Source organism: Cervus canadensis, chromosome 6, assembly GCF_019320065.1.
Source record: "Cervus canadensis isolate Bull #8, Minnesota chromosome 6, ASM1932006v1, whole genome shotgun sequence".
NCBI lineage: Eukaryota > Metazoa > Chordata > Mammalia > Artiodactyla > Cervidae > Cervus > Cervus canadensis.
The window spans coordinates 75,632,408-75,771,279 of NC_057391.1; the positions used below are offsets into that span (position 1 = coordinate 75,632,408).

General features: G+C 41.7%; 1 protein-coding gene and 1 non-coding gene across 4 annotated transcripts; both read right to left on the reverse strand.

The window, feature by feature from the left end:
* Positions 1-29,409: 29,409 nt before the first annotated feature.
* Positions 29,410-120,890, reverse strand: DCAF5 (DDB1 and CUL4 associated factor 5). Of its 3 annotated transcripts, none has more exons than XM_043472379.1 (9): positions 120,470-120,890; positions 96,431-96,574; positions 94,661-94,697; positions 93,558-93,694; positions 91,636-91,765; positions 71,252-71,465; positions 55,561-55,627; positions 39,762-39,889; positions 29,410-34,072 (listed from the first exon to the last, which is right to left on the reverse strand). In XM_043472379.1, the coding sequence occupies exons 1-9, from the start codon at positions 120,681-120,683 to the stop codon at positions 32,303-32,305; spliced, it is 2,841 nt and encodes a 946-aa protein (XP_043328314.1). In that variant the 5' UTR covers positions 120,684-120,890; the 3' UTR covers positions 29,410-32,302. The 3 variants fall into 3 exon arrangements, with proteins under 3 accessions (XP_043328314.1, XP_043328316.1, XP_043328313.1); XM_043472381.1 differs by having other exon boundaries at positions 93,558-93,697; positions 120,649-120,888; XM_043472378.1 differs by having other exon boundaries at positions 93,558-93,697; positions 120,470-120,888.
* LOC122444387 lies at positions 42,811-42,917 on the reverse strand. The gene has a single exon (XR_006270230.1). It is a non-coding gene; the product is annotated as a U6 spliceosomal RNA (small nuclear RNA).
* Positions 120,891-138,872: the final 17,982 nt, after the last annotated feature.

The window sequence follows — 138,872 nt, forward strand, 5'->3', positions numbered from 1 at the left end:
TTTTAAGGAAAACAGTACTTCATACTGTGGGTGGGCCTCATCTAATTAGTTGAAGCCTTTACAAGCACAGGCTGTGGTTTCAGAAGGAATTCTGCCTCAAGGCTGCAACATAGACACCTTCCTTGTCTGAGCTTCCAACTTGCCTCCCTGTGGATTTCGGACTCAAGACTGCCACATGAACTCTTGCAAGAATTTCTAGTTGGCCGACCTGCCCTACAAATTTTAGACTTGTCAGCCCCCACAATGTGAGCAAATTCCTTAAATCTCTCTACATGTCTGTAGAGATAGAGATGGGGATGACAGAGACCCTCTGTTTCTTTGAAGAACCCTGACTCATACAGAGGGCTTCCTCGGGCAGCTGGGGGTTTGAGTGGGTCTGAAGGCTGGAGACATATTAATTATTCAAGAGATGAGGGACAGAGGGAGAGGACGAACTTTGCAGGAAGAAGTGATGGCTCAGGCCCAGGCCATGCATCCAGGGATGGATGAGAGACCTGAAACATGATCACACCAAACCTCGAACATATCTGGGGCTTTTTCCTAGGAGCAGCCAAGGTCTGGGTGCAATTATAAGTGGTGGGTGCCCACAGTTACAGAGTAGACGTGCCAAGGCTGGGGTCTTAACCAGATGTCTCTGCCCCAGAGTCCATGTTGAAATTTCTACAGCACCACCCTCCTCTCACAGAAACCAGTTGAGGACTTTTGCTGTTATCCATCTGTCCAGCATATACTCTGCCCTGCTTTCGAAAGCAGCACCCAGATTTTCTTTATAGGAGGAATTTCTCTCCTCATGGGCATCTTGGTGGGGCTGTCACTCCAGCTCCCTCCCCCAGGACTTTGAGCTCGGAGTGGAGCAACTGAAAGATGGACACGGGGCCAGAGCGCTCTGCCTGCAGTGGTGGGGCGCAGCACTGTCCCGAAGGACCTGCCATGGACAGCGTTGTACCATCCCTAGTTTAACAGGCTTGTCATTTTCCTCCATTTCCTATGAAATTACATGCCTAACTATTAATTCCCTGGAGTGATTCATTTCAGTTTGAGAATCGCTGAATGAGAGGAACGCAGGTCCTTAGGCGGAAGTCCGGGGCCTTCCAGATACCACCCACCCTGAGCTGACCACCATCTCACTTGCCACAGGGTTGACTCTACATTCTTTGAAGGGAAGCTTCTTTAGCCTGAAGAGTCTATGAAACATTTGCCATTTGCCGAGTCCAGGAGCCGACCTGAGGGCCCTACGTGCACAGTGCCTCTGCCCGGGACCCCAGGCAGTGACAGTGGTCTGGGTCCCAGACACTCAGGCACAGTGCCCTGGACCAGAACCAAACGACTCTTCCACAGCCTAGGACTGGGGCTGGATTCTGGAGAGAATGTCTCTTAGGAAAGGAGGACTGGGGACTTCCTGGTGGTCCAGTGGTTAAGACTCTGAGCTTCCACTGCAGGGGGCACAAGTTCAACCCCTGGTCAGGAAAGGAGGACAGGAGCTCCTGGGGTGCAGGCAAGGATCTGGAATCTAATGTCTTCAGCCTCTAGCATTGTCCCTGACACTAAGGCTCAGCCCACGATGCAAGGGCACAGGGTATAGAGGAAGGACAAAGAGAGGAGCTTCCTTACCTTCTCCTTCTGAGAAGATTGAAAATACCGGGATCCTTTGTACAAGGCTGACGTGCAGCCAGAATGTGCCAGAATTATTTAAATACTGAGATGCTACCATGCTGGTTGGTAGGTAGCCACAGCCCTGAGCTCCCCAAACACCCTCAATGATCTGGTTGCCCCTGTCCCTCCCCAGAGGCCCTCCCCCACCTCCAAGACCCTGCAGTTCTGTTTGATCACTGCCCTTGTGTGCCAGTTCCTGTATGGCGTGTCAGCCTGCTCATGGGCTTTCCGTACACAAGACACCAGCTGTTTCCTGGCTGAGGGGTTTGGCATGGGAACTGGCAAAAAAAAATCCCAAACAACCCACTTAGCTAAGACCCATATGATAGCAGCCATGGTGAAACCTTGGCACTTTTATATAGGTTCTCATGTGCCGGGAATGGCCGGGGTGGGGTATGGGGGATACTGTACTGCCTGAGCTTTAATGGAAAAACCCTGGCCCTGGGTCCTGCTCTGGTTCTGAATATCCTAGCGGTGTGACCTTGAGCAATTTATTTAACCTCTCTGAGCTCCTACAAAATATCCATTGCACAAGGTTGCCAAGGAGATGAGCATATTGAAAACTTAGGAGCTCGGCCCCCCGCCTCAAGGTCCTGTGCTAAATCCAGACCTGTAAATATAGCAGCAGAGGACTGCCCCCGCCTGCTGGCTCCTGCGGTTCCCAGAAGTACTACCAGTCGCTGGTGATGGTTACCAGGACGCAGGCTGTATCCAGGTGCTCCCTTGGCTGAGAAGAGACTCCCTACCCCACCCCACCCTACCCTGCCTCCTCTGAGAGCCTGTGGATAATAAGCAGGAAGCAGTTGGAGGGGCTGGTGGCCCACATGCCTTTTCTCTGCCCTGCCTGTTTCCTGGTGATCGGGGCTCGTTGTTGAGGGGTAGGGAAAGGTGGTCACCTCCCACTATGACTCATCACTGCGTAGTAGGTCTAGTCTTCCTCCAGCCCCCTCCCACCCAACACGCACACACACTCTACAGTCAGGAACACGTACACTTACATTCAGATAAACGCTCACATATTCATATACACTCACACATATACACAGGCACAAACTTACACTCAACTGCCATGCACCCACACTTAAACACACACTCATACATATTCATGTTTATACTCACCCACCCACAGATACCTTCAGATGCACACACATCTGCATCTGTTATGGCTCGCTCACGTATTCACAAGAACACGAAAAAAGTGCAGTACATGAAATAGGTTGTTTGCACATTTAAAAAAAAAGTATGTTAGGGATTTGTTTTAATATGTAATAGAAAAATGACAAACCTATCAAGCTAGGGATTTCACAGCACAGATTGTTTAGGACAAAGCTAAAGAAGATAGGAAAAGATTTAAGTAAAAGGGAGTGAGTTGCTTTAAAGGGAAATGCTGAGTAAATCATGGCAAAATTTGCATGAATGATTCCCCAAAGCCTTAGAAACATGGTGGAGATGGGGGTAAAGGGTGAGGGCTCTGCATAAAGTATGTGGGGAGAGGGGGCATGCCAGCCATGGAGGGAGACTCAGGGACCTCTAGAAGGAGAGAGGAGAGAAATTTATCAGTGTTTTTTTGTTTTTTTTTTTTTATGGCTATTGCCTTCTGTACCCTATCTAAAAAAATCTGCCTGCTCCAAGCTTGTGAAGATAGTCTCTTATGTTTTCCTCCAGAAACTGTAAGTTTTAGCTTCTTATGTTTAGATTTGTGATACATTTTGAACTAATTTTTGTGTGTGGTACGAGATAGGGAGATTCAATAGCCATGAATTTGAACAAACTCCAGGAGATAGTGGAGGACACAGGAGCCTGGCGTGCTGCAGTCCATGGGGTCACAAACAGTCCACAAGTTGGCGACTGAACAACAACAAAACTGTTATTCTAGCACAATCTGCTGATATACCCACTGAATTGCCTTGATGTCTTTTCCAGAATCAGTTGACTGTATTTTGTCTGGATCTGTTTCTGGACTCTCCTATTCCACTCATGTATTTGTTTATCCTTTGCCAATACCACAGTCTTGATTATAGTTTTATCAAAAGTCATCAAATCAGCAATGTAAGTGCTACAATTTTTTTTCTTCTTTTGCAAGATTATTTTGTTTCTTATAGGTCCTTTATATCTTTATTCGGACTTTAGAATTAGATTGTCCTGATGGGATTTTGATTAGAATTGCATTGAATGTATTGCATGGGATTTGAGAACACTGACCTCTTTACAGTATTGATTCTTTGAATCCATGAGCATAGCATATCACTCTATTTAGTTCTTTAATTTCTCTCAGCAGTGTGCTGTTGTTTCTAGTGTATAGGTTTTACACGTCTTTCATTTTTATGTCTGTCTCCCTCCCTTTCTCTCTTATTATTATTTTTAAGATTGTATGCATTTTTTACATGACCTAAATGTCATGGTGTTAAGGATCTCATTCAGTTTCTTAGTTTTTACTCTCCAGTCTCTATTTTAAGATCTATCTATGTTGCTGTGTGTACATTTAGTTCACTATTTGCAACTATGGCATTATGTGTCTGATTGATATTCTGTGTCTGCCCCTTCACCCTCCTCCTTCCTGCTCTGTGCTCTCTTACTCTCCAAATTCCCATTGGATTGGCCAACAGGGGGCACTATCAAGAGGTCAGAGGGCAGGAAGAGGTCGGGTATTTGCTGCCTGACTCCTTTCTTGCTAGTCCAGTTCGTCACTAGCTGCAATCTTCCATGGAAGCCAGAGCCTTTTGTCAGGGCTCCAGTTCTGGTTGATTCAGGTTGTGCTGTCCACTGGTCCCTCTTGCTAGAGACTGGGGCTTTCCCATTCATTCCTTACTGGGTTCCCTGAACCATGCCCATACCTTGACTGAAGACTGTCTTGAGTCACCCCTTTTGAAGGCTGCATCTGCTTCCTGCAGGGACCCAATTGATACAATCATCTATGGTGTAAACCACACATTACCTACTTATTCCATTGAAACAGACCTTCAGTGCTCCCAGTTCTCCATTATCGTTAAACATTACTATGTTGAACTGCTTCATACAGTGTTGTACAAACTTATGCAGCAGTTTGAGAATTTATATAGGCTACTTGCCCAGGAGCAGGTCCTAGGTAGGTCTGTACCTCATTTAACTAGACACCGTGTGGTTATGCTTCAGAATAGTAGCATCGGCTGATACACTAACCCGAAATTCATGGGAGTTCCTGGCTACTCATATTGGATACTGATGCTGGGCATCACTCAGCTTTCTAATTTTGCCTGTTTCTTAGGTATAAAGGGAAATCTCATTACTGTTTTAGCTTGCATTTTTCTGATTACTCATGAGAGTAAACATCTTTTCAAGTGCTTTCTAGTTTGGGGATTTTCTCTTTCTCTATTTGTACACTTATCATTTTCCTCAGGGTTTTAAAATTTAAAGCACCACGCAGGCAGCAGTGGGTAGGCTGGACCTTGGGGAAGTCTGTTTGTGATCTTTACACTTGGCAAAGGTTTCCTCTGCCTTTCCTTTACCCCTTTAACCCTTACTCTCCAGTCGTTCCCCCCTTTGCTGTGCAACCCTCTCCTCTGACCCTCAGCATCGACCTTACCGGGACAGGTTCAGTCATTAGCGAAAAGTCACTCCATCTCAGACACTCAGCAGTTTTCATCTATAAAATGGAAACTGGCATAATTACTGTGAGTAGCTCATTTATTCATTTAAGTGAACTGAACACTAGACAGGGTTAGAGATACACACCCTTGAAAAGCTCATGGATAAGTAGATCAGTCAGTAAAGAATCTGCCTGCAGTGCAGGAGACCTGGATTCGATCCCTGGGTCAGGAAGATCTGCTGGAGAAGCAAATGGCAACCCACTCCAGTATTCTTGCCTGGAGAATCCCACGGACAGAGGAGCCTGGCAGGCTACAATCCATGGGGTTGCAAGAGTAGGCCACGACTTAGTGACTAAAGAGAGAGAGAAGTATAATCCAGTGAGGCTCATACTACGAAGGCAGCCTTGGCTAGAGGTGGTGGGTACAGAGAAGTCATTGTAAGATAAAATACGTGAAGTCATTTTGAATAATAAATAGAATTGCTAGCATTTAAGCACTTAGAGTGTGTCAGGTACCATAACAACTGCTTTACATACATTGTTTTATCTAATCCTGACAACAATTCTTTAGCAGTGATTCTAAAAGTGTATTTTGCTGGCCTCTGGTGGGGGGGGGGGGTCCCAAGACTCTCAAGGGATCCTGTAAGGTTTAGAGTATTTTCATTATAATACTAGGATATTATTTGCTTTTTTTTTTTTAACTGTGCATTTATGGCACAAAAGCTATGGTGGGCAAGACTGCTGATGCCTTAGCATAAATCAAGGCAGTGGCACCAAACTGTACTAATGGTCACTGTTTTCTTCACCACCACACAGCTGTGAAGAGAAGATTTCAGTTTCACTGAAGAATGTCCTTGATGAAACAGTAAACAGTATTAATCTTATTAAATCTCCCCGAGTACACGTCTTTTTACTCTTCTGTGTGACAAAATGGGAAACACACAGCTAGCACCTCTACCGCCTTCCAAGTACAACCATTATCTCAGGGAAGAGTACTCATATGACTGGGCTGTGAGCTGTATTACCCACCTTTTACATGGAACATCATTTTTATTCAAAAGAATGCCTCAGAGACAAACCATGGTTATTCATATTTGAATGTTTGGCACATGTTTTGTTGAAAATAGACAAAAATGAGCCTGCTACTTCAAGGAAAACAACAGTATAGTAGAATTTTGTAAAACTTGTATTTATCACTATGATCTTGACAGCTTGTCATGCTTAAAGACTTTTCTGATGAAATCACGGATATTGTTAGCCATGTGGTTTTTCTAGGTCGATTAAAAAAATGTGTCAGCTTTTGGAAGATCTGGATATTCAATAAAAAGTACTCTCTAAATGATTAACGCACAAAATTGTAAAACCATGCATAGGAAAAAAAAGATCCACTTAAAGTATAAGATAAGTAAAGTCAAAGTCAAGTCACTCAGTTGTGTCCGACTCTTTGCGACCTCATGGACTATAGCCTACCAGGCTCCTCTGTCCATGGGATTTTCCAGGCAAGAGTACTGGAGTGGATTACCATTTCCTTCTCCAGGGGATCTTCCCGACCCAGGGATCGAACCTGGGTCTCCAGCATTGCATATAGACGCTTTACCGTCTGAGCCACTAGGAAGTCCAAAGTATAAGATAGACCCATGGATTTTAATATGACAGGCTATGAAAAGATTATTGAATAGTTTTTCTCAGTAAATTTTTTTGTTTTGGAAGGTACAAGTAACTTTGAAGAATTAAAAGTAATGTTAACATATAATGGATTGGATTGTTTGTTTTTTTTCCATTTATTTTTATTAGTTGGAGGCTAATTACTTTACAATATTGTAGTGGTTTTTGCCATACATTGACATGAATCAGCCATGGATTTACATGTATTCCCCATCCCGATCCCCCCTCCCACCTCCATCTCCACCTGATCCCTCTGGGTCTTCCCAGTGCACCAGCCCCGAGCACTTGTCTCATGCATCCAACCTGGGCTGGTGATCTGTTTCACCCTTGATGGATTGTTTTTTAAATTTTATTTATTTCTTTTTTGGCTGCACTGCATGTTTGTTTCTGTGAGCAGGCCTTCTCTAGTTGTGGCGAGTGGGCTCCTCACTGTGGTGGCTTCTCTTGTTGCAGAGCACGGGCCCTAGGGCACATGGGCTCAGTAGTTCTGGCACATGGGTTTAGTTGTCTCTTGGAATGTGGACCCTTCCTGGACCAGGGATTGAACTCATGTCCCCTGCATTGGCAGGTGGATTCTTTATCACTGGACCACCAGGGAAGTCCTGGATTGGACTTTAAAATTTTTATTTTATTTTATTGTTTTTTACTGACGTATGGTTGATTTACAATATTATATCAATTTCAGGTGTACAACATGGCTATTGCTATTTTCAAATGAATAAAGATGTTTTCATTTCTCAGTTTTAATGTTTAATATTGTAAATCTATGAGTAAATAAATATATATTATTTATAAATTATAAATAATTAGTAAATATATGGATATCTAAATACATAGCTATAAACTAAACAAATACAAGCTCTTTGTGGTCTTTCACACTCTGTGTTCATAGTGTTGTTTTCCTGGAAGTCACAGGTCCTAAGGCCAAACTGCTGCCTTTGAGGTAAAATTATTAACCAAATCTATGACTGAGGAAACTGAGATTTAGAGATTAAATCACTTGCCCGGGTCACATAATCCCTGGTTCAGTTCAGTTCAGTCGCTCAGTTGTGTCTGACTCTCTACGACCCCATGAATCGCAGCGTGCCAGGCCTCCCCGTCCATCACCAACTCCCAGAGTTTACTCAAACTCATGTCCATCGAGTCGGTGATGCCATCCAGCCATCTCATCCTCTGTCGTTCCCTTCTCCTCCTGCCCCCAATCCCTCCCAGCATCAGGGTCTTTTCCAATGAGTCAACTCTTTGCATGAGGTGGCCAAAGTATTGCAGTTTCAGCTTCAGCATCAGTCCTTCCAATGAACACCCAGGACTGATCTCCTTTAGAATGGACTGGTTGGATCTGCTTGCAGTCCAAGAGACTCTCAAGAGTCTTCTCCAACACCACAGTTCAAAAGCATCAATTCTTTGGCGCTCAGCTTTCTTCACAGTCCAGTTCTCACATCCATACATGACCACTGGAAAAACCATAGCCTTGACTAGACGGACCTGATGCTGTGAAAGTGCTGCACTCAATATGCCAGCAAATTTGGAAAACTCAGCAGTGGCCACAGGACTGGAAAAGGTCCGTTTTCATTCCAATTCCAAAGAAAGGCAATCCCAAAGAATGCTCAAACTACCCGCACAATTGCACTCATCTCACACACTAGTAAAGTAATGCTCAAAATTCTCCAAGCCAGGCTTCAGCAATATGTGAACCGTGAACTTCCAGATGTTCAAGCTGGTTTTAGAAAACCAGAGGAACCAGAGATCATATTGCCAACATCCACTGGATCATCGAAAAAGCAAGAGAGTTCCAGAAAAACATCTATTTCTGCTTTATTGACTATGCCAAAGCCTTTGACTGTGTGGATCACAATAAACTGTGGAAAATTCTGAAAGAGATGGGAATACCAGACCACCTGACCCACCTCTTGAGAAACCTGTATGCAGGTCAGGAAGCAACAGTTAGAACTGAACATGGACCAACAGACTGGTTCCAAATAGGAAAAGGAGTACGTCAAGGCTGTATATTGTCACCCTGCTTATTTAACTTATATGCAGAGTACATCATGAGAAATGCTGGGCTGGAAGGAGCACAAGCTGGAATCAAGATTGCGGGGAGAAATATCAATAACCTCAGATATGCAGATGACACCACCCTTATGGCAGAAAGTGAAGAGGAACTAAAAAGCCTCTTGATGAAAGTGAAAGTGGAGAGTGAAAAAGTTGGCTTAAAGCTCAACATTCAGAAAACTAAGATCATGGCATCCGGTCCCATCACTTCATGGGAAACAGATGGGGAAACAGTGGAAGCAGTGTCAGACTTTATTTTTTTGGGTTCCAAAATCACTGCAGATGGTGATTGCAGCCATGAAATTAAAAGACGCCTACTCCTTGGAAGGAAAGTTATGACCAACCTAGATAGCATATTAAAGAGCAGAGACTTTACTTTGCCAGCTAAGGTCCATCTAATCCCTGGTAGTGACATCAAAATCCAAGCTCTGTTCACTGCATTATGATTGTTTAAAGGCATGGTGTACTCTAGCCATTCTGAAGGTCTGAGCTATGCCCCTGTCTTATATAACCTGTCTCCTATTTGTATAGGCTGACAGCTTGCTAATGAAGCATTTCTGCACAGGTTATTTAATTTGATCTCTGTGAAAACTGTGAGTGGGAGGCTGGGCAAGTGTCACTGTTCCATTGTACAGAAGAGGAAATTGAGGCTCCCAAGATTAAGTAAGAAATTGACCATTGTGGGCACTGATAACTTATGAGAGAAGGGTAGGAGGATAATTATTTTTACTTTATATTCTTTTATGCCTTTTGAATATTATACATATGCATGAATTAACTATTCAAACAATCCAATTAAATGGCTTTTGCAAATGCGGTCAAGAAACTTTATGAAGGTCCCAGAACTAGTAAGTGACGGCACACTGGGATTCCAGCTCTAGTCACTGGGCTCCAGAATCACATCTTAACCATAATGCTTTCTGGCCTCCTAGAATATGCTGTCTTCTGGCTTTAAACACTGTGAAGCATGGACATGAATGCAAAATATTTGTATCATCATTAATAATAGCACTAGACAGAGGGCCTTTTGAGAGGCTGAGACTTGGAACTGTCAGGAGCTGCTTTTGTCTAATGAAGTGAGTTAGGCCAGTTAAAGGGGGCAGGGGTACCATCCTTGGACACTGGGGAAGGACAGCTCCTCTCCAACCCAGTGGTGATCAAGCAGAGAAAGCTGGTCCACTGAGAGAGCAGGTGAAAGACCATGGACCACTGAGATCCATGAAGGCGGGTCATCCAGTGATTTGCTGGTTCCCGAATCCAGACTCCCTTCCATCCTATTAACTACCACCTACAACCAATTAGGGCTTCCCTGGTGGCTCAGATGGTAAAGAACCGGCTGCAAAGTGGGAGACCTGGGTTTGATCCCTGGGTTGGGAAGATCTCATGGAGAAGGGAGTGGCTACCCACTCCAGTATTCTTGCCTGGGAAATTCCACGGACAGAGGAGCCTGGCAGGGTACAGTCCATGGGGTCCCCAAAACAGCTGAGCAACTAACACACATAGACAGAGACACAGATACACACACACAGAAACATACACACACATAATCAACTAGGTGATGGGTTTCTGCTCCTGGAAACTAACCCAGTCCTGACAGAGTCCATGCATTAGGCATCTATTGGCCACGTACTTTGCTTTCACACTTGATCTGCTTCTCTGGCCACGATTATTATTACAGCCTCCCAGCTGGTCTTCCTATTTAAGGCCTTGCCCTCTGCTTATTGTCTACATAGTAGCACACACAGGATGATTCTGCTGAAATGTTGGTCAGATCATTTCATTCCTTTGAACAAAATGCCCTAGTGGCTCTATCTCACTCAGAGGAAAAGCCAAAGTCCTTTCTACAGCCTGTAAGACCCTAAACATTCCAGGTCTTGACTCCTCTGACCTCATCTACCATTACTCTTCCCTCACTTAACCACAGTTATATGGGCCAGAAAGAGTCCAGAAATAAAGTCATATATCTATGGTCCATTGATTTTCTATAAGATTATCAAGCCATTCAGTAAAAGAACTGTCTTTATAACAAATGGTGCTGGGACAACTGGACATCCACATGTAAAAGAATGAAGTTGGACCCCTACCTCACACTTTATTTAAAAATTAACTCAAAAAGGGTCAAAGATCTAAATATAAAACTATAAAATTCTTGGATGTAAATGCTTATGACCTTGAATTATATAGTAGTTTCTTAATTATGACACCAAAAGGCCACAAGCAACCAAAAAGGGAAAAAAAAATATTAGACTATTATGCATTAAAAAAAACCATCAAAAAGTGAAATGAAAAAAGAAAGTGAAATGAAAAGCCACAGAATAGGATAAAGTACTTATAAATCATGTATCTAATAACAGTCTAGTATTCAGAATACAGAAAGAACTCTTAAACTCAACAATAAAAAGACAAACCACCCAATTTAAATATAGGCAAAGGATTTGAATAGATATTTCTCCAAAAAGGATATAAAAATGGCCAATGTCAGTAATCATCAGGGAAATGCAATTCAAAACCAAAATGAGATACCACTTCACACCTACTATAATGACTATAATACTTTTGTTTTAAAGAAAGAAAGTGGAAGATAATGAGTGTTGGCAAGGATATGAAAAATTCAGAAGCCTCATACATTGCTGGCAGAAATGTAAAATGGTGTGTATGGCCACTTTGGAAAACAGTCTTTGAGGTTCCTCAAGAAGTTAAAACAGAGAGTTACTATATGACCTAGCAATTCCGCAAGAGAATTGAAACATATGTTCACACAAAAACTTATACATGAATGTTCATAGTGGCATTATTTGTAATAGCCAAAAAATGGAAATAACCCAAGTTATTATTTATCCAGTCATTAAGTGATGACTGGATAAGCAAACTGTGGTATGTCCATACAATGGAGTATTACTCAGTAATAAAAGGGAATGAAGTCCTGATACATGATACATGTGGATGGACCTTGAAAATATTATGCTAAGTGAAAGAAACCAGACATAAAGGCCACACAGTGTACTATTTAATTTATATGAAATGTTCAGAATAGGTTAATCCATGCAAACAGAAAGTAGATTACTGGTTAACAGGGGATGGGAGAAAGAGGGAATTGAGAGGTATGGGGTTTCTTCTTGATGTGATGGAAACACTCTGGAGTTCAGTAGTGGAAATGGTTGCAAAATGCTGTCAGTATAGTAAATACCCAATGAATTATATACTTTTAAATGGTTTCAATGTTGAATTTTATGTTATGTGGAATTTATCTCAATATAAGAAAACTTAAGTAAATTGATTAAAAAAAGAATGTTTCCATAAAGAAAATTCCAGGTCCAGATGGCTTCAGTAGTAAATCCTACCTAATATTTAAGGAAGAAAATGTATCAATTCTACACAGAAAATGAAAATGAAAAAAAAAAGGAACACTTCCCAACTCATATTTTGAGTGAAGTACTACTCTGATACCAAATCAGAAAAAAATTTGATTATAAGATTGCAAGAAAAGAAATAAATCTCTAATGAACATAGACCCTTAACAAAATTCTAGCAAATCAAATCTAGCAACAGATAGAAAGGGAAATGAGGCATGACCAAATCGGGTTTATCCCAGGAATGGAAGGTTTGTTTACCATTTGAAGATTAATCAGTGTAATTCAGCATACTAGCACAATTAAAAAAAACAAAAAACACCAAACAACTATATGATCATCTCAATACAGTTGCAAAGTTTTTTGACAAAATTCAAAAGCTATTCAGTAAACAAGAAGTAGAAAGAACTTTCATAACTTAATAAAGGACATCTATGAATAATCTCCAGCTAACATAATACTTAATGGTGAAAGACTGAATGCTTTCCCCCAAAGATTGGGTAAAGGGCAAAAATGACCACCTTAGCCCTTGTTTTCAACATTGTACTGAAGGCCCTAGACAGTGCAATAAGGAAACTAAAACAAATAAAAGACATATAGATTGAAAAGGAAATTATCTTTATTCAAAGACAACATGATTGTCTACTTTGGAAGTCCTAAGGTAGCTACAAAAAGCTATCAAAACTAACAAATAAGTTTGGCAGGGTCACATGATACAAAGTCAATGAACAAAAATCAAATGTATTTTTGTATATTAGCAATAAATATTTAGAAATAAAAATATAAAATACCATTCACAATAACACAAAAACTTAGTATCTCAGGGATAAATTTAACAAAATATATGAGGAACCCTATATAGGAAACTATAAAATATTCCTATGAAAATTTTAAGACCCAATTAAATGAATGTTAAATGGACAGATACACCATGTTTATGGACTGAAAGCCTCAATATTGTTAAGATATCAATTCTCCTCAAATGAAGCTATATTTGAAAAGCAAATTGTTCTAAGAAATCCCAATAAGATGCCAGTTGGCTTTTTTCTTTTTTTTCAAAGAAATTGAAAAAAAGCTGACTACATCTATATATAAAATAGGTAAACAATAAGGTCCTATTGTATAGCGCGGGGACCTATATTCAATATCCTGTAATAAATCATAATGAAAAAGAAAAAAAAGAAATGAAAATTGAAAACGAAAAAAGAAAATAAAAAAAAGAAAAAAAAATGATTTATTTTGCTGTATACCAGAAACATGCACAACATTGTAAATCAACTTTACGTCAATTAAAAATTTAAGAATTGGGAGGGGACATGGGTAAACCTATGGCTGGTTCATGTTGATATTTGGTAGAAACCAATGCATTACTGTAAAGCAATTATCCTTCAATTAAAAGTTTATAAAAATGAAATAAAAAGAAAATGTATGTGGGAATAAAAAATACTTAGAATAACCAAAACAATTTTATAAAAATTGAAGAACACAGAGGGACTTCCCTGGCAGTCCAGTGGTTAAGACTCTGTGCTTCTACTGCCAAGGGGCACAAGTTCAATCCCCGGTCTGGGAAATAAGATCTCATATGTTGCACTAGTGCAGCCAAAAATTTAAAAAAAAAAGAAGAAGAAGAACAGGGAATTCCCTGGTGGTCCAGGGGTTAGTACTCTGTGATTTTACTATTGAGAGAGTGGGTTTATTTCCTGGTCAGGAAACTAAGATCCTACAAGCTGCGAAGTGCGGCCAACAAGTAATTTACGAACAAAGTGCAGCTAAAGAAAAGAACAAAGTTAAAAGACTTACTTTATCTGATCTCAAGACTTATTACAAAGCTACATAATCAAGACAATGCGGTATTGCTATAAAGATAGATTATAGATCAATGGAACATTATAGAGCCAGAAATAGGCCAATACATATATAATCAGTCAGATGTTTTACAGAAGTGCCAAGGTTATTTTATGTAGCAACAGCGTTTTCAACAAATGGTGCTGGAACAACCTGATATCCAACTAACTTCAACCCTTCCCTCACACCTTCTTATACAAAAGTTAATTAAAAAATTAATCCTAGAAATACAATTGATTTTTGTACATTGACTTTATATAGTGTGACCTTGCTGAACTCACTTGTTAGTTTTGGCTAAGGAGATGGGCAGTCAGGATGGGGGAAAGTGGGGTGGGGGGCTCATGTGTGAGGCTGGCTAATTTAGAACAGGTGGTCAGGGAAGACCTCCTAGGAGAGGTGACATCTGAACAGGTTTGAAAGAGGCAGGGAAACCAGACATGGAGTTCTTTGAGAGGGGGAGTTGGGGGTCTCCCAGGGCTGCCAGAATTTATACCCACAACAGAGCTGGCAGCAGAATCAGGGGCTGAGCCCAGGTCTGCCCGTTGGAAAAAGTCTGAGAGAAGAGGCTTCTTTGGGGTGGGGGCAATGCAGCCAGTAACTCGAGACACAAAGACTGACTCAGGTAGCAGGCTGACTGCCTGGGGAAGGGAGTGCCTATCGTCTGGGTGGAGCGGTATATGGAAAGCCGTTTGTCACCTCCCTCGGGTGGCAGGGACACCAGCACTCTAGCTGGGGGGCAAGCAGCTTCCCCAGTGTCTACTTGGACAGAGCATGTGCCACAATGTGATACTCTACATATTCATTCACAGAAGTTCCTTGGTGGCCCAGTGGTTAGGACTCTGCGTTTCCACTGCAGGGGCCCCGGGCTCAATGCCTGGTCGGGGAACTAAGATCCCACAAGACAAATGGCACAGCCAAAAAAAAAAAGAAAATATATATTCATTTACTTATCTGTCATCAGTGTCATGAAAACATGAGCTCCATGGGGACAGAGACCGGCACAGAACAAGCAGGTGATTCACACAATTTCTTTGTGATGAGGGACTTCCCCGGTGGTTCAGTGGTTAAGACTCTGCACTTTCAATGCATGGGACATGTGTTTGATCCCTGGTCAGGGACGTAAAATCCCACATGTTGTGTGATGTGGCCAAAGGCAAAATAAAACAGATTCATGTGATGAGCAATCTGGCGAGCCCTCCATCCCCCTCTTAAGAGAGGAAGTCAAAGTGGAAGGCCAGATGGCCTGGCCCAGGGGTGGTTCAGGCTCTGGGAAAATACTTGAGCTGAGGGTGATTCATCATTCCCATCCCACACAGTGAAACCGGAGACTAGGTTGCTTATCCTTTACTTCGTTCAGGACTCACAAATTCCCTCTAAGGTAGATTATACCCTCACCATTCCCAGATGAAGAATCCCCGGCTCGGAGTTGAGATACGTTTACAAGTTTACATGGCTGACAGATGGCAAAGCTGATTCTCTCCAGGACCCAGAGTCTGTCTTTCCACGCTGAGCTTTAGAATGGGGTTTGAAGCCACAGGTGGTTGTTACGGTGATGGAGTGGGATGGCAAAGGTGAGCTCCAATAGGTGTTCTGAGTGACTGCTGGCATCTGTTAGACACCAGGAGCCCTTGGGCAGGAGAGGAGACTTGGGTCAGATCCTGCTCCACTCGGACGGCTGTCTTGCCCTAGAAACACTGAGCATCACACGACCTTCTGATCTGGCCAAGGGTCCCAGGTCCGAGGGTAAATACATTCAAATGGAGGGAGAATCCTGTGACAAAGGGGACATTACACAGGGGCCTAGCTTGTAGCACCTGTGAATTCACAAGGGGACCAGCACACCTAGTGAGTCATCAGGTCTAAAGTGCCTGGTAGTGCATCTGACACGCAGTAGGTGCTCAATCTTGGGTTGCTATTATTATGATAAAGACAATATTCTTACGCAGAAATTAGTAATAAATTGGAAGCTGAATTTCCTTCTGGGCTGAGTTGGAGAGCTCCCCAGGGCCAGGGTTGTGGGAACCAGATGAAATTTGTTCCTAATGAGGGTTCTGTGGAAGCTCAGCAAGTAGTTCTATCAAATTAACAGGCCCAGCGGACACAAGGGAGCAGATTTCTTCCTGAGCCTGGGCCCTGCCATCCCTCAGCCCTTGGAAATCAGATTATCGGGTGGGCAGGGCCAGGGAGGAAACTGAACTAAATACAATTACCAGCCCCAGCTTGTCCATCTCAGCCTGGAACAGGGCAGGCAGGAGGGGAAGGCAGAGGGGAGTCAGAGCCTTGCTCAGGAAGTTACAAATCCAAGGAAGTGGACAGGACAGGCCCATCCCTGCTGGAGGGCCTTGTCTCCATGAGCCCATCCTGGGATTAATTGTCTCATCCCCATGCTGTTCCCACAAAACACCAGTAACCCAGGCCTCCTCCCTTGGAGATAAGTGCAGTAATTCCTTTTATAGCTATGATCCCATCCAGCCTCGGCTTGAATCTCCCTAGTGATGGGGTGTTTGTTACCCAACAAGGTCTTCCGTCCCATTACTGATTCAAAAGCAGCCAACTGTAGGCAAAAGCCACTGATATCTGGCCTTAGATCTGACCACAAAGTCGATGTAGAACCGTGGGCGGGCTTGGCCACCTTTCCTCACCTGTGAGGTTTGTGGCCTTGTGGGAGGCGCTGCGCGCATGTGCTCCGTGGCCTTCCATGCTCTCCCATTGTGAATTGTGATTTCCCAGGTGGACTCTGACTCATCGAAGGACATCAGCCCATCACGGTCTCAGGAGTCGACCTGGGCATTTCCTTGGCTGTGGTGGTCCAGGCAGAGCCACCCCTTCAGACTTTCCTGCCATGACTGCCCGAAACTGCTCTTGCCATAACTCCAGATGAGAACAAGGCAGCGTTTTCTCTGAGTGCTGAGCACTACCCCGCCGCCATGGCGGAAGCCGGCCTGACACAAAGCAGACATACATGCAGGCAGAGCTGAGAGAGCTGCAGGGGAAACGATAGGGCCTGAGAAATGTCCAGTGTATCCCAGAACCTTTCGGTTATGGGGGAGCCAGTAAATTACCATCATTGTTCCATGCGGTTGGTTTAAGCTGCCTTTTCTGCCACTACCCATCTCTTAATGGGCGGAGACTCCTTTCAGGCTTAAACGTGTGGAGGTTTTTCCTATAAACCAGCTATACCTCAACAAGGAAAATAATAAATTTTATTTAAAAAGTGAAAAAAAAAAAGTGTTGAGACTTTTCCTAATAGGAAACTGGCTTCTCTGAGTTTCCATTCAATGGCTGTGGTTACAGCACTGGCCATGTGCACTATGTTTCCACAGGAAGCGAGACCAGGGATCTGCTGAGAGAGTCTCTCATCTCCCACCTAGGTCAGTAGTAAGCTAGGAGAGAGAGTTTTTCTCAGCTCATCCAGAGAAAATGCATCAGAGGAAGAGGAGGAGGAACAGGAGAGGAGTCCCAATAGCTCAGCTCATTACTGAGCCACCGCATTCCCTTTTCAGCTCCTACCGAAGTTAGGTTTCTGTCGCTTGTATAGACATCTGACTCCTAAAACCATTCTTTCCATCTCTGCTCCCCAGCACCCAACACTGTCTGGCACATAAGAGACTCTCAGTTAAGATTATGACTTTATTTCCCATGATTTGGAGCCTTCTACTGATTTTGCCAAATTCAAGAATGTGTTAGTGTATGTGGTTGTCTCTTTGGAGGAGCAGGTTCAATTTTTGGAAGGCAGATTCAGCAAACGTCTCTCAAGTACTGTGCCAGGGGTTTTCACATATATTACTTTATCTACTATCCAAACTGCTCTAGGTAATTCTATGCCCATTTCCCAGAGATAGAGAAACTGAGGCTCAGAGCAAGTTAAGTAGCATTTTAAAGTCACCCAGCTAAAACTGACAAGACCAGGAAGAGAAGGTATGTCTACTTAGAGTGACACTGTTGACTGATGATAAACTTAAATCTACTTAAGAGAACACCAAAGGCCTTGCAGGTCCTTTTCAACTTCCACTGTGAGAAAGCCCTCCCCCACAGGCTGCCTGTGACCCTCTTTGGGCAGTGGTAGACATGGTCTGCATGTGGCTAGTCAGTCCTGCCCTGGAGTCAGCTTCGAGTCAGTCCCAGGGAGGCTTTGTCAGTGCTGGATTTGTGAATCAGAAGTTGTTCATTGTGTTCTTAGCAACTTCAATTTAGAAGCTGCTAAGTTGTGTCTGACTTTGTGCGACCCCATGGGCTGCAGCATGCCAGGTTTCCCTGTCCTTCACTGTCAATGTCCGTCGAGCCAGAAGGGCCAGAGGCAAATGTGCACGTTTGAGGGAAATGGCCAGCGGGCAGGGTTAAGGTAGGTGAACTCACCCAGTTCCCTGTGAAACCAGAAGCACAAAGAGGAAGAAGTTACTGGCAACCATGTGAGCATGCCCTCCCCCTCTGATTTTTCTTTCTAAATGTCTCTATTGAGATATAATTCACATATCATAAAACTGGCCCATTTAAAGTGTACAATTGTTTTTTAAATATATATATATATGTATGTATGTGTGTGTGTATATATATATATATATATATATATACTGAGTTGTACAACCATCACTACAATCTAAGTTTAAAACATTTTCATCACTCAGAAAGAAACCTTATACCCATTAGCATTCACTCCCCATTTGCCCTCAATCTCCCTTCCCCCAGTGCTAGGTTACTCAATCCACTTTCTCTTTCTTTAGATTTGCTAATTCTGGACATTTCATAAAAATGGAATCACACATTATGTGGTCTTTTGAGCAGGTTTCTTTCACTTAACATAATGTTTTCAAAGGTCATCCATGTTGTAGCATGAATCAGTACTTTATGGCCAAATATTACCACATTGTATGGATATACCAACTGATATAGTCATCAGTTCATGGACATCTGGGTTGTTTCTACTTTTTGGTTATTAGGAATCCTTCTGCTATGAACATTCATGTACAAGTTTTCGTGAGGTTCTGGTTTATTTATATATTCATCTCTGTTCCCCATTCTCAGGTTCCTTCCCACATAGGTAACCATTTCAGTTTACGGAATGTTTTTTAGTTAATGTGTTTCTGATAAATGTGTATTCCTCTTGGGTGTGTGCATTTTTAATTTGCTCACATGGTGGTATTACATTGCAGTTTGTTTTCTGTACTTTTCTTTACTCAGCTCTGTGGTTTGGGGATCCATCTATGTTGCCGTGAGCAGCATCTGGTTCATTGTGCTGTCTGCTGTGGGTCCTCAGGGGTGGGCTACAACCACATTTTGGACCCCGACTTCCACTTTATTGTCCACTTTGCTGGCACCACGCCCAAACCCACAGTGGACATCTGGTATGTGTCCCCTTCAGAACCTGGCGAGAATGGCTAGAACATATGTCTGAGACAGGATTGCTGGGACACAGAATACGTGCATACTTTCTTTGAGTGGTGCCTGACTATGAACAGTCTCCACTGCTGGCAGACAAGACTGGGGCTGCAAGGAGTCGGAATTGTTCTTTTCATCCATTTTCCCTACACGGAAATAATAGCCTAAACAGATACTCGCCATCCCGACTTGCAAAGCCTCAGTCATCAGTACTGAGATGCACCATGCCTACTGAATGACAGAGATAGACACACCTTTTTATTTCCTGTCTCACATCTCTTTACTAAGTTCCTAGGACACTCACTACATTTATACCTCCTGAGATCATACAGTGAGATGGTTCTTTAACCCTTGTGGATAAAATTTCTGAAGAAAACCTGTTATAAAATTTTTGTTTTGCTCTTGGGGTGCAAAGAACTTTGACCCTATAACGACCTTCTTCTTTTTTTGCATCCAGGAGGTGAGTGGGAGGGGACTGGCTCCTTAAACTCTCCCAGCACTAGGAGCACCAAGGAACTGGGGAAGAGAAGGGAGGATTCAAGGGATCGGCTGGGAATTTTCCCTTCGGTTTCTGCTGACTTCCTAGAGAGGCACTAAAATCCTTATGGATAGTGGAAACTGTGAAATTTCTTCCCTGGGAAAATTTCCTACATTTTGGGAGGATCAACCATCTGGGCAAAGCTCGAAGTTAACACATCCCTTGGATGACTGGTTTCTTTTTGTTTGTTTGTTTTGGCTGCACTGTGGGGCATGCAGGATCTTAACTCCCTGACCAGGGATCGAACCCATGTCCCCTGCATTGGAAATGCAGCAGGAAGTCCAAGTGATTTCTTTTTAAGGGACTGGCTCAGAGCTTACTCTACATCCCTACCCACAGGGGTGCATCTTTTCACAAAGCACGTGGGCGTCATCAGAAGTCTTTTGCAAAGAATCCATTTGTATGTCATGTGAATCCCTTTGTCCTCATTCTGGTTCCCTAAGTTTGGATTTCTCATAACTGGCTTTTCCTAAGTGAAGGCCATCCTCCTACTGGACAGACCAAATCCCTGTTGGACAGTCCCAGTGAGTCACTGGAAGGGCCTGGTGGACAGCTGGGAGTGGTTGCTGCGCCTGTGAGGGTCTAGTGCTCTCTCTGCCTGTCGTCACTTCTTCCCCCTCACTGGCTTCTGGTTTTCAAATTCTAGCTCTGTGGAGTGGCTTCTGTGGCTGGCTTTATTTGAAAGTATTTAGGACAAAGAGAGAACCCAGCATTTCAAAACACCGAGCTTCACTTCCACGTCGCTTTCTCATAAATGCTGAGAGGGAACAGATTAGGAAGAGGAGATGACGCCTTTGGAGAAGTCACCCTGCTTTCCCACTGCCACTTGTCCTCAACATTTTGCTCAATACTGGCATCATAGACACGAGGTCAAAGATCAGCAGGTCACTGGACCTGGAAGAAGACAAGATTATTATTATTCCTTAAAGCAACCCATTTTTAAAAGTTGTATTTATTTTTTTAATGTATTTTTGACTGCACTGGGTCTTTGTTGTTGCGAACAGGCTTTTCTCTGGTTGCGGGGAGCAGGGGCTATTCTCTAGTTGAGGTGCATAGGCTTCTCACTGCGGCCACTTCTCTAGTTGTGGAACACAGGCATGCGAGTGGCTCGCTGGCTCTAGAGAGGAGCCTCAGTAGTTGTGGTTCCTGGGCTTAGCTGCCCCACAGCATGTGGGATCGTCCCCAACCAGGGACTGAATCGTGTCCCCTGCATTGGCAGGCAGATTCTTAAACGCTGGACCACCAGGAAGCCCGGAGACAAGATCATGACGAGAAAAACAGTGGCACTCTTTATCCAGTGCCTACTCATGATGGATGCTGTGCTAATACTTGGGCCACTGGATGTGAAGAGCTGACTCATTGGGAAAGACCCTGATGCTGGGAAAGATTGAAGGCGGGAGGATAAGGGGACGACAGAGGATGAGATGGCTGGATGGGATCACTGACTCAATGGAGATGAGTTTGAGCAAACTCCGGGAGATGGTGAAGGAGAGGGAAGCCTGGTGTGCTGCAGTCCGTGGGAGTCACACGACTGAGTGACTGGAAAACAACAAATATATATATATATATATATATATATATATATATATATATGTATCCCTTTCCCACTAACCGTGACCATATTATTGCAGGGTAAGCCTTATCTCAGCTTTATGTACCCTACAAACCCAGGCTACCCTGGACACCACTGTCTACCCCACCAAGACCCTCATCTCTCCCTGACTCACTCTTCTGCTATTCGAAGGTGACTGGGCTCTGACTCAGAGCATGGGAGGAAGGAGATTCCTTGGCACCAGGAAGGGGAAAGGGACGCAGGGCTGTTAGTTCCCTCTCTGTGGGACTGGAGGGAAGAGGCAGCAGGAGAGAAAGGCCCAGGAGTGGACAGAAAGGGGCAGAGCGGGTCTGGTCACCAGAAGGCAGCGATGGTACAGAAGCTGTTTCTCAATCTCGCTCTCTGACCCCTCAGCCCTTCACAGAGCAGGGCCCAGAGAGTGTCCCAGGGGGAGGGCTGAATAGCAGAAGCACCTGGGAAACCATGCAGCTGACCCTCTCCTAGGCCTTGAAGTCACCCTGAGGACTGAGCAGAGGATTCCCATGACTGTCAGCCTGGCACAGGTCATGGATGTGCGGTGGGCTCGGGTTCTCCCTCTTGCTTGCTTGTGCAATGACCTGGTCCTTGTGCTAAGGGCTGGTCAGGAGAGGGGAAGGAAGGGAGACCAGGGAAGGGAATGCTCTAGGGAGGGAGTCCACTGTGCACTTAGCATAGGGGCGAGGAGAGAATGAAGGAGGCTGGGACTCACGTGCCTCCTTTTCTGGACTGGGAGCTCCACTGGAAGGGGCCGACAGGACCACAGTGTGCAGCTGAGCAAATGGTGCCTCCCACTGCACTGGGAGGTGCCAGTCATGTAGACCACAGTGCAGATGGCAACCCTTAGGGTCAGGCGCTCCACGGGCTGCATGGCATAGGGGTAGTCCTGCCCTCTGCTAGTCGCTGTTGCTCAGTCACTAAGCCATGTCTGACTCTTTCAGACCCCATGGATTGCAGCAGGACACACTCCTCTGTCCTCCACTATCTCCCAGAGTTTGCTCAAATGCATGTCCATTGAGTCAGTGACGCTATCTAACCATCTCTTCCTCTGCCGTCCCATTCTCCTTTTGCCTTTAATCTGTCCTAGCAAGCAAGAGGGTCTTTTCCAATTAGTTGGTTCTTCGACTCAGGTGGCCAAAGTATTGGAGCTTCAGCTTCAGCATCAGTCCTTCCCATGAACATTCAGGGTTGATTTCCTTTAGGATGGACTGGTTTGATCTCCTTGCTGTCCAAGGGACTCTCAAGAGTTTTCTCCAGCACCACAGTTCAAAAGCATCAGTTCTTCAGTGCTCAGCCTTCTTCATGGTCTAACTCTCATATCCGTACATGACTACTGGAAAGACCATAGTTTTGACAGTATGGACCTTTGTCTGAAAAGTGATGCCTCTGCTTTTTAATACACTGTCTAGGTTTGTCTCTGTGCCTAGAGAACATTTTAGAGGCTACCGGCTATTCTAGACTTTGAAGGTGGGAGCGCTCAGACTTGAGCATTGTCCAGGAGTTGAAGAAGCCTCCTGAAGAGGCCATCATCAGTCATAAGGTCAAGTGGTCCTGGCAGGGGCCTGGCCAGAGAGATCTTCCTGACTGCCATTGTCTTGTCCCTGGCCCCATAGGCACCCAGGACTGAAATGGCAGTCCTTGATCTTTCCCTGCATCAGCAATCACAAGAGTCAATCCCAGCTAAAAAGAGAAAGTCTAAATAATCTCGGGCACACATGAGCCAGTCCTCTAGAATGAAGACACAGTGTTGCCTCTTAGGCCTGCTGCTCCAACCGTTCCATCTATCTTCTAAGTTTGACTTCTTTCCAGTGGAGACCCCAGAGGCATGCTTGCCATTGGTTCTTTGCCTTTTCGGGTCCCCATCCCTCCTCCTGGATTCTCATCAGTAAAACTAGTATAGATGTTTAGTGGGCAGGGGGTCCAAACCCCACCCCTCAGGGATATCTCAAGTATACTCGCCCATCTTAGGGGGAAGCGAGGTTGCCCACTGGATCCCAGATGAGGGGACCAGAGATAGGAAGTCAGTAGTCAGATGGAGCTTCTCACTGGACTCAGTTGACCTAACAAGGAAGACACACAGCACCCCGATTCAGCAGGAGCCAAGCCTAGGGCGTCCTCTCCAGTCTCCCGGCAGAAGGAAAAGCTGGGAGAGTTGTAGGGTTTGGACACTGGTCTGAGCAGGACAAACTTGCCTTGGTGTCAGCTCTTGCCCCCACGGTCAGACAGATGTGAACAAGGCAGGGTCTCTGCCAGCTCTTCCACCTGTTGGGGCTGCCCTGCTGTCCCCAGACAGGCTAAACTAGGTGGCACCTGCTCATGGAATGCCAACCCAGGCAGGCGCTTGCGGAGCAAAGTGCTGGAGTTTCCTTTGAGCAGGGAAGTTTAAAACTGAGATAAAGATGAAGAGATCTGAACTGTAAGCTGCTTCTCACAGCTAGTTTAGGAAGAAGATCTTACCAGGACCCCATAGCCAAGAAGAGTACAGAGATTTGGACCAGTCTTCTTTGGTCTCCAACTGGGTAGATTCCATTTGAAATGTGTTCCTTTCTCTTCTGGTACTTGGGTGCTTATAACTGGAAAGATCTTCTCCCATTCTTGAGCGCCAACATACCTAAAACCTAATGAGCTTACATCAAAAAATCTACAAACAATAAATGCTGGAGAGCGTGTGGAGAAAAGGGAGACTTCTTGCACTGTTGGTGGGAATGTAAATTGATACAGCCACTGTGGAAGACAGTATGGAGATTCCTTTAAAAACTAGGAATAAAACTACCATATGACCCAACAATCCCACGTAGGCATATACCCTGAGAAAATCATAACTGAAAAAAGTTACATGTACCCCAATGTTTACTGCAGCACTATTTACAATAGCTAAGGGCATGGAAGCAACCTGGATGTCCATCAACAGATGAATGGATAAAGAAGCTGTGGTATATATACACAATGGAATATTAATCATAAAAAGGAACACATTTGAGTCAGTACTCATGAGATGGATGAACCTAGAGCCTATTATACAGAGTGAAGTAAGTCAGAAAAACAAATATTGTATATTAATGCATGTATATGGAATCTAGCAGATGGTACTGATGAACCTACTTGCAGGGCGGCAGTGGAGATGCAGACGTAGAGAACAGACTTACAGACATGGGCACGGGGATGGTGGAGAGGGTGGGATGAATGGAGAGAGTAGAACGGAGACATATTCACTAATACGTGAAATAGATAGCCAGTGGGAATTTGCTATATGACTCAGGGAAGTGAAAGTGGGGCTCTGCGACAACTTACAGGGGTGGGATGGGGTGGGAGGTGGAGGGAGGTTTAAGAGGGAGGGGACATATATACCTAAGGCTGATTCATGTTGATGTATGGCAGAAACCAACACAATACTGTAAAGAATTATCCTTCAATTAAAAATAAATAAAAAACCTAATGACCATACTCTGATCCCTTTGATCTTTTCTTCCAGTCTCCCAAGATGTTTATTGCTCCCCTCTGAAATTCACCCAAGAGACTTGTTGACCTTTCTGGGCACTGAAACGTCGGGCTGGCACTCAGTAACCTACGAGCTGTCAGAGTTGCTGAGAGGTGCAGCAAGTCACGTCAGTCTGAGTGTAAGGGCCCTGGTGTTGATTTTCTGAGGGTGAGGGTGGCCCAAGCTCAGCCGACTCTGGTTTTCCTTTGCATAAGGCTCTTCCCTCCTCGCCCTGCCTCCTTACAGGCCATCTTCAATCCCTCACTAGGGCTGTATACTATAGTCAGAGCCCTGCTGGAGTCACACTGGGGGTGGGGAGACCAAGGTAAGTGCCCCACTTCCTCCTCCTCCAAAGAACTACATCTCGGGACAGCAAGATGTAAGGCAGGTGCCAGACTCAGAAGCCAGGCCAAGCCACTAACTGGCCTTGGGCTCTCCATTTCAGAAACGAGGGGGTGGACAGGACAATGCAGCTGCCCACCCCACTCCTTCAGGACCAGCCCTTCCTACCCTTCCTTCTGCTTCCCTTCTGGCAGATGTGTTTTGAGAAGTCCCCCGCCTCACCCAACCGCAGTATAATTCCACTGTCTTTTTCCACCAGCAGTTCAGATCCCTCCTTTCTCCTATTCCTCTGCCTACCCTCTCCAAGGGCCTGTGCTCTGAGCTCTATTCCAGATGTGGCCTGAGGCTTTAGTGGGCTCTGACCCTTTCCCCTCTCGGCCTAGTCGGACTTCTTTTGTTTTTTTTTATGGTTGAGCTTCCTCTTGAATTAGATGTTACAAAATATTTAACACACATACACATGTGAAACAATCCTGCATGGAAAACTCTGGTCAAAACTTTTCTTTGGCACAAACACAGAACATTTCCATGGCTTCCCACTTTCTTGATTCTCCAGGGCTGGCCCATGTCCAGGTGGAGGAATTTTGGCTCTCAAGGCCAGAGAGAAGTTTGCTGTCCCAGCTCCTGAAGTCTGGGTCATCTCTAGTACCACCATATTAAGACTGTAGTTTAATAAAATCTGCCAGTATCCCCCACCCCCTAGCCCCAAAGGCTTGCTAATAGTTAAGCAAGGATCTATGGGCCCTGTCAGCCAAGTCTGGTTCTTTTTTAGAAGCTCTTAGACAAAGCCTTTAGACAGCTGTCTCCCAAGTTGGAGGTAGTGTCCAAGGCCTCAAACTCAGCTTTAGTCTGGTCTACTATACTGGGGAAAATTTACTCTTTTCTATGATTTCAGAGTAAGGTTTGCTTTTGTTGAATCTGTGTGCATGCTCAGTGTACGAATTTTTGCGACCCCATGGACAGTAGCCCACCAGGATCTTCGGCCCATGGAATTTTCCAGGCAAGAATACTAGAGTGGGTTGCCATTTCCTCCTCCAGGGGTTCCTAACCCAAGGAATAGAACCCATGTCTCTTGTGTCTCCTGCATTGGCAGGTGCATTCTTTACCACTAGCACCACCTGGGAAGACCCAAGGATTGTTAATAGACAGTAAATTCTTTCTCTGAAGGAGAACTTTCTATATTCCTTGGCAGACCCCATTCAAAAAAGTCTTCTTCGTGGTTGCTATCAACAAGCAATGGGGGCAGAATAGAGAGGATATGCTAATGACTGCAAACACTTTAGTGCTTTCTATACATCAGGCTCTAAGGCACACAAATACGCATGCACCCATGCATGCCCATGTGCGCACGTTTTATCCTTTAACAACGTATTGGCATTTCCCCCCACTTTACAAATGAGGAGCTTGAGGTTCCGAGCAGCTGTATACTTACCAAAGATTTTGGCTCACCGGTAGGTTCTGGTGGGCACCATAGTGATGTCTCAGGACTGAGAACTCATAGGAATGGGATGTAGACAGTACACGGAATTGTTAGGGGAAACACCCTGACTGAAACCACCCACCCTGGCCAGGCACCAGAGTAATCACTTGCATGTTATTTTATGATAGGAGGTCCTTGTAAGGAACACAGAGCTAACCAGCTACTACCAACCAGAATTCAGGAACAGTCAAAAGCAGATGTCACGTGTCCTGCCACCTCCTGGAATCCTTCTCGCTGGCATCCATCTTGGCTGAGCAATGTGCGGGGTACCAGGAAGGACCCTGAGTTGAGTGATTGGCCAGAGAAAACCCAGAAGTTAATCCCAACACAATAAAAATGGAAGCGCCAAGCCACGTGACTGAGCAGTCCTCCTGGGTACCCTTACCTTCCTGCTCTCCACCCAGGTGCCCATTTTCCCAATAAAGTTTCTAGCTTTGTCAGCACATGTCTCCTCAGACAATCTCCAAGAGCCCACTCTTGGGCCCTGGAAGGGCCCCCCCAACTTCCTGCAACAGGATGGAAAGAATGACATTTTAGAGTTGGGAGGGACCTCGATTGTACAGTTCCCAAGATCTGAGTGATCTGCCCAAGGCTCATGAAGCTACTCCACTGAAGAATCAATACAGAATCCTCTTCTTTTGTTATTTCAATACTATTTCCATCCTGCTCATCCCTTATGAGGAAGGGAAAACAGACATTAGCTTTAGCAATTTAAGGTGGGGTCTTGGATAGAATAGAAATGTTAAAAAAACACTGACTCTGAAAGAAAAAATAAGTTTAAGAAGTGGTAAGGGGAAGCCCCAAATAGTGTCACTGACCATAGCATCTACGAATAGTCCAACAGGGAGATGTTACCCTCTGAAAGCCTATACCAACCACCACCAACTGCATACTCATCTGTTTTGGGTACTTGTTTCAGTGTGCTGGTTCTCAGGATTATTTTTTCTTGGCATGTATGCATTCCAGCCAAGCGAATTTCTCCCAAACCAATCCTTCACTTTTACTGACTTCCATTATAAATTTGGCAGTTTTCAAGAATCTTGATGACCCAGTGTTTGAGGCCAAACTGTGGCATGTTCAACGCTAGTTCTGTGGATCTGGAAAGCAGTGTGAAGGTACCTAGCATTTCACTCCTTCTACTGCAGCCTTCCTATTCTTCCCTTCAAACATCTTCCATGCCAGCTTCCCGACCACAAGAACATCTCTCATGGCTAAAGATCTGGGTTAGCACCCAGCTATCTTTCTGTTTTACTGCCTTTCTCCAGCCTTAGTGGAGGTACTGACAAAGTCAGATACAGGAAGACTTGAAAGCTAGCCTTCTACATTTCAGCTGGAATATTCCATTAGCTCATGGCTTTGGGCTCCAGAAAGGAGTCATTTCCCAGCAATTTGAAATACTAGATACCCGACTTCCTTACAATGTGACTGTCTTGTAGATAAGCACTGTGGGCCCCTGCTCACAGCTCAAGTAAACTCTGTTGAGTGAACAGGACTGACCCACTCTTCCTGCAGTCCCTGGCCATGTCAGCGCTGGCCCGGTGAAGTTTATCTTTGCCTTTCAGCCTCCTTGCTGAGGAGCATCTTACCACCTTTGTGCTAAGAGTGAAATGCAATTAGGGTGCAGATGGCTTAGATTTTCTTTTCATATACATTTTTCTTCTGCTGCATGTGGGAAGCACTGTACTTTGAAGAAATTCAAAATTACTCCCAAGACACTTAAATGTTATTTTTACTCCAGCATGAGTGCACAAGGACAAATGAGCGCTTAGACTGAAATATCCCGCCTGAGAGAACCACACAGCTTGTCCAAAGCCCTTATCCTGATGCTGTGGGCAAGTCTGGACTCATCAAGCCTTACTTCACCCTGGTATTTCAATTGCTGGCACGTTGCCTTGCTTAGGTCATAAGGGACGGATAGTCTTCCTTTGGCAGTATAGATTTTCCTCACAAGAATTTTGGTTGGCAAGAACTTTTCAATTAACTGAAGGAGGCAGCTTTATAGGCAGGAGATATATGATGGGTTGGGTTTTTTTTTTTTAAATTTCTGTTAGAAAAAGTTTACCATGCATGTCTGGGACAGGGCAGGAAAAGCAACTTGATATTTGGAAACATCAGAAAACATAATTCTTTGGAGGCTATTTGCAATGTCACTTTGCTGCATCTTTCCCTCAGTTCTGACTAATAAAAGGGTCAATTCCAGGATTTCAGTATCCTGAGTCCATCTAAGCCTGGGAAAGGATATCAAGTAGATACTTCCTCCAACTCTAAATTTTGTGGTCCTAATGTGACCTTTGTCCCAATACCTAGAAATGACCTTGACCACTGGCATCGAGGCAGTGTACCACAGCTTTTCTTCTAGTATTCAGGGTGGCTTTGAATCAAGTTTCCAATTAGGCAGGAATTGAAACAGGAAAGGAATAAAGGAGGAGGGGTGTCTAAGCAACCAAGTCTTCCCTGGAAGAGAAGAGGAAGCCATGAGAAGTGAATAATAGGTTTATTTGCATATACATAAGAGAAGAGCTAGCGTTGCTGGGAGAGAGGCAGGGCTTGTGAGGAGGTAAGGCTTCAGCAGAGGAAGGCACCTTGACAAACAAGGACTCCGGGCTCAGTAAACCAAGCACAGTTGCAACCTTCTTTTGCCCCAAGCCCACTACTCATTTAACTCATTTACCTGTTGTCAGAGAGACATGGGAATCACTTACAAAACCAGGTGGAAAATAAAGTGGAGGGAACCAATTTTATAAATTTGGACCAGCCACTTAAAACTTTATGTACAGGATGCAGAAAAAAACCCATAAGAGGCACCTTTGAATAGTTCAAACCTAATCAAGTGCCATCTGCCCTGTTAGTAAAAATAGCTATCACAGAAGAATCTGGGGATTAAATGTGCCTCCAAAGTTGGGGCCTCAATCCTACAAGTTTAGGCAAAGGGACCCTAGAAGTGGAAGTTCCTGCCAGGTTTGCAGGACCATGATCACAGACAGGAGATCTCTGGGGATCAGAGTGGAATGGCTACAGAGACACGCATTTCTCAGCTTGCTTCTGTGGGTACACTGTGGGGCCGAGCTCCTGGGAAGCAGAATCTGGGGTGTCTCCCAAGGATGGAAGGCATCCTTGCTAAAAACATCTTTTCTTGGACTCTAAAGTTGAACCAGAATGAACTTTGACTTCTCTTCTGAGTATCCAAATGAGATAAAGGCTCTTAACATGAAAAGATCAAGTTCTGCATTTGGGAACAGTAACTACCAACTGGCTAGTTCTCAAGAGAACTTTACCTACTTCTTCTTCTCCAGGAAGATATGTGGATTGTCCTTAGAGAAGTCAGAAGTGGCCAGCTACTGACTAGATGCAGTAATATAAAACAAAAAGATTGGGCATGCTGACTAGGAAGGGGAAGAGAAACACACACTGAGTGATTATATCTTTTTTTTTTTGTATATAAAGGATTAAAAAATTCCAATTTAATAATAAATTTTGGAAAAGCAAATGTAAAATGACTTGGGCTTATAAAACCAGAATTTACAATTATCTGTGTATAGTCAAAAACAAATCATAGAACCGTTCTGATTACAGATTAAAGTAATTCTACTGGTTACAGAATCACTGACCCACTCCCCGGTGAGATTACAGTTGTTTAGTTGTAAGCATCTCCACTGCTACTCACACTCCTTTGTCTCCTCCTCCTCAGTGTTTTCACACCCAAGTCATGGCACACACACCAGGCACGTCTTTCTTTTCACAAAGCTTAGCAAGATGATCCCTCCTTCCGGCTTAGATCAACAACCTTCCTTTATAAATAACCCCCCTTCCCCTGGTCACTAAATTCGTCCACGTCTTCATCCTCCACAGGCTCCCTCCCCTTGGTCCCAGTTCCAGTAGGACATGTCCATTCCTAAAAAGAATGCTGGATTCGTGAGGCCACACCAGTCACAAGCTAGGACCTCTCCAGGCCAATGGCACTGGGCTCCTAGCTGTCCAGCACCTTTGTGCTCAAGAAAGCTGTAGTGTTCTCTCTCCCTCATTTCTTCCCAGCATTCTCCTGCCCTTTCATGACATCCATGCCAACAAGCTATCTGTCATTCTAGGTTTCCCTGTCTCGTACAAGCCTTCATTAATAACCAAGTGACTGTAACTACCACGCAATGCTGAAAAGATCCTTGTCTTTTCCTCTCAATCTTTATCTACCTTCATGAACAGAGTCTCCTCTAGAAGCCACTGACCCCTCTTTCCACACTCTCTGCCTCCTGAGAGACCTACTCAATAAGAATCTGTTACTCTGAGATGCCTACTCTGCAAGATCCAGTCACAACACCACAGCCTCTGTGGACTGCAGGCCGGAGGGAAGATGCCAGGCCCACCAATTCTGATTGATCATTTCAGGTTAAATTAAATGAATGCAGTACCACACTCTGCTCTTCCCTACACTTCTTCATTAACACACCTGTAACATCCACTTTAGTAGTCTGAGCACAAAGCTCTTGAGAGCTGTCTCTCCCCTTCTTTCCATAGGCCGAGATGCCACCATGTGGGGCCAAGAAAGTGCCTGCTGGCCTTCTGAGTGCCTCTTAGGAACTAGCACCTAACTTGTTAAAGTGTTACCCACAACTAGTTATATTTTACGGCCCCCTACAGTATGGTGTTGCACCATTGCTCAATTTGCAACCAGTGAACTTTATCAGGGATCTATGTTCTCTCAAATCTGATCTTAAGTGCTAACCTCTCATTAGCATGAAAAACGCTCCACTTTTAGTACACCTACTTTAATGCTCAGTGAAGAAGTGCTACTGAGAAAACATGGAAGATTTCTTTAAGAAAGGAACCATGCTTTCCTTTCCAGCAGCCAGTGGGCTGAAGGCCTGTTTCCACTTGTCTCCATTCTTTTAGCGTAAATCCACTACTCACTGGCAACACAATCTGATTTAGCAGGCACTCAACGTTAAAACCAGAACACCTATGGCATGTAAACGAGGTGAGATGGCAAAAAACACAGATCCATAGAGCCTTTCTGACGGAGAATGGAAAGAAAAGTCTGAGACAGTGAGCTCACGCGTGCCAGTGCACACACATGAGAACAAGTCAAACATCTCAACAAGGATTTACTGTAACAGAATCTGCACAGGTACACTATGCTCAAGTCTTACTAGAAAGGACTCACTTGCATTTTTTCCCTTTCTTAACGCAGCACGACCAATGGCCAGCTAAACATCAGACCCATTGTTGAAGAGAAGGGAGCAGCATCAGACACAAAATTTCAGGCCCTGGTTTTACGTGCCTTTAATACTATTTTTCCTTTCCTCTGTGTTCACTAAACAGGATTTAAAATTTTTGTAAAGCTACTTTTCATAGCTTTTGGTTTTCCCTTTGTATTTATCATGTTTTTAATTTCTTCTCTGAGGAGGAATTCTCTGAATCTGTGTCTTCCAATTCGATTCGGTGCCTCTTGAGGCCACTATGGCCATGAACAGCCCTGCTGCTGTCTGTGTCTGGGGGATCAGTGGGGTCCTCTCTCGTTCCAGCACTGGGGGACTCACAGGCCATTTCAGACCCACAACAATCTTTGTGTAGGAGTATCCCTGTCAGGGACAAGTTATCGTGGTCAGTGTCCACACATCCTGGGGACGAGCAGGCCAGTGCCTCCAGCTCCGCGAAGTTCTGCCCATTGTTGTGGGGGTGCGGGGGGCGGGGGTGCAAGCGTCCATTGTTGTGGTTGGCACAGATGGTTTCGAGGCTCCTCTCCTCACTGTCATCAGACTGGGTCCTGAGGCAGTTGCCAGACCCGCTGCTCAGAGTGGAGCCAGATGCCTTGGGGACAGGAGGGGAGGGTGGCTCCTCCGCCCGGCTGCTCAGGGCCTTGCTTAGGGCCTTTCCATTGAGCTTCTTGGTTTCAAAAGTGTGTTCTACAGTGCCACCATTGTTGGAGTCCTGAGAGGCATCCTCGGGTGCCTCTGCCCAAGGGTGGCCACTGGGCTCAGGGCCTGGGCCATGGCTGGGGCTTATGGCAGAAGTCCCTTCTTTAAAAGCGTCCTTGCTGCGGCCTTCCGGAGGCAGGTCCTGGGTCCTCTGGGCCGTGGCCGCGTTTAGACAGGCTTCCTTGCTGGAAGAAGGGGCTGGGTTGTCCTTGTGGCTGGTTCCCGCCCTCCCTTCATCGGCCTCCCCAGACACGAGCGAGCTCTCTCCATCTTTGTTGTTTGAGTAGGAGATGTAGGAGTAGCGGAGCCACTTGTAAGCTTTATAAATCTTCCGCTCAACTGACTCTATGTCGGAAGTTGGCGATGCTCGGCTTGGCTGAATCTCCAGAGTGGACGCGCTCCGCTCAGGGGAGGAAGTGGGGGAGGAAGAGAGGTCATCTACTTTGATCTGGGGGTAATCATAGTTGTCTTCGCCGATGTAGGTGTCCGTGGGCTTGGGTGGGGCGCTGGGCCTCTCTTCTCGAGGCGTCTTCTGCCGGCGCCGCATGGCGTTCCGTTGCCGGGTGGATGCGCGCCGTTCGTTCAGCTCCTCCTCGTCCTCGGAGCTGCTGGAGCTGCTGGAGCTGCTGGACTCGTCTTCGGGGCTGGGAGACCGTGGCCGGGGGAAGAGGTCTGTGTCCAGTTCCACCTCACAGGCATTCTCTTCAGAGTCAGACTCGTTGGAAAGGGCCAGGAGGCGTTTGTCCTGGTAGCGCCGCAGGGCAGACAGGCGCTGCTGGCGAGACGTGGCATCCTCGCATGAGGGCAGCGGCGGGGTGGACGCCACCACGTTTGTGGCGGTGACCCGCAGGGGCCCCAGGTGGAAGGCGCTGTCGGCAGACTCATCCACTGTGGGCGGGGGCGAGCGGGGCAGCGAGGCCGAGGACTCGGAGTCGGTGTAGCCCGAGCGCTCACTGACCCCTGCGTGCAGCTGGAGGATGGTGCTCTCGCTGAGGTCACTGTCCGAGTCAGAGCTCCAGCCCTCGATCTCGCGACGCACCAGGGAGTCAAAGAAGGCCATCATCCGGGGGTCTTCCTGCACAGACTGGTTGGCGTAGTCGTGAGACAGGCCACTCCCACTGTTCAGCACAAGGCTGATGTACTCTTCGTGGGTATAGAGACAACGAGAATCATCCTCAATCCGACCATCCAGATCTCCGGTACATCCTGGCTGCTTGTACGGGCTCCAGATCTGCACAGAAGGTGAAAACAAAACCAAGGAAGCCTGGTTGGAATGTATTCTAAAGCTGTTGGTCATAAAGAGCTTCCCCAGACTCTCCCTGTCATTTAGCCGGGACTTGCTAACCAATGTTAGGCCCAGGATAAACACATACCATGACTCCCACTGCCCGCCTGCCTCCCCTTTAGCTTCCTCTACCAGTAGCCTGGAAATCACAATAACCCCCTTCATAATCTCAGAGGACAGAGGATGACTTGAAGACTAGCCAATGTGTTCAAAACTCTCAGAAGATTGGAGAGGTACCACTTTTCCAAAGTGAAAACAGACCTAGCAGTCAGTCCTCTGCAACAGTTAATATTTCAGCCTATAACTACTTCTCCCCAAATGCAACATTTCTATTTTTAACTAATGGGAATTGCTTACTGGAGCTTGGTAAGAATAGCCAACTGCCTACACTGCAGTTCCCTCTTGGACATGCAGGCATCAGTTACCCAGGAAACTGGGTTCTCTTAACCAGGGATCTGCTGGCTTGCTCCCCAACTATTCTGTTAGCTATTGGAATAGGCAGGACTCACCCTCCAAGCCCACAGACCCATCTCTTAATACCCCTCCACTCCACAGTCAGACATATGTGCTCATAGCCAAAAAGTAGCAGAACTAGGATTCAAACTAACGTCTGTCTGAATGCAGAAGCCCAGCTTTACGAGCTGAATTAAGTTATGCAAAAGTGGAGTTCAAGGTAATTAAGCTATCACTGCAGATGAGAACGATTAGCTTCACCTGACTCTGCCAGACTGGTCCTGAGCAGCACAGAGAAGCTCGGTTCTATCAGCTGGTAGTTATGGCAACTCAGATGAAATTCCAGGTGATTTTCTTGCTTTAACAGGCTGGTGTCTATCTTTAGATGGCACCCAACCCAGAAAGTAGTGGCTTCTCGTTCCCCGTCCTCTATCAAGCCAATGGCTTCGCTTCCCCAAAGTTATCCAAGGACAAATTTGCCTTCCTGTGAGCATGCTCCTGAGGCCCACTCCCTCCATGCTTTACTTTGATCTCCCAGGAGGCAGCATCTCTCAGGAGGATCCCAAGTTCAAGACAGGCTGAAGAACCCTTCTAGGCTAGGTCTCTTCACCAATTCCCAATTCAGATTCATTCCTCCTTGAACTTTGTCCCCTGCCTACAACTCCTCAGATGTCCTCCCACCCCCAGCTTCACAATCTCACCCAGGGGAGTGTTAAGGCAGTGATTCTCAAACTTTGATGTGAACGTGAATTACCTGAAGAATAATTAAAATGCTGACTCCTGAGCCCCACCCTCAGAGATTCTGATTCAGTAAGTCATGGGGAGGTTACCAGGGCTCTGTACTTTTAATAAGCACTCGAGGAGTTGAGAAAGTGGAGGGACCAACTTTTAAGAAACACTGGAATATATTAATAGTTAGCATAAAATAAGTTGCAAAAAATAAAGGCTTTGTCTGAAACAATTCTCAAATTCTTTGTGAGACTCAATGTTTGGGAAACATTTAGATATGGTCTTTAGCAACAGGCTCAAGCTATAAATGACTGTCTTTGCAAACAGATGTCTCTGGGAATAAAAGTTTGGTGGCTTAGGAAAAAACTGAAAGGTTCAACAAGCAAAGCCCTTATGATGTTTCAGAGTCGTAGTCTATACGCTGGGCTAAATCTCACTCCCCCAGTTAAAAATGGAAAATGTTACTAGCCATGTTATATAATATGAAGATAAATCCTTATGTACTTCCCAGAAACTCAGAATTTAACAGAAGAACAAAACATTCATGGTGAGATGCTTGCTGGCTCAACTATCCAACAAGCCTGGGTTTTAGTCTATTACCCAGCCCCCTACATCTTCACTTCAGGAATGAAAATCATAATACTGAAAGTTGGCATTTATATGCGCTCTGGAATGTATTAAGCTGAGGTAGACTTTCATTCCTGAAGCCTGGAGTAATGGAACAAAATGCTGGATCAGAAGGCAAGAGGCTTGAGTGCGGGTTCCCACACAACTCTAGTTTGCTCAGCTAGCCATCTAAACAGTGAAATTAGACGGGTCTCATGCAACCCAAAGATTCAGAGCAAAACAAAAGATCCATCCCAGACGGTCAGTCTCCAGTCCTCAAGGGACCTAAAGCACAGAGCTGTGGGAGAGGCAGAACAGGTAGGAACCTGGGCCACTCACATGGCCCAGAGCAAATGACTTTACCCTTGAAGCCTCTTTCCTCAGTTGTGGACATGAGAAGGATGAAATGATGTAACATATATCAAAGTACCAATAACTATAGTGCTTCCTCCTTCATTTGGCAAACAAATACCTCAACTAGAGGTTTTAGACTCATCCTCAAACAGACTTCTGAACACCAGAGGCACTGACCATCCCAATTATGTTAATCCTTATCCTTAAAACATCAATTTCAAACATTTGTGAAATTATCTTTTTAATACTGAAAGTCAACAACTCAGAAGTGAAGCAATGAAAACACAGCTTCCTGTTGCATGTGAACTGTGGCTAGATATCCCTCTTCGTGGGACAAGGTTCATGAGAAAAGGAGGAGGGGTGTACAGCTTTCTCTTGAAGCCCAGTGACAGTGACAAGTTTAGCTCAAGAGGCTGTTGAGCAAACAGATGCAGTTCAATTCTTATTAAATCATCATCGAAATGGAACGCAATTTCAGTAATAAGTGTTCTGACCCACACAGGTGACCGTGACATGCTTGATGTAGCAACTCTAAACCCTTTTCTCTCTCTGCACTACTATACTAAATTCAGACATTTGGCCACCTACCAAGAAAAACGACACAGACAGAGACTTAAGTTGTTATTCAGGGGTGCTTCACACTCTCTAATCTGGATTCCAAGACTCCCTGGGCCCACCTGTGGCCTACACCTTCCCAGCCTTACATCCAAGCCCTCCCCTTTCTGTGTTCTTCATTTTGGCCAAATGATCATTTCCTAAACAGGTCCTACACTTTGCTGCTTGTGAGCATTTACTCATGAGCATACTACCTGGAGTGTAGTAGGTGATCAATAAATATTTATTGATTCAATAAAATAACTAAACATCCAATCTCTCTCTTTAAAATGGCCTTCCCATCTTATTCCTTTCTTTTCTTTTGCAGACTTTTTCCTTCAAAATCTAGTTCAAGTATTACTTGAGATAGTTCAAGGGTACTGAGATTACCCCAGATGGGGGAAAAAAATCTCTGCCTCCCCACACTGCAATGTTTCCCTTATGTACTTTGCATTTTTTGTTAATTTCTTTTCTCTCTTACTGGGTTATCAACTCCTATGGGGACCTGCATTACCTATCTTTGCATTCCTCACAGGGCCTAACGCAAACTACACACAGTATGTACGGTTCACAAATACTGGGTGAATAGACAAATATTGGTCTTTGAGGGAAAAAGAAAGCCAGTAATTGTTCCATCTTTCTCTCTCTTATGTTTAACTACAAAATAACCTCGTTTTTTTGCTAAGTGTGGGCATTCAAAGGGATATAAGATCCGTTGCGGGTGAGAAGAGGCTGGCCCTGACTCCTTTCCTCCAGGCTAGTAAGGCACCAGTAAAGGACAAGTCAGGGAGAAGGTGGAGCAAACAGAGACAGGTGGAGAGAGAGGCTGGCTGGATTCAAGTATGGTGGAATGATGCTCTTTGAGCCACTGACCCTCTCAGAAAAAATACAAGAAAGATAGATTTTTTTAAAAGATTTCTTTTTTTTTTTAAAGGTGGACCATTTTTAAAGTCTTTATTGAATTTGTTACAGTACTGCTTGTTTCATATTTTAGTGTTTTGGCCATGAGGCAAGTGGGGTCTTAGTTCCCCGACCAGGCACCAGACCGGCCCTCTCTGCTGGTAAAATCTGGAAGGTAAAATCTTAACCACTGGACTGCCAGATAAATACCTGAAAGTGACTTTTATTAAAATAGAAACTGTCAGGCACAGGTAACCTGTAAGGCACTCCTAGGTGTCATTAACTTGAAAGAAGGGAGACAGACTCGAAGAGCTGCCCGAGGGTACTAACTGCACTGACTTAAGGTTTCCAGTGGCTAAACATGCCTCCTGGTGGGGCAGGGTTCAGACCCCACTGGAACCTGGAAGCAATGAGTTCTACAGTTTAGTTGGAATATTTTCACAGAGAAAATATTTTCTCATTTAAGAACTTGGCTAGTCTCCAACCTCTGACCTCTCGGGTAAGGACTCCAACTGACTAAACAATGACTGGGAGACTTAGCACAGAAGCATCCTGGGGTGTCAGCCAAGCAGGAATCTCTCTTCTAAAGGAGATGCTCAAGCAGAGCTCCCTGAGAAAGAGTATGATGTCAACAGGACTACGGAGGACACGCTGCTGTGCCAACCTGTGAGTCACAGGCTAAAGGAAAAGGGAACGCAATGCAAGGGACAGGGCGGTTCAATGATCACCCAAGTGAAGGACTGCTGAGATGAACAAATACGGCAGGAGCACCAGGCCACCTGCTGCCTTCCCACTAGCATGGGAAGGGTGCCTAGACATTGAGAAGAACAAAGAACAGGGCCCTGTGCTAGCCTTACCACTACTAGCTATATAATTAACCCCAAACAGTAAATTTATAATTTACATCTCATCCTCTGCAAAAAGAAAAAGTCAATAAAAACAATCTATGTCTAGGTCTAGCCCTGTTTATTTATGGGTAAATAAACGTATGCAATCATGAAAGTCAGCCCTGACCAATAAGACCAACAAAACCTAAATAAAGGGAGTTGGAATAACGACAAATAAAAATACTGACAGATATTCCAACATTACATTTCTGATAGTTTCCTCTGCCTCAGACATAAGTTGGATAGTTTTTTCAAAAAGAACAAAAGAAAATGAAAACTATCCATTTGTTACAAATCAATCTTCACATTTCCCCTGAAATCTCCCTCAAGTTTTCAACTATTATTTTGGGGGAAAGTGAGGAGTTTTATGTTTTGCTGGGGGGAAGAGGGAGGAGAGATCACTTATCCTTATTTAAAAGTCAAGTTATCACAGGGTCCTCAGGAATTCATCATTTGCCTTGAGCCCTCATTTTCTCAGCTGTGGATAAGGGTTACTAGCAGTCCACTGGAATGTGAGTGATGGGCAGTGGGCCATCCTTCCGTGGACACAGGCCAGGCTGGGTCTCTCATTTACAAGCTCTAAAAATATCCCTTGGCAGGGTTATGTTCATTCAGTCAATGTGCAGTTGATCCAAGTGTTCATCCTCAATCACAACCACATGAAGGGGCTTTTGATATGTCCTGAGACAAGTTAGCTGTGGTTCTGGCAGTCACTCGTTACATCTGTGCCATATGAGGACAGCAATTAATGCAAAGTGCACACCCAGTAACTAAGGGGATGGTAGCTTTCTCCAGATGGGGTTTGGAAAGCAGAATTCAGCAGACTCCAGATCAAACGCCACCGGAAATACAGCAGCATACAGGTAGTATCTGGTTTCAAAGCCTCATGACTAATTTTTAAGAAAAGAGTCCCTCCTGAAAGGAGGGTTTAAAAACCACTCTATTTATTATAATATCAATTTTTCCATATTTTGTAATATGTCAAAATAATTGAGAATTCTGATAGACCTTTAGTATGTTTAGCTATGACGTGCTACATACATTGTTTTGTTTTCTCCATTTATGAACTTTCAGTAATTTCTCTCAAAGGACAAAAGGGGAAGGTGCCTCACCTTGATAATCTTTTCTACACCAGAAGAGCAGATCATGTAGGTGTGGGGGTTAAATCGGACCTGGTTAACAATAGACCGATGCCCTTTCAGGACCATGAAGGCTCCGTTGACCACCCTACCAATGCCACCTGGTAAGACAGAAGGAAACAAAAATCAAATGATGAAACAGATGGAAGTAAACAGGCTACAGTAATGGCAAACAAACAGTTCTGAACCAGAGTTGAAATTTTTTACTAACTGTATCACCAGCAGAATGCTTAATCTTACAGATAAAGTTGCTATGGAAAGAAGGAAGATGAAATATCTCTCAGCATATGTGCTCTTACCCAGAGCCTTTATTTAGCCTTTAAGCATTGCCCACACCCACCCACTGCAATTCCATTGTCAATGAAGCTACAGCCACTTAAAACATTTCTCAAGTTTTTGATCCCTAGGATAGAATCCCAGTGTTACCTTAGAAAAGACCAGTCATAAGCAAAATGAGACTGATCTGCTTGGGAACAGTTAGGCAGCTAAGTCAGGGACATGCAGAACCAGAAGCATATAATTACTTAAGTGTACCCAAAACATCACTGATCCAGTTGCCCTGATCCAGTTGCCCTCAGTTTCTATGATGAGAGTAGCAAACAAAACATAAAAAAACCTCTGGGAAAATAATGGAGAAAATTCTTTCTTCACTCTGATAGGGAGAACTAAGGATAAAGCAAGGAGATACGGGTCACCTTCATAATAAGCAGAGTCCACGTATGGAAAATTACAGAAGGTGGGCCTTGAAGACATCATGTATGGAGGCCACCGATAGAAAGCGGTATCTTATGGACCACCCTGTAGGCTTTCTTTTTCAATGATGAGAAAAATACCAGACGCCTAGAACTTGTAACACAGATGAAAATGTCATCATTTATGAATGTGGGATAATCTTAAAGGTTCAACTTCACTGGTAAGGGCATCATACTCCCACAGGACACATGCACCCATGTCTTGAAAAAGGTCCCTAAAGCAGCCATCAACAGCTCAGTACACACAGACTGACATGTGCTCCTGGTCAACTGGCAACATGTGATGCATACAGACACAGACAAATGAGTGCTCATTTATTTCAGCGGGGAGAGCCTTTGCAGACCTTGTCAGGAGCATGGCATCGCTGGGGCACAAAGTACCATGAGTACCACCTCAGCTCCTTGTGCTCCATCCCAGGGCCAACTTCACTCAGTTCAAACATTCCAGCCAAACATTTCTCATCTCACTATCTGCAGGGAAAATGGCTAGAACAATATCCCTTTTCCAGGGATAATCTGGTTCTGCAGAAGGTGTCTTCTGCTTTTGGCCTCCTGACACAATTCCTTTTACCTCTCCTGCCTCATGAGATATTCCTCTCTACTGACATGTATATACATATCTTTTTTTTTTTTTTTTTTACAACAGCAAGAGGTTGGAGACTGCACTGATTTGCTTCTGAGTGGTGTCAACTTGGCTAACACCAGGTGCTTACTCTACTTGCCGAGTGACAAAAATGTCCTTTCCCTAAATTTTGCCCCATGTCTGACATTATTAATATCTGAATAACTCAGGATGGACAATACACTTACAGCTATTCATATTTCAGCCCAACATCATCACATTTGCTAATAAACCATAAAAGAGAAGAAAGTAACTAGGACATAGGTGTGTTTTTATGGAGACAAAAGAGTCAGGAAAGGTTTAAGCATCAAGGTAGGCTGCCGTGATGGCAACACCTAGGCATCCTGGGTGCACTAGGTTCCTAAGGTGGAGAGGGAAGAGGGGAAGGTAATCTGAGCCTAGTCAAAACAAAAAGAAACTTGAGAGAACTAAGAGGGATACATGGGAATCTAAAACAGTTGTCTCAATACACCCTTAAAGAGTTCCTTTGGGTCTGTTTCTTTTCTATAAATGGTTGATTCAACAAGCAGCTGTCCGGCTCACGGATCTCTTCTCAATCCTGCATTTCAACAGCCCACTCCTATCCATACCTCCACTGGGGTGGTCACCAGCAAAGAAACTTATGCTTGAACCTAGTACCAATCTCGTTTAATCCTTCTGCTTCTAAGAAAAGGAATTTAAGTGACTCAGAGAATTTCAGTGACTTCTTCCACCTAGCTTGGCAGAGCCAGAATTTGAACCAGAGTCTGTTTGGTTTTAATGCCCAATATCCTTTCCTTAAAGTGGCCTTTAAGAGATGAAAAGGTTTGAATAGGGATAGAGTCAGAAGGTCATAACCAATTTCTAAATCCTTCTGGCAGTCATCATATAAGTTGGTTTTCATTTTAAGTCCTAAATTTAATAGGGGGTGGGGTGCTTCCCAGGTGGCGCTAGAGGTAAACAATCCACCTGCCTATGCAGGAGACCAACAGAGGCGGGTTCGATCCCTGGGTTGGGAAGATCCCCTGGAGGAGAAAACGGTAACCCATTCATGTATTCTTGCCTGGAAAGTCCCATGGACCAGAGGAGCCTGATGGGCTACAGTCCACGGGGTTGCAAAGAGTTGAACATGACTGAACAACTGAGCACACGCAAAAGTGGGTAAGGAGAAGATTCTATCCAATGGTATCCTAAGTGCAAGGTCTATAGTATCAGCACAGGACATTTCATCCCACTGCTAACACCAAATAGTCTATGAAGTAGAATTGGATCTCGTGTACACCTAGAACCTGGAGTGCAATGCCTGAACTAAAGCAGGTACTTGCTATAACTAAAGCAGGTAACCACTGTTGAATGGACAGTGTTTCAGGAGAGGGCAATTCTAGAATAAGTACCACCAAAGGAGGACAGACAGAAGGTCTCATGTCTTAAAGAAACAGCTACCATAGAACCAAGGTTTATTAACTAAACCAATCTTTCTGTCAAAGATGACTTAGAATACAATTACACCAACTTTCAGATCTAAAGAATAATTGAAGGGTATCAGTGCTTGAAAAATTCAGACCACGGAAAATCTTTCTACTGCTCTTTCACATGCTGTGACCTCATTTGGTTTCTCTTCTTTGGCAGTAATTTTATTTTTATTTATTTTTTATTTTTTTTCTCTTTTAAAAATATGGAACGCTTCACGAATTTGCGTGTCATCCTTGCGCAGGGGCCATGCTAATCTTCTCTGTATCGTTCCAACCCCAGTACATGTGCTGCCGAAGCGAGCACTGGCAGTAATTTTAATACAAGAGTTTCTCCTTCCTACCCAAACGTGTACCCAAGAAACCTGAAAAAGAGGAGGAAGTCAATAAAGCCAAGAGACTGAAGGTGAAAATAGGTTCAGAAAGAATTACTGCTGCCACCTGCATAAAGTAATCCAGGCTATACACAGAATCACAGCAATGAATAGGCTTCAGAGAGGTTCTCTATAGTCCCTCTCCAGTTTTTAGGTTTCAAGTGATTGAAAACAGCTGCTACTGTACAATTTACATAGAATGAGTTTAGAGAAGAAATTTTTATCAGTTCTGGAGATGTGTATAAATCAGATAGATTCCTTGTGTCTCAAATGACTAATGTCAAGACGCCAATACCAGTAAGAACTTGGGTTCTCCTCTCCTCCATTATCTAACCAGAGCCTGCCTATCAACAGCAAAATCAAGCTGAAAAAACTTAGGCAGGGAGTATTTTTGACAAGAACTACATAACCTACATAATCTCCCTTTAGGGTCATCACTCATCTGTGGGTAAGAGGCCTGGTAAGGATCAACTCCACCCCATGGTTACTAAGCCGGGTCACAACACTATTACTAATAATGGTACCAATAAATAAAACAGCACATACTCAAGAATAAGATCCTTGGTCATTCTTGAGCTGTAATTTGTTTATAAAGTTCTGTACAAACCAACGGTCATTTCTCTAAACCATCTGCTCTGGCTGGCTCAGCGAAACATGCTGGTACCATTTTGTAGGTTTCTTTTTAAGTTGAGGTCAAAGTTTCCACATACCCATCTTTCCTTTGTTTCAGAAGGGATACTAGGGAGGTGGGGAATGTTATATCTTATCTGTTCTACGTCTCTATTCTACTGCAAGACCTCAGAAAAGAAAATGAGTGAGAGGGTCATCTCATAAGATTCCAGCATTAGTGATTCACTCACTATCTTGGGATTCTAGGAAACACAAGGGACTCAGAAAAAATACCTTGTTCAGAACCCTGATAAAGACCTTTCTAAAATGCCATGGCCAAATGTTCCCACAGAGAAGACAAAGGACTAAGCCTAGATGTGCTCACTGCCTTCTTTTCTTAACTATGCTCTTTTCATAAGATTCAGCCAGAGATTTGTCCCCTCAAGCCTCTCAAGAGGGTCAGGACACCACTCCCACTTCTTGCCATCTTTAGTTACTTCTGTTTCTTGTCAATTTCATTCATTTTCAACAAAGTCCTCCAAGAATGAGGATGTTTTCAACTCAAAAGCTAAAAGCACCCTGGGCAGGATTTCTAGATGCTTTGGTTTAAACAGAAACTCATCTATTGTGCCAGGGCGTGATCCTCAACAGCACTTGGGACTGACTACAGAACAGGACACGGAAATATTCTGTTCTGAAATAAACTCCGAATCAAACTGGGTAAAATGGCAGTATTAATTTTCTTGTTACAGTCTTGGGATTTTCCACTCCTTCCTAATAGTCCATTAATTAATGGTAGGACAAACACCTCTGTGAGAATGGGAAGGAGAAACAATGGACAACACAGAGATTAAGAAGGCGGGGTCTGAAAGCAAGAGTGAGGAACCAGGACCAGGGACTAGATGACTGGAAGGGTCTGTTGGAAGATAAGACATTTAGGACAGCAGGAGATAGATTTGTGTTTCAAAAAAAAAAATAAGAGCACTGGGTCCTCATGAAGAGGGTAAACATCTTTGATCGTCCAAGGTTTATATGTTGACACGTCCAAGGATAATAAGAGCTGGGCATATAAGGACTTAACAAATGACTGAGATTAGTGGAGAACATGGTTAAGAGTGGTGCTTCTCAGGTGGCTCAGTAGTTAATAGAATCTGCCTGCCAATGCAGGAGGCACAGGAGATGCAGGTTCATTCCCTGGGTCGGGAAGATTCCCTGGAGTAGGAAATAGCAAGCTATTCCAGTATTTTTACCTGGAAAATTCCATGGACAGAGAAGCCTGGCAAGCTGCAGTCCACGGGGATCACAAAGAGGTGGACACAACTGAGCACTCACGTGTGTACTGTTAAGAGTGGTATTTAAAAAACTTAATACTCAGGTTAAAAAAACACAGATTATGGTCCAGGAAATGCTTTCAGCATTTCATGGGAGAACTTCATTGGTAGCTCTAGAACACACTGATGGGGCAAGGTGGTAAGCAAGGACATAAAAGAGTGGTACTATTTTATAGAGAAAGAAGTTGAAAAATCAGGTAACAATGGTTATTTCAATGATGCAACTGACTTCAAAACTCTGTAATTACCTAGGTCCTCCCCTAAGCAATAAGACTTGGACTTGGTGTTTTTCACCAAAGAATCCAATGGTTAATTCAGTTTTCATCCTACTCATCTCATTTGACTTACTGGCAAGATTCAACAGAGCTGCCTCCTCATGTGATGTTTTTTTCCACTGTCTTCCTAGGATCACCCTCTTTTGGTTTTCCTGCTACTTCACTGGTCACTCCTTTTTTTTTCTTTTAAATTTTCTATTGAAGGATAATTGCTTTACAGAATTTTGTTGTTTTCTGTCAAACCTCAACATGATGGTCACTCCTTCTTGATTTCCTTTTTGGCTCTTCTCCCTGGCTTCTTGACATTGGACTGCCTTAGGTCTGTCTTTGGTCCCTTTCTCTAACTAGTTATACTCACTTCACCCACTGCTGACCTCATACAGTCTGTGGCTTCAGATACTACTAATGTCGTACCAAAACTTCAGACACTACCTATGATACCAAAACTCAAAATGTTATCTCTAGTCCAGGTCTTCCTTCAGCTCCATACCTCTATATCCAAACTGTTTATTCAACATCTCTAGAGACATCTCAAACTCTACCTGCTCACCTTTTCTCCCAATCTAATGAATCAGAAATTCTGATGGCTTTACTTTCAAAACCTATCTAGACTCCAACCCCTATTACCTTGGTTCAAACCACCATCACTTACTCACCTGTATTATGAGAGAATCCTATTGGTTCTCCTCATTTCTATCGTTGGCAGTCCCACTCCCAACATTTACCCTCAAAACTCAGTAGCCAGAGTGATGCTGTTAAAACAAGTCAGATGAAGTCACTCTTCTGCTCAAAATTCTCTAATGGCTCCCACTTCATTTATAGGAAGAGCCTACATGACTGGACACCCCTATATCCCACTTACCTCTATGACTAAGCCCTGTTCTTCTCCCCTCTCTCATTCCGCTTCAGCACATTGATTTCCATGCCATTTCTCAAACACAACAGGCACACTCTCACTTCAACACCTTCATGCTGGTTCTACCTGAAATGCTCTTACCCTGGATTTCCTCAATGCTCCCACACCATCATGAGGTTTTATTCAGATGTGACCTTTTCAATAAGGACTATATTGAATATCCTATTTAAAATGACATTTCCCTGATTCCCTTCCCCATACTACTTCCTATCTCCCTCACTCTGTTCTAATTTTTCCTTTTCCAAAGCACTTCTAACCTTTTACACATACTATATAATTTATTGTATCTATTGTTCATTGTCTGTTTCCCCCACCAGAATGTAAGCTCCATTCTAGCAGGGCTCTTTTGTTCTTCTGCTGTATCCTAGGTTTTTAAAACAGTGTCTATCTAGCACATGATGAGTTTTCAACAAGTATTTGACGAATGAATGTAAAGGCATGTGTATTAGACTTTGGAATATAAGACCGCAGGAAAAGAACCCAACCTCCACTAGTGGGCTTCAACACCCAACATGCGGGTTATCCAAGTGTCTCTCTCCATCTTCCTGCTGTCAATTTTGAATGTTTCTTTTATAGCATTTTTGACTACAGTAGGAGTAGAGAAATAAAGAAGCTAAGATTCTATTTACCCTTCATGGTCCTTTGAAACACTAATTCCATAAAAACTTGACTGATTACCCAAATCTGTTCAAGCTCTCCTTGATTATCTTTTTTATAGGCCTTGGAACCCATTTTAAAATTTAGCATGCACACACACACACACACACACACACACACATACCCTTTTCTCATCTCTCTTGGACTAGAAGTTCTTGGAGGGCAAGAAAGTGTTTATCTTTCAATCACCCATAGGATTTGCATAACATTTTATCTAAGGGTACTCAGTAAGTGAACAAATTAAAGTAAATCTCATTATTTTCTCTGGAACAAGGCTTGAAGGAGAAGGCTAAAGCTATTATCTACTAAAATGAGGTCTGGTAAGTACCTGTTCAAGCAATTAATCTATTTCATTCCTGACTCTACCAGCAGAAATTAAGAAGGGCTGTGAGGGGCAAGAGACTACTACTTTTCCTCACTATATCTAAAAGAGTTGTCCAAACAATCTCTTAGTAATTCCAAAAAGTCTGCGTGAACATTCCCAGGGCTCCAAGTTTCCAACCGTAAAGAGAAATACAATCAGGGTACTGACAATACGGAGAGAGCAGTGGCTGCTTCCTGGGGATCATGTAACCACTTAAGAGCTAAGAAAAGCCAGATGGGGAAAGTCAGTGCTGTCAGTAAAGCTCAAAGAGCCCCACAGACAGCAACGCTTAATTGTACAAAAAAGTCAATTACACTAAATTCTTCTTTCATCATCTGTGTTTCACATCTGTTTGCAACCAACTACTTGTGAACAATTAAAAACAGTTGTTCCACCAATTACTTGGGAGGAAAAAGCAGATGCCCAGGTCTGACTCCCTGAGAGTAAATGCATCTATGAGAGTAATGAGAGGAGAGACAGAGTATGCACACATATGCAGGCTCATGGAGATGCATCGACAGCTTTTCCAGCCTATTTCCTCAGCCTGCTGGAAGTGGGAGTGGCTGCAGTGAAGAGGGGTATGTTTCCCCCTCCATTCAAGGAAAAATCTGTCATAGAAATCTCCCCTCTTAAACTACCAATGAGTCAAGAGCAACCTTCATGCAAGAAAAACGGAACTGACCATTCAGGAGGGTACCAGATAAGGCCCATGTCTTGGTCTCTAAGGAGTTTTTTAGAGGAAAGTTAAAAAGGAGAAAGCTTCTGAAATGAAAAACAGCAACACTTATTTATTATAAATTGCAACTCAGTAGCTACTGAGTACACTTAAAATATCCCTAAGAAACTAGGTATCATTATTACTGTTGTTATCATTTGCATTGTTAATATTCTTATCTTACAGATGAAGAAAGTTTTGGCAAGATTAAACAATTTTTCCAAAGCCTCCAAATAGAAGATGAATGTATCAGAAATTTTAAGCCCGGGCCTACCAACTCTATTACACTGTGCTTCTTTCCATAAATAGTACGGTCTTAGTGTAGAGGCATATCTGAGCGGAAGCAACTCTATCAGTGAAAACCCTAAAGCCCTTTCCAACAAGAATTAGGAAAAAGGGAAGGAGAAGGCCATATAAATATTTTCCAGAGACACCCACCTCTACCACATGTTATCAAATCCTCCATTACTTCTATTACCTAAGTTACTACGAAGCAAATACTTTGGAAACTATGGACCTATGAGCACTGATCTTATCCATAGCGGTAACAATGTCTTCCATTTGAACACACCTAGTTTTTAGAAAGCCTCCAAGACTGTTAAATCATTCCATGATATGAGATGGTAAGGTGAGGGGTGGGGGTAGCAATTTTACAGAAGAAACTCAGACCCACAATTGCTGTTACATAACCTGCCTAGAATCAATCAGTTATTGGAAGTACTGGACTTGAATCCAGGCATGATTTTAAGCCTAATGCTCCTTCCTATATACCATGCTGACTCTATACATAACTGTCAATCTGTTTATCTTCAGAACTGTCACATAAAAATAGATGCTCTTCCTACGTACTTCAGAGGTGTAAAACATATTCTCATCGGTTTTTTTTCTTTGCGACAGTGAAATTTCCAGTTCTATTCCTTCCTCTGATTTTTAAATGGGTTTTTAGAAATGAGTTGTTATTTGAAATCAATTGAAAAAATTGAGCCTAATCTTCCAGGTAAGAAGTTTTACCCTGAGTATTAGGTCTTACATCTTGAAATTATTTCCTCAACCTACTAGGAAGCCCTATGTGAATTACTTAGCCAATTGGCTAATTCTTTTTATATAATAATACTAAATTCTGTTTATATAAATTTATAAATAAATTTCATCTCTTTGGCGTTTGTGTAGCAAAAACATCTCCCCAGTGTTTGTCAGTCTTTCTGAACAGGAGAGTGGAGAAGAAAAAGATGCCCTTGTTCTTGGCTCACACTTAGCACTGCTCTCCGTCTAGTTCTCTCAGCATTTGGCATGCATTGAGAAGCACACGGCAGGCATTCAATAAAAAATGTCGACTGCGTGTCATCTGATTATGCCATTAAGGCATACAATAGCAAGCCAACTTCCCCACATAGCCTGCCTCAGTATCTTACTTTGAAATGGCATGAACAGAGACAGCAACTCAGCCCCATTCCAGATCTGTTAAGTCAAAGAGGCAGTAGATTAGATTAGGAATTTCCTGACAGACTTTCCATCATCTAAGCATTCAAAGCTAAAACTCAAGGCCACTTCAAGCCCTTATATGTTATGTCTGGCTCACTGAACCTTGCTAAATGTTTCTTAAAACTACAAATGGCCAACAGTTAAAAATAGAGAAATTACATAGAAGAAACTTCTGATCACTGGAGCTGCCCTGGGGCAACAAGCATGCCGTCACAGTGGGGAACCTAGCAGAGGGTTCCGGTTAAAACTCCTCAGTAAAAGTGCACTTGAATATATGGTAAGTCATAACTCAAAAAAATCATTGTGGGGATGGGTATGTGAGCAGAAAATCCTATAGACCACTGATCTGTGCTAAATAAACTCCAGCACGTAAATGCCTCTGCTGGGATATCATGTTTTCATTTTTATTCATTTAATGAAATTTTATTTCTATTGTGATTTTTCTTTGACAAATGTTTATTTACTAATTTTTTATTTCTTTTCATCAAGGAATAAAAAAAGGATACTGAAAATAGCATAAAAAGTATAAATTAGGGCTTCCCTGGTGGCTCAGTGGTAAAGAACCCACCTGCCAGTGCAGGAGACACAGGTTTGACCCCTGGTCTGGTCTGGGAAGATCCCACATGCAACTGGGCAACCGAGCTCACGCGTCACAACTATTGAGCCCGTGCTCTAGAGCCCAGGAGTTGCAACTACTGAAGCCCCTGTGCCTAGGGTCCCATGCTCTGCAACAAGAGAAGTCACATAATGAGAAGCCTTTGCACCACAACTAGAGAGTAGCCCCTCCCGCTCGCTGCAAATAGAGAAAAGCCCACACAGTAACGAAGACCCAGCACAGCCAAAAGTAAATAAAGGAAAACCATAAATTAAATAAAATTTTAAAAAGTATAGCTTCATGAAATTTTGTAAGATGAACACCTATATAACCAACACCCGGGTCAAGAAATGGAATTTTTCTTGGCCATTCAGAGGCCTCTATGTGCCTCATTCCTATTACAACCTCTTCCCTTCCCTAAAGAAATCATTATCCTGGGACTTCCTGGGTGGTCTAGTAGTTAAGAATCCACCTGCCAATGCAGGGGACATGGGTTTGATCCCATATGCCGCAGAGCAACTAAGTCAGGGCACGGCAACTACTGAAGCCTACACGCCCTAGAGCTCAGGCTCCATAGCAAGAGAAGCCACCAGAATGAAAAGCTTGCACACTTCAATGAAGAGTAGCCCCCACTTGCCATAACTAGAAAAAGCCCACACTCAGCAAAGACCCAGTGCAGACCAAAAAAACACCCCACAAATACATCATTACCTTGACTTCTATTCTTTTTCTTTTTTTATTTTTATTCTTTTTTAAAATTTTTATTCTTTTTTTTTGCTTTTTAAAATAATTTTTTATTTATTTTAGTATACATTCCTAAACACTTTTCATTTGGGGTGGGGGGAGGGGGGCGGTGGGCACACCACACAGCTTGTGGGATCTTAGTTCCTCAACCAAGAATCAAACCCGGGCCTTCGGCAGTGAAAACGTGGAGTCCCTAACCACTGAACTGCCACTCAATTTCTCCAGGGAATTCCCTCCTAAATAGTTTTGCTTGTTTTTTGTTTTAGTTAATATATCTTTTGGATTTTTTATACAATAGGTTACCCCGTCCATGCTTTCTTTCATCATCAGAATGTATCTGTTGAAGAACACAAGACCATTTCACCTACAGTCTCTAACAGTCTGGGTTTTGTGGATTGTACCCTCACAGTGTAGTAGTACTACAATACAGCCCTCTGTCCTCCGTGCTACCTGCAGATTAAAGCTGGACCCTGAGGTCTGATCAGATTCAGGGTTTCTCATCAGCACACTCATAATGTCTAGCTGCCTTTCTTTTTGTAATGCAAATAACCGGTCAATGCTCAATGTGTAGACGTATCAATTCATGAGGGCTGCTAAGTAATTATATAAAAACTGTAATTTCTTTTTTAAAAATGCCTTTTATTTTACCTATATTTTTGAAAGATATTTTCCTTGTGTATAGAATTCAAGGTTGGCAGGTTTTAATTCTTTAAGCACTTCAGAGATATCGTTCTATTACAGTCTGGCTCCCATCGTTTGATCATCAATCTTATTGCTGTTTATTTACAGGTAATTTGTCCATTTTCTCCGGCTGCTTTTAGGCCTTTTCTCATTATCTTTTGCTTTCAACAGTTTGACTTATGATGTGCTTAGGTGTGTTGTATTTACTCTGCTTGTTTGAATCTACATTGTTGTGTTTACTCTGAGTTTTTGAATCTGAAAATTGGCATATTTCATTTGTTCTGGAAACTTTCAGCTATTATTTCTTCATGTATTACTTCTGCTTCACTTTCTCTTATCCTTCTGGGATTTCAATTTCATATGGATATGTTAGATCATCTATGTCCCTCTTGTCTCTTACACTCTGGTTTAGCTCTTTCCATTCTCCATTCTCATTGTCCTTCAGTTCAAATGTCTTCTATTGACCTGTCTTCGATTCACCAAACCTGTCCTTTCACAATTAAACCCAGCCAAAAAATTATTAGTTTTAGACATGTTTTTCAGTTTTAGAATTCTACATGATTTTTTTTTCTAAGTAGATTCCAATTCTCTGTTGAAATTTTCCATCTTTTAATCAATTTTATCCATCTTTTATATTTTATCACACTTACAATATTTAAAGTTCCTGATTATTTGACTTCAATATCTAGATAACATTGTGGATTGGCTTCTTTTGATCCCTGACCACATTTTCCTGTTTCATAACTTTTTTATTGCATGCTGGACATTGAGGATAAAGAACCACAGTGACTGTTATGGACTGAACTGTGTCTCTTGCAAATTCATATGTCGACGTCCCAACCTCCCAAAGTGACTATTTGGAGACAGAGGCTTTAAAGAGATAATTAAGGTTAAGCAAATTATAAGGGTAGGACTCTAATCCAATAAGACTGATGTTCTCATAAGAAGAGGAAGGGACATCAGCAATGAGACATTAGCAAGAAAAGGCCATGTGAGACCACAGACAGAGGACAGTCATCAGCAAGCCCAGGAGAGAGGTCTCCGGAGAAATCAAACTTGCCAGAACCTTGATCTTGGACATCCAGAACTGTGAGGAAATACAGTTCTGCTGCTTAAATAACCCAGTCTGTGGGATTTTGTAATGGCAGCCGTAGCAGACCGATACAGAGATGAAAGTCACTTCCTCCATCTAGCATTCACCCATTCTACTGCTTTTCTCAAGAAGGTAAGGGGCTGGCCACCCTCATCCAAGCAGGAGGGCCAGGCAGGGCTGGGCTGCTTCTTTAGTCAGACTAAGTCTGCTTCTCGTTTCAAATCTCTCAAAGGCAAGACCTGTAGCCCGCATGTTGCAGGTATCTTCCACCAGTGGGAGTTTGTATTCTACATACCAGGAGATTGCAAGAGACTACACTTTGCCTTTCTGGTCCAGCTCCATCCTCGAGTGTAGCCTCTTGGGCTTTTGATGGAGAGCCTGTGAAACCTCTGTTCTCTGCTTCTGTCCTTTGGAGGTTTTAAGCTTATCTCTTTATTATCCTTTTCCAAGCAGGTTCAAAATACCCTGTGGAGCAGACCCCTCCCACTAGGGGAACTCCGTCTCCTAAGCCCTGTATACCATAGGCACTTCATTCTGCTTTCCAGTCTAGTCCCCTAGCTCCCAGTACAACCCCAGCACCCAGCAAATGTCCTACAGAGAAGACTGGTCATGTGTTTGGGGTTCCTCTGAATCTAATCTATCCCATCAACCCAAGTGGCTGTTGAAAACTGATTTCTTTTGACCCTGGTAGAGGCTGTCCATGGCAGCTCCACTGACAACCTGGGCACAGATGCCATCAGGACAGAGCACAGCCAGACCTTCTGCTCAGTTGGGAAGGCTCTTCCTTCTTCAGAACTTTAGTTCTCACACACTATTACCACAGCTTTCTGACATCTTTAAAAAGGTGGCTTTTGTAATTTGACTTTTGTACTTATTGCAGTGGGAACTACCTACTGCATCCTATGTGGAATCTGAAGTCTAACTATTTTTTAATAGAAATTTTACATCATTCCTTTTCCCTCTTTGAAATAACATTTCTACTTTACTTACTTTCCCCCAAACTTCAACATAATATATTTTAATAAAAATTCTATCAGAATCACCAACAAAACTATAAATACAAATTCAGATTTTTTTTATTTGCTGTGACTGTAAGGCTCTAAGTGTTAACATTTTGGTACTGTATCGGATTAGAGTTACCATTACAATTCTGTTCAGTCGCTCAGTTGTGTCTGACTCTTTTGTGACCCCATGGACTGTAGCCCGCCAGGGTCCTCTGACCATGGGACTTTCCAGGCAAGAATACTGGAGTGGGTTGCCATTTCTTTCTCCAGGGAATTATAATTCTTACTGGAACACAACTGATCAAAACAGATATACATTTAATGTTTTATAAAAACCAATTACTATAAAAATAAGCAATTTATTGCATAAGAAGATAGGGGAGAAGGGAGGGGGTGGGTTGGGCTATAGCCCTATGATTAAAGAATCCTTCAGTTGTTTTTTTGGCCACCTTAAGAGATTTTTATACCTTAAGGGCAATGCACCATGCCAAGGTTCAAGTGGTCAGATATTTCTGGAATATTTCTGATTTTCTGGTATTTTTTGTTTATCTGTTTGCTTGCTTCTTTTTCTGTAAAGTGGGAGAAGGACAAAGGGGAAAGGGGAAGTGGGAAAGGACAATACACATGGAATTTAAGAATCTAGAAATGGATTCCTTTAAACTAACTGTGCCTATACAACCCTTGGAAGGTCCAGGCACCCATTTCCCAGTTTCAGTATTGGAGTCCTAAATCAGTTCTGAGGGTCCCTGCCAACCCAGAGAGCGCATAATCATCTACGTATAAAGGCAGCCTAACAGTGGCCCATACCCTAAGCCAGTACAGAAATCAGCAGGTGAAAAAAATCTACAATACTACTGATAATTCTTTCCCCTTCTCTCAATACAAACATGAAAAAGATTCCAGAGAGCAGTCCTAGGAGAGGGAAATTATCTACCTTCCATTTTGAAAGTCACATAGACTTAATAATGAAGTCTTCAAGATCATGTAAAAGATACAATTAAGCCCAAAGATTATTTCTCAGCTAATCAATCCAGGATTCATGGGGGTGGGAGACTTAATACAGGATTAATTCTAGAGATAGAACATCATTTTTTGTTCAGATAGACTGTTGCTGTCCCATCTGGTTGTACGTCAAAAGTAAGATGCTTCATTCACACTTTCCAAATTCCATAAGGGGAAAAAGGCCTTTTGTAACTTGTTTAGTAACCAGAGCATAGCAATAGGATAGTTTTTCCAAAAGTAAGCCTCATCAAGTTCTGAAAGGCAGATGTTTGGTAACAATATTGTTAATTCAGCAATAGGCAAGCCAACAACTTTCCTCAACTCTAAGACCTAGACACATTTTGTGTAACATTATCAGCACAGTCCTCTATTCCTTTCCTGCCATTTTCCAGTTTGATGCCATGTGTCACCTGGAGCAGATGGCTGTATTGAAGTGTCCCGAGAATAAAAAACAGGTATTTTTCTACCAGTAGGAAGCCACCAGTGAAACACTCATCTGAGCACATGAGGACACTAGTATCAAGAATGATCCATGCTGTCTGAAAGCTCAGATGGCCTAGATCCAAACTTATGGAAAGCTTTTTCAGAATACATCTCGAGCAAAGGCAGAAACATTTCTTCCTAATTTCTCTCATGTCTGGGATCCGCCAAACTCCAGGGAGTACATCTGTCCATTAATAAAGAAAGTTTCCCTTTAGTTAACATCACCAGGGAGGCCAAAGGGAGGGCAGAGGCCCTAACAACTGTTTGCAGAGGAACACGCGGAGCAGGAATGCACACCGATAAAGGAAAAGCAAAGTAAAAAACACTCCAAGTGTGAAACAGGAGAGAGGACAATGAAGAGGAGGCGACCCAAGAAGTCTAAAGAAAAGTTCTTAGGAGAAAAAATCTGAGCATGATTATGTCAGATAAGGGTATGCATGAAGGTTATAGCTAAATCTGGCTTCTAATTTTTATTTTAAAGTTTACTTTGGTCACTCTCCAATAAATTTATTATATTAAAGGAGAAATACCTTCTGTTTCTACAGATCTGCCCTTTCAGGGCACAGCATGCAGAAGGTCAATAGCGCCAATATTAGCAGCAGGTTCATATTAAGGATATGCTCACCTGCTTCTGGATCTGCAGGAATTCTCCACATGTACAGGTTGAAGTCATCAGAGCCTGAAAGGATATACTGTTGAAACAAAAAAAATATGTATTTATTACTTATGTGCTGATTGATAATATATGTATCCACCTATCTATACAGGAAAAGGTTTTTTAAAAATAAACAAGATAAATGAACATATAGTCATAAGGCACAGCACAGCACTCTCTTAAAAGTATCTACAAATCAAAAGACTAGTTGGCTAAAACTCAGCAACAAACAACCAAACTGATTTAAAAATGGGCAAAGGACTTGAATAGATATTTTTCCAGAAAAGTATAAAAATAGCCAATAACATGAAAAAATGCTTAACATCACTAATCATTAGGGAAATGACAATGAAAACCACAATGTAGTACCACTTCACACCAATTAGGATGGCTGTTACGGAAAGCAAATGGACAGAAAACAAGAGCTTGTGAGTATGTGGAGAAACTGGACCCAATGTGCACTGCTGGTGGGGCTATATAATGCTGCAGTCACTGTGGAACAGAAAATGGAGGCTCCTCAAAAAGTTAAACACAGAACTACCATACAACCCAGAAATCCCACTCCTAGGTATATACCAAACAACTGAAAGCAGGAACTCAAGCTATCAGTACACTAATGTTCACAGTATAATGCTCACAACAGCCAAAATGTGGAGACGACCTAAATGTACATCAGTGGATGAGCAGACAAATAAAAGGTGGTATATATACATATCCATACAATGGAATATTATTTAGCCTTAAAAAGAATTCTGACACGTGCTACAACATGGGTGAAAACTGAAGACATTTTGCTAAATAAAATAAGCCAGATACAAAAAGACAACTGTTGTATGAGGAACAGAGAGTAGTCAAATTCACAGAGACAAAAAGCACAATGGTAGTTGCCAAGGACGGGGAGGGAAGAGAAATGGGGCACTACTGTTTAATGAGTATAGAGTTTCAGTCTAGAAAGATGAAAAGGTTCTGGAGATGGACAGTTGTGATGGTTACACAACAATGTGAATATACTTAATGCCACAAAACTGCACAGTTTAGATGGCTACAGTGTTAAGTTTTATATTACATATACTTTATACCACATTTAAAAAAAAATTAAAATTTAGGAGCTTCCCAGAGACCTTTTATGCAAGCCCAAGCATCCTGAACTTGCCTGTTGTCATCTGACATCATTGAGTAGGAAGCCACTGTCAATCCAGCTATGAGTTAGCGCCCCTTTCATGGGGTGGCTTCAAACTGCCTGATCTCAAAAAGGCAGGTCACTAAGCCAGATCTATTCTAATTAGAACTCATAAGAGCATTGTCTAACACTGTCTAATGGCAACCAGTGAGCAATTCTGTGAGTTCACTTATTTCCAAAGATTAACAAAAGTGCTCTACCTTACATTTAGCTCAGCATTACTTTCTGCCTTTTGGTCCCATCTGCTTATTTACCTAGAAAAATAAAGGCCTACAGTTTTCTAATGAAAATTTCTGACTTAAAAATGACACTATGAACATTCAAAAAAAGTAAAAGTCCAATACAGGCACAACCTCGTGCCTAATAAAAATGTTATTAAATACATTATAATCATTAAAAATCAATTTACCAGTCTTCAAAACACCAGTAGTGACATGATAAAGGAGATACAGAAACTTGTATTCAAAGATGAAGAAAATGTTATCCACGGGGACTAGGTGATTTGGCCCAGGGTACAGTGGAAAAAGAAGTGGGTTCAGTTTCCTCATCTGGTTGCTCGTTGCTCTGGTCTAAATGTTTGTGTCTCCCCAAATTCACATGTTCAAATCCTAATGCCTAATGTGGTAATATCAGAAGATGGGGCCTTTGGGAAATAATTGTGTCTTGAGGGTAGAGCCCTCATAAATGGGATTAGCACTCTTTAAAAGAGACCCTACAGAGCTCCCTAGCCCCTTCCACCATGTGAAGAAACAATGAAGTCAGCTGGCTGCAACCATGAAGACAGCCTATACCACAATCCAATCAGGTTGGCACTCTGACCTTGGACTTCCAGCCTCCGTAACTGTTAGAAAGAAATTATTGAAATTATAAAAATTATAAGTCACCCAGTCTGTGGTATTTTGTTATGGCAACCAGAAGAGGCTAAGGCTCCTTTAGTTCTAGGATTCTATGATTACCCTGTGAAGGAATGACGGAAGCCAGATCAGGGCTGAAAGTCCCTAAACTCCTGGCCCATGGTTACTTGACAAGTCACTACGTAAGTATGCTCAAAATAAAGAAACTCAGTCTAGTCCTACTACACTTCAATTAAAAAGTTTCCTCAACAACAAAAACCAAAGATTTTAAAAATGGGCAAAGTACTTGAACAGACATTCTCCAAAGAAGAAACATATAATGGCCATATACAAATGGCCAATAAGCACATTAAAAAAAAGCTCAACGTCACTCATCATTAGGGAAAGGCATATCAAAACCACAATGAGATACTGTCTCACACTCATTAGGATGACTACTATCAAAAAAAATAGAAAACAGTTCCTCAAAAAATTAAGAATAAAATTACTACATGAGTCATCAATTCCACCTCTGGATATATATCTAAAAGAACTGAATGCAGGATCTCTTAGAGATATTTATATAACAATGTTTATAGCAGTTTTATTTATAACAGCCAAAGAGGGAAGCAACCCAAGTGCCCATCATCAGATGAATATATAAACAAAATGTGGTGTATACACATGGTGGAATATAATTCAGATTTCAAAAGGAAGGAAATTCTGACATGAGCTACAACACGGATGTATCCTGAACATTGTGTGTTCATTACAAAAAGACAAATACTGTATGCTTCCACTTATGAGGTTAATAGAATAAGTGAGTAGTCAAATTCATAGAGACAGAAAGTAGAATGCTGGTTTACCAAGACCAGGGAGCAGGGGAGAGTGGGGAGCAGTGTTAACTGGGTACAGAGTTTCAGTTTTTGTTTTTTTTGTTTTTTTAAGAATTACAGTTTTATAAGATGAAAAACTTTTAGAGACAGATGCTGGTGATGGTTACAGACCAATGTTAATGTATTTATCACCACAATATTATACACTTAAAATTTTTCCCTTAAAAATAAAAGAAAAAAAGAGAAGATGAATCCTCTTTGTCCTGATTTAAGGTCCATTCACTAAGTCCCTGCAGTTTATGACACTATCTTATTTGAAGTTAGGAAGCTGGAATTCAAGAGCCCAAGTCTTTCCTCTCACAGCCTGTTTTGCTAAACTACCTAGTAGTTAGGGGGAAAAATTCATTAATTACACAAGAGCCAAGCACTTACATGCCAGGCACTCTGATGTTTACAAAGAAATATAAGGTAATATCCAGATTCCCAAGGAGCTTAATTTAAGTAGAAAACATACACGTAAGTACACAACTACCATGCCATTAAGTAGACATCACTAGGTGCCGTTATGAGAAATAAGGTGCCTGGTGAGTCACAGAAGTCAAGGCAAGACAGATTTGAGCCCTGAGCCACCCCCAGATAAAGATGTGGTAGAAAAAGGATAAAGCAAAGAGCAAAGATAAAGCTATGGTACTCACGTCGTTTTAACAGAAAGCGGAAGCACGGGTAACTCCCTCCTGCATACCCGGCTCATGTCCCTCATGCCTTACTGCTCAGTGTACCTGACTGCCAAGTGCCAGTATTCATCTCTCTCTATCTAAAGTATTCTCCAAGGCCCAGGAGGCTGCAGGCTGCTCTAGGGAACGAACCTCCTCGGGAGCAGGTTCCCACAATGACTCAAGGAAGCCGGCACATCAATATTCTATCTACCTTGTTCCCAGGTAGAACAGCCTGAAGCGTGTGTCCTAAAGGATTTCCTGGTGGCTCAGTGCTAAAGAATCCACCTACCAATGCAGGACAAGCAGTAGATGTGGGTTCGGTCCCTGGGTTGGGAAGATCCCCTGGAGGAGGAAATGGCAACCACTCCAGTATTCTTGCCTAGAAAATGCCATGGACAGAAGCGCCTGGTGGGCTACAGTCCACAGAGTCATAAGAGTCAGACACAAGTGAGTATGCACACATGTCATGTGTTCTATACCCCTTCCCCTCAGGATCAAACTTCAACTGCCCACAGTTGTAGCTGGCTCACTAAATCATCCTTCCTTTTCCTATTTCTCTTTTCCACTCCTATGATATTTCCTGCATTTCCAAATAAACTACTTGTATCTGATATCTGAACCCAAATTAAGACACATAGGAGAGGGGGGACAGAACACAAAAGAACTGTGCACTAATAATTTATATATAAAATACACGTATTATTCAACAGCTCATCATTTCATGTTCTGTGTTTAAAAGAGGCTATAAAACTTCACACAGAGAATTCCCTCTACCCTGTGCCCACCCCCATACTTTTCCCAAACTAAACAAACAAAAAACAAATATTAAAAAAGGAGTGAGCTGAGGCTGGGCTTTTCAGAGGTTTTACTATTAACACATCACTGCGAAGGATCAGTGCTTCCCTCCTCTGTTCAACTATTCACCAGGGAAAGCCATAACAAGTTAAAGGGGACTCCCAGACAGAATGCTGACTCAGAAGATTGCCTTAGAAGGAAGAAAACTCCCGCAGAGCTAAGGCCTCTTGGATTTAATATGACAGCTCCAGAAATACAGAGAAAATGAGTACAACGTACAGGCTTCCTCTCAGGGATAAGGGCAATTCCTGACCCTTTTTTCCTCTTGCAACCACCACAAGGGAACAGTTCGGGATAATTTCCAAGGAGGGGGTCTTGACCCACTGCCGTCTAGTCAGACCGTTTAAGTGTTCACACACACTAGAATCACATAACTGCCCTGAGGAATTCATTTATGGCATTTCTTGCTTGTCTGCTGGGCCCCTTCCAACATTAAAAGTTGGCTGCCTGGGATACTGCTGACTGTGGGAGAGTAAAATAAAAATGAGTTCATCCATTTATTCATCAAACAAATATTTACTGAATGTCTACTATGTGTTGGGCACTGTCCCAGGGAAAGGAGCACAGTACTGATCAAAAAAGACCCTGTCCCTACCTTCATGTGAGTTACATTTTATTGGGTGGGAAGAGGAAAAGAATTTTACACATATATACTGGAGAGTGAACAGGGGGGAAAAAAGTTTAAATATATATATATATATATGTAACATGTCCAGAAACAGTGTTACAGAGAAAAATTAAACAACAGCTTAGAGCATATAGGGAGTGCTGGGGGTGGTTAGTTCCATTTTACATAGGGTGGTCACAGAAGGCCTCTCTGATAAAACGGCATTTTGAGCAGAGCCCCAAAGGAAATGAGGGAGCAAGTTACGTGGATATCTGGGAGAGGAACATTCTAGGAGAAAGGCTAGAGCCCTGGGCTATTTTAAAATACAAGGAAGCCAAAAGAGATCTGTTTCTTCTCTTTTCCCTTTCTCCCTTACTTTCTGTCTCTTTCTTTCTTTCTCTCCCTCCCATCCTCCTTCCCTTTCTTTCTCTGTTTAAAGCTTTGCAAAAATAAGCATCATTTCAAATGGGCTGAGTCCAGAGATACATTTAACATCATCAGAGCAGTTGGAAAGATCCCTCTCCTCCCAGGTTGAGGGAGGGTGAAGCCTCTGACTGAGGGGTGAGTGACAAATTAAAAACTCAATTCCCATGAGTGTCTCCCCTTGTATCCTAACACAGACATATAGGGCAGGGTTCCAAAGGCGAAACAATGTTTTAGGGAATCCGTTTTTTAGGCAATAGAAGTCCCACTTCCTAAAATGCTGAGTTATGGGGGGGTGGGGGAGGTGGGAGACCCACAGGCTACTTCAGATCAGCGAGTAGAAGACATACTCAGTTTTAACTTGGCTTTGTGGGTTAAGACAGGTGATACCAATGCAAAAATGAGCATAAGTTCTTGTGTGGATGCACACCATCCATAATCCTTCTCAGCTGGCCAAAAAGCTTCAAGGTTGGCTACACTTTAACCTCATCTCTTAACTGTTCATTCATTTCACATCCCAAGAGGAAAGCCTGTTTACTGATCTTAATGCAACCCAGTCATCTTAAGCAGAGTTAACCTGAGGCCAGTGCATTTTATCTCACCCACTGTCAGTATGGAGATACTAATTTGTTCAAGCATACAAGAGCAACAATTGTTCCTCCTAACAGGTTCAAGGAACCACCAGCATGACCACCATCACCACCAACCACCCCACCCAAGTCACCATACTAGCACTCTGTCACTATTTTATTCACCCACATGTCCTCTGTCAATCTATTAACCTTTAGAGAAAACAGGCACTCACAAAATACCCCCTCTTTTGGTAGACTGCCATAATGCCCTCCAACAACTCCTGCCCCTTTCTTCATCTTTTAGCATTCTCAAACCAAGCCTACAAACCAAGCATGCTCTCAAGAAAGACTTTTTCCTACGTGCAAAGGCATTTTGCTAGTTGAACTCCCAGAGAGGCCCATGCCTCTAAATATAAAGACCACCTTGGTAGAGTGACCTAAATCACAAGTAATTGTTAATAACTTGAAAGTTCAAACAAGGATCTAAATATGGCCTGCCATGGCAAAAATGCCTACTAAATAGAAGCTTACTGGGAAAAAAATTATTTATTAGCCATCTTCAAGCAAAGCAATAATTTCTTTTTCCCTAACATCTTTATTTAAGCCTTAAGGGTATGGAAAACAAACTTATGGTGACCAAAGGGGAGATATGGTAGAGGGAGGGATGAATCAGAAGCCTGGGATGAACACACACACACTACTATTTGTAAGACAGAGAGTCAACAAGGACCTCCTGTATAGCACAGGGAACTCTACTCAATATTGTGTGACAACCTATAAGAGAAAAGAGAATCTAAAAAAGAATGAATATATGTACATGCATAACTGAATCACTCTGCTGTACACCTGAGACTACTACAACACTGTAAATCAACTATACTTTAATAAAATTAAAAAAAAAGAAAATGCATCAGTAAAAAATTTAAAAATAAATAAATCTTAACAGTTAAACAAACCAAATAAAGGGACAAATTTGGAATATAGATAACTCCCTATCAATCATATTTTAAGGCCTCCCTGGGTTTAGAAACAAACAAACAAAAAAAAAACCAAAAAAGCCCCCCTCTTCACACCAACCAAAATCTATATTAAAAAGAGGAAAAAGTTCTAGAAGGCAGGAGGAACAGACTATCTACCTGATACACTCCAAAAATAACCCAGAATATGTCTTAGGTTCTTTACTAACACAGAAATCTCTTTCTGCTCAATTTCTCTGCCCTACTTCTCTCTCAAAATGTATACACACACACACACACGATGTGTATGTTTAAGTGTAAAGTGTGTGCATACATGTGTTTGCACAGTATTTTATATTCCCCAATATCTCCTAATGCTGGGAGTGGTTGGGGGTATGAGGAGAAGGGGACGACAGAGGATGAGATGGCTGGATGGCATCACCAACTCGATGGGCATGAGCTTGAGTAAACTCCAGGAGTTGGTGATGGACAGGGAGGCCTGGCGTGCTGCGATTCATGGGGTCGCGAACAGTAGGACACGACTGAGCGACTGAACTGAACTGAACTGAACTGAATATCTGCTAATGGATAAAGAAACATCAGTCAGCTACTATTCACTGAGTACTGATCAGTTTACACAGTTCTAAGGTTCTTCCCATAGTAATTGATTAATTGTTTCTCCAGTAAATGGCATCCTGTCTAATTAACTGTATTGACTAGGACAGAAAAACCAGATGGCTCTCTGGCCTGGATTAGCAAGAGCAGAGAAACTGCTACTAACATTTAAATCAAACACAGTTCTCATTTCTCCTTGACCTTTGTCAGAAGGGAAAAAAAATGTGACTGAACAATTCTGTGATGTGCTCTCTATGAGATTATTTTCAGTAAAAGGCTTGCCTATTGGTATATAATATACCTTTGATCATATCATTTATACTGAGTGCCTGCCACAAATACCATCTAAAGCAAATGAGAAAATTTTTCTTTAGAAACGGCCAAAGCCATAGGTTTATGTGATTTTATTTGGTAAGAGAAAATAGAGGTCTGGTGGCTCTCAACAAAAGCAAACAAATATGCATACTCATAAGATTAACACTATTTTTTGCATGTGAAGTGATATGATTTTTGCTTCTTTGGATCATTTGCCATGTCAGCTCCACTAGGCTCCTGGAATTCTTTGGTTTATTAAAGTAACTAACATTCATGGTTCTGAGTAGGAAAAATTCTATTAACAAAGAAATGTTCCATAAAGACAGCCAATAATTGTGAAATAATCAGTAGGAAAGAAATTTTTAAAAAAAGCTCTAAATCTCTAACAGCTGCTTGTAACAAAGTAGCCTGAATTACTTAAAGATGAATCTTTGGCAAAACTCTTTTGGAAACCTGGGCAAGAAGATGCGTCATCAACCAAATGGCCTTCAGCAATCAATTTCTCTTCTGTGGTAAAGCTACTTAACGTAAACTCTACAAGGAGAAAAGGGCAAGTAGGCAGGTTATACTCTGTTCCCATTATTAACATCTACCAGGGATTTCCAAGTGGAGCCCAGACTTCTAGTCAGGAACTATACATTAAAGGAACACCATCATGCTGCGTTAGCAGATCACATCAATTCCATTTGTTCCTAAGAAGAAATCAGGTCACCTAGTGTTCCTTTTCAGTTTAACATATCTAGTAGGTCTGCATACACCCCAAAACCTTTTAAGCTTTCTAAGTTCTACATCAGTAAATGAACCAAAAGATGGTTTAATCCTTGAGTTAAACCTTAATTCAGGATTGCTAATACTTGAAACCCCTAGTTTTCAGGAATTCCATAAACTCCTTAACATTATATGCAAAACTATGTGCGTATGTACATTTTTCTGAAATGAGTGTTCAAAGCTTTTAGAATTTCAAAGAGGCTCAGGATTAGAAAAGAATTATAAATGGCTGATTTAACAAGTTATTTTCGTGCTACTTTCTCTTTACAGAATAAAGTTTCCTAAAATATTCACCTAAAAAATACATACAATAAGGAATTCCTCGGCCACAATATTCTGTGTTCAGCTCTTTCTCATCAGCCCATGGAAAAGGCTCTATCACCACTTGATTTGAAAACACAGGTGGCAGCATGCCTATGAGGAAGAGGGTACAACACCGACAAGGGACTGAGTCTAGTTCTGGTTCAGCTACTGACTAGATCTGCAGTTTCAAACCACTCTAGACCTTAGTGTCACATGGGCATCAAACCTGTGCAACAACACCCAAAGGTCGCTGGGAGGATTAGTACGACATGAAAGCACTTTTGAAGCTAAAGTGCCAAAAATGTGTGTGTGTGTGCTCAGTTGCTCAGTCATGTACCACTCTTTGCAATCCCATGGACTACAGCCCACCAGGTTCCTCTGTCCACAGAATTCTTCAGGCAAGAATACTGGAGTGGGTTGTCATTTCCTCCTCTAGGGGATCTTCCTGACTCAGGGACTGAATCTGCATCTCCTGTATTGGCAGGTGGGTTCTTTACTGCTGTGCCACCTGGAAAGCCCAAAGGGCTAAAAATCTATGACATAAAAGAAAGGCAAGAAGAAGAAAAAGCCGACACAAAACAAGTCAAAGGAGACAGAACCCAAGAGTTGAATCTCCCCTGTTAAAAGGGTGCCTTTATTTCAACTGCAGGGGAACATATGGCACACTAGGCCCCCAAGTGAGCTTAATCAGAGTTTTTATTGTTGCTGTTGTTTAGTCGCTCAGTCGTGTCTGACTGTTTGCGACCCCTGCAACACGCTAGGCTCCTGTCCCTCACTGCATGGAATTATTAGGGAAAAAGAAAAAAAGCAAAGCTCTTAACTCTCTAGGTTGCTTTACTGGCCTGGATTGCACTTTCTGCAAATTCCTATACCTCTGCTATGCCCATACAGTGTCAACACAGAAAGGTTGAGTGGTGATGTAACGTCTGAGGCCAAGCCAGGTATACAAGGCTGTTTTGTTGGCTTCACAGGGTACAAGTCAGAAGATGAGATATGATGATTTAATTGTCATGATTTTAGGGGTTCTGCCATCTATCAAGTTCAAAAGACCTGTGTGAATGATACCAATGTTCAGACACTCAAGGGCTCAGCCCTTTCAAGAAAACTTTATTCCTTCTCCCACTTTCAGCAAGATGTAGGGACTATCAGGTCAGGTGTTAAATGAGACTAAAGCAAGAGAAGATTTTTAAATTACCACACTGTCCATCTCCAAGCCACACAAACCCATTAGCCTGAAAGACTTATTTCCCAGAAGCCTGAGCTACTCCGCTGGACTCTAGCAATCTAGGGCAAGAGCCATTTAAGGAATTGTGAAAGAAAAGGAACAAAAGCTGAGTGCTGTCTTAAAAGTGAGTGCCAGAAAAGCTAGCAGGTGGAAAATTGGCCTTCTTTTTTAACCCTGTTAAGAGACTGACTCACTAAGTATACAGAGGGGAGTATGAAGCTTGGGAGACAGAATGTACCTAGTCAGGCTTCAGGGAGAAAAGGGAAAACAAACAAACAAAAATCCAAGTATGACACAAAAGCAAGGAGGAGAATCCTTTAGATTTAGGCAGCCTCCAGAGGAAGGAATGCTATTTGTTTGCTGTTTTACTGAAAGATTCTTCATTAAACTGCAAAACTGGAAGGTAGGCTGCCTTAAAAAACAAAAAAAGTTAAGGCTCTATTTGGGGCTAATTGTTCCTGTAGATGCCCAACCAATCTGAGTCACTTGTATCACCTTATCTGATGACAGAAGTTATCAAATTTGAACAATAAGATTGTGCTTACTCACTCAGTTGTGTCCAGCTCTTTGCAACCCCATGGACTGTAGCCTACCAGGCTCCTCTGTCCATGGGGATTCTCCAGGCAAGAATACTGGAGCAGGTAGCCACGCCCTTCTCCAGGGGATCTAACCAACCCAGCGATTGAAACCAGGTCTCCTGCACTGCAGGCAGATTCTTTATCATCTGAGCCACCAGGGAAGCCCTATACTATTATTATTATGTATAGCAATAAATAAACTGTCTATCTTTAGCCAAAAGTGGGGGTGACAGAGTGTATACAGGGCTTTGAATGAAAGTCTCAAAGAGGATACAAACTGGCAGTCATGTAAATGTGTCTACCACAGCATCTGGCACACAGTAGATGCTCAGTAAATATCTGTCTTCTTATTTTAAAAGATGGAAGGGGGAAAGGGCATGAAGTTAGGACAAGTTCAGTAGGAAAGAGGAAAAATGGATGTTTTCCTGCTGAAGCAGAGGTTTGAAACTTGTGGCTCTAGAATAGAACACGTGTTATGGTGCACCTGTTCATTTAATTCATACAATGAAGTATGAATTTGCTGCAATACTTAGAAATCAAACTTCACATCAGTTTGTCAGTCAGTTCAGTCGCTCAGTTGCATCTGACTCTTTGAGACCTCATGGATTACAGCATGCCAGGCCTCTGTCCATCACCAACTCCCAGAGTTTACTCCAACTCGTGTCCACTGAGTCGGTGATGCCATCCAACCATCTCATCCTCTGTCGTCACCTTTTCCTCCCACCTTCAATCTTTCCCAGCATCAGGGTCTTTTCAAATGAGTCAGCTCTTCGCATCAGGTGGTCAAAATATTGGAGTTTCAGCTTTAACATCAGTCCTTCCAGTGAATATTCAGGACTGATCTCCTTCAGGATGGACTGGTTGGATATCCTTGCAGTCCAAGGGACTCTCAAGAGTCTTCTCCAACACTACAGTTCAAAAGCATCAATTCTTCGGCGCTCAACTTTCTTTATAGTCCAACTCTCACATCCATACATGACTACTGGAAAAACCAGAGCTTTGACTAGAGGGACAGAAAAGGAAAGATATACCTATTTGAATGCAGAGTTCCAAAGAATAGCAAGCAAAGATAAGAAAGCCTTTCTCAGTGATCAATGCAAAGAAATAGAGGAAAACAACAACAGAATGGGAAAGACTAGAGAGCTCTTCAAGAAAATTAGAGATACCAAGGGAACATGTCATGCAAAGATGGGCACAATAAAGGACAGAAACATCATATAACACATCTTTACTTCTGGTTTCTCCTGAAAAAAACCAAAGGCCCTCTTGGCCACAATAGGCTGAAGCTGAGTCAAAGCTTCATTTACATGGCATTCACTTAGATTTAGGGAGGGTAAATCTAAGTCATGGCTATAGTCCCCACCACTCACTACTGCTTACTTCTAGCCCAACTCATTTGTCTTTGCTGCTTGCCTTGCTTCTGTTGGCATTAAATTGTGACCTTCTTACAGCGAAAAGGAGCCTCTATTGAGAGCTCAAAAATCTGGGTTCTGGTCCTACTCAAACTTGTGTGTCTTAACTTGTTTTAACTTAACTCTCTAAGCCTGTTTTCTCACCTGTAAAAGGCCCTCCTAGGGATTGTACAAAATTTCTAAAAGCTCTATAATTAGAATTGATCCACAATGGTGGCCATGAGCATGTAGAAGACATAAAACACTATTCAGTTTTACACTTTATTCCAAGTCCAAGATCTTGAAAAGCTAGTTTCATTCTGGGCCTAATGAATTACCTAGTGAATCTAGGATAGTCTAATAAGAAATACAGACTCTCTTGCATAATGTTTTGATTTGGGTGGACTGCGTAATCTCATTGTAATGAAAAGCCAGAACACTGTCTCAGATAGATAAGTCACTCACTGCCTTTCCTGACCGTGTTCATTCCTATTATGGAAATTCTCAGATTCCTCTCTGGGATGGTTACTTACCCAGCCTATGACTAAATGAAGAGTTGCAGAGCACAGAACCTCAGGCTGTGGGCGTTCTTAAAGTATACAAGAACAAGATCAAATATAAAGACCTGATATAAGGAAAGAGTAGGCTTTGGAATTTGAAAGCAGCTAAAAAGATCCTGTTTGAACTAGTCAGAGTATCAGTCCTACAGATCATACAGTAACTATGGTAGCCGCTGCTTCAGCCCAAAGTGTATAAATGCAGAGCCTGTAAATCACCTTTGAGAGACATGTTTCAGAAATGAGACAATAATTTTGGCCTCCTGTGTAACACTTAGAAGTATAAGCTCAGCTGATTAGTTTCACTGAAAATCCATTATTTAATCATCCTCCTAAAGCTCCTGGAAGTTGAGCAAGAAAACAGGTATTATCAGTCCTGACTTACAGTTAGACAAGCCTTAGGCCTAGAAAGCTAAAAACCACACACTGACTAAAATACTTAAGATTCACTTCAACAAATATTTATTGTGCTCTCAGTACACCAGGCACTGGAGACAAGATAATGATGAATTAGCTACATTTCTTAGTCCCTAAGGGGTGAAGAAAACAGCCACACATACATCTCTGTCTCATTCCCTAGGTTATATACTCTGATAATCTATATGAGGAATATAAATAGATTTTAACTCCGAAATGGATCTGAAGTAAGATTCAGTGACTTCCCATCCTCCTCTATCCATGGCGAACCACTTAGCCCATCTAAAAAACAGACTAGTTTGTCAGAAAGGATACATTACCCACAAACTCTTCCCATAAGACATACATAACCATCAAATCTGAACACAGAAAATCAAAAGCCATCCACTGTTTTTATCATTATATATAACCTGAAAGGCAAAAAGCACTGCATCCTGTCAATGCAGGTAACCAGGACCACCACAAAACAACTCATGTGTTTCTGACTATGGTAATACCTGTACTTGACCCAGGAATTGAACCGGGGTCTCCTGCTTTACAGGCAGATTCTTTACCTAACTAAGCTATCAGGGAAGCCCACTTGTCCCTATGTATCTCATAACTGTAACTTAGGTCAAACGTTCTCACCTGGGGCAATTCTCCACCCAGGAGATAAACTGGCAATGTCTGGAGACATTTTTGGTTGTTTGGGGGAAAGCTGGGAGAGATAACACTGGCACCTAGTGGGGAGAGGCCAGAAATGCCGCTAACTATCCTAGAATGCACAGGACAGCCCCTCACAGTGAAGAATTATCTGACCAAAATGTGGACAGTGCCAAGCTGGAGAAATCATGGCCTAGGTGCTCTTACATCTCGGTTCAAGGACTCCATGCAGACAGGTTCCGGCTGCTAACACAGGAACCGACAGAAAACACAGCACCCATTCTCCTTCACCTCTTTTCTCCTTTTCTTCAGGCCCTGTGTCTCCAGTAATAAAACCTAATAAACCACTTCATGAAGTAGTGCCTGTTCTTTATTGCTCAATGAAATAAAATTCACATGCATAAGAGGTTGACAGAAGATGGAAAATCAACAAAAGCATGGAAAAAAGGTAGAGAGAGGGAGGAGGCGCTTGGTTGTCATTTCCACAGCTAAATGAAATTAAATCAACCATCTGCAGAGCAGAAAGCTACCTGTTCTATCAAGAGTCAGTTCATCTCTAGAAACTGCTTCTTTCCACCCAAGAAACAAACTGCCTAATAAAAACTAAGTCTATCAAGAACTGTGGTCTCTCAAGGGAAATTTATCACTTATATAACTGAGGCCACCTAGTGGTTTTAAGTGCAGATCACAGCTAAGTAGGCCCTGACTTGAATATAAATTCTGAATTTAGACATACATTCTCTATTTACAAAAGGGGAAATCCCTAGTCTGGGCAACTTAGAAGATATTCTCAGCTTCTTTAACAAGCAACTCTAATTAAAAAGCTTTATTGTGTTCCTACTATATATGCTAATCTTTAAGCTATGATGTTGGAGAGCCTCTAGCAACCTCAGCTAGGGAGAAAAATCCTAGCTACTGCTTTCAAAAAAATAAGATCTTCACAAGTTCTCAACTAACTATTTCTTGTATGCCCCTTGCCCACAAATAACTTTAAAGCAATGGAATACAGCATGTGAGAATTTCGACATATAATTCTGACAGCTGATGGATCCAAAGAGAACACGAAGAATTAGCAAGAAACTAAGGTTTCTTTTCCCAATCTAGATGTGCAACAGCAATAAGATTTGTTGTGCTTCAGAAGAAGAAGAAAAAGAAGAAAAAAAAAAACATTATTTGATCAATCTTTCTTTATATTTGTCTTTACTTAAACTTGGTTACTCAGACCAGTCCAACTGGTCCATTCACTGACACTTCAGCACTTCCATGGCCAAGACTGACAAGGTATAGGTATGTTTTTAAACTGCCAGCTCTAAGTCAACACCAGTATTTGGACTCCCAGTAAGACTGTGAAAAGGCAGGAAACTTCACAGCTTCGTTCTTCCCAGTCGTGGTGCTGGTTATATAAAGGAGGGAGTCAGCATATGGCTTCCTCTCAAAGTTGCACAGCCCATTTCATCCAAGAAAAAGATGCCACCCAAAAGGGCTATTCAGGATGTATGTCTCTTAGCTTGTACCCACAGTGTTTCACTGATACCAAAGGAAAAAAAAAAAAAAAAGGTATCCTTTTTGGCAGGCTAATTTTCTATGGACTTCCTCCTCTCTTCTGAAATGACACACTCTTAGAATCTTAAAATCTCTTCACAAACTTGGCAGATGTAGGTTGCTCAGAACTATATTGTGGTTTATGGTGTGTACCTCATATTATCCAAAGGCAACTCTGATGAAGAAACTCACTGGAATGTCTCCAGACACTTACTGTTTCCCTTCAACTATTTCTACCTGACATGGCTAAAGGGAAATAAAGACCAGTACAGAAAAAACAATCTGAGAGGAAAGCATGAATCTGGGATGCAGGAGGCAGAAGGCACGTACCTGGTCACGATCTCCTGCAAAACAGCAGCTTTTCATGGTGCAAGAGTTGAAGTAACCCTGATTGTCAAACTGGAACACAGGCAGGCGGGAGTGGATGTCATAGAGCACAGGGGGCAGGCGACGCCTCAGGGCCAGGAGCTGGGTCCCATTGCTGTTGAATCGCACACTCATGGCACTTTGGAGGGACAGGTTGCCCCCATACCGCAGAAGGGAACTGGAAGGCAGAAAGCACAAGGATCAGGCATGAGGCAAGCAGGATGAGAGCCTGCAAAAAAAAAACACTGCATTTCATAACCAGGACCTCCCGTCAGGCTTGCACATCAGAATTCTGGCAGAAAGGTATTTCTACACAGTGGGCTAGAAGGTAATAAAAAGGACAGAGATGACTCCTTGATTACATTAAAGCAAGTTATTTAACTTGGCAGTTCCTCTCTTCAATCTCTGAAAGTTGAAGTACCAGTAAGTTTATAGGAATAGGATACAAGAATCTTGAATGAAAAGACATATTAAAATGATTAGTTCTTTTATTTACCTGAGCTACATAAGCAAATAGTTACTTGTCAAGACCCTGGGAAGTCAGTGGTGTCCACTCTAACTGACCATCATGGATGGTATTTAAGAAATACATCTGTCTTTTGAATTAGAGACATAGAAACCATCAGCCAGAAAAACAAGATACTCTAGTTTATTCTGGATTTTTAAAAATAATAATCACTTTATTGCTTATGCACTTATTTTTTAATTTTCAATCTGTTCAGAGAATTTTTATATTCCATACGGCATAACTCAAGAATAAATACTAAAGAAAAATTTAAAATTAAATACAGAGCCAGCAGTAACAACAATTACAAAAGCAGGATGACTTGCTTCCCTTTACAATTCCCAATGAGTTTATATTTAGCTTTAAAATATACTTTGACTAATACATATAATTCCATTTATCTATCTTCTACTAGAGACTGGTATATTCTGATTCACCCAGTATTCTTTTGTAGCTTCATAATATTCATAACATTTTTTTTCATAACATTTTTAAAAAGTCAGATGGTATGGTTCAAAATTATTTATTATGATGACTCAGAAGATACTTTCAATTTTACAGTTAACTAGGATGACCATGAACATTAACAATTATACAGTACTAGAAAACTTATCTTTCTAGTAGTCAGTCTCCTTGACTACCTGGACACTGTTTTATTATAGAGGGATGACTATTCATTGTCCATACATAACCAAATTACTGGTAAGAAAGTGAGATTACGTACTGATTATGTGCATTGGAAATGAGGGCCACATTAGTGCTATTAACTCACTCTGTTTCACAAGACATTGTGATCTTGCAAAGAGAGTCTAGTAGTTTAAGAAAAAAAGTTTATACATTTAAGGAATCAGAGCTGGAAAGGGCCTTGAGACATCTAAATTAGAGCCTGGAAGATTTATTTGAAATTTATTAGTATTAGGATGTTTGACCATTTGACATAATTTAATTCACAATTTTAGTTTTTTCAACATGCTGTTTTACTAAACATAAATCCAAGTAGTCACCTTTTCTCTGAAACTCTGATATTAACTTTGGTTCTGAAGACTCTTTAATACAGTATTTATATACAATTAAATTTATTTCATTATACAGATATAATAAAATGGTATGTGGTACAAAACTTTGTAACTAAGTGTTATACAAATTAAAGAGACTACTACTTTTTTTTAAAAAAAAAAGAAAGGAGTCCCTGGACCACAGTGCAAAGGAATTTGCCAACCTGTCCTGATCGTAAAACACATTCTGCACCACTGCTAGCCAGTCAGTCCTTTATCCCCCCAAGGCAGTTTTTTCACCACAGGGAAGAACTCTAGTACCTCAGTTATGTGTGGAAACAAGGCTTGGGCAAACACACTTTAATCCTGTTAACTGTGAAATGGAAGGAAAGAAGTGACTTAGAAAAAATGGTCCCTAAAACTCCAAACATCACAGAGAAGCAGCCTAGTCCTACTGTAGGCCCCAAGTAATAGTCCCTACAGACCGATGTTCTTAAACGTCCTGAACACTGGCCACACCCACACACATATCGGGAATGAGTGACAGGGCTGAGTTCAGCCATTTCCTTCACAGCTGCCACAGGCATGCGGTGTTATCTGAACACTAAGCTCAAAAACAATGAGAGCCTTTCAAATTCAAGATCAGCCTAGAGTGTGCAAATAAACCAGCATCTGTATACAGGACTGACAAGAAGTTGGGGGTGGAAACAAGACTCAACAAAAAGAAACTTGGCCAACCCCACCAGCCACAGCAGCAGGGGTTTGCATTTGCTGAGGCAGCCCTGACGGAAAGCTGGGGCCTCTGGCAAAAGCCCTTTGCATCTGCTAACAGCAACTTCCTCTGCAGGTTCCAGGAGACCTGCAGGCCAGGCATCTGGGCCCATCCCATTCCCACTCAAGCTCCTACGTCTGCCACTCTCCAGGGGTCTGCCTGTGGGCTCCCCAAGAGTCACGAACTTTTCCCTCAGCTTCTGGGCAGGGGACTCCTATCTCTCACACAGAAAGGGTAGGTACATAGGAATCTTGCTCCTAGAATGTTTAAGAATACAGCTGTGGTACATATACACCATGGAATATTACTCAGCCGTTAAAAAGAATTCATTTGAACCAGTCCTAATGAGATGGATGAAACTGGAGCCCATTATACAGAGTGAAGTAAGCCAGAAAGATAAAGAACATTACAGCATACTAACGCATATATATGGAATTTAGAAAGATGGTAACGATAACCCTATATGCAAAACAGAAAAAGAGACACAGAAATACAGAACAGACTATTGAACTATGTGGGAGAATGTGAGGGTGGGATATTTCAAAAGAACAGCATGTATACTATCTATGGTGAAACAGATCCCCAGCCCAGGTGGGATGCATGAGACAAGTGCTCGGGCCTGGTGCACTGGGAAGACCCAGAGGAATCGGGTGGAGAGGGAGGTGGGAGGGGGGATCGGGATGGGGAATACGTGTAAAATCTATGGCTGATTCATATCAATGTATGACAAAACCCACTGAAATGTTGTGAAGTAATTAGCCTCCAACTAATAAAAAATTAAAAAAAAAAAAAAAAAAAAGAATACAGCTACAAAATAACCCCCCAAAACAACCAAAACTGTAGCAGCAGTTACTAAAACTGAATACTTCATGTTTGGGGGCAAGAATCCTTTCAGAGGGATAGACTGACACCTGAAATTCAGAAAGTGAGCTACATTAACTGTAATTTCTCAGCAGGGGTTCTGCTGCTGGCTCCTCCTATTGAGAATGTTAAGAATGATCTACTTCAACAGGAAGAAAAGGCTTAGAAGTAGTTTCCCCTCAAAGTCAAGATACAACGTCAAAGATCCTGTTGTTTATGATTCCAACTGTAAGATGCATGATAAATCATCTGGTACTTTTTCTCAAATGCAGATTCTCAGGATCCATATACAGATCTAATTCAATCTGAGAAGTGGGCGCAGGAATCAGATTAACAAGCAACCTTAATTAATTATAATGCATGTGACTTTCAAACCACTCTTTGAAAAACATGGTTCCATTTCAGAATTTGGGGTGAGTGTGAAAATAAGGTGGAGAGAAAGCAGATTACTAAAAGCTAAATGAAAAGCCAACTACACAATATGGCACTTCTTTTTACAGCCCAATGCCTAACAGGAGAAAGGACTCCAATTCCTTTTAAGATCAGAGTTCCACTCTACCCACAATGCCTGAAATGTTTTCTTCCTGCCCTCAACACATTCCCTGAAGGAGAAGTTTCTTGTTTACTCTTTGGAGAACTCACGGTACCTACACACAAGAATGCCTTAAATCTGACAGTGTCTCCGCTCCTCCAGAGAAGTGGCTACCATTACACACCCAAATGAGATGAGCGCTATCTTGAAGGGACTAGCAACAAGTTGAAATGAGTTCAAATCAAAATATCCCTATAAGAAAAAGGAAAGCAAAAATCAATTCCCGGCCTATCTTCACACACCGCTTCCCTGGTGGCTCAGAGAGTGAAGAATCTGCCTACAATGCAGGCGACCTGGGTTCGATCCCTAGGTTGGGACGATTCCCTGGAAAAGGGAATAGTAACCCACTTCAGTATTCTTGCCTGGAGAATTCCATGGACAGAGGAACCTGACAGGCTACAGTCCATGGGGTTGCAAAGAGTCAGACATGACTGAGTGATCAACACTTTCACTTTTGACCTATCTTCAACCAAGAATTTGTCACAAAATGCAACAAGAATGGGACAGGAGGTGATCCAAGGATCAGCATGTAAAAGGCCCAGGACAAAAAGCAAGAGAACCTCAGAACATCAGGAAAATATTCCTCATTAGTGTGCTCCTCTGTTTTTTGGTGTGGGGTTTTTTTTTGCTTTTTTTGGTGTTTTGGCCCCTCAGAAGTAGTCAATTGGATTTCTTTATTGCTTTGGCAGGATAAAAAGAACATTTACAAGAAGTCTTTCGCCAAGGCTAAAGTTTTGGAACAGAAGAGAAATAAAACAAGGCTGTTTCCAGAAAAGTGACTGGGAATATCACATTCAGCACAAGATACAGCACCTGTAAACATTTCAAGATCTGGCTTCATGAACCTAGACTTCCATAAATCTACAACTAAGTAATTCATCAAATAGTGCCAACAAGATTTTCTAAAGCCCACTGGCATGTATTTCCTCAGAGTTACCATGTTAAAGTTTCCTAACACCTGTGAAATGGCTGGAGTCAAGGCACTGCTATTCCAAATCACAGACATCAGAGCTGGTGCCAGTCAACCAGAGAGGAAAATTCAATGTCACATAGGTAGGAAAAACTCTCTCCCCTTCTGTTTCTGCTTTAGGACAGGATGACCTGTAAGGAATACAGGTGGCATTTTGTACTTTCTATAACACAACACAGAGAACATGATAGATCCTAGAGGATACTAGAATTAAGTAAAAAATGGACAAGTTAAAAAGTTACAGCCTGTATCAGTTCCGTTCAAGTATATTCAAGATCTTGGTAATCCTGTAAACTTTTTCTTTTTAAAAAAAAAATCCACTTTAAAAAATAGTTTTATTTATTTCTTTTTGGCTGTGTTGGGTCTTCCTTGCTGCGTGGGCTTTTCTTCAGTTGTGGTGAACGGGGGCCACCCCCACGCGGTGCGTGGGTTTCTCATTGCGGAACCCGTCTCCAGGGCAGTGGGCTCCACAGCTGCAGCTCCTGGGCTCCAGGGCGGGCTCGGCAGTTTGTGTGCTCGGGCTTAGCTGCTCCACAGCAATGGGGATCTTCCCGGATCAGAGATAAACAGGGGCCTCTTGCAATGGCAGGTGGACTCTCCAAAACTGAGTCACCAGGCAAGCCTTCTTTCTTTCTTTTTTTAATTGAAGTCTAGTTGATTTACAACATTGTGTTAGTTTCTGGTGTGCAAGCAAAGTGATTCAGTTATATATATGTGTGTGTATATATATTCTTTTCCATCATAATTTATTACAGGATATTAGATATAGCTCCCAGCGCTCAACAGCAGGACCTTGCTGTTTACCTGTTTTATATAGAGCAGTTTGTATCTGCTGATCCCAAACTCCTAGTTTACCCCTCCCCTACTCCCTTTCCCCTTTGGTATCTAAGTCTGTTTTCTATGTCTCTGAGTCTGTTTCTGTTTTGTAAGATTCCACACATAAGTCATATCATATGGTACTTGTCTTTCTCTTTCTGATTTACTTAGTATGATAATCTCTAGGTCTATCCATATTGCTGCAAATGGCATTGTTTCATTCTTTTTCATGGCTATATGGTATCCCACTATATATACATTATATACACATATACATAATATATACATATACTCCTCACATCTTCCTCTCTTAACATTCATTTATTTATTTTAAAAATGATCGTGCTGCACACACTCCTGCAGGATCTGCCTTCCCCAGCCAAGGCCTGGATCGGGGCCACAGCAGGGAAAGCATTGGCCTGTCAGGGAAATCCCTAGCACATCTTCCTTAACCGTTTCTTCTATGCGAGTTAGAAGGGGAAGAACCTGGGCTTTCAGGTACTGCAGTGCCTCTAATCACCACCTTCCAGAACAGGGGCATCTCGCCCAGAGCTGAAGTGATCTACAGCCCACGTTTTTGTCTTTGGCTCAGGGGATCCCAAAAGCCACATATAACCAACCAAGATCTCAACCCTATGCAAGATCCCAAAATGAATTAAAAGGCAGTGCCATAACAGATTTGTCCTAGGACACTCGTGATTTTTCTGTAGAATTAGGGACTCAGCATTTAGTCATCTCAGTTTATCAGATGACCTGCTTATTCAAAAAATCCCCCTTTACTGCAAGCTGTGGAAAATAGAGAAGGGTTTTATAAGCAGTCATTTAATCTTCATCCTAAGTTATTAATGGCTCTACCTTCTGACAGATGTTACAAAGCATCAGCCCTGACCTCACAGTGTAGAAAGCTGGAGAGGGAGAGTTTAATGAATACAGGTTGGCAGGAGGAAGAAAAAAGTCAGGGGAAGGTGGGAGACTGAGATGGCAGTTGCCACAGCAACAGTTAGGGTGCAGAAGGAGTGGGTGGGAATACAGGCAGGTAAACAGGCAGTCCCTGATGGCAGAAGAAACTAGGTGGGTGTGCTGACCGTCAGGGAACAAGGCCACAAAGCCAGAGGGCTGTTAAAGGGGAAAGAGGCAAAGCCTAGAAAAAATGCTAAGCAGAAGAGGGTTTGAAAACAAAAATCACAATTTGATCCCTTCTACAAGAACACTTATGCAAAGAGTGGAAAACAGGAGGAGAGATGAATGCAATGGGAAGGCCAAAGTGCTGACTGATGAGACGTGATTATAGGAAGGCAGCCTGTTTCATACAGGAGCCGCTTACTGAGAGTGTCCAAAAACCAAAGTCAGTTCTAGCTGGCAAAAATACAAATGCCTTAAGATAATGGTTTTCAAACTTTTTTATAGTAACCTTTTATAATAAGCTTATTTTATACTGTATTCCAGTACACCCAAATTTATTTAGCATAAATTCTTTAACAACTTGCCATCTACTGTGTGCAGTGCACTGATTTTCCATTTAATAAATACTTGTGACCACCTAAATCAATTCCACGGCCCTATGGATTACTGAAAGAGTTTCCTACCTTGTCTTCATGCCTCTACTCTTGGCCCATACTTTAGTTCATCCTGAATGTGACAGCCAGAGGGATGCTGAACCATGAGTCAGACTGCATCATTCATTTGCCAGTGGATTTCAACCAGGTTAAAACTCAAATGCTTTATAATGCCAACAGAGACCCTAGACACCTCTCTCCACCAACCCCTCATGAATCTACCTCCTAGCACTCTTTTTCCCCTACCCTACTTCAGCCACATGATGCCTCTTTAGAACACATCAAATATCTGCTTCAGGGTCTCTGTGCTTGCTAATCCTGAGGGAAATGTTCCTCCCCAGATATGAACATCGTTCATTCATTTACTTCTTTACTCAAATATCCTCCTCAATTAGCCTGTCCTGATACCCAATGCAAAAATGAAACTTCCCCAATGCTCCCCGTCTCCTGTTTAGTTTCTACTAATGAATCACCATCTTACATACCATTTATTTTGTTTCTTATTTGTCCCTTCCCACTAGGCTATTACCTTTTATATCGCTTCCTGTGCATTCCAAGTGCTTAAACAGTGTCAGACATGTAACAGCATTCAATAAATAGATGCTGCATGATCTAATGGATCATGAGCAGCGATCTGAAACACTCTGACTTTAGAACATTAAAAAAAAAAGGCTCCACAAAGGTTTACCTGGCTCCTGACATTTGTCTGCTCAAAAACCCTAATCTTGAGAGGCAAGCAACAGAGCAGCAGAAAAATCAAAGAAACAGCAGGAGGCTTGGAGAAAATCTAAGTCAAGGTTTTCTATTACAGGCAAAGAACTGTGGCCCAGAAAGTAAAATGACTTGCCAATAACCACTCAGGTCTTCTCTGCACTGACACCACCACACATCCTTCAAATGAGTTAAATTTACCTACCTGCTAATAAGCAGTCAACAAGAAGGAATAGTTTAACAGGTCAACACGTATCTTAATTATATTTTGTACTTTAAAGCAAGTTTCTGGTATTTGTAGAATAAAAGTTCAAAATGAAAATTAATAGTCAAACCTTAGGAAGTCAATAACAAGCTGAAAAAAAAAAAGAAAATTCATTTACCCATTTCCAGAAAGTAGACAATGAATTCTATAGGCTTTGAACACGTGCCCTACCCAATCATATCTAAAATTAGATAGTGATAAACATTTAGTTTGATGAATATACTGAGACCAACAAGAAGATATGTCAGTCAAACTACAGCATTTAGTTAATTTATTTTTATACCTTTCACTTTATTTTCCAAGTTTTCCTACAATGAACATAAACTTCTGTAATCAGAAGAAAATATGTTATTCTAAAACATCATCTCAAACATACTCCTTCTTTAATTAAGGGGCGATAGAAGACAGCTTTGAGAGAAGTACAAGAGAGCGGAATTTAAAGAGCTTAACTGAAACTGCAGACAATCTGCTTTCCTACAGGATTCTGGTGTAGACGCAAATCTGAAATTAAGCCATTGTTCTAAATGTTTTAAAAGACAGTTAAAAATTTGCAAAGGACTCTACAACTACCAGTGTCCCTCACCATCCTTCTCAATGAAGGCAAATAACATCCCTCCTTTGAAAGGATTTTAAGTAATAAACAGGCCCCACCTTGGTTAGCACTGGACACAGTACCAGGTTAGATCTGAAACTACATTTAGTTTGGTTTCTCTCTGCAGATACACCATCCCACTTCCTCTCTCTGCAGATACACCATCCCATTTCCCAGGTACCTCTAAATAAATGGCAAAGCGTATTATTGGAATAAAAAACCAATTCAAAGTGCAAAGTATTTTATGTAGAATCCAGAAACATTAGCAAGGTTCCTGGAAAGTCTTCCATACATGGCTAAAGTCATGGATAAATGAAGCCAAGATTATTAAGAGTATACCAAGATATCCCTGTCTAAAATATGTAACTCACAACAGATAAAGTACAAATGGTCAAACCTAAGATCACAAAATAAAAAGTTCAACCTATGAAGAATTCACTGAAGGAATCAGATCACAACAGATACCCTTGAAGAAGCAACACGTTTTTCATTAAATTTAATTTCCAAAATGTTTACATGTACATTGTATCAATTAACCCTTCAGTTCAGTTCAGTCCAGTCGCTCAGTCCTGTCTGACTCTTTGCGACCCCATGAATCGCAGCACGCCAGGCCTCCCTGTCCATCACCAACTCCCGGAGTTTACTCAAACTCATGCCCATCGAGTCGGTGATGCCATCCAGCCATCTCATCCTCTGTCGTCCCCTTGTCCTCCTGCCCCCAATCCCTCCCAGCATCAGAGTCTTTTCCAATGAGTTACAATAACCCTATAAGGTGGATAGTGAAGGTAACATTATTTTCATCTCAAACTGGAGGAGACCTAGGTCCTAAATGTTTATATGACTTGGCCCTGACCATACAATAAATAAGAAGCAGAAACAGGGCCAACAAGTTGTTTTCTGCTTCTTGGTTCAACAAGGATTCACAGCCTACACGGTGGAGATTAATTATTCCACCCAGCAAAAAGAACAGCATCAGATGACAATGCATCAAGGCCAGAGGATTCATCTAAATAATGAACTTCATATCCTTCCCTGTAGTTCAGTAACTCATATATGCATGCCTTTACTGAATAACCACTTACTGAAAACCTGCTAACTATTCTAGATACTATGCAAAGCACATGGATTTAAAGATGAAATAAGATGGAAAAGACATCTTCAAGAATTAATGAGGGACAAGAAAGCCATCAGTTTCCTTCTATAATATGAACAATGCTGTAATAAGGGGAATATGTGCTGTGCAAGACATAGGAAGAATATCTATCCCTCCACTGGGAACACAGGAGAGGAGCAGTCCAAAAGACTTCCTAGAAGAAAAATCTAAGCTGACTCTTCACAGAGAGTCAGAGATGACTCAAGTTCTTAACTGGCAAAAGAAACAAGATAAATCTGGATATGTGAATACATGGATAAATTCCCCAAACATACTGATGGGTGAAATAGTCAAGTTGTAGAATAACTGCATAGCAGTACATCGTCCGTGGGAAACACATACCTCCATATAGAAACAAAAATCATGTATTTTCTACAGGTACATGTATAAGCATATAAAACCAAAGAAAAAGTTCTGGAAGCAAATACAAACTCTTAACATTCATTACCCTCAGGAAAGGGGGCAGAAGACCAGGACTGGAAGTAGTGAGGAGGAATTTTAGCCTTATTCATAGTTTTAAAAGGAGAATGCTATTATGTATTACTTACATTTAACTTTTTATTTTGAAATAATTATAGATTCAGAGGAATCTAGGGTTTCCCTGGTGGTTCAGATGAAAGAATCTGCCTGCACTGCAGGTGACCCAGGTTCAGTCCCTGGGTCGGGGAAGGAGAACGGAATGGCAACTCAGTCCAGTATTCTTGCCTAGAGAATTCCATGGACAGAGGAACCTGGCGGGCTACAGTCCATGGGGTCGCAGAGTCAGACATGACAGAGTGACAGTCATCCTCAGAGGAATTTGCAAAGAAATTTTCTTGTAAAAAGAGTTTGCAAAGAATAAAAATCATATGATCATCTCAATAGAGATGCAGAAGAAGCTTCTGACAAAACTCAACAACCGTTTATAACAAATTCTCCAGAAGTGGGTGTAAAGGGAACACAGCTCAACATAATAGAGGCTATATATAACAAACATACAGCTGATATCATACTCAACAGTGGAAAGTTGAAAGTATTTCCTCTAAGATCAGGAACAAAACAAGAATGGCCACTCTTGCCACTTTTATGCAGCATAGTTTGGAAGACCTAGCCACAGCAATCAGAAAAGAAAAAGAAATAAAAGGGAATCCAAATTGGAAAGGAAAAAGTAACATAGTCACTGTTTGCTAATAATATAATACTATATATAGAAAATCAAGAAGATTCTTTGAACCCTTTACCCAGACTCTCCCAGTGTTACCACCTTGCATAACTATAATATGATATCAAAACCAGGAAATTTACATTGGTACAATCTATAGAGCTTATTCATATTTTGTCAGCTATACATGCACTCATTTGTGTGTGTGTGTGGGTTGCTCTATGCCATTGTATCACGTGTACAACTTCAAGTAGTCACCACCACAATACTTCTGTGTACCATCACCACAAGACTTCCTTTTATAGCCACATCCACCCCTTCTACCACTAACCCTAACACCTGGCAATGACTAATTTGTTCTCCATCTCATGAATGTTACATTAGCTCATAAGCTTTATATAAACGGAAGCATGCAGTACGTATCCTTTTGAGATTGGCTTTTTTATGTAGCATAGTTCACTTAAGCTTTATCCAAATTGTTGCATGTATCAACAGTTCAGTTTTTTGTTTTTCTATTGCTGAGTAGTATTCTATGGTATAAATGCACTACAGTTTTATTATTATTTTTTAAACTACTTACAGATTGAAAAACATATGGGTAGTTTCCAGCTTTTGGCTATTATAAATGAAGCTGCCATGAACATTCATGTACAAGTTGCTATATGAAAATAAGTCTTCCTCTCTCTTGGATAAACACCCAAGAGTGCAACTGCTGGGTCAGATAATAAGTTCATTTTTAGTTTATAAAGGAACTACCAAAACATTTTCTAGATATTTTGTACTATTTTACATTCCTACTCACAATGTATGAATGATTCAGTTTCTCCACATCTTCACCAGCATTACTTGTATTTTAAAAAGCTGAACTGAGAAGTCAGTCAGTGTATTTTAAAACAAAAGACAAAACCAGACATTTTTGGTTTCCTTATACAACCCCCTCCTATAAATTATTTTTGTAACCCCTGCCAAAAAGAATCAAACCTAAAACTATTTCAGTCCCTAGACCTAATACCAATTTATGAAAAAAACTGAGATAAGAGGGAACATGCTAAATGATGATATAAACATGCAATCAGTACAGCTGCCCCTTGGCATCTATGGGGGATTGGATTCAGGAACCCCACAGATATAGATATAGAACCCAAGGATACAAAGGGCCTCCTATATAATCGAAAATGTGAGAAATTCCATAAAATAAATAATCCAGTTCCTTTAACAAATAAGTTACAAGAGAGAAAAATGAAAGGCAGTAGTATCCATAGACTTAAGAAGCCATGTCAACTAATTGCTTGGTACAGACCTTATTCAAATCTTGATCCATAAGAACCAATTGTAACATTCAGGAGGCAATTAAGGAAATGTAAATATTAAATGTGCAGTGGTATTAAGGAATTATTGTTAATTTTTTAGGTATGATAATAATATTATGATTTTTAAAAGAATTATCTTTTCATGGAAAGTAATATGGCAGCTCCTCAAAAAGTTTAACATAGGATCACCATATGATTCAGCAATTACACTCTTAGGGATGGAACCAAAAGAACCAAAAACAGGTACTCAAATACTTATTCATAAATTTTAGTAGCACTATTCACAATAGCCAAAAGGTAGAAACAACTCAAATGTCCATCAGTAGGTAGATAAGTAAAATGTGGTATATACATCCATACAATAGAAAATTATTCAGCCATAAAGAGGAATGAAATACTATACTGATACATGCTACAATGTGGATGAATCTCAAAAACTTTATGCTAAATAAAAGAGGCAGACTAAAGGTCACAGCCATAACATGTAAATCCACAGATACAGAAAGCAGACTGGTGGTGGCCAAAAACTAGGGGAGAAGTATTCTGGGAAGTAACTGCTTAATGGGTATGGGTTTTATTTTGGAATGATAAAAACGCTTTGGAACTAGATAGAGGTGGTAGTTGCACAACACTGAATGAACTAAATGCCACTAAAGTTTTCACTTTAAAACAGCTAATTTTATATCGTGAATTTTTTCTCAATTTTTAAAAAAGAATATCTTTCAGAGATACATACTAAAGTATTTACAGAGGAAATAATACAAAGTTACACAGAAATGGGAGTCATCTCAGTGGAAGAATAAATGAAGTAAGATTGTCCATGGGTTAATTATGGAAGCTGGGTGCCAAGGTGTAATAGAGTTTATTTTACTATTTCTCAGTGTGTGGGTGAGAGAGAGAATTTTTAAACATAAAAAGTTTTTTTAAAAAGAAAGAGTCAAGACTTGATTTTAAAGTAAAAATGTCTACTGGATTTAGGGGTGTGGTATCACCTCCCCCTGAGTAAGAGGAGTTGGGAAGTATTAAAGGGAGGATATGAAGTGGAACATGCTTCCACAACTCCCATCCATTCACCAGGCATTCCGCAGATGCTCTGGTCTAAAGCTAAGCCTCTTGCTATAAAAGGTACATTTGTGTTTGGTGAGGATGAATAGACACAGGGAATCTCTGGCCTAAAGCCGGAAGACCCTGAATCCAAATGAACACAGCAGCAAATTCAACACAGATCCCTGAAAAATCACAGCTTCCACTTTGCAGGATAAGCAAAGTTGCCAAAATCGCCTGGGGTATGTATTAAAAAATGGCAGATTCACAGGGTCGGCCCTGGATCGACAACTCAATCTCTGGGTCTGGGCTCCAGGAAGCAGCACTTTAACAATCTCCCCAGGTGATTCTGATGCCCTCTGAAATTTGAGAATTACTGGGTTAGGATAATGGGGCCCTGGTGTCTTCTTGCAGCGAAGCTGATTCTAGAGCTCCACCTTGTGGCCCAAACACTAGAAAGCAACTTTGCCAGAATTCTTGACTTCCTTACAGCGCTAATTTAACTAATTGACAACCGTTCAAAGCCCTGCAAGAACCCTTACAACCTCCTCTAAGGGTTTATTCTCTACAGATGACATTTTGATCCATGCTATTACACTCAGGGAGTTAATGAAAACATTACCAGAGAGCTAGTTTTGAAAATACATACTATTTGGGGATGAGTGTAACACTGCACTCACTCACTATTTACTGAAGGTCATAACTTCTAAGCATTGTGCTAGGCAACAGATATAAAACATGGCCCTGTCTTTAAAAATCCACAGAAAAACATGAAAAGTTAATAGTACAGATTAAGACAAGTGCTTCCTTTCTGAGAAGCAATTCCTGAGCACTAGAAAGAAAAGACATAATCTTTTATCTGGAGATAAAACATAGTCATAGTAAAGATAATCAATGATGGCAAAAACGGTGACTAAAAGAGTCGGACACGACTGAGCGACTTCACTTCACTAAGACATGCAACATGAATGACACAGACCCTAAGCACTTTACAGAGGCTCTGGATAGAGTGATCCTTTCTGCCAGAAGCGAGGGAAAGCTTCATGCATTCAACACGTACTCTGCGCCAAAACTGGGCTAGGTGCTGGGGACACAGCGAGTGAAAAAAGGAAGGACGCTTTAAGAGAATGTAACAGGGAGATACAGCAAGCAGGTCTGCACTGATGGGCTTCCATTTGATCTTGGACCTTGAAGGGTAACTAGAATTTGAATAGGAAAAGAAAAGATAAATTCTCCTTTACATGTATTTGTATGTAGAGGACAAGCTACAAGGGGAAAAGGGACACTGGCACCAAAGAAGGGGTTGACTGCTTGCTTAACAAGTTTTCATTTTGTCCATAAACTAGGTCATTCATTCAATTACTCAAATAAAAAATCTTTTTTCTTGGAGCATCCCACATTACTGGTTCTGGGGAATATGGCCATAAACAAAGATAAGAAGCAGCCTCTAGAGCTCCTGGGTGGGGGAATGGCAGAAGTAAGTTTAAGGACACGTGCTGTGTGCCAGAAGCAAGAGCAAGTTAAGAAGCCAGCCAACACCTTAGAAGTCGGCCCCTTGTGGAAAGAGTAATATGGGCCTGAAATAGGGCAGAGGCTTCAAGAACTGAGAGAAGTGGCCAGCACTAACACAGAGCAAGGCTGGTTATGGCACAGGGAGTAAGAAACAGAAGAGGCATAGGGGACTCTGGGATTTCAGCCAGTATCATTACAAGAGTGATGATGACATTAATAAAAATAAAGAACTTAAGGAAGGAATACAGTTTTACGGAAAAAACAAGCTTTTATTATGGGTTTCAATAGATGGAACATTTGCCTGAGCACTGGATATGTTCATATAAAAAGTAAAGATGAGTGAGTGGGAGAGAAGAGAGAGAAAGCAGAGCATGAATGATTTTTTTTCCAGCCTTTGAAGCTGAACTCTTGGGCTCTATTTTCCCACAACACTATGAGCAGCCCTCAAAGGCAATGTGGCAGAGACTGCCCGGCTGTTCAGAAGACAGAGTTGCACTTAATTTGGTCTCAACAGAAGTAGGATTGGCACAGGCCCAGAGAACAGATATTTAGGCCCCAAAGCCAGGTGAATTACTAAGAGCAAGCAAGTCCTTTTTGACAGCAGGAATTTGCATTTATTGCCCATTTATACAACACGTAAAAGCACCAGCTTATGAAGTAAGTCTACAGGAATTCCTGGCTTGCCCTAGTTTTATTACTGAGTGGGAAAGAACCACTCTCTTTATTATCCTTGTCAAAGCAAGACATTGTTACCTGTCACATAACTAATAGTTCCTGACAAAAACTGACAGAAACTATAAAGACACGAGAAAGGAGAGAGGTAGGTGAGTGAGCAGACAGCTAACACAGGCAATGAAAATGGTGAGACAAGGAGAGTAACAGCTGGGGACACTTCACTTTTCCTTAATGCTTTGGATGTTCAAGGAGCTCAGTTCTGAAAACTGCAATAGACCAACCAAGACATCATAACTGGGACATTGGCAGTGATAAAGGAGAGGATGGTTGTGAAAAGATTCCAGCAGAAACAATTTACATGAAATGAATGAAACTTCATCCAAACCTGCAATTATACTTCTATATGTGAAGTTTTTTGTTATCCAGTCATTATACTCAAGTTACCTACCCAGGGTCCACTCATTTGCACTAAAATCCCCAAAGCAAACCTTCAAATTCCAAAGATGACAGGGTCAGGGAAGTAATATAGATGAAAGGAAACAACCTGGGTTAAGACATGAAGGAGTGGTGGAACCTGTAACACTTCCTACAGGTTTTAAGAGGAACCCGTGCGTGATTCAGCTTCGGCTGTTGCCACATGAGAATAAAGGTCCAATGATTTCAGGTCTTTTGACTTTTTTAAGAGATATTAGAAATTTTTGATTTTTTTCTGTGTAATTTTCTAAACACTATTACATCATGTAGGTCAAATAAAACATCCCTGTGGGTTGAATATGGCCTATGGGCAACTAGTTTACAACTTCTGTTCTAAAACTTTACAAAGAAAAATTAATAGCATGTTCAGATTTCCAGGGTTAAGAGAGCAAAAAACTTGGAAAGTCGTGTGCAAACTGGGGCTGGGCCATAAGACAGTGAAAAGTGAGGCAGAAAGTCTAAAGGATTCAGACTTTAGAGTTGGATAGGTCTGTATTAGAAAAATTTGAGATGAATTTTGACAAAGTTTTATATCAAGGAAGCACAGATGAAAGAAAACTAGGATATACAGGGTCCCTAATTGATTTAAAGGGGGGAAGGAAATAATACACATATACACACGTTATTTCACCTCTCTGTATGTACCCTGACTTCTTTATCATTAAAATAGGAATATGAAATGTTGTGAAGTAATTAGCCTCCAACTAATAAAAAATTAAAAAATTAAAAAAAAATAAAAATAGGAATAACAGAATCGATTTAATAAGGCTGTCATAGGATTAAATAAGGAATTATTCATATAACTGTCATTATCCCCAGCAAGTCATGTTTAATATATGTTAGCTATTATTTATTATTATGAGGCACTGAGAGGTAAAGTAACATGCTCAAGATCCCATGGCCATTAAGGTATACTGCCTGGCTTTGTATCCAGGATGTACTTCAGATCCTACTCTCTAAACCATCAAGCTCTTCAGCCTCCACATTTAAAATCTGTAAAATAAGTAAGTCAGATCAGAAGATAACTGAAGTCCCTTCTAAAGCTGACACTTTATTCTAAATGCCAGACCTCTAACCAGCTTATTTCAGGGCAGCAGTGGGACAAACGTGAACCTGTCCACACTCTTATGGGCCACCTGCTGAAGTGGAAAGACACAGCTCAGGCTTGGGGTGAGGCAGGAAAACCATTCTAGCATGGAACTAACCCTATGGTAAGGTAGGAAGGAAAAGGTATTCGATGTGAGACCCCTTTATTGTTCCATGGAGATATATTTGTTTCTAGGAAGCAGTGGGCCACTCAATTAGGCCCAGAACACACAGATGTACCCAAGCTACTACAAGCTGAAAGTTACTGAGAAGTCAGCTAAGGAACCACAATAGGCTCTAAATCAAGAACCTTTAGAACGCTGAGCGACTCATCCCCTTGGAATTCAAGGGTCTCTGTGAGAACCTGGTAAAAGCTCTCCTCGTTCCTAGAAAAAAATGCCACATGTGCTCACTCAGATACACAAGCACACAGCTTTTTACCTGCAATTACAAGGGGTTCACAAATTCTCGAAAATCTCTCCCTAGACATTAAAGTACCCCTGAACTAGATCATCTCTCCTGTTTGAGGCTTGTCCTTCCAGGTGATTCAGAAGTGTCCCAAGATTTGGGGGCTGGGGTTTCTAGGCAGCTGTGTTAGGAGACAAATCATCCATTGCAACACAGCATAATTAATCCCGCATGGAAAAGACAAAGGGCTGTCTCTTTTTCCCCATACCAACTTGTACTGAGAAAGTTCAAACAGAAAAGATCCGCACTTTAATCCCCAAACACTAGAGGATGTGGAGAACAGGACCCCAAGAATATTTCATAGCTTTTCTCTGCCTCGTATCCATAAAATCACATAGAACCTTAGAAAAGACGAAAGAAACAGGTAAAAACATCCTAGTCTCTGCTGCATTGTGCTCTCCCTTTTACTCCAAGAAAGCAACCAGTCAAGAATGCCAATTAGCTTTACTAGATGACTTCTCCCACGTGGGCTTTGAAAACTACAGGTTACCAAAGAAACCACATAACCTTACGCATAAATGAAGTAGTCAAAACTAGAACATAGTACTTTCCCCCATAAGACTTGTAACAGTTTATGTGTTAATGAAGGACGATTAATGAAGGACTACGTGTTAATGAGATATACGTGGTCTTGTACAGTTGACAGGTTTATAAATCAGTGTAGCCTTTCTTGGTGATGGGAAAATTTGACAATTTTTATTTTAAAATGATGTAAAAACATCCATTCTTTGTTTGATGCAGCAATTACCTAGATATTTTGCAAAGGTAGGCCAAATATGTGTGACCGGGTCAGTGAAACATAGTTTATCCCGGCCCAATAGGAAACAAGAAGTCTGGTTGTTGGGTATATCACATGAATGGAATACCAAGTAGCCATCAACAGAATATGTTAGATCTGTTACGTGCTGATGTGAAAAAAGCTGCAAGACATATTATTAATCGAAAAAAAAAGCTGAAAACAAGGTATTATTATGTGGTCCTTTTAGTTTAAATTCTTCTAAGGATATGTATTCTTTATGCTAGTTATATGCATTAAACTTTGTTCTTGACAGATACCTAAGAAACTGTTCACTGTAGTTATTTTTGGAGAAAGTGACTAGAGACCAGCAAAGAGAAGAACTGTACTGACACAAAGCATTTAAAAAACACAAGCAACAAAGATCGGCTTGAGATAGGATCTTCTTTTTATCTTTTTCTTTACGTTTGTCTGGATACAGACCCTAAATTTAGTAAGTGTTACTATAAAAATATAGCAGAAATCTCACTTAGAATTTTTTTTTAAAGAGAAAGAAGCCATGTTTAGTGAAGGGATAAGTAGAAAGGGAAGGAGGGCCCAAATACAATGCACAGTAGGAAGCTGGTGGAGGAAACTCGGGAGAAGCATTAACATTCAACCGCCCTCTTCTCTCAAGACACTGCTGCCATCACGAGCTACTCAAGCTTTCCACTGGGGATGAATAGCTCAGGCCTCACTCCCGTTGCCAGCTATTCATTCTCAGTACAGGAGATAGCAGGCTGGGAGAAAGCTGGCATCGTTATTCCAAATTCTGCCTTTTGTGATATGGACAAGGCAGAACAGTTGCTCCTGAAGAGCGCAAAGTGGAGAGAATGCTAAAGCTAAACACAGGAGACTGTCTTCGTGGCAGAGGACAGGCCTCCCTAAGCACACGGTGCAAAGGCACCACAGGGGTCCTGCCACTACACGCATTCCCGTCACATGGAAAAGGAAGAGCCAGGTGCACATGCAACGGAGAGCAGGGGAAATCTCTGCTGCCTGACGGAGCCTCAGGGATCCCCGCTCAACACCAGGGATCCCCTTCTGGGATCCCACAGTTCCAACCTCATCAGACTGCCCCATGGAGAGAATTAGCTAGGACTGAAAAATCACCAAGGAAGATAATCCTCTGTACTTAATTGCCCCTTTCACCTGAGGCCCATGAAATAAACCATTACCTTGTTTACTCTGCATGATACTATTCTGCAATAGTACCTTAAAGTGGGAAGTTACTGCCATGTGGAATTTTCAGAAGAGCTAGCAATGCATGCGAATCTTTCATAAAGCAAGGTTTGGCTTTATGTGCCATAAAAGGTCATAGGTGCCATAAAAGGTCATCTCTCCCCCGTGGGATTTAAGAAACATGAAAGAGGTTCCTACTTGCCCCATCCACATATTTCTCTTAATGATGTCTGAAATTCCCCCATAAGTGATTTGAATCATCAGCTCAGAATTGTCCTAAGTGTACTCTTTAATAGTGCAAACACAAGGGGAACACATCCCCTAACACTGCAGTGGTAGCTCTTAACCTTTACTGTTGTAGTCACTGGTCCTTCTGAGAAACTGAAAGAAAAAAAAACAAAAACAAAAACTTCCTCCTCACAAAAAACACACTTAGTTGAATACACAATATAATTTCCATGCAATTTGGGAGTTCACAGTTCTCCTGAAGTTCATATCTCCTTCAGTCTGGGGTTAAAAATCCCCAGTTCAGTAGTAATGAGTTTAATAAATCACTATAATTCCCCTTCCATGCATCTGGGGAACTGTGGACCTAAAGATAGAAGGTAGTGCTAAAGCAAGGCTTTCCCATTGCAAAGTTTGCCTAGAACTGATCCTGTCTAGAGCCCAGATTACAATTTATGACTCCTTCTTAGCAAGGAGTGTGGATATCTCACACTGCCTGCCCCTTGGGAATAGAGTTCTCCTGGTTTCAAAGAAACCAGGATACGTTAGGAGATGTCCAACTGAGATCAACTGCCAACCAGGTTCCCACAACACGTGCTGGCTGATTATATTTCTTGAGAGTTGAGGCAGGGAAAAGCGTTAACACCTTCTGAATAAAAGGAGCTCACCTCTGAGGTTTTCGAATATCCCAGAGTCCCACTCCTTCCTTTGAATTGGCTGTGGCCAATAACCTGGGCTCCACAGGGTTAAACATGACACTGTGAAAGGCTGATGGATAGTTGGCCAGGCAGAAGGGCTCTGTGAAGAGAAAAATTCTGATCAGTCCACTTCAGGCACTTCTGGGCCAATGGCAGGTAGACAAGGAGGACTGTGAAGGCAAGGAGGAGCACAGCCTTTAACAACTACCCCCGGAGGCTGGAACCCAACGCAGTACATCATCCCACTAGCATGCTTACTGACAAAGTCCCCACGAGTCCTGGCACATACCCTCTGTACACAGAAAGTCTGAAAACAGCAACTTAAACACATATGCACAAAGTTTAAGCTATAATACTGAGAAATACACATAGCACCTATTTAGATCCTGTAACAAAACAAAAATGGTCATTGTAACCAGGAAGGTAAGCTGTTTCACAGTAAGTAAAACTGAATTCCTCATGAGCTAAAAAAAATTCACACTCAATTACTGGTAGGATTATTATACCTTAATCCAAATTTAATCAGCTTTAGAAATTAAGTTTTATAACTATATAGACTTAAAATAACAGTGCAGTTGTTCCTTCTGGTAATATTGCTCCCTAAATTGAAAAGAAAATGGCTTCAGTCTAGAATTTTAAGATTTCATTTCCAATGTTGGAATTCTTCAAAAAGAAAAAAAAGAGACATCTAATACTTGAACTTCTCTTGCATCCAGCCAGCTCCTATGTATATCAACTTCCCCTAGAAACCCTGCAGCCTCTTGCATATACTAGCTGGTTCCAGGTGAGGAAGGAACCACTCTGCTGCCTGGGAGGACTCAATCCTGTGGAAGCTGTTTAGAAGCGGTAGGCGGAAAGCACTCCTCAGTCTGTGATTCCGTACAGGATGCATCACAGGCCTCTGTGTGGGGAGAGGGCATAGGGAGCGCTCCATCGTCTCAGCCAGGAGGCAGTTCAGACAAAGGAGAATTCCATCCGGGAAGCAAACCATTCCATTCAATCACAGATGCTGCTGTGGCTACCTTATCTTCCTGACCCTGAGAATAAGCTTCTCCTACAGCCTGAACCTCAGCAGTGAGCACAGACCAACATATGAAATGCTCCGCATATAGAATAAAGACTCAGAGCCTGCCAGACGAGGCAGGCAGGATGGTAACTCGGGTACAAAGCTACGGTGCTGACACAGCTGCACCCAGAGTGGGGCTGTGGGCGGCACTGAGGCTGTGCTGGAGAAAAGGGCCTTTGAAGACAGAGTGACTGAAATCTCTCTGCAGGAAATGAGCTGAAAAGGTGAATTTCCTGAAGAACTTCAGAGAAAGTCAACAAGACAAATTCTTCATTTTACATTTCAGAGATGCAAAGAAAACATTCAGAAGAGGAACTCACCCAGACAATCCCCCTTAAACAGAGTGTATCTGCTATCATTTTAAGTTTCTATACACAGTTAAGGTGAGGGTCTGTGGTTCTTCCAGCAAAACAACAACCCTGGAACTAGGATGCAACAAAGCGCACAACACCCCCATTCTCTTAAATAACCCAGAACGTGTGCATTTCAGCACCGCGCACCCACGGCCCTTGTGGCTACCCTCCACAAACGAGGCTCCACACCTTCTGTTCCTTGGGGCCACTACACAACAAGATACTGTGGTGTTTACACTCGTGCAAAGGCCCGCGGGTCACAAGTGGCTGGAAGAGCACTGGCCAAGGAGCCTCACTGACTACTGGGGGGCAGCACAGGACCTCCAGAGACACACAGTTATGCCCCCGTGTGAGTTTCCTCTCCCTCTGCAGCACTTCCGCCCAGGTTCCTCAAGTCATAAACTGGATCCCTGATGAAGCTGACGTCAAACTCTTTGAAGCACAGTCCAACTACTTTGTGCACAGGGCCCTACCTCCATGGGGAGATTCCCGGATGTCCCAGATGAGAACCCGGCCATCATCGGAGGAGCTGGCAAAAATGTTGTCATTCACAGGGCTCACTGACAAGCCATACACCGCATCTTCATGAGCGAACACATCTAAGGTCTCACTGCTGAGAGACAGAGCAGAGAGAGGCACACAGGCATACACATTCACACAAAAATAGTGCAGAGTCCCAGCCCTCTAGTTCCTAAAATGAAGCTTTTCATTTCCAGGAGAAAATCAACCCAGCTAAACCCCAAGGATATTACATTTACTAAAAAGTAAAAAGTAGTATTCAACTTTCAGGTTAAAAGAAAAAGGTATTATTAAAGAGACAAGACCTCACAAGAAGATTGTTTTTTGCACTAACTGAGCGTATTTAAAAGTGACTCAAGGGAATTCCCTGGCAGTCCAGTGGTCAGGACTTGGGGCTTTCACACTGCCAGGGCCCAGGTTCAATCCCTGGTTGTGGAACTAAGATCCCCACTGTACTCCTCCCCACCACGTGCCCGCCAAAAAAAAGTGACTCGACATATGAGTTTCATGTTTTGACTTACTATAGAATGCATCTGCTTGTGTACAGACTTGGGGAGTGGTGCTGGATTTCCAAGAAGTGAGGGCAAACAATAAAGCAGCCCTGATGCCAGCAAGGGAAGAAGAGGAATTCCTGATGTCTGGCATGTGACAAAATACCTGGCCCCAAAGCCAGGCTGCCTCAGTTCAGATCCTAACATCACTTGACCTTAAGTTACCTAACATCTCCATGCCTCAGTTTCCTAATTGAGATCATAACAGCATTGCCTCATAAAATTACTGTGAGGGTTAAGTGTTTCCTTCCCTTCTAACCTCTTTAACCTCACCCTTTAAAATTTCACCAGGAAACTATAATTTTATATCAACTTTGTATATCTTTTTATAAATCAAAATTTAATTTGGGAAAACTATTACTGAAATCTTTTTTTTCAGCAAAAGACAGTTGATTTTATGCTATTTACTTCAAAAAAAGAAGAACTATTTTGGTCTAAAGAGATATCTGCCTTTCTTCATATGAAAAACAGAGTTAATCACTTTCACATATCAACAATCTATTTACCTTTCAACATCATGGAGGATAACTTGCTCATCATTTCCTGTAAGGGAAAAAGCAGACATTTGACAATTCCTGCAAAGTGGTCCCATTCATATTACAATTCAGTATGTTAAAGATTTCAGGGAAAACAAATGGACAAAGTCAGTGTTAATAAAAATTAAGAGTGCTAATTAGAAGAAAGTTTATAAAAATCATTAAGGATAGAATATACTTATAGAGAATTTTAAAAAACGTAATAGCAACTAAAAATAACAAAAAGCAATCTCCAAAATGCATTATCCAATGAATGATTAAAAAAACAAAAACAAAACAATGGCTCTTCAGGAAAAGAGTAAGTGATTATTGGCAAATCAATCAACTATTCCAAGCTAGTGTTGTTTGTTTTTTTTTTTTTTAAAAAACAAAACATTCATTTTATCCATGAGACCTGGAATAATATCTGTAACTTTTCCATGTCTCAGGAAAATAGGAATAGTTGTGTCTACTTCATAGTAATTGTGAAGATAAAAGTGTTAAAGCATTCAGATTAGAACTAGGCCCCCCCAACAAATATTTGCTACTATTCACATCTTCATCATCTTTTCAAAGAAAACTTGTATAACCAATGAGTAAGGAGATACTGGTAGCAGAAATCACAGAAGGACACTACAGTAGTCTAGGCCAAAAATGAGAACCTCAATCAGAGCAGTAGGTACAGCAACAGAACAGAAACTAAAGGATGAATATGAGGCTTTCAAAATATTAATAGCTGGTGACTTACAAGATGTAAAAATGACAGAAAGGCACGTTTGACACTGAATTTGAGATTTCTATTAGATTGAACCATGTTAAATTGTCATTTTTATAGATTGAAAATGCTTCAATGTCAGCAGTTCCTTAAAAGTTAAACCTAAAAATTTAGATAAATACTTGAATGGTGATAATAACTGAGAAAGGGAATCCATGAAACAAGAGGAAATATTTGTGCAGGTGAGAAGAACTAAAATCTTAGTTTTAGATCTGCTGCATTTAAACTACATTTGGAACACAAGGTAGATATCCAGTGGGGAAATCTGCAGTGCAGAAGAGAAAGTGTTAGTCGCTCAATCGTGCCTGACTCCTTGTGATCCCATGGATTGTAGCCTGCCAGGTTCCTCTGTCCATGGAACTCTCCAGCCAAGAATACTGGAGTGGGTTGCCAGTCCCTTCTCCAGGGCAACCAAGGAACGGAATGCAGGTCTCCTGCATTGCAGGAAGATTCTTTACCGTTTGAGCTACCATGCAAGCAGAAGAGAGGTTAGGCCTGGAAATGTAGTGGTCAGAGAGGAGTATGATTAATGGATGCCATCAAGAGGCTGGCTTGCCGGCAAGCCATTCCAGTTATACCCCAACATAACATGTTTTCATGGAGCCACTAATGGGTCATAATACCGACTGGAATCACAACCTTTAAAATCTTTAAAAACAAAATAGAATAGAAAAAGAAAAATCAGAGTGAGTCACACATAGTAAAATTAAGTACTCTTTCTAATATGTGTCTGTGTACCAGACTGCAATGTGAAGTTTTCTACCGAAAAAGATAGAAACAAGAGCAAAAGAGAGAAAGGACAGACAGACATTAGTCTGATATGTGTATCTAATCTGCTATCATACAGAGAAGACAAGCTATAGGAAACCAATATTTCCACAACTCAATAGGCTAAAGGAAAGAAAATTAGAAGTAATTTTAGCACTCCTTTATCTGAAATCCCAGCCACAGTCAATTTCCCAAGGGGAAATCACCCTTCTGCTCACCTCCAGAGAATACTTTGGTGTTCCCACTGTTGAAAGCCAGGCAAAAAATGTTGGAATGATGCTCTCCTTTCAGCTGTATGGGCTTAACTCTGGAGTGGATAGCTTGTTCCATGTGCCATAGTAGAACCCGGCGATCATCTCCTCCTTGAGAGGGGAGCAAGAATCTAGGGTTAGAACAGCTGGTGTTTCAAGGCTGACGTTTCATTTCGCCAGCCTGAATCCCATACCTTTCAAAACTGCATCTCCCCACCTCCGTGAGACTCTGATGAGGCACATAAACCCAGGACTCTACCCCATTAATCATCAGTGGACATGTGACCTCTAAGTCACTCACTTTTCCCCAGGAATTACATCTTGAACAGACACACAGAAATTCCTGAATTTCCAGAGACCCAGTCATTTACACATTTCTTCATCTGCTACCTAAAATTCTTCCACTAATGTTCCCCCACTTTTTTCTGGTCTAGCAGAACCTGAGTTGCTTTCTACTGCTTGCAATCAAAGAACGCTAAAGAAATTTCCCCAAAATTTAAAGCGTAATAGTTTCCAAAGCACTCTCTTTGATGAGATATCATTAACTATGGGACACCAGACAAAGGATAACTGAGGAATTGCCTGTCACAGCAGCAGGATCAAGACAGAACTTGGCTCTCATGAAGCTCAGTCCAGCTCTTTCCTCTGCACAACTCTCTACAGTCTGAGTAGAATGAGCAATATTCTACTGCATGGGCCAGCTCCTAGAGAATGAGAAGATACATGTTCTACATATTCTTTATTTTTGCAAATGCATTATACATGTCTGGAAGGATGAACAATGGACTGTTAAAAAGGGTTTACTACTTCCAGTGAGTAGGATTAAAAGAGAGGTAGAATACATGTTAGAAAGCTTTTACTTTTATAGATTTGGCACGGCTTGACTTTTTATAATAAGCCTATATTCAATTCCTAATAAAAATGTAACTTACAACAGGGCAGAAAAATAGTAAGTTCTATACTTCTGCCTCCTCTTCTCCATTCAATATAATAGCTACAAACTGTATCACAATCATACAAGAGTGTACCACTAGATGCAACCACTGAATCAATAAGTCTATAAGAACTAACACAGAAAGATGACCAAAGGTCTCTGTCAGGGGAAAAACACAAAGTGTAAAACAGTATGCATACCAACATCCTTTTGTGTAAAACAAATTTTTAAAAAGCTCCATGACAGCAGGAACCTTGTCAGCTTTGTTCACTGCAGAATTTCTAGCACCTAAGTGAATGCCCCAAAGAGTAGACACTGACTTAACATGCTTATGCTTGCACGTCTATGCTTGTATTTGCATATCTAGATGACTGTACAAGAAGTTGTTTTCAGTGGACACCACTTCTAGGCTAGAGCTGCTGGGAGACTTTTCATTGTGATAAAATATATATAACAGAAAATGCAGAATTTTAATCATTTATGAGTGTACAATTCAGTGTCATTAGGTATATTTGCAGTGTTGTGCAAACATCACCATTATCCATCTCCAGAACTTTTACATCATCTCAAACTAAAATTCTGCACCCAATAAACGATATCTCTTCCCAATGCTCAGTAACCATCATTTTACTTTCTACCTCTATGAATCTGATTACTCTAGGTACTCCCATATAAATGGAATCATATAATATCTGTCCCTTTGTGTCTGGCTTATTCACTTAGCATAACATCTTGAAGGTTCATCCATATGGTAGCACATATCAGAATTTCATTCTTTGTAAGGCTGAGTAATATTTCATTACACACATACCATAATTTTTTTTAAGTTCATTCATCCATCTATAGATATTTAGATTGTTTCCACCTTTTGGCTATTGTGCATAGCATTGCTAAGAGCATATGGATGTATAAATATTTGTTCAAGCCCCTACTTTCTGTTCTTTGGTTATATACTGTAGGTAAATCATTATGTTTTAATTATTACTTTATACCTTCCTTTACTACTTGACATTTTGCCATAAACATATTTCCTCTTTTAGTTAAAAAAAAAAAAAAAAGAGTAGAAAATATAGTAGCCAAATCAAACTTATTCTCCCTCCTCTAGAAAGAAGCTGCCTTCATTCCTTGAGTTCCTTTGTTTCTTGGGATTCTTCTTCCTTCCATTGTTGGTCAAAATCAAGTTGTGTCCTCTTCCAAAGTATTTCATTTGTCTACCAGAATGATCCCTTAACTAAGACCCACGATGTTCTTTGTTTATGATTTGCCTAATTCAACTAGGCTGGCCTGGGATGGTTATTTAAATTCCATATCTCTTATAAAGTCATGAAAATAAAGTTTGGGGTTTTGTTTGCTTTATTTTAATGAAAAATGGCATAAAGGGGTTTTCCTCCCTATTCATAGATTTGGACAAGCCATGGGCACTTTAGTTCTACATAGTTTCTACTCTTTCTGTTTTCCCCCACCACTTGAGGCCACAGGTCAGGGACTTGGCACTGTTTTTGCTACTTTGTATCTTAGAGAAATATTTTTCTGTGCCCACTTCTCTATCAAAAGTGCAAATTAAAAGATAAAGAGGCCCACATATTTCTTCCACATACTCATGTTTCTAATCTAATCTCTCTGATCAAATACATACCTCGGATCGTAATAGCTCTACTCTCATGGGTTTTATGAACTATAAAGTCGACTACAAGAGGAGTTAAGTAACTTGCCAAGGTAACAACAGTAAATAAAGTGGTTGGTTAAGTCACGATTCAAAGGGCTTCCCTGGTGGTTCAGCTGGTAAAGAATCCACCTGCAATGCCGGAGACCTGGGTTCGATCCCTGGGTTGGGAAGATCCCCTGGAGAAGGGAACAGCTACCCACTCCAGTACTCTGGCCTGGAGAATTCCATGAACTGTACAGTCCACGGGGTCACAAGGAATCAGACAGGACTGAGCGACTTTCACTTTCACTTTCAAGATTCAAAAGGAAATAGTTAAAAGACTCCATAGTCCTCATTTTCTTAACCACTATTCTAGCTTGTTTGCATTACAAAACGAAAAACAAACCATAACCAACAAAGCAAATTCAGTTGATGGACAACTGAAGGGATTCTCTGCCTTGGTAGCACAACTCAAAACCCAGTAGGTAAGAATAAAACAAAGGACCACAGGAATAAAAACAGAAATCAACTTAACTGGAGTTGAACAGAGGGAGCAGAGACAGGGACCAAGAAGGGACTGCCTGAAATGATAAAGATTCTAGTAGCAACACACGAAACTGATCATGGCTTATTTTGAAGAATACACGAGAATTTTTACAAATCAATTTTGAAAACCAGTAGGAAAAGAGGCAAACATGACAACTCACAGAAAAGGAAAATCAAATGGCAAACAGATATTATAGAGGATCTCAACCTCTATAGTAATGAGAGAAATATAAGTTATAGATCTCTTCTTTCAAAATGGCACAAAGAAACGTACAAGAATGTCCACTGCCTCACTGTTCATAATAGCAAAGAAAAAAGTAGATAACATAAATATCCATCGATATATAAACAATAAAAACAATTAGGATGAAAATACAAATGAAATCTAAGCTCAGTGGAACCACTACACAGCATTTAAAATGAGCTAGGTACATGTACCAAAGTGAATAAACTTTGAAAACCTAATTTTAATAAAAACAGGTTTCAGAAGGATATGTAAAGGAAAACATTAAGTATATATAAATATGCAAAACGCTACCATATTATTTAAGAATAAACACAAACAGTAAAAGGGGACCTCAAATGTATGTGTAAAATTTTCTTTTTTAAAAAACTAAGATTAGAAGCAAATTTACCAACGAACCAACACACTGTCAAATTCATTATCTCTCTTCCTATTTAAATATTGCATGACACTATTATATCTTTTAGGTATAGTAATGGTATTGTGGTCATGTTAAAAAAGAAAAAATACTTCTTATCAGTTAAGGATGCATTCTCTAATGGGGTTAAGTGGTGAATGTCTGGAAGTTCCTTTAAAATATTCCAGAAAAAAATGGAGGTGAATAGGTGATAAAATGTTAATTGTTATAGATGGATATACTACATTTTTGTATATGCTTGCACATTATCAAAAAATTTAAAATATATATAAAGGTGTTTTTTTTTGATGTGGACAATTTTTAAAGTCTTTATTGAATTTGTTACAATATTGTATCCTTTTTTATGCTTTGGTCAGGGGGCATGTGGGATCTTAGCTCCCCAATCAGGGATCAAACTTCATCCCCTGTATTGAAAGGTGAAGACTTAATCACTGGACCACCAGGGACGTCCCCATATATATATATATATATATATATATATATATATATATTAATGTTAGTGATAGAAAGAGAAAATAAAACTCTCCAGGATGTGCTGAGATATCCATAGAAAAGAAATATAACTGAGGGCACCTCTGTGTTTCACTAAGATATGAATACGCAGGATGCTTGGGGCTGGTGCACTGGGATGACCCAGAGGGATGGGATGGGGAGAGAGTTGGGAGGGGGGTTCAGGATGGGGAACACATGTACACCCATGGCAGATTCAAGTCAATGTATGGCAAAACCAATACAATGTTGTAAAGTAAAATAAATAAATAATTAAAAAAAAAAAAAGATATGAACAGGCAGCACAACTTCTCTCTGCCGGCAGCACCACCTCTTTTGAACTGCAGTAGCATTAAAAAAAAACAAAGTTCAATAAAAAAGGAAATAATATCTACACCTATGCACTCAAAGTCATAACCATTCTCAACGAAAGAACCTTCCCCTATCACCCAGATTTATCGTTAATGCTCATTTTGGATTTAATTTTACAAAATAAATACTCGGTGATTTAACATGAATGGTTATTTGTAGAGTGCCTTGGGATCATTTAAAATGATGTGTCCTTAATACCTAAAATGATAATGGCAGCCCAAGTCCACAGGAGATTGGAATCACTGAGGCAGAAACTATCATTATGACAGGCCTGCTTCCTCTGCTTGCCCTCAAGGTCAGTGTCAGAAGATGCAAGGTGCACATTCTCCCCCACCCGGCCCCATTTCCTTAGGCAAGGTATTAAGAGCCCTGTACAAAGATAACACTTTTCAACCATGTGTTGGCAAAAAACACAAAGGATACAAACTGAACCATCATCTGAAATTGTTGGGCTGCTTTTTAGCCAGTAGAGGGAGCAGAACGGCTGTGCCCAAATTTCTGACCCCAAAAAGCTAAGGAGAGCTGATGAACCGAGGATGCGTCAGTTTAGAGCACGAAAACAGCTCTACGGTCTCCACATTTCTGTCTCTGTGAGTCATCTGGCCAGTTCAAAAAAGGCAGAGATTGATTGTCCCACCTATGTACCTTTACACAGGTTATGTAACCTCTCTAAATTATATCCTCTAATCTGCAAAACTGAGAAAATAACTCTACCTATTGTCTACAGTGTTACTGGACTTCCCTGGTGGTTCAGATGGTAAAGAATCTGCCTGCAATGTGCTTGATCCCTGGGTCGGGAAGATCCTCTGGAGAAGGGAATGGCAACCCATTCCAGTATTCTTGCTGGCAAATCCCATGGACAGAGGAGCCTGGCGGGCTACAGTCCATGGGATTGCAAAGAGTTGGACATGACTGAGGGACAAACACACGTTAGGAATAATCTGCATGAAGGGCTTGGCCCACTGCCTGATAAATAATACAGGTAGATAAATGTTAGCTAATATGTTAGCTAATTATTATGCTATTTGAACTAAAACAATAGCTAACATCAGTTAAACTTACTCTGGGTGAGGGACTATCCTAAGGGTTTTACATGTAGTGAATCTTCTAATCCTCTTAGTAACCCTATGAATCAGGTATTATCCTTATTATCCAGATGAAACTACAGAAAAACTAAGTAACCTGAAGGTACAAAGCAACCAAAATTGTGAGCTGGGATCTGAATCCAAGTAACCTGTCTCCAGAGATGGTGCTCCTTACCACTTACAACAGTGCAGCCTCTTAGTATACAGGGGCCAGTCAGCAAAGCAAATGAGAAAAACTTGCCAGATTAAATAGCAGAGGAGAGATTACACAACCTTGTTTAAAAGAAAGCCACTACTCAGCCAGAGGAGTACAGGCTTAAGTCAGCCATATCTCCCAATGTTTTCAGAGAAGACAGCACCTTGATTTTTGCAGGCTGAGTGCAGGCTTCAGTGCAGGCTGCATGCAATTAGACCATGGAGAAGTTAAAACTGGGTGATTTGTCCAAGGTCACAAAACTAGGGTCTAATGACAGTTCCTAAATTAGAGAACTCTTCCAACAATGCAAGAGAAGACTCTACACATGGACATCACCAGATGGTCAATACCGAAATCAGACTGATTATATTCTTTGCAGCCAAAGATGGAGAAACTCTACACACTCAGCAAAAACAAGACAGGGAGCTGACTGTGGCTCAGATCATGAACTCCTTGTTGCCAAATTCAGACTTAAATTGAAGAAAGTAGGGAAAATCACTAGACCATTCAGGTATGACCTAAATCGAATCCCTTAAGATTATACAGTGGAAGTGACAAATAGATTCAAGGGATTATATCTGATAGACAGAGTGCCTGAAGAACTATGGACGGAGGTTCATGACACTGTACAGGAGACAGGGATCAAGACTATCCCCAAGAAAAAGAAGGCAAACTGGCTGTCTGAGGAGCCGTTACAAATAGCTGTGAAAAGAAGACAAGCAAAAAGCAAAGGAGAAAAGGAAAGATATACTCATTTGAATGCGGAGTTCCAAAGAATAGCAAGGAGAGGTAAGAAAGTCTTCCTCAGTGATCAGCGCAAAGAAGTAGAGGAAAACAACAGAATGGGAAAGACTAGAGATCTCTTCCAGAAGATTAGAGATACCAAGGGAACATTTCATGCAAAGATGGGCACAACAAAGGACAGAAATTGTATGAACCTAACAGAAGCAGAAGTTATTAAGAAGAGGTGGCAAGAATACACAAAAGAACTATACAAAAAAGATTTTCACGACCCAGATGATCATGATGGTGTGATCACTCACCTAGAGCCAGACATCCTGTAATTCGAAGTCAAGTAGGCCTTAGGAAGCATCACTACAAACAAAGCTAGTGGAGGTGATGGAATTCCAGTTGAGCTATTTCAAATCCTAAAAGATGATGCTGTGAAAGTGCTGCCCTCAACATGCCAGCAAATTTGGAAAACTCAGCAGTGACCACAGGACTGGAAAAGGTCAGTTTTCATTCCCATCCCAAAGAAAGTCAATGCCAAAGAATGCTCAAACTACAGCACAATTGCACTCATCTCACACACTAGTAAAGTAATGCTCAAAATTCTCCAAGCCAGACTAACAGTACGTGAACCGTGAACTTCCAGATGTTCAAGCTGGATGTAGAAAAGGCAGAGGAACCAGAGATCAAATTGCCAACATCCGTTGGATTATCAAAAAAGCAAGAGAGTTCCAGAAAAACATCTATTTCTGCTTTATTGACTATGCCAAAGCCTCTGACTGTGTGGATCACAACCAAGTGTGGAAAATTCTTACAGAGATGGGACTGTCAGACCACCTGACCTGCCTCTTGAGAAATCTGTATGCAGGTCAGGAAGCAGCAGTTAGAACTGGACATGTAACAACAAGCTGGTTCCAAATCGGGAAAGGAGTAAGTCAAGGCTATATACTGTCACCCTGCTTATTTAACTTATATGCAGAGTACATCATGAGCAACGCTGGGCTGCGTGAAGCACAAGCTGGAATCAAGATTGCCGGGAGAAATATCAATAACCTCAGATAAGCAAATGACAACACCCTTATGGCAGAAAGCGAAGAACTAAAGAGTCTCTTGATGAAAGGGAAAGAGGAGAGTGAAAAAGTTGGCTTAAAACTCAACATTAAGAAAACTAAGATTATGGCATCTGATCCCATCATTTCATGGCAAATAGATGGGGAAACAGTGGACACAGTGGCAGACTTTATTTTTTGGGCTCCAAAATCACTGCAGATGGTGACTGCAGCCATGAAATTAAAAGACGCCTACTCCTTGGAAGGAAAGTTATGACCAACCTAGATAGCATATTAAAAAGCAGAGATATTACTTTGCCAACAAAGCCCGTCTAGTCAAAGCTATGGTTTTTCCAATAGTCATGTATGGATGTGAGAGTTGGACTGTAAAGAAAGCTGAGCGCTGAAAAACTGATGCTTTTGAACTGTGGTGCTGGAGAAGACTCTTGAGAGTCCCTTGGACTGCAAGCAGATCCAACCAGTCCATCCTAAAGGAGATCAGTCTTGAATATTCATTGGAAGGACTAATGTTGAAGCTGAAACTCCAATACTCTGGCCACCAGATGTGAAGAACTGACTCACTGGATCAATGGAAAAGACCCTGATGCTGGGGAAGATTGAAAGTTGGAGGAGAAGGGGACAACAGACGATGAGATGGTTGGATGGCATCACCGACTCAATGGACATGAGTTTGAGTAAACTCCGGGAGTTTACTCAGGGTTTACTCAGTTTACAGGGAGGCACAGCATGCTGTAGTCCATGGGGTTGCAGAGTCAGACATGACTGAGCGACTGAACTAAACTGAAATTAGGGAGAAAAAAAAATCAAATGGCAAGTGCAGGCAGGGGTGGAGAGAGAAGGTGGTATCACATGAATTTTGCTGTTCACTATAAATAAGTAGCCACAGGAGAAATACTTCTGCTATTACTCTGCTCTTATCTAGTATCTTTATCCTGAAAACTATTCCACTCATCTGCTGATTATCTCATTTTCCCACATATCCAATTAAGTAAGTAAGGCAGAAATATTATCCCCATTTTAAGCATGTGAAGAGTAAGGCACTGGTTTGCCTCAATGAAGGAAGCCTTGACTCCTAGTTTGAAACACTTTACACTAAAGGAGAAGCAGAAATTAAAGTGGCAGCAACAACTAAAGAGACAACTAGAACACTGGGAAATAAAATGGTTTCTCTAAAGTCAGATGACTAACAGCAGTGGAGTTTAATAGAATTAGGATCTTTAAATCCTAAGCCAGCACACCAATCCCTAGAAAATGTCTCTACTTCCTAAACAGAAATAGAGGGAAAAAATCCATATCAGAATCACAGAATAGAGTCCGAAGACACCCAACAGATCATCTTCTCCAATATCCCCATTCTGCCAAGGAAGAAACTAAGGCACAAAGAGGTAAACTCACCTGTCCAAAAAAACACACCACCAGTTAGAGGCAAAGTGGGATTCAAATCCAAGATGTCTGAGTCCAAAGCCCCTGTTTCTCCTAAAGTATAGTAAGCAGAGGCCACTGGATGATTTCAGACAGTAGAGAAATGACTTTAACAATAATGTATTTTAACATGTGTTAGGTGGGCTGCCGTCTCTGGGGTCGCACAGAGTCGGACACGACTGGAGCGACATAGCAGCAGCAGCAGGGAGAAAAAACCTAGCATATTAAACCTGTGATTTCATGGACATTATAATAATATAAAATTTCCTTTCAAATACTGTTTTAAGGCATCAATTGAGAAAAAATGTTAAATAGCAAGGTGATATATGAAAAAAAAAATTAAGAAAAAAACATAAAACAGCAGGGGTGGCCTAATTTCAATTTTATTTTTTTAAATATGCACATATAAAGACTAAATAAAGCATGTCCCATATGTCCAAAATGGTCATCCTGAGTAGGTGTGATACTTCTTTCTTTAAATATCTATTTCCCAAATTTCCCATATAATACATGACATTTTAAAAACATGAAGTCTGTCTTATAAGTGCCATAATCTGATAAACTGTATGATTCAACAGGAAATTCTCAATAGTAAAGTATGGAAGTGGTGAAATGTCAAAGGACAAAAGCTCCTCAAGCAGAGCTGTTAAGTGCTCAGTCACTCAGCTGTGTCTGATTGTTTGTGACCCCATGAACTGCAGCCCACCAGTGGAATTTTCCAAGCAAGAATACAGGAGTGGGTTGCCATTTTCCTACCCAGGGCTCTTCCCTACCCAAGGATGGAACCTGGGTATCCTGTGTCTCCTGCATTGGCAGGAGGATTCTTTACCACTATAGCCACCTGGGAAGCCCCAAATAGAGCTAGGGCAACACTAAAAACAGATTCTCAGGGCCTCAACAACAGTAAGAATTTACAGGGAATTTATGAGAGTGGACAGTGCATTCATTTTGAGGTATTCCCAGACCACAGACTGTCTTCATGTCCTGTCTCATTTCTGCCATAGAGAACTAACCTGGACAACATGCTTTCCCGATTCAAGCATAGATGCTCCTCATTCATTCTGGGAAGTTTCTTATTTTTACATTTTTCTTTAAGTAAGAAAACTGCCTGCCTAACTTTTGCAGAATTCCTTGCATAACCAACAGTAACAACATAATAAAGCTTTCTTTTACCCTTCATAGGCAATTTCTAACAATTAAACCAATGTAGGCACCAATGCTTAGTCCCTCCAGGAAGGTAAACAGAGAGGTCAACTCTGAGACTAAATCAAGTTGACGGTGATTGCCCAAACATGCCAATTTCAGTTGTTTCTTGCCAGTATGTCTAAGGCAAAACATGCTGCAGCCACCTATGGCAGGAAGCCATAAAATATTAGTACTAGGCCATCAAACATAGTTAAGAAATCTACAAAAAAAAAAAAACAAAAAACAAACCCAAAACAATCCTCAGAGACTCCAATTAGTCACTTGGCTTTAAGGAGTAATGCCAAATATACAAACAGGATTTAGATACAAGACTAATGGAAATTTAGAATGAGGAAAGTTGTATAACAAGATTTTGACAGGTATCTGGATTTGCAAAAAATTCCTCCTTCTGAGTAATGTTCTTGGAAGACTTAAAATAAGGAAATATAGGCAGGCTAAGAATTAAAACTGAAGAGTCAACCAGATTGACAGTCTGCCTCCACCCTGGAAAATCTCTACTACTCATCTGCAAAATAATGAGGCATCACCAACTTAATCAAAACAATCCTTTTCAGAGACAATAAAACTTCAGATAAAATGTACTGGTGGAGTAAGCCACTTTGAGGAAGTCCTTTATAGATGCAGAATCTCATATTTTCCCTACTGAGGGACCACGTCAGAAGACCTAGATTTTAATCTTGCTTGTACTGCTTACTAGTTGTGAGCTACTGGGCTAATCATTTTACCTCTTTACTCCTTCATGCTCTTACATGTAAAATTAAAGGGGTTCGGTTAGATGATCATTAGTTCTTTTCAGCAACTGCATGATTCCACAGGGGCAGAACATCAGCAGCCTAAGATCACAAGATGGGTGAAATCAGGCCTTTAACCCAGGTCTCTTAAACTTCTTCAATGATGACATTACACGGCATCAAAGACACTAGACAGCCAACTGCCCACATACCTGAAAAATTACAATACCTGAAAACTCTTCACAGGGCCAACCTATACACTTGAAAGAGTAAACTTTTATTCCAAATGTCAGTCAGTCAGTCAGTTCAGTCGTTCAGTCATGTCCAACTCTTTGCGACCCCATGAATTGCAGCAAGCCAGGCCTCAACAACCTAAGAATTAGTTTTCAGTTCAGTTCAGTCACTCAATCGTGTCCGACTCTTTACAACCCCATGAATCGCAGCACACCAGGCCTCCCTGTCCATCACCAACTCCCGGAGTTTACTCAAACTCATGCCCATCGAGTCAGTGATGCCATCCAGCCATCTCAGCCTCTGTTGTCCCTTTCTCCTCCTGCCCCCAATCCCTCCCAGCATCAGGGTCTTTTCCAATAAGTTAACTCTTCGCATGAGGTGGCCAAAGGACTGGAGTTTCAGCTTCAGCATCAGTACTTCCAATCAACACCCAGGACTGATCTCCTTTAGGATGGACTGGTTGGATATCCTTACAGCCCAAGGGACTCTCAAGAGTCTTCTCCAACACCACAGTTCAAAAGCATCAATTCTTCGGCGCTCAGCTTTTTTCACAGTCCAACTCTCACATCCATACATGACCACTGGAAAAACCACAGCCTTGACTAGATGGACCTTTGTTGGCAAAGTAATTACCTGGAGTTTGATAGATCATCCACAAAGCTAAGCCTTTGGCATGGTTTTAAAATCTATGTCACATCACTTTGGGTTAAAAACACCTCAGGAAAAAAATCCCAACTCAGTGGAGAATCATTCATCAAAATGCCTTTCCTCAAAATCAACTCTGCAAAAAAACCAACCCACAGGAAGAGTTTTTTAGAAAAGAAAGGAAGGGGACTTCCCTGGTTGTCCAGAGGTTAAGAATCCACTTTCCAATGCAGGGGACACAGGTTCGATCTCTGGTGGTGGAACTAAGATCCCGCAGGCTGCAGGGCAACTAAGCTTGAGCACCACAACTAAAGAGAAGCCCGCACACTGCAAATCCTAAGCCCGTGTGCTCTGGAGCCTGCAAGCCACAAACAGGGAAGCCTGCAGCACTGCAGTGAAGACCCAGCACAGCCAAATATTAAAGAACAAAAAAAGAAAAGAAAAAAGAATGTACAAGTGAATAGCAGGACAAGAACTATAAGAGGAAGTATATGGAAAGGAGGAGGTAACTTAGCCTCTAGATCTAGCATTTTCTTAATGGCTTTAGCCTGTTTTTGGAGGGGGAAGGGGGGTGGTTTCTAGGACAAGGAGAAAAATGACTACCCAACCTCTTTGCCTCTCAAACTTATACCTTCAAAGTGGCAGCTGAAAGATCTGACATGGGGAGAATGGAGGCTTGGAGGCTTTTCCAGCAGAGGCATTCAACAGTGAATAGGAGGAGTGAAGAGACTAAGGCTTTGGTTCTACCAGAGTGCCAGACAGCTCTTATGGTCATGAGTAGGTGGCCATATGACTTATCATCCAAACCAGGACCTTTTTAGGAATGAAAGAGCACTAATAATTGTATTACGTCTATGGGGAAACTGGGTCCCAAGTAAATCAGTTATATGGTCATCTGAGGTTTTAAGGGCCCCCAGCAAAGGCAGGGGTGCTTCCCCGGTGGCTCAGTGGTAAAGAATTCACCTGCAATGCAAGAGATGCGAGTTCAATCTCTGGGTCAGGAAGATCCCCTGGAGGAGGAAATGGCAACCCACTCCTGTAATCTTGCCTGGAAAATCCCATGAACAGAGGAGCCTGGCGGGCTACAGTCCATGAAGTTGCAAAACAGTCAGTCATGACTTAGCAACTAAACAACAACAAAGCAAAGGCAGGGGATCTACAGAGTTAGCTGATCGACCATATAACGAAATCTTACCTCACCTTATCAACCACAGGAGCCCCAGCAGAGGCAACAGGGAAGATGGAAATCAGCCTTTCAGCTAATATCATCTCTGCTCCTTGGGTACAATATAAACTTGTCAGCTACCTCTGGTGCCATTTTCTCATTGATTCCTACATGTCCTGGCCCTCTGGAATAAACTCCTTTAAGATTGGTCCTAACAGGAAAACAGTACTCAAAGCACACAGACCTGATCTCCAATGCATATCAACTCTGCATCCCAAGAGGTACATGACAGAATCTCGGGTATCTAACACTGCAAAGTGCAAGGAGTGAGCAAGGTGACAAAGGAAGCATGAACATGAAGGCATGGGAAGAACAGGTATCTAAAGTGACAAACTGCTGTTGTCAATTCTTCCCCTTAATCCCTGACCTATAAAAACTGACGTAAGGGCAAGTGGAATCCAAGATCAGAACCTGAACAGTAACCCTCCTTTTTCACCCAATCAGTGAGTAACTCTGGAAGGAACCAAAACACCTTCTTTTCCACAGAAACAGAGTGAAGCTGCTGGTGACAGAAGTAAACCTAACCTGCAAGAACACCATACTCGTTAGTGTTAACAGTGCTTCCAAATGACTTATAGTCATTTGGGCACTCTGGGCAGATCTCCCAAGTTTCATTGCTTAAACCTTCTTCCAAAAAGCAATTTATTCTGAAGCACATTATTTATCTCTGCCCCAGGCATAGATATTTTCTCCCCATGTATAATTATAAGGAAATACACTTATTTCTGTTGGCTGGAATTCAGCCAAACATACTCAAGCAGCATACTTTCAGCAGAAATCAAACTCAAATCACAGGCTCAGTAAATACATATATATTGTTTGTACTTCTAGTGAGGTAAATGGGGAATAGGAACTAACTTGGTAACCAGAGTATGTATACCCACTCCTATTCAGACTAAAGCAGGTGAGTTTAACCCAGTATGAAGTTAGTCACATGGTTTATAGAAGCAAGCATGAAACATGCAGTGTTAGGAAAGAAGACTTTAGAAAACTGCCAAAATCAAAATCCATGTAAAGTTAAGTTTTAGTCCTGAGAGAGATCTTGAGAGGTGAGAACTGAAGCTGTGACCAGAACTGTGCCTATTATTGGCTCCAAGCCCATGATCCATCCCCTCAACCCCAACCCCTTCCTGTTTTCACATAAAGGGGGAAAAAACCATTCAGCAAACCAGAGTGATAGCATAGGGAGATGAGAATATAGGGGAAAGGTCAAATCCTTTTAAAATGTATATAACATTCTAAAAATTTCAGAGCAGTTAGCAGCATGTCTCAGAACTCATGCAGACCCAGGCGGGAAATCCAGCTTCACCACAAACTACAGGTCTCACAAGTTACTTAACTTCTCTAAGCTTCAGTTTATTGTCAAACAATATTTTCCTCCTTCTTGTTTTTGACACCACTGCAGTGGGATCTTAGTTCTCCATCCAGGGATGGAACCTGCACCTCTGAGGTCAAAGTGCAGTCTTACACTGGACTACCAGATAAGTCACTGTTGAACATTTATTTTTATAAACAGTAATATCTCGAACGCCAGATGAACCATTCCTACTTAATGTGGTAGACGCTGGAGAGCACTGTAGATTTTTGAGAGATCACCAGGGGATATAAGATAATGAGTTAAATTTTAGGGAGCTTATACTATGTTGGCAGTGGTGAGTAACAAGTATTAAAGCTGAAAAGAATAAAAATTTGGGAAGCAGCTATTGGAATCAAATTCTCTACAAAGATTAAGGTAATATATAAGGTAGTAAAAAAAAATCTTATTTCATTCCTAGAATTCTATTTCATTTTTTTTTAACAAGAGACAATGAATTCCAGTATCTATTTTCCTACTAATGCCCTGAGTGACTGAGTGAGTGTTAGTCGCTCAGTCACTCTGACTCTGTAGGAAGGATCATGTGGACTGTAGCCCACCAGGCTCTTCTGACCATGGAATTCTCCAGGCAAGAATACTGTATTGGGTAGCCATTCCCTTCTCCAGGGCATCTTCTCGATAACCCGGGCCTCTCACATTGCAGGCAAACTCTTTACCATCTGAGCCCCCAGGGCAGCCCACTAATGCCCTACCTGTTCTCATTACAGATCCTCAGCAGTCATTTATCAGTGTCCTTTCTTGATTCTTTAGTGCTTAGTTATGACAATTAATAAAAAACCTTCAAATCCCCCATCTTTCTAGATCATAAGTAACACTGGCTATTCTGTAAGTGGCAAATAAGACATACAAAGTGCTTAGCAGAGGGCGTGGCAAACGTGTGTGCATTTTCACACACTATCTAAATAAATGTTTTAAAAAGTATCTCAGAGCTATTATTGAGATTAAGGAGGCAGACATAGTGTGTTCTCAGTAAATATTTTAAATGAATAAACATAACATACCTATTTGAAGCAAGTTATTTACATCAAAACATAGCAATACAATTTATCATCTAAGAGGAGCAACTAGAGTTGGACATGTGCTCAGAAATTGCTAACATTCAGCTTTCAGTTCTTTCGAAGAGCTCCAGAAAAGGTCGCCTGCCTGATAAAAAGGGGCAAAAAATTATTATAAGGTAACCTATAAGCAGCTCTTGCCTAGGAGCAATGAGCCCTACTTAGTCCTCACTGCCAAAGACTAACCAAGCACTCTGGGCAAGTCACCTTTCTACTTCTCCACTCCCTCTTCCATAAAATGAAGATCTTTCCATCCCTCTGATTCCATAAGAAAGAAGGACGAAACCAATAGGTTTTCTAAAGTAGTATTTCCCAGTCAGTCAAGATCAGTCAAGTTTTGATTTTTGCCATAGCTACATAACACAGCCACTATCATTTTTCTTTAAAAGAACTTTTAAAACTTTAGCCTCACCTTAAGCAATAAATCCATGAAAGCTATTTTATACAGGTTAGTTAACTTTTCTAACCTGTATAAAATAAATGTACTAACTATTAAAATGTAAATAGTCATTCAAAGATCCCTTAAAGTCACTTTGGCAAATAGTAACCCAACTATTATAGGTTACTTATAACTTAAAAAGCAAAAAATTTAAAGAACACAAATTAAGTAAAAAATAAATGTAATTTCGTGTTTCCACAATAATCTAAGCATTAATCTTAACAAATCAATATTCAGTTCTTAAACTATAAGAGATAATACTTTTAATATAATGTGGGTCACCAAGAATTGAAAATAGAATTGATTCCTTCTTAACCTACATAATCTTCATTTGAATTAGGATTTTGGTTCCTTTAACCTTAAAAGGCTTTAATTTCACCCTTGAGTATTTAAATTCAGACTAAAACAATAAGAAAAGCAATTACTTCTTTCTTGAAACCATGAAAAAGAAAACAAAAAGATCAAAATTAAACACTGTTTATAAGCAATGAAAGTGCTCTTCACCTTGCTCAATTCATGAGAAAACAAATGAACACACTTAACTCAGAATTCAGAAAGCAGCACTCCTGGGTCTCAAGTTTTACTGGTCAATAAAGTGTCCTTGATCTAAATGATTCCAACTACTTCACATCCAAATCTATCAGTAATCAAATGAATGAGCACACACTTGTACCTGGCTGACACCTCTCTTCAATGTGTGGCCAGGATACACAACTGAGGGCCACGGCTCTTCAGAACTCTTAGGGATCAAGAAATGTACTAAGTTCATTGATGATCTTCTGAACAATAATGAACATAAAGAATTTTTTGATGTACTTATAATGTCTAATGAAATTGGTGGCCATCAGTTAAAACTCACCAGGTTATTTTAAAGCAAAAGTGACAAACCCAGGCATAATTTTAAATTTGCCAGTCTTTGATAGATAGCAATTAGTTGACTGAAAAATGAGTAGGAAAAATAATGTGTATCTATAAATATCTGTGATACCATATCCTTGTGACATGATCTCTAAAATTTATCATAGCAGTGTTCTTAAAGGCCATTTCTATGAGCCATCTTTTTTTCCCATTCAGGCTAACAGACAAGGGGATTTTTGCTATATTAAACACTAAAAACCAGAAAAAATCAAATATCTATTAAAGTATCATAAAGCAGAAGAGAAAAATTTTAAAGGGCCACACTCTGTTACAACTGAGAAATAAAGGTTCCGCAAATGCGAGCTTAAGAGTATGATTTACACCTGATTCACCATCTCTGTGCTTCCCATAGCTCCTGTCTGATAAACAGCATGTGCTCAAAAACTATTTGTGGAACCAACAGACCAAAGAATAAAATTTAACACCTTCACAGCAATGAATTATCAGTAAACAGAAAAGCCCAGAAGAAAATCCAAGAATTCTCCTAATCACCATGTCAAAATGTATGTAACGACAAAAGCTTAGTCAGAAATCTGGCCATATTTCTCCTAATAAACTAACCACTGGACCAAGCTATTCATTCTAATTAAACATGTGAGAAGTTTTAATAAAGTCCGAATTCATTTAACTGGCTAAAGCCAAACACTTTGCCTGTACGTAATATGTTCTTACACGAGTTAATTTACAGAAAACTGATTCTATAAAATGAAATATAGGGACTTCCTTGGTAGTCCAGTGGTTAAGATGGCACATTTCCTCTGCAGGGGCTGTGGGTTTAATCCCTGGTCAGGGAAGATCTAAGATCCCTCATACCTCAAGGTACAGACAAAAAAATTAATTAATTTAAAAATAAATAAATAAAGCTTAATTACATAAACTTAGTAGCCCAGCCTAACCGCCCCCCTCCCCTAGAAGAAATACAACCAGTGATTGGGCAACAGGAAATGATCATCAGTTAAATAGGTTCCAATTAAGCATGTAGTTATTATCACAGCTATTATTTGATGCTTAAAATTATGCTGTGACAATAGTATTGGGGTTAAGCTTATTCATAAAGCGTTTCTAATAGTTCCCCTCACTGAGATCATTCTTAATTTTTCACACTGTTCTGTGCCATTTGCAATAAATGTTAGATGTTGAGGTGTCCCTCTCTTAAAAGCTTTTCTGTGAGGTTCAAGTTAAACAACAACAGTAACAACAACTGCAGCAGTAGCAGCAACCAGGGTAACAGCATGGTCTAGATCCTTGCTAGAAAAACTTTACAAGTATTACTTCATTCAACACTTACCACAACCCTGTGAGATGCATCGCTGTCCTTATTGTATGAACACGGAAACACAAAGGATGAGTGACTTGTCAAAGGTAACCCAGTAAGCAAGCAGTTTAGTTGATTTTCATCCCTAGGCACTCCCAATCCAGAGTTCATGCTCTTAACCTCTATGTATAACTGTGGATACTTATAATGATAAGTAAAGTCAGAGACCCACAGAAAACAGAAATAGGACTAAATAGTGAGTTCAAATCTAAATATTATGACCAAGTAATTAAATGCCTCTCCCCATTCACAGCTCCTACTTAATTAACACTTTGAAATAGTGCAGTTGCTGATGGTATCTGAAAAGGTTCTGAAGGTGCTTTTTCTACATTGGGTCATAAGGGTTAAAAAAGAGATCATAATCTCTCACTATAACTCAAAACTTCACACTATGGGCTATTAATATGCTGGTGCTACAAGTTCCAAGGTCTTAAGCATCAATTCAGGGTAAATGATATTACAGCAACTCTTATCCCAAAGAGCTGAATATTTTTGTTTACTGCTAAGTCTGTTTATACAAACCATTTATAAGATACAAGAAAGCAGAGATATATATATACAGAACTACATTCATTCTTTTTTTTTGGCTTCCAGGATCTCAGTTCCCCAACTAGAGACTGACCCTGGCTCTGGCAGTGAAAAATGCCCAGTCCTAACCACTGGACCGCCAGGAATTCCCCCAGAGCTATGGTCTGATTGGTCTTCCAATCAGATCCCAGGAAGATGTTCATCTTCTTCCCCAGGAGAAAATAAAAAGACTTTGAAGTAAACATATTTCCATTCGAGGGAAAAGGAGAAACATAAGAGGAGGCAGGGCTTCCCTGGTGGTTCAGCAGTAAAGAATATGCCTGCCAATGCAGCAGACTTGGGTTCAATCTCTGGGCTGGAAGATTCCCTGGAGTAGGAAATGGCAACCCACTCCAGTATTCTTGCCTGGGAAACCCCATAGACAGAGGAGACTGTCAGGCTATTGTCCAAGGGGATCACAAAGACTCAGACATAACTTTGCAACTAAACAACAGCAACAAAGAGGAGACACTGGAGGCAATTTAAAAAATCAGATGCAAGCAGACTCAAAAGATAAACCTAGGCTATGCCCTAAATAAGTGCACTAGCATAAACCTCTTTGATGGTGTTAGGATCTCTCATAAGTACCATTTCAATATACAATTGTCGTTCCTCACCTCTCTCAAAGAATTAACACCCTTAAATATTCTAAGACGAAACCTGCAAGCATCAAGCATAAACTGTCCTTCATAGACAGTAATGTTCACTCAAACCTATGGAGTTTGCAAAGTACCTTCACATACGACATTTCACTGAATACACCTCCTTGTTAGGTAATGACAGTAATTTGATAATCCCAGTTTACTGATGAGGAATAATTAGGACTTGCCTAAATTCAAACAATTTGAGACTAGAAGAGCTTCCAACATCATGCGACACCAAATTCCAGACTTTTCCCATACCATTCCGTACCTCCTCATTCCACATCAAAAAGTCACAAAACTATCCTGTCTGCCCCATTTGCACATGTTCATTACCAGCACTCTAGGAACAATTGTCAGCTAATTACGACATCATGAATTATAAGTACAAAGGGGAAAGAAAACAAACTCAGCATTTTTTCTGAGAGGCCTGGCACTCTGTTCATTACCCAAGCTAAACCTGGCCTAATGCAGTTGTTACAACAGCCCTTCAGGTGGGTGCTGGTATTCCCTGCTCACATCAGGAAAGAAAGGCTTAGCAACTTGACTAAGGTCACACATTAAATGACGTGCACTGTGCTGCGCTAAGTCGCTTCAGTCACGTCTGACTCCTCGACCCCGTGGACCATAGCCCACCAGGCTCCTCTTATCAACTGAATTAGCAGTGATTTTAACCATGTGTATGCTGTACCACACTGCCTTACGTGATACCACAGTTAACACCCTTTACAGTAATAAACAAAAATATTTTTTAGGTTAAAGCACTTTTGTATTTTAAAATGTCCAAAAACCACCCTCCTACTCATTGCTGTCCTTTCCAGCATTCACTTCCCAGCTGAGCACCTTTTCTCCTTCTTGGTTTTCTCTGCTTTACTCTTAATATCTACTGGACTCACTGTGCCCTGGAAAAGGGGTTAGCTGTTAGAACAAAAAACCAATGATGTGTCCTTAACAAACAGAATTGTTTATAAGGCCACAGGATTCATGCAAGTATTTTTGCCCTAGGTCTAAGTTAATTCTATCAAATAGTATGTGCCAGGGAATTCCCTGGCAGTTCAGGGGTTAGGACTCTGCGCTTTCACTCCCACAGCCCCAATTCCTGGTCAGGGAACTAAGATCCTATAAGCCTCCCAGCATGACCAAACAAAATTTAAAAGAAAAAACAAACAACAAAAAAACCCCACACAAATAGCGTGTGTCAGTTAAAAGAAATGTGAGCCTGCCCAAACAATTGAAAAATAAAAACAGTGAACAAACTAAGGCAATCTATCATTTTTTTAAAATTGTTTTTCTTCCAGTTTTATTGAAATATAATTGACATACAGCACTGTAAGGTGTACAGTATAATGATTCAGCTTACATATATCATGAAATGATAATCACAGTAAGTTTACTGAATGGTCCACCAGCTCATATAGATATAAAATTTAAAAAATAGAAAAAAATTTTTTTGTTATGAGAACTCTAAAGAGTTACTCTTTAAAAAAAAACAATTACTCTCTTAACTTTCATATATAACATACAATAGTGTTAACAACTGCACTATACATTTCATTCCTAGTACCTGTTTATCTTATAATTGGAAGGTTGTACTTTTTGACTGCCTTCACCCAATTGCTCACTGCCCCCTCACCCGACCCCTGCCTCTGATAACCACATATGTGATCTCCTTTTCTATGGAACATTATATCATCATAATCATCACATTTGAGGGCTTTAACCAATCCAGACAAGATACAGGAAGTACAACATGATGCATAAAAGTAATCTCATCTGACCTCTTACCACATTTTTGGTGAAACATTAGGAATAGATAGCATTAGCCTCAAATACCTTGTGCTCTTCCCCTCAGGTGTTAACTGCTAAAGAACAATGATAGATAAAATGTAAATATGATACCTTAAATAGTTTTGAATTTGGGAAGATTACTGAAAGACTTCCTAAAACAAAATTTAATTAGCTTTAAGAAGTGAAGGTGTATTTATGACTCCCAAAGGGGGTTTCCTTATCTGAAGCAAACAGGAGGAACTTTCTGTTGTGTAAGTTGTATTCATAATACACAAATAAGCTAATAAGGCTATTAACCAAAACTCTACCTACCTTCTGGGAACAAGTAAGAAAAGCTAACACTACCTGAGCTAAACTGGAGGAGCAGGAAAAAGCCTACTACAAGACTCGGAAAGGGACAGGAGTATATAAAAAGCAAACAGGAAGGACTGAGCTAGAGGAACTGTGAGGGGGAGGGGGAGTAAGGGGCAAAGAAAGCTGGAACCCAGGAAGTACTGATGGAGATGGACTACTTATGCCTAGAACCAGAAGGACCACCAGAGCTGCCCTGTGGAAAGGGTCCTGCTCTTCTATAGACTAAAATTAAGATAAAGGAAATGAACTGGTCAAGTCTAGAGAAAATGGGGTTCATGTAAGACAAAGGGGAACATACAACACAAGGAAAACCGGTAAAGAAGCTTTTATCGCCTTTAAAAAAAAAAAAATTCTAATGAACTTTAAATGGATGAATTGTATGGCATGTGAATTATATTTTAATAAATGTTATTTTTGTTTTTTTAATGTTATTTTTAAAAAGCGTGTTAAATTGAGCAATGTATGACTGCATTTATCATTTAATCAACATGCTTAGCTCAGTCTGTAATAGCACCTCCCTGCCGCCCTCCCCCCCCGACAAATTCCCTCACCCTGTAGGGTACATTTACTTGGGAATATCTCTGTCCGAAAACATCAGTCTAGGAAGGAGACAGACTATGATGAATACAGCAGTAGCAACAGGGGAAAAAAACTGTTAACTCTTTTAAGAGGTCTTTCCCTCATTTTTGCCCTGTGAGGGAAGGAAGCTTTTGTTTGGGGGTATGCCTCGAAGTGGAATATCAGATGTCTCCATGAGATGATCTAGGGCCAAACTCTACCTAGTCAAAGAGAAAATGATACGAGGTGGAGAAGTGAAGTCAGCCCTGGAGAAACCCCAGAACGCTTATCGTGAAATGATCCCAAGTCTTATCTCTGCTACCCCCAAACTGGACGGCACGCCCCGTGCCACTTCGCGAGGAGTTACTCGCGAAGACGATGGATGCTTTGCCAGGATCCCAGAAGTTTCTGGCGAGTTGCCCACTGACGTAAATTAGAAAACCATTCAGGGACCGGGCTGGGTGAAGCGAAGCGCCACGTCCAGCGAAGGGCTCCCCCTTCCTCCCTCTAGACGTAGGAAAAGGGATGGGGTAGGGAGGGAAGGCGGCGAGCGGGAACGCCAGATCAGCCGTCTTCGCCCTCCTACCCTGGGCCGGGTTTCTGGGAGCCGCCCCCAGCGTACCCCATTCCCACTCGCCCGCCTTGGGCCCACGACCCCCCGAGATGAGGGCGGCGGCGAGCGCCCCCAGGGGCCGCAGGCGCACCTCCTCCGGGGCAGCTGTCGCCACCACCAGCCCGGCCCCGGCCTCCCCGGGAGCAATAGGCTATCGATTCAGCTGCCTGTCGCTAGGAGCCCCGGGAGAGCGAGGCCTACATCGCCCGGCCGGAGCCCCGGCCTCGATTTCGCCACCTATCCCACACCGGAGGGGGAGCTGGGGGAGTTGGGGGGGGGTGGCAACCAAGCCCAGGTGGGCGGGAGGAGGAGGCGCGGAGACCACCTGCAACGGGCAGGCGCGGGGGAAAGGGGGTGCGGGCTCGCGGCTCCCGCCAACCAGCCTCCCGGGGTCGCCCCCCTACCCCACCCGCCACCCCCTGCCCTCACAAGTTGCGCATTCACAAGTTCAGGCCGGTGCCCCTTGGCCTTCCAGAGTCCTCGGCACTCCCGAAACCAGAAAAAAGACACGGAAGAGGCCACCCCCAGGACCCGAGGAGATGGCGCTGGGGCCCCTGAGGGCGCCGAGGGGGGGCGGCCCACAGGGACCCGCCCGTCACCTCCCCTCGGCTCAACCGGAGTCGCAGCCCCGACCCCTCCCAGCGGCCAGCCCTGTCACCGCCCTGCCCCCGGCCCCCCCCAAGGCCCCTTCCCAGGACGCCGACGACAGGGGCTCGAGCTCCCCCTCCCTTCCCCCAACCCCGGCCTCAGGCGCGCCTCGGCCTCCTCCCCCTCCAAATCGCCCAAAGGCCCCCCGCACCTTTTAAAGTACACGAAGGAAGAGTTTCCCATCAAACTTTGTCAGGCCGTAACCTCGCCCGCCCCCCCCTCCTCGCCGACCCACACTTCCAGTCATCAGGACAGATCACTTTACACTCGGGATAAAGCGATTTAAGGACCTGTCAACCATTTTAGGTCTTTTTTTTTTTTAAATAGAAGACATCCTCTTCTTCCCCCTTCCACCCTCCCCCTGCCAGGGTTTTAATCTGACACCCACCTTCCCACCGCCGAAGAAGGAGGGGGGGTGGTGTGGGTTGAGGAGAGAGGGGGTAGGGACGGAGAGCAGGAGGAGGGTGGCGAGAGAGAGAGAGAGCGGAAAGGGGAGGCTGGAAGGGGGCCGGGAGGCGTGGGGAGGGGAAGGGGGTTGATTTACCTGAGACCAGCCACTGGCCTCCATTGTTGGAGAATTCAATGGCATTGACACAGCCGAAGTGGCCGAGGAGGTCCTTCTTGTAGAGGTTTCTGCAGCCTCGCAGGCGTCTCCTCTGAAAGTCCTGAGTGAGCAGGGGGTCCCCATGCAAGCCCCGCTGGGACAAGAAGCCCACCACTGACCTCATGCTGCCCCCCAGGCCAGCTCTCCTCTTCATGCTGGAACCGCCGCCGCCGCCGCCGCCGCCGCCGCTCGCTCGCGCCGCCGCCCCTCCCTCGGCCTCACGCGCGGCCGCCGCTCTCCACCACCACCCCCCCACCCGGCCCTCCCCCCGCGCTGCGATCCGGCTGGTTCTTTTAACCAGCCATAGCAAGAGACAGAGCGAGGTGTGCAGACACTCAGTGGCGTTCGCGGCTTCCTGACGGTCCCCTCCCTCCCCTTCCCTCCACCCCCCACCTCCCCTAGACTCCTCCCTCTCCTTCTCCGCCTCCTCCAGCAGCTGATCCACAGCTGCGGCCGCGCTTCCGCGATGCGCGCGGCCCTTCCGCCGGCCGCCGGGGGCCGGGAGAACGCTGGCGGCGACGGCCCCTCCCCCGCCGCGGGCTGCGGGGCCGGAAGAATGCGGGCGGCTGGCCTTGAGACCGCGGGCGGCGGCTGGGGCTTTCGCACCACAGCTCCTCCCCCGTGCGAGGACCCGGGTCGCGCTGGGCGGAGGCTGGGCTGCACCCCACCCGCCCCCTCCCTGAGCGGTGCACTCTGTGAAGTTGGAGGCGCGCAACAATCAAAGTGGTCGCGGGTATGCGGAGTCGCCTTCCTCCCCCGGCGGCCCACAGTCCATCGCCGCCCCGATACCCGGCGGGTGCCGGGACGAGTATGCTCCCCGCTCTTTTTTTTTTTTTTTTTTTGCCTCAGGTCCGGAAAATGCCGCCCGAGGTGGCACACAGGTGGAGGGAGGATTGCAGACAGAGGCACCGGTCTTTCTCCCTCAGTTCGCCTCATCCTTGGGCCTTCCGAGTCCTGTCCAAGAGAATGGAATCAGGAGTTAGGAATGGACACTTGGGAGTAAGTGAAAGTCGCTCAGTCGTGTCCCGACTTCTGCGACCCCATGGACTATATAGTCCATGGAATTCTCCAGGCCAGAATACTGGAGTGGGCAGCCTTTCCCTTCTCCAGAGGATCTTTCCAACCCAGGGGTTGAACCCGTGGCTCCAGCTCTGCAGGCGGATTCTTTACCAGCCGAGCCACAAGGGAAGCCCAAGGTTGCTTGACGCCGCGCCCCCCCCCCCCCAAAGGTATTTTTAACACCACCCTTCCCCTCGTTAAATTCCCTAATTTTCCCTTTCTCCACCCATTCAGTGAAAAAGGCTGAACTGGGTTCCATCGGTTAGATGATAAAGTGGTATATTGGGGGGGGCGGGGGGCGGGGGAGAGGAGGGGGACATAAATTTTTCAGATCTGGTAAGAAAATTGCCAAAACCGAGTTGAGAAAGGTCCAGGTGAGCAGAAAGGACTTCTGTTCATTAGTTCCAGGTACATCTGCAAAACACAAGACCGCGTTATTCGAAAATAATACTACATGTTATTTAATTGGGAGTGGTGAGGTCCTCTTCAAGGTCTTGAGTGTGGAGCTCTGAGGCTGTACAGCTGTTAACTAGCAGCTTCCTACCAGGCCGGAAGCAGCTGCATTTTAGTGGCCTGGAGCCTCTGCAGTGACCCCAGTGAGGAGAGTGTTAAGTGCTTTGGAATTTTATCAGATACTGTAAAAAAAAAGTCACCTTATTCAGTGCATTGTATTAGGTTAGGGCAAAAATAATTGTGCTTTTTGGACCATGAATTTTAAATCATAATTACGCTCAAACTCATTGTTAGTCAAAATAGAGGCTATTACAATCAACACACTTTTGCTAACAAAAAATAACTTTGTTTATTCCTGTAGCATAAAAATCTATGCTTTGGGATATGAGGAACTTTTGGAAAGCATTTCTGCATCCTGCTGGTTGTGAAAGCGTTTTCCCTGCAAAAGGTTATTGAGATGCTTGAAGAAGTGGTAGTCAGTTGGTGAGAGGTCAGGTGAACATGGCCGATGAGGCAAAACTTCATAGCCCAATTCGTTCAACTTTTGAAGCATAGTTGTGTGAGGTGTGGTCAGGTGTTGTCATGAAGAAGAATTGGGCCCTTTTCTGTTGACTAATGCTGGCTGCAGGCATTGCAGTTTTTGGTACATCTCATCGATTGGCTGAACATACTTACAGATATCACGGTTTTGCCAGGATTCAGAAAGCTGTAGTGTAACAGATTGGCAGCAGACACCCCCCAAACAGTGACCATGCCCTTTTTTTGTTGTTGTAAGTTTGGTTTTGGGTTGTGCTTTAGGAATCACTGAACTAAAATGGACTGGAATGGGTGAATTTACTTAAAATGACCATTATATATATAACTGTGGGCAAGAATCCCTAAGAAGAAATGGAGTAGCACTCATAGTCAACAAAAGAGTCTGAAATGCAGTACTTGGGTACAGTCACAAAAATGACAGAATAATCTCTGTTCGTTTCCAAGCCAAACCATTCAATATCACAGTAATCCAAGTCTATGCCTCAACCACTAATGCCAAAGAAGCTGAAGTTGAACAGTTTCATGGTGACCTACAAGACCTTCTAGAACTAACACCAAAAAAAGATGTCCTTTTCATCATAGGGGACTGGAATGCAAAAGTAGGAAATCAAGAGATACCTGGAGTAACAGGCAAGGTTGGCCTTGGAGTACAAAATGAAGCAGGGCAAAGGCTAACAGAGTTTTGCCAAGGGAACGCGCTGATCATAACAAACACCCTCTTCCAACAACATAAGAGAAGACTCTACACATGGACATCACCAGATGGTCAATACCAAAATCAGATTGATTATATATTTGCAGCCAAAGATGGAGAAGCTCTATACAGTCAGCAAAAACAATCAGGAGCTGACTGTGGCTCAGATCATGAACTCCTTACTGCCAAATTCAGACTTAAGTTGAAGAAAATAGGGAAAACCACTAGACCATTCAGATATGACCTAAATCAAATCCCTTATGATTATACAGAAGTGACAAATAGATTCAAGAGATTAGATTTGATAGAGTCCCTGAAGAACTATGGACTGAGGTTCGTGACATTGTACAGGAGGCAGTGATGATGACCAGCCTCAAGAAAAAGATGTGCGAAAAGGCAAAATGGTTGCCTGAGGAGCCCTTACAAATAGCTGAGAAAAGAAGAGAAGCTAAAGGCAAAGGAGAAAAGGAAAGATATACCCATCTGAATGCAGAGTTCCAAAGAATAGCAAGGAGAAATAAGAAAGCCTTCCTCAGTGACCAATGCAAAGAAACAGAGGAAAACAATAGAATGGGAAAAACTGGAGATCTCTTCAAGAAAATTAGAGATACAGAGGGAATATTTCATGCAAAGATGGGCACAATAAAGACAGAAATGGTATAGACCTAACAGAAGCAGAAGATATTAAGAAGAGGTGGCAAGAATACACAGAAGAACTATATAAAAAAGATCTTCACGACCCAGATAACCACGATGGAGTGATCACTCACCTAGAGTCAGACATCCTGGAATGTGAAGTCAAGTGGGCCTTAGGAAGCATCGCTACAAACAAAGCTAGTGGAGGTGATGGAATTCTAGTTGAGCTATTTCAAATCCTAAAAGATGATGCTGTGAAAGTGCTGCACTCAATATGCCATCAAATTTGGAAAACTCAGCAGTGGCCACAGGACTCGAAAAGGTGTTTTCATTCCAATCCCAAAGAAAGCCAATGCCAAAGAATGTTTAAACTATCACACGATTGCACTCATTTCACATACGACCAAAGTGATGCTCAAAATTCTCCAAGAGAGGAGGCTTCAATAATTCATGAACCAAGAACTTCCAGCTGTTAAAGCTGGATGTAGAAAAGGCAGAGGAACCAGAGATCAAATTGCCAACATCCATTGAATTATAGAAAAAGCAAGAGAGTTCCAGAAAAACATCTACTTCTGCTTTATTGACTATGCCAAAGCCTGTGTGGATCACACAAACTGGAAAATTCTTAAAGAGTAGGGAATATCAGCCTACCTTACCTGCCTCCTGAGAAATCTGTATGCAGGTCAAGAGTTAGAAGCAACAGTTGGAACTGAACATGGAACAACAGACTGGTTCCATATTGGGAAGGACGTACGTCAAGGCTGTATATTGTCACCCTGCTTCTTTAACTTATGTACAGAGAACATCATGTGAAATGCTGGGCTGGATGAAGCACAAGCTGGAATCAAGATTGCCAGGAGAAATATCAATAACCTCATATATGCTGATGACACCACCCTTATGGCAGAAAGCAAAGAAGAACTAAAGAGCCTCTTGATGAAAGAGGAGAGTGAAAAGGCTGGCTTAAAAATCAACATTCAAAAAACTAAGATCATGGCATCCAGTCCCATCACTTCATGGCAAATAGATGGGAAAACAGTGGTATCAATGACAGACTTTATTTTCCTGGGCTCCAAAATCGCTGCAGATGGTGACTGTGGCCAAGAAATTAAAAGACGCTTGCTCCTTGTAAGAAAAGCTATGACCAACCTAGATAGCATATTAAAAAGCAGAGACATTACTTTACCAACAAAGGTCTGTCTAGTCAAATCTATGTTTTTTCCATTAGTCATGTATGGATGTAAAAGTTGGACCATAAAGAAAGCTAAGAGCTGAAGAATTGATGCTTTTGAATTGTGGTGTTGGAGAAGACTCTTGAGAGTTCCTTGGACTGCAAGGAGATCCAACCAATCAATCTAAAGGAAACCAGTCCTGAATATTTTTGGAAGGACTGATGCTGAAGCTGAAGCTCCGATACTTTGGCCACCTGAGAGAGTGTGTAGAACTGACATTGGAAAAGACCCTGATGCTGGGAAAAATTGAAGTCAGGGGGAGAAGGGGACGACAGAGGATGAGATGGTTGGATGGCATCACCCACTCAATGGACATGAGTTTAATCAAGCTCCGGGAGCTGATGATGGACAGGGAAGCCTGGCGTGCTGCAGTCCATGGGGTCGCAAAGAGTCGGACATGACTGAACAACTGAACTGAACTTGGAGCTTCTTCTCAGTCCAATCACTGAATTGATTGTTGCTGGGAGTCATATAAAATCTGCTTTCATCACATGTCACAATCCGATCAAGAAATGGTTCATTTATTGTTTCATAGAATAAGAGAAAATGACGATTATTTTGATTTGAAGTCAGCTCACGAGACTCCCATTTATCAAGCTTTTTCACCTTTCCAATTTGCTTCAAATGCTGAATGACCATGGAACAGCTGATGTTGAGTTCTTTGGCAACTTCTCATGCAGTTGTAAGAGGATCATCATCAGTTATGCTCTCAGTTAGTTGGTCATTGTCAACTTCTGATGGCTGGCCACTGCACTTCTCATCTTCAAGGCTCCTTTGCAAAACTTCTTGGACCAACACTGCACTGTACATTCGTTAGCAGTTCTTTGTCCAAATGCTTTGTGGGTGTTGTGAGTTGTCTCCACTCTTTACGACCCGTTTTGAACTCAAAACATCACTCAAATTCGCTTTTTGTCTAACATCATTTCTGTAATATAAAATAAATAGCAAGTAGTACAGAGTTGGACATGACTGAAGCGACTTAGCAGCAGCAGTAAGTTATTTGCTGGGAAAAATTGAGGGCAAGAGGAGAAGGGGGCGACAGAGGATGAGATTGTTGGATGGTGTCACTGACTGAATGAACATGAGTTTGAGCACACTCAGGGAGATAGTGATGGACAGAGAAGCCTGGCGTACTGCAATTCATTGAGTCACAAAGAGTCTGACACAACTTAGCGACTGAACAACAACAAGTAAGTTATTAGCAAAAATAAATAAATAAATGAGCCCATTAAAACGATGTATAACATGACCACACTTAAGAATGTATTCCAATATCAAATGGGAAAGTTCAACAATGCAAAACCGCAATTACTTTTGCACCAACCAAATACTTTCCCCAGAAGTTATCCACTGTGTTTAAACAGTAATAAACTACAAGAATAGGCAGATGTCAGTTTTGCCCTTTTAGTTTAGCAAGAATTATATCCTCTGTATCAGAGATAACACATAGGCAGTCAAGTATACCACCATGAAAGATGAGCTGAAATGAAAAATACACCCATCAAGCAAAATCACAGACTTCTACTTTTCATATAAGGACAATGATAAGAAATAATACTAATAACAAAAGTGCAAGTAAATGTTTAATTTAAAAGTCAGCATTATAACAAATGTTGCAAACTTAACAGAAATTCTCCAAATTCCAAAAATTATGGTTTTAATGGAGTATTATTTTCCTAAACAGAAAAATGTGTAATACTTTCTTTTAAAAAGTTTAATTCTAAAAAAAAATAATAAAAAGTTTAATTCTCAGGATGCTTCATAGTGTTTATTCATTGTAATAGCACCATAAAAATTAGTAGTGGTATGACAGCTTGTTTGGGCTTCCCAGGTGGCCCAGTGGGTAAAGAATCTGCCTGCAGTGCAGGAGAAGTGGGTTCAGTCCCCAGGTCAGGAAGATCCCATGGAGGAGGGCATGGCAACCTACTCCAGTTTTCTTGCCTATAGAATCCCATGAGCCTGGCAGGCTTACAGTCCATAGGATTTCAAAGAGTTGGGCATGACTAAAACCTCTGAGTATGCATGCACTGACCAGCTTAATTATAACCAACATTTTTTCTTCACATCTACCAAAACTTTTCTTCATAGCAATGTCTTAATAGACAGTTAAACATGAGTTTTTGGGTTATATCAACATGTTCCCCCAAAAGTTCTCTTGAGATCAGGGACCGTGCCTGTTCTTCTCATGCATGTTATGTCCAAAGCTAGCACATGCTGAAACTGAGTAGCCAGTCGAGTATTTGTTGAACACATAAATGAAGTCAAGGAGAGGGGAAGGTAATGCATCAGTTTCAGGTATCTGTGCATCAGTCTGAGTTATCTGTGCTTAATTCCAGTGGAGATGATTTCAAAGCCAGTTTCTCATCTCACTGTTCTTTTGCTTGACCTACTCAATCCACACATTCAAGAATAGGGAGTCCTCTGGCTCCTTCCAATTAATAAGACATCATCTATACCTATTTCATTTTGCCTGGGGTGGGGTAGATGTGAACAGTGATGATGTGATTGAACTGTTCTTTACTGTGGCAATGTATGACACTCTCCTCTCCCTTCTCAAGCACATACCTCTTCTCTACAATTTTAAATGTAACTTGATTTTCCCCAATCCCTGGAATAACTGTCCCATTTATCTCAGCCTAAAAATAGACCAGGATCTGGTCACAAGCCAGCCCAATTCTAGGACCTTGCTGGAAACTTCCTTAACTGTTCAGTGAGCAGCCAGAACAGAAATGTAAGGACCACTGTCTGTTTATATCATACTGATAGACTGGGGCAGCTTTTTGTAATGCGAGTGCATAAAATCTCTCTTATTCATGTAATTAGGGTTGCCAGGTAAAATGCAAGATGCCCAATTCTATATGAATTTCAGATAAGCAATCATTTTTAGCATAAGTATGTCACATGTAATATTTGAGATATACTGAAATTATTATTCATTGTTTATCTGAAATTCAAATTTAATGGAGCATCATGTATTTTTATTTGCAAAATCTGACAACCCTAACTATAATGTAACCCAACTTCAGAAGATCAAGCCCCATGATATCTATTTGCTTTTATTATGAATTGATCCTTCTATCATTTGTTGCAAACTAATAATATTGTATATAACTATTAAAATACAACTATATAACACAGGGAGCTTCCCTGGTGGCTCAGACAGGAAAGAATCTACCTGTAATGTGGGAGATCCAGTTTTATTTATTTATTTTATTTTTATTAGTTGGAGGCTAATTACCTTACAATATTGTAGTGGTTTTTGCCATACATTGACGTGAATCAGCCATGGATTTACATGTGTTCCCCATCCCGATCCCCCCTCCCACCTCCCTCTCCATCCCATCCCTCTGGGTCTTCCCAGTGCACCAGCCCTGAGCACTTGTCTCATGCATCCAACCTGGGCTGGTGATCTGACCCTTGATAGTATACTTGTTTCAATGCTATTCTCTCAGAACAGCCCACCCTCACCTTCTCCCACAGAGTCTAAAAGTCTGTTCTGTACATCTGTGTCTCTTTTTCTGTTTTGCATATAGGGTTATCGTTACCATCTTTTAAAATTCCATATATATGCGTTAGTATACTGTGTTGGTGTTTATCTTTCTGGCTTACTTCACTCTGTATAATGGGCTCCAGTTTCATCCATCTCATTAGAACTGATTCAAGTGAATTCTTTTTAATGGCTGAGTAATATTCCATAGTGTATATGTACCACATTTCCTTATCCATTCGTCTGTCTAGGTTGCTTCCATGTCCTGGCTATTATAAACAGTGCTGCGATGAACGTTGGGGTACACGTTTCTCTTTCAGATCTGGTTTCCTCAGTGTGTATGCCCAGGAGTGGGATTGCTGGGTCAGATGGCAGTTCTATTTCCAGTTTTTTAAGGAATCTCCACACTGTTCTCCATAGTGGCTGTACTAGTTTGCATTCCTACCAACAGTGTAAGAGGGTTCCCTTTTCTCCACACCCTCTCCAGCATTTATTGCTTGTAGACTTTTGAATAGCATCCATTCTGACTGGTGTGTAATGGTACCTCACTGAGGTTTTGATTTGCATTTCTCTGATAATGAGTGATGTTCAGCATCTTTTCATGTGTGTGTTAGCGATCTGTATGTCTTCTTTGGAGAAATGTCTGTTTAGATCTTTGGCCCATTTTTGGAGATCCAGTTTTAATCCCTAAGTCAGGAAGATCCCCTGGAGAAGGGAATGGCAACCCACTCCAGTATTCTTGCCTGGAGAATCCCATGGACGGAGGAGCCTGGTGGGCTTCAGTCCATGGGGTCACAAAGAATCAGACGTGACTGAGCGACTTCACTTTCTTTTTGATATAGGCATTTATATATTTTTTTTTAAAAAGCCAGTGTACTTAGCTTAAAAATGGCAAATGAAATTGGACTCCTGAGTAATCTCTCCAGTACATAGAATATGTGGAGGAAAAGGGAGAAAAAGTAAAAAAATTATATTTTTCTTACCTAGGCCCAGAAAATTCTGTGTATTAGCATTCATATTCAGAAAGCCTTGAAACTGTGTTTTGAAAAATTCATTCTGGAAAAACCAAGATTTGGAAATTGCTTAACATGAGAACTCTTACTTAATTGCTCCACCATGAGTTGAATGTCAATTAAACATAAAATTCCCAAAAATCATTTACTCTGATTTCTATTTTTCTTGGCCCTGATATCACTAAAGAAAAATAGAGAATCTTAAAAACTGACTAAATATTTAAGGAAATGCTCAAACATTAGAAATTGTTTTAAAAAAAAACTAAGAAATCACTAAGCCCCTTCTCACACATTTACTAAATTTTAGCATATAATATTAAGAGCTATATATGAATACCAGGTGGTTCAGATGGCAAAGAATCTGCCTGCAATGCAAGAGACCCAGGTTCGATCCCTGGGTCGGGAAGATCCCCTATAGAAGGGAATGGCTGCCCGTTCCAGTATTCTTGCCTAGAGAATTCCATGGACAGAGGAGCCTGGTGGGCTACTACAGTCCATGGGGTCACAAAGAGCCAGACATGACTGAGTGACTAAGACACAGATAAAAAATATTAATTTAGACAAAGATCAATGTGTCAAATATATGTATAATTTAACTGTAATGTCATCTAAGTTTTAAAGAATCGGTATTTATTGGTCATTTCAGACAACAGCCAATTTGGGGGAATAAGAAGAAATATCTATTTAATTGCAAATTCCTCCAACAGAATCTATAGGACATATGTCCTTTCTAAATAATTTTATTAGGTATGATTAAAATACCATAAAATTCACCTTTTTAAAGTTCACAATTGAGTGACTTTTAGTATATTTACAAAGTAGTGCAACCATCACCACTAATTTCAGAGCATTTTCATTACCTGAAAGAGAAATTCCACTCACATTAGCAGTCATCCTCCATTCCTCTCTCCTTTTAGCTCCTGGCAACTGCTAATCTATTTACTGTCTGTGGATTTGCCTCTTCTGGACATTTCATTTGGGTTCAGTTCAGTTCCGTCACTCAGTCGTGTCCAACTCCTTGCGACCCCATAGACTGCAGCACACCAGGCTTCCCTGTCCATCACCAACTCCCGGAGCTTGCTCAAACTCGTGTTCATTGAGTTGGTGATGCCATCCAACCATCTCATCCTCTGTTGTCCCCTTCTCCTCCTGCCTTCAATCTTTCCCAGCATCAGGGTCTTTTCCAAAGAGTCAGGTCTCCGCATCAGGTGGCCAAAGTATTCATATGGGTGGAATCATATAGTATGTGGTCTTTGTATCTGGCCTCCTTCATTTTACAGTGTTTTCAAAGTTTATCCTTGTTGTAGCATGTATCAGCACTCCATACTTTTCTTAGACCAAATTATGTTCTGCTCTATGGACAAGACTATATTTTGCTTATCCATTCTTCAGTTAATAGGCATTTGGGTTGTTTCCACTTTTGCGCTATTATGAATAATGCTGCTATTAACATTTGTGTACAAGTTTTTGTGTGGACATATGTTTTCATTTCTCTTGGCTATATATACCTAGTAGTGAAATTGCTGGGTTATGTAACTCTTTATGTTAAACATTGTGAGGAACTTCCAGATTTTTTCCAAAGCAACTGACCATTTTACATTCCCACCAGCCTTGTAAGAGGGTTCCAGTTTTTTCCATATCTTTTACCAATCCCTGTTAATATCTTTTTTTTTAAATTATAGCCATACAAGTGGGTGTAATGGTTTCCCATTATGGTTTTGATTTGCAATTCCATAATGGCCTTTGTCACCCTGCTTATTTAACTTTTATGCAGAGTACATCATGAGAAACGCTGGGCTGCATGAAGCACAAGCTGGAATCAAGATTACTGGGTGAAATATCAATATACTCAGATATGCAGATAACACCACCCTTACAGCAGAAAGTGAAGAACTAAAGAGCCTCTTGATGAAAGTGAAAAAGAAGAGTGAAAAAGTTGGCTTAAAGCTCAATATTCAGAAAACTAAGATCATTGCATCCAGTCTCATCACTTCATGGCAAATAGATGGGGAAACAGTGGAAACAGTGGCTGACTTTATTTTTGGGGGCTCCAAAATCACTGCAGATGGTGACTGCAGCCATGAAATTAAAAGACACTTACTCCTTGGAAGGAAAGTTATGACCAACCTAGATTGCATATTAAAAAGCAGAGACATTACTTTGTCAACAAAGGTCCATCTAGTCAAGGCTATGGTTTTTCCAGTGGTCATGTATGGATGTGAGAGTTGGATTACAAAGAAAGCTGAGTGCCAAGGAATTGATGCTTTTGAACTGTGGTGTTGGAGAAGACTCTTGAGAGTCCCTTGGACTGCAAGGAGATCCAATCAGTCCATCCTAAAAGAGATCAGTCCCGGGTATTCACTGGAAGGACTGATGCTGAAGCTGAAACTCCAATACTTTGGCCACTTGATGCGAAGAGCTGACTCATTTGAAAACACCCTGATGTTGGGAAAGACTGAAGGCAGGAGGAGAAGGGGATGACAGGATGAGATGGTTAGATGGCATCACCGACGCAATGCACATGAGTTTGGATAAACTCTGGGAGTTGATGATGGACAGGGAGGCCTGGCGTGCTGTGGTTCATTGGGTCACAAGAGTCGGACCCAGCTGAGCGACTGAACTGAACTGAATGGCCTTTGATATTGAGCATCTTTTCATGTGCTTACTGGCCAGTTGTACATCTTCTCTGGAGAAATGTCTATTCAAATCCTTTGCCTATTCAAAAACTATTTGTCTTTTTATTACTGAGTTGTAAGAGTTCTTTATGTATTTTAGACACAAGTCCCTTATCAGATTATGACTTGTATATATGTTTTCTCATTTTGTTAGTTTTCATTTTCTTAATCATATCCTTTGAATTACAATTTTAAAATTCTGATGTGGTCTAATTACCTATCTTTTCTTGGGTTACTTCTTTTTGGTGCCATTTCTGAAAAACCCATCGTAATCCCAAAGTTACAAAGATTTACTCCTGTATTACTTGTAAGAATTTTATAGTCTTAAACTCTTACATTTAGGTCTATTATCCATTTTAAATTAAAGTTTATATATGTGTGTGTGCTCAACCCTGCCAGGCTCTTTTGTCTGAAATTTTCCAGACAAGAATACGGAGTGGGTTGCCATTTCCTACTCCAGGGGATCTTCCTGACCCAGTAATTGAACCATGTCTCTTGCTTCTCTTGCACTGCAGGCCGATTCTTTACCACTGGGCCACCTGGGAAGCCCCAGTTTTGTGTATAGTGTGAATTAAGGTTCCAACTTTATTCTTTTGCATGTGAACATCTAGTCATCTCAGCACCATTTTTTTTTAAAAAAGACTGTTCTTTTCTTCTATTGAATTGCTAATATATGGAAGCACAATAGATTTTTGTATGTTGACCTTGTATCCTGCAAATTTACTTAACTTGTTTATTACCTCAAATGGTTTTTTGAATGTTGACCTTGTATCCTGCAAATTTGCTTAACTTGTTTATTACCTCAAATAGTTTTTTGATAGGTTTCTTAAAAGTCCTAAGTACAAAATCATGTCATGGGCTAATAGAAATAGTTTCAATTCAGTTCAGTTCAGTCGCTCAGTCGTGTCCAACTCTTTGCAACCCCATGAATCGCAGCACACCAACCCTCCCTGTCCATCACCAGCTTCCGGAGTTTACTCAAACTCATGTCCATCGAGTCAGTGATGCCATCCAGCCATCTCATCCTCTGTTGTCCCCTTCTCCTCCTGCCCCCAATCCCTCCCAGCATCAGGGTTTTTCCAATGAGTCAGCTCTTCGCATGAGGTGGCCAAAGGACTGGAGTTTCAGCTTCAGCATCAGTCCTTCCAATGAACACCCAGGACTGATCTCCTTTAGGATGGACCAGTTGGATCTCCTTGCAGTCAAAGGGACTCTCAAGAGTCTTTTCAAACACCACAGTTCAAAAGCATCAATTCCTCTGCGCCTAGCTTTCTTCGTAGTCCAACTCTCACATCCATACATGACTACTGGAAAAACCATAGCCTTGACTAGACGGACCTTTGTTGGCAAAGTAATGTCTCTGCTTTTTAATATGCTATCTAGGTTGGTCATAACTTTCTTTCCAAGGAGTAAACGTCTTTTAATTTCATGGCTGCAATCACCATCTGCAGTGATTTTGGAGCCCCCAAAGATAAAGTCTGCCACTGTGTCCACTGTTTCCCCATCTATGTCCCAGAAATAGTTTTCCTTCTTCCTTTTCAATCCACATGCCTTTTATTTCTTTTTTGACCTGATTACCTTGGCTAGCACCCCTAACACAGTAATGAATAGCAGTAGTAAAAGGAGACGTCTTATCTTTTTCCTGATATTGCTCGTGTGCTCGGTTGCTCCAGTCCAGGTCTGACTCTGCGACCTGATAAACTGTAGCCCGCCAGGCTCCTCTGTCCATGGGATTCTCCAGGCACGAATACTAGAATGGATTGCCATGCCCTCCTCCAGGGGATCTTCCCGATTTAGGGATCAAACCCATGTCTCCCGCATCTCCTGCATTGCTGGCAGATTATTTACCCACTGAACCACCTGGGAAGGCCATTCCCAATATTAGTCACCATTAAGTACTATGTTAACTGTGAGTGTTATAAGATTCCCTTATCAGGTTGCAGAACTTCGTTTTTATTCCTATCATGTTTTTATCATGAAAAGATGGTGGATTTTATCAAATGTTTTTTATTTGTATTTTGAGATGATAATATGGTTTTTGTCCTTTATTCTACTAATATGCGGAGAAGGTAATGGCACCCCACTCCAGTACTCTTGCCTGGAAAATCCCTTGGATGGAGGAGCCTGGTAGGCTGCAGCCCATGGGGTCGCGAAGAGTCGGACACGACTGAGTGACTTCACTTTCACTTTCATGCATTGGAGAAGGAAATGGCAACCCACTCCAGTGTTCTTGCCTGGAGAATCCCAGGGACGGAGGAGCCTGGTGGGCTGCCGTCTATGGGGTCACACAGAGTCGGACACGACTGAAGTGACTTAGCAGCAGCAGCTACTAATATGGTTTTCATACATTAAATCAGTCTTTCATTTCTGCAATACATCCTACTCGGTCATGGAGTTTAATCCTTTTTATATATTGCTGGATTCACTTTACTAGTATTTTGTTGAGTTTGTTTTTTTTTTAACTGTATTCATAGAGATGTTGGTTTTTAGTTTTCCGGTGATGTTTTTGTTTGGTTTTGGTGTCAGGGAAATACTAGCCTTACAAAATGAGATGGAAGTCCAGCAACTATTTTTTGGAAGCGTTGGTGAAGGATTAGTGCTAATTCTTTTTTAAACATTTGGTAGGATTCACTAGGGAAGTCATCTGGCCCGGGCTTTTCTTTGTAGGAAGATTTTGATTGCTGATTCAATCTCTTGTTAAGAGTTCTATTCAGATTTTCTATTTCTTCTTGATTCAATTTTGGTAGTTTGGGTATTTCTAGGAATCATCTTGGTTGTCTAATTTGTTGGCATGTTGACGGTATTCCCTTTTATTTTATTTCTGTAAGATTATAATTGCATCTCATTCCTGATTTTAGTAATTTGAATCTTATCTCTTTTTTCTTTGTCAGGCCCAGCTGGCTTGTCAATTTTGTTGATATTTTCAAAGAACAAAGTTTCGTTTTATTGTTTATCCTATCTATTGTTTTTTGTTTGTTTCAGTTCAGTTCTGTTCAGTTGCTCAGTCGTGTCCGATTCTTTGCGACTCCATAGACTGCAGCACGCCAGGCCTCCCTATCCATCCCCAACTCCCAGAGTTTACTCAAACTCGTGTCCATTGAGTCGGTGATGCCGTCCAACCATCTCATCCTCTGTCGTCCCCTTCTCCTCCCACCTTCAATCTTTCCCAGCATCAGGGTCTTTTCCAGTGAGTCAGTTCCTCACATTAGGTGGCCAAAATATTGGAGTTTCAGCTTCAACATCAGTCCTTCCAATGAACATTCAGGACTAATTTCCTTTAGGATGGACTGGTTGGATTTGCTTGCAGTCCAAGGGACTCTCAAGAGTCTTCTCCAACACCACAGTTCAAAAGCATCAATTCTTTGGCTCTCAGCTTTCTTTATAATCCAACTCTCACATCCATACATGACCACTGGAAAAACCATAGCCTTGACTAAACAGACCTTTGTTGGCTCTTTTGCTTACTTTATTTCTGCTCTAGTCTTTGTTATTTCCTTCCTTCTGCTTGCTTTGGGTTTGGTCTTCTTTTTCTTTTTTTTTTTGTTTTTTTTGGTCTTCTTTTTCTAACATGTTAAAGTAGAAGTTTTGTTAACTGATTTGAAATCTTCCTTTTTTAATGTAGATATTTACAGCTATTAATTTCTTTCTAAGCACTGTTTTAGCTGCATCCCATAAGTTTCTGTATGTTGTGTGTTTTTATTCACCTCAAGGTGCTGTTTAATTTTCCTTGTGATTTCTTCCCTGGCCCATTAGTAATTTAAGAGTCTATTGTTTAATTTCCACATATTGTGAACTTAAAATTCTTTCTGTTATTGATTTCTAATACATTTTTTGATGGGCATTTTTCACAGGTTTTAGAGTGAGTTTCCAGCTTGTGAAGTAATTGAATTCAGTAATTAAAGTTAGAATAACATTTGTTACTGAAATTTTCAAATCACATCCAACTCACTTTCCAGACATTTGGTTCAAGTTTTCCATGCATAATTCTTCATGATGAATGAAGAAATTCAGTTTGAAATAACTGTTAATGGAGCAAAAGTGAACAGAAATCCTCAATGGCCAGGATTATTCATTTGATATTTACTCAGTGGTATCTTCTGTGCTATTCAATGCTAACTATCTGGGTTTTGTATATTTGAAGTTTTCTTGATGATATTATCATGAACCAGCTGTTTTTACTTATTTTTAATTTTAATTTTAGGTTTCCACATGAATAACCCCTGGTGAGTGGTATGAGAAACTGTTTAAACAGTTATTATTTATTGCACTGGATATGTAGTCACATAGCCAAAATTTATTTTCCAGAAATAGTTCCATGGATATATAAGGTTTGTTGAGCATCTTCAGTCTGCTACATAGCATTTAGAAAATAAAATTGGACAATGCCCCTTCCCCAAAGTAAAATATGAACAAGGAGAAGCAAGAAGATTCTTTGGTAAAGAAGTCAAATATAAATTGTCATTATGGGTTCAGTGGTAATTGAGAACAGGCTCCTAGAAAATGAACTGACCACAGCATGTGTTTATAAACTTGTTTCCCCTCTCTTCTGAAGAAACCACATGAATTCAGGATGTAAATATAATCAGTATTCTTGACTATAAACTTCACTTAAGTTGGAACTGGTCAAGTACCTGGCTATCCATGAGCTTGCTAGAAAATAATCATTGTTCAAATCTCAAAATGATAAAACCCATTGGATCTCAGAAATCACCTGGTCAGATCCCTTCACCATTCATGGTTTATTTTGACCACTATTAAATCAATAGCATCAACAAGAGATCCTGGCTTACTAGTTGTTGGGTGAAAGAATCTTCCTGAAATGTCTCTGCTCAGGATTCTCTTTTCTCTGTCATTTCGGGTCAAGCCTCCTTTATCTGCCTATCAAGTCCCTCTGTGATTTGTCTCCACCATATCTATAATTAGATTTCCTGTTACTCCTCATCATACACCCACCAAGTAGGCTGGTAGCCCATTTTCCCTACATACCCATATGTTCACACTACTCTACCAAATCCTATACATACTCTGAGGTCCACTTCATCCATCAAAATCATATATATATTCTGAGATCCATTTCTTCCATGAGCCCCTTTTCTGACAACTTTAGGCCACATTAGTTTCCATTCCTAAGATTTCTGTTATAGTTACAGTCAGCATCACAGTTTACCATTTAAATGTTTAATATTTGAGTATTTCCATGGAGTTATAAAAAGTACTTTACATACTTTTTTTTAAATATAACAATCCTGTGTGGTTGGCCAGAATTACTATTTTTTCACTCAAGTAATGTGTTTTGAGTATTTACAATGTGCCAATGCTCTAGGGAGACACAAGGGAAATAATAGTAAAAAAAAGAAGACCTTGACCAATGTTCATAGTACTTACAGGACAGAGACAAACTTTAATCAGATAATCATGCAAGTATAAGATTACAACAATACTAACAGTTGCTAACATTTTTGAACATTTATTATGTGTCTGGCACTGTTCCAAATCCTTTACCGATAATAATAACCTCATTTTATGTTCTTAATCACCCTATGAACAAAGTACTATTATTCTGTATTGCACATGAGGATAATTACAGTTATGGCACATAAGTGTATAATAACTCAGTATCCACATATAACAAATTCTTATCGGTAGAGTCCTTAGATCAGTGACTGACTTGTAGTAAACATGTCTGAGTATTAGCTATTATGTGGTGAGAGATTAAAATCCTATTGGGAGAATCCTGTTAGAGACATTTAACTAGGAGCTATGATCTGAAGGAGAGGCAGGTGTGAATGAGGCCAAGTGGGTGGTTGGGTGGCTGTTTTCCAAGCAAAGGTAGCAGCACATGCAAAGGTGCAGGGGGAGGGGAGAACAGAGAGTTGGGGGTGAGGGAGACTTAGAAGGCAGCCATTGTGATTGAAGTACAGGTGGGACGGGGAGCATGATATCAAATGAGGATGCAGCTGAAAAGCTGCTAGATTCTGCAGGGGCCTGGCCACTTTGAAGATTTTAATTTTTATGTAAAAGTCGCTGAGGGGTTTTTAACAGGAGCTTATATGATCAGATATGCATTTTATATGATTATCTTGGCTACTAAGAGGAGAAAGGTTTGGAGGGGGCTAAGAGTGGATTAAAGTAGATGCTAGGAAGATTTTCCAGTAGTACAGAGGGGAGAAAGTGGTAACTTAGACAAGTCTAATGAAAGCAGAGTTAGAAGTAACTAAATTTAATATAAAAAGACAGAATTTGTTAATGGATTAGAGAGATTAGGGGTTGAGGGACAAGACATCAAGGAAATGCCTAGGTTTTTGTGTTACTATTCCCTGAAATAAAATTCGTGAAGGCCAAGTTTTGAGTGAGAAAATAATGGATTCAATTATACATATATTGAATTTGAGATCCCTCTGAGACTTCCAAGAAGTAATGACAAGTAATCTGAACTCAGACACATGGTCAAGGCCGAGGTCATTGATATAGAGGTGGTGGTAAAGTTCTAGGCATGGATAAGAATATTCAGAAATATTAAGCAGAAAGAAAAGAATAGAAGGCCAAGAGCCAAGCTT

Bases quoted from the DNA above. Each gene is read 5' to 3' on its own strand.
- DCAF5 (XM_043472378.1), bottom strand. From the start codon at position 120,683: ATGAAGAGGAGAGCTGGCCTGGGGGGCAGCATGAGGTCAGTGGTGGGC. The intron at 94,698-96,430 runs GTGAGCAGAAGG...TTTCCCTTACAG, and splicing joins CACCAAAGTATTCTCTGGAG to GAAATGATGAGCAAGTTATC. The intron at 55,628-71,251 runs GTACGTGCCTTC...TTGTTTCAACAG, and splicing joins TTGCAGGAGATCGTGACCAG to TATATCCTTTCAGGCTCTGA.